Source organism: Manduca sexta, chromosome 12 (assembly GCF_014839805.1).
Source record: "Manduca sexta isolate Smith_Timp_Sample1 chromosome 12, JHU_Msex_v1.0, whole genome shotgun sequence".
NCBI lineage: Eukaryota > Metazoa > Arthropoda > Insecta > Lepidoptera > Sphingidae > Manduca > Manduca sexta.
The window spans coordinates 13333933-13455828 of record NC_051126.1 but is presented as its reverse complement, the minus strand read 5'-3'; the positions used below and the strand labels follow the sequence as shown (position 1 = coordinate 13455828).

The 121896-nt window shown below is 34.4% G+C and overlaps 7 protein-coding genes across 7 annotated transcripts; 3 read left to right on the top strand and 4 right to left on the bottom strand.

The window, feature by feature from the left end:
* Positions 1-298: 298 nt before the first annotated feature.
* Positions 299-11195, top strand: LOC115451942 (L-xylulose reductase). The gene is made up of 6 exons (XM_037437783.1): positions 299-547; positions 2006-2258; positions 6488-6602; positions 7850-8052; positions 9079-10280; positions 10537-11195. Exons 1-5 carry the CDS (start codon positions 496-498, stop codon positions 9188-9190), a joined length of 735 nt encoding a protein of 244 aa, XP_037293680.1. The 5' UTR covers positions 299-495; the 3' UTR covers positions 9191-10280; positions 10537-11195.
* A 1572-nt stretch (positions 11196-12767) lies between these two features.
* On the top strand, positions 12768-16500 carry LOC115451823 (L-xylulose reductase). Its single transcript, XM_030180206.2, has 5 exons — positions 12768-12912; positions 13673-13925; positions 14257-14371; positions 15009-15211; positions 16354-16500. Exons 1-5 carry the CDS (start codon positions 12861-12863, stop codon positions 16463-16465), a joined length of 735 nt encoding a protein of 244 aa, XP_030036066.1. The 5' UTR covers positions 12768-12860; the 3' UTR covers positions 16466-16500.
* Positions 16492-31848, bottom strand: LOC115451692 (casein kinase I). The gene is made up of 7 exons (XM_030180065.2): positions 31462-31848; positions 30605-30715; positions 26187-26379; positions 21515-21657; positions 20916-21118; positions 20379-20538; positions 16492-20126 (listed from the first exon to the last, which is right to left on the bottom strand). The coding sequence occupies exons 1-7, from the start codon at positions 31535-31537 to the stop codon at positions 19999-20001; spliced, it is 1014 nt and encodes a 337-aa protein (XP_030035925.1). The 5' UTR covers positions 31538-31848; the 3' UTR covers positions 16492-19998.
* A 4904-nt stretch (positions 31849-36752) lies between these two features.
* Positions 36753-73625, bottom strand: LOC115451699 (class A basic helix-loop-helix protein 15). Its single transcript, XM_030180077.2, has 5 exons — positions 73394-73625; positions 44335-44474; positions 40350-40564; positions 39576-39715; positions 36753-38885 (listed from the first exon to the last, which is right to left on the bottom strand). Exons 2-5 carry the CDS (start codon positions 44468-44470, stop codon positions 38762-38764), a joined length of 615 nt encoding a protein of 204 aa, XP_030035937.1. The 5' UTR covers positions 44471-44474; positions 73394-73625; the 3' UTR covers positions 36753-38761.
* Positions 73626-105134: 31509 nt separating this feature from the next.
* LOC115451655 (nudix hydrolase 8) lies at positions 105135-110882 on the bottom strand. Its single transcript, XM_030180019.2, has 5 exons — positions 110597-110882; positions 109454-109590; positions 108091-108182; positions 107176-107386; positions 105135-105597 (listed from the first exon to the last, which is right to left on the bottom strand). Exons 1-5 carry the CDS (start codon positions 110656-110658, stop codon positions 105221-105223), a joined length of 879 nt encoding a protein of 292 aa, XP_030035879.1. The 5' UTR covers positions 110659-110882; the 3' UTR covers positions 105135-105220.
* A 1014-nt stretch (positions 110883-111896) lies between these two features.
* LOC115451663 (nudix hydrolase 8) lies at positions 111897-115606 on the top strand. The gene is made up of 4 exons (XM_030180031.2): positions 111897-112236; positions 112314-112405; positions 112838-113048; positions 113909-115606. The coding sequence occupies exons 1-4, from the start codon at positions 112131-112133 to the stop codon at positions 114280-114282; spliced, it is 783 nt and encodes a 260-aa protein (XP_030035891.1). The 5' UTR covers positions 111897-112130; the 3' UTR covers positions 114283-115606.
* A 336-nt stretch (positions 115607-115942) lies between these two features.
* LOC115451647 (Golgi to ER traffic protein 4 homolog) lies at positions 115943-119402 on the bottom strand. The gene is made up of 4 exons (XM_030180008.2): positions 119150-119402; positions 118795-119077; positions 116809-117119; positions 115943-116696 (listed from the first exon to the last, which is right to left on the bottom strand). Exons 1-4 carry the CDS (start codon positions 119260-119262, stop codon positions 116450-116452), a joined length of 954 nt encoding a protein of 317 aa, XP_030035868.1. The 5' UTR covers positions 119263-119402; the 3' UTR covers positions 115943-116449.
* Positions 119403-121896: the final 2494 nt, after the last annotated feature.

Genomic DNA, 121896 nt, shown 5'->3' with positions numbered 1-121896 from the left:
TAAATGAAATTTACTTTAGAAGTCCGTACTAAGAAAATTTGTCTTATGAAAGTTTTTAGACAAGATCGCAATCATTGAACCAAATCAAAGTAATTGAATTACAAAATGGTATCAATAGAAGGGTAAACCATAAATGTAATAAAAATACACAATATTCACGTAATTTTATACGAACATATTATTATAAAGTATGTTTCGTATAAAATTACGAGATCTACATTGCCATAAAGGCACTCTAATCGATTCCTTATATCATTCGTTTATTACATCACTATTCACTGTAGAGCAGCACTACTGCTGAACAATTTGTCATTTTGTCGAACTCAAATTTTACAATCTACTTTGCCGATTGCCAAAGTCGAACAAACATCGAACAATACTGATAAGGCGATACAGTGAATTATTAAACAGTTAACGAGTGCCGTCTGCGTTAATAAGTCAAACACAACTCGCGTGTGAAGACGTTGCGACAATCTCTCTAGTTATAAATAAAATATGGAAATCTCATTCAAAGGCAAAAGGATTCTGGTAACCGGCGCTGGACAAGGTTAGTGAACTCTTATCGTAATTCTCATGTATCATCCCATTTTCATTAAATTATGTTTCTTGTGTTGGTTTCTTGAAGTTTCGATCTCAAAATGATTTCAGCATCCGAGTTTCACATCATCGTATAAAGTACGCACCATACTTATAATTTGATATTTACTTTACACGTATATATTTACTCGTTTGCGTCACATTTAAATAAGTTTTTCGTTATTTTTTTGTCGTATGACTTAACATTTTATCGGTAATGTGATAATTTATTTTAAATAACCGGTAAGTAATGCGACCTACAAAAGTTTATTGCTTTTGTGAAATGATTGCAAAGGTAATAAGATGAAACATTAATAATAGGATATGAAATAGTCTCGTTAAAATTAATTAATACATCCCTAACAATCCTAAATTAAATTTATCATAGCCATAGTTTAGTATAATATTTCCTACAAATTGTTTCCTTGTTAAAATAAACGCACAGTAATTTTAACCAAACCATAAGGATATTGACCAAACTGACAATCATGTGCAATTTTTTACATTGGTAATATCTAGAACCACTAAAAATCTTTCATAACTAAGATGCTTCATGTCTCAGTCTTACATATGCCCTTCAAAAAAACAGATTAGTATAAAAAACACTATCCAACAAATTACAACTTGACCATTCCTAGCTACTTATATTATAATTGAACTTCTGATAGAAGTCATGACCATTCCTAGCTATGTATAGTATTATAATTGAACTTCTGGTAGAAAGCATGCTATTACCTATTAAATATATTACAGCTTAGCTTTACAGTTAGTAAATTATTTTATTTGTGTAGTATGTTAAGTATAATTGATATGTATTGAGTTCAATCTGTAGTTGGTAAATCTTAATTTTGATTGTAAATTGCCTGTGAATAGAATTTGTGTCAACCAGGCACATGAATGTTATAATAATAATAATCTATTTAGTGTAGAATAGATAGTTGAGCTTGTGTTTAAAGATGGTGCAAGTTCAAAACCACAAAGTGGTTTGTATTACTGTTTTTAAGCAGCTGTGGTATTTATAATTTATTTATCAAATATAATGTTACAAAAGTTACACCCAATTTCATTATATTTACATTTGAATGTTTTTATTTTGCACTACATACATGATGATAGGGAGACCCAATGCCATAAGTATTCTGTACCAGTCAATTAACCAAGCTAGACTTTTACATTATTTATAAGGACACTTTCACATCTATATCCCTATTTTTGCAGGAGAAAAAAAGTCCCTTGTCAGAACAAATTTGTAGGTAACCAACTTACATGTTTAACAAGGTGACTTAAAAAAATTGTCTTCTGTATTAAGGTACTCAAAATGTCTCAAATATTTTTTTCAGAAAATTGACCTCAATTGTGTCCCCACTGGGGTTTATAAAGCCTATTGACAAATCCAAATCAATGCTAAACATAAATTAATATGTCACAGGTATAGGCCGAGGTATAGCAGTAGAACTATGGCGTGCGGGGGCCAACATAGTAGCCCTGTCGAGGACTCGGAGCCACTTGGAGGCGTTACAAAGCGAATACCCGTCTATCGACATAGTAGATGTTGATATAGCCGATTGGGAAAAGACAAGACAGGTGGTGGAATCTCTAGGACATTTCGATGCATTAGTGAACAATGCAGCTGTGGCTCACTGTGCACCGTTTCTGGAATGTTCTGCTGCTGAGTTTGACAAGTATGTTTTTTTAATTAGTATTGTGAAATAAGTGTTAATTTATGCATATCACTGGCGAAGGGTGAAATTTTGCGAAAGGAAATCCGACTCAACATGTAGGTACTAATATGCATAAATATGGTATACAAATGATAATTAGATTTTACATTTTTAAAAAGCGCGATAGCATAGTTGGTTGTGGAATGGACTGCAGAGACAAATGTCCACAAGTTCAACTCCAAAAGACGCACACCTCTGACTTTTCTAAAAAATTATGTGTGTATTGTTTGTGAATTATTGCTTGCTTTAACGGTGAAGGAAAACATCGTGACGAAACCGGCATACCTGAGAAGTTCTTTAAAGGAATTTTGAGGGTGTGTGAAGTCTACCAATCCGCACTAGGCTAGCGTGGTGGACTACGGCCTAATCCCTCTCAGTAGTAGAGGAGGTTCGTGCCCAACAGTGAGACAGAATATAATACAGGGCTGATGATGATGATGATGATGACATTTTTAAGAATTATAATTTAGAAAAGGAAGCTAGCATGAATCAGGTTACATGGACCCTTTGCCATTGATGTATAACTGTTGCATATTGTTTTGTACTATAATATATTATGAGGCTAGGAAAAATAGGCTTATTAGGATGATTGAATTTAAAATTTATATAATTGGGTTCCTTTTAATTCTACAATCAACAAATATTTGATATTATATTTTCAACATAATTTCCACAAAATTGAGCTAGAATGTAGCTGCTAACATTGAAACTTTACTTTCTTTACATTTTGAGGTACCTAACAGTGTCTTTAATTATGTCAAATGTATTAAAGTTTAACATCTTTTGTATAAAATGATTGTGGAGTGCAATAAACTTTGAATTTGAAACACAAACGTCTGTCTAACTATATGTATAATATACTGTTGTATATGCAGATTACTTTATTTCTTATATCAAACATAGTATAATTTAATATCTTATCATTTACTATACGTTTTATTACTATAATACCAAATGGCTCTCAACAACTGACTAATATATAATTTCCTTGTATCATGAATAGATAAAATTAGCAAATGTAGGCAGAACTAATATGCTGCCCTTGCTAATTGATTAAAAATTAAACCCAAATTAGCAATTAATCTACAGGATTAATGATATCAAAAGGCTTGTAAATTTTAATAGAAAATATAAAAACAATAATGTTATTACATCAATTCACGGCTTGTTACGAGTAGGCAGTGTAATTAGCGTGTTCTAAGTCTGTACTTACTCCAGATATAAAAAATAAAAGTCCCACCTCTTCACGATAAATAGCCTATGTTATACGGATATGGTTCCTGCAAGGTTTATGTGCTAAATTTCATCGGAATCCATTCAGATTATAGGTTTTCATCAAACAAAAAACAGTATCCTAGTATATTAATAATACAATGATATTATTATAAATGTGTAAGTTTGTGGCGATGTTCAATAATATTTTGTTTGATGAAAACATAGTCTGCTGTCAAATGCAAATCAACGTGTATTTTAGAATCGAATTAGAAACAAATGTTGTTTTCCCGACCTAGGAGCAGAACCTAGGTCTAGTCTAGCCTAAATAGTTTTGTAGCTTATCTACTCTGTCCATAATCAAGTATCGCGAAAATTACACGTAAGATAGTTACAACATTTAATTTTTATTTAGGTCGCATCACTCCCAAATGACTGATGAAATTTGTGGATATGCATTTAGGTTTACTCGTTTGTACTTATTGACTATGCGAATCCCGTCTCACCACTGACTTCGAGTGTTAATATCCTATCAAGAAAATAATGCCAATATATTAATAAACCTACGTGATTATGGAACTAAAAAAATGTAATCAATCAATATCTATCAACTATACAATTTAATGTTTTCGGTAAAATAGACAGATCAGTCACCTTTAAATGTTCCAAAAGAACGCGACACGTAAGTCGATGTTCAATTTTGACGTTTGTGATTGGTCGAGAGACGAATGCGTCCGTCACGTGTTACTCTAAACCAATCATAATAAAATGACACGGAGCCGTGTCGTGTTTTTTTGCCACATATTAAACACATTGAACAAAAGATTTATTTAAAAAGAAAATATTCTTTATTTAAATTTTGTATTTTTCGAAATATTATGGCATAGTAAATAATTACGTAGTGTTTGCATTGGCAAAAAGCACTACATCTGAGGGTCTACTTCAAAAACAAACGTCAAAACGTCGGTCCGAAACGAAAACATAATGCACTTAAGATTTAACTCTACTACCAAATTACTTCGGGTCCGTCATCTTACCTTAGTCGTATGATCAATTCCCCGTATTTTTTTTATCAGAAAGCTGTGGACCTTTATCATCGCAGATGGTTTTAAAAAGGGATGGCGAATCCATATAAGTTCTTACAAATTCCATGTCTGAAATATTGCAATCATCGGATCGGATCCGTCATCGGATATGTAACAGTTCGTAGTAACAAAACGTGCGATCCGTCATCCGAAACTACGGATTTCGTTTTTCGAAGTAGACCCTCTGCAAAGGCGTAGGAATAAATCGGATTTCAAATTACTGCTATTATATTAACTCAGTTACTAAAATAGAGATAGAAAGTAAGTTGTCCACGTGACTAATATAGACCAATAAAAGTCCACCAAATTATTATATTTGTAGTTACAGCTATAATCATTGGACAAGCGTCTTGCACGTCTCAGCATTTAGATCAAAAACCCACTCGAAATCTTGAGAACGGTCAGTAACTACATAATTTTCATTCCGATCACGAATTCGCGAAAAGCGTAATATTTATCAAATCCAACGTGTTTACGTATGCCAATAAGGAGGACAGTGTGTTATGGTAATGTTAATGTACGAACAGTAAACAATACGTGTCCCACATTTGATGAAGTGGCATTTGTAATACGAATCGCTGTAATTATTTATATCGTGGAGTAGGCGTTGGAGCATGACTTGAATGCACTCATCGTAAGATACCTACCCTCAGGGGCGAAGGAGGGTCTACTTCAGCCCATTCCGAAGGTTGAAATCCCGTTTCACACATTACACGCGGATCACCTCGGCCCATTTCCTCGTACTAAACGTGGTAACACATGTATATTGGTTATCGCAGATAGCTAACGACTGAGTAGGCCCTGCGTTAAATATTAGTACATACATAACATCACGCATTTATCCCCGAAGGGGTATGCAGAGGCGCAACTAGGCACCCACTTTACGCCAAGTATGTTCCGTCCCATGATGTGATAGGGGGCGAGCCTATCGCCATATCGGGCACAATTTCCAGACTCCGGGCTGATACTGAGCAGAAAAACCCAAATATCACTTTGCCCGACCCGGGATTCGAACCCAGGACCTCAAAGCGCTATTGTATCGGACATGCAATACAACTACGCCACCGAGGCATTCAAATATTAGTCCATTCCAAAATTCGCCTCTCAGGTATTTTAATCGCTACTGCTTCCTAGTGGTAGGATATATTTTATAACCACCCAGATAGCAACCATCGTACACAAGGTGTTAAAACCATAGTGGCCCACGTGTGTCGCGTTCCGGGATCAGCCTGTGTATGTCTAGTCCCAACAGGCCGGCATAATTGTATTGACTGTCGAGGGGTAATCATCTCTCGTCAGTCGACATTCTATAGGATCCCACTCCACTTACCATCAGGTGCGGTGAGGTCACTTTGCCGGGCACACCTCTTTTCGACATTTAATTTTTAACCCTACTTATAACCGAATAGCATCGCATCCTTGACGACGACCCATTGTCCTACGCAAATGCGATTAGGGAATTACCGCATGAATATGCGAGCCGATCATTACATATTCAAATAACTACAAAAACAGGTGTCCTTACTTATAGAGGTCGTATTGTAGCGTCAGTGTGATCACTCATAAAGAAACGTAACGTGCACCTGTCGACGCGAGCCGATCACGATGAAAAACATCTCAGTCTCGTATTTCATATGAAAGAATCAGGGCTTCACGGATCACGGACCTTTCATCATTCTTGACGGAGCCATGATTCTATTCAGCTGAGCTAAATGGCATTCAATCAAAGTAGCGCTGTATGAAATAGTACCCATCTGTACTCAGATCTTTTCTGCCATGATCCAAGTTGTCCTTGCGATAACGAAATTAGTTGATCGAAGATAGATTTTATGTTATTACGTTTAGGTTCGTTTTGCAATAGTCTATGTAAGTAAACGTTTCTTTCTTTTCCAGAACATTTGACGTGAACGTGAAAGCAGTATTGAATATTAGTCAAATTGTAGCGAAGAAGATGATTGATAACAAAACCCACGGTGCTATAGTGAACATATCCTCGCAGGCGTCTAAGGTAAAAAAAAAAAAATGACTACCATAATATTTCAGTGTAAGGTACCTGTCACACCGCCGGCGACTAAGCGACGTGCTATCGTATATTTTCTCGCTCAATAAACGTAAAATAGATGTAGCTCACGTATAAAATGACACATGTATTAGTCATTCAGTGTTTTATCATCTCGAATGATATTTATTGTCTGAGGAAGCGAGATAAAAACGTTGTGACAGACGTATACAAAGTTCATTAGTAAGGTTCTTAATTATTAGTAGATCGCATAGAGTAAGTAATATACTACGGTTGATCGCCGGCTGTTCACATTACCGGCGAGTACTCTCCTCCCCAGTTTGCAACAGCGACAAAACTATTGAAACTAAACAGTCGCTTCTCGATGCTCGCTAACTGATTTCTAGCTTTACTCGCTGCTCGTTCATCGTCGGCGGTGGAACAGGTACTTAAAACTTATGTCATGTCTTCAAAATTTATCAAATAAGTATCAGAGAAAATTTTAATATTTTTTTTAAAATATTACTCAACTCTAAAGTTGAAAAAAAAAGAAATACTCTTGCCATAAAGGAGATAATAAAAAGTATAAAAAATTAATAGGCTAAACGCTCAAAACATAATTTCTATGTTATGTTTTTCTCATTTTTATTACCGTCTATTTGTACACAGCATTCTACAATATCGTTACTACAGCGTATGTATATGTTTTCTTCAACATTTTAATTACTTTCAAATTTGTTATTTATCCTTATTGCAACAAAACAACTCATAGAGGTGATGCATACAAAACACTGAATCAGCTGATCGGGTATAACTTGTAGTTTGAGGAAGACTGCTCATTGCATGCATTGTGCAATCGTGGTTTATCATCTTGCAATCAGAAGTGTAATAACGGATTACATGTGTAATTTTTATCGTACTATTTCTTAAGTCTTATACGATTGGGACATTATTTGAATGTTAATTTCTGATTCATAGTTTGTTAGATTTTTATGGGAATCCATTTTTTTTTTATATATACTTGAGACCCAACCATTACTCTTTCCATCTTAGGATGTGGTAAAATAATAAATTATCTTTTATAAACGGAGTTAGTTTTTATTAGAAATTACACGAGTTGAAGCATGAAAGAACAGTGCGTACAGTTTTTTGTTTTTAGAAGAAAAACTATGCAGTCACAATAAATAATATTAGCAAGAAGACTTGTCTGTTTCCACATCAAACACAAATGTACCTATAAAACACTTTATTTTCAGGCGGCTCTTAAAGACCACGCGATATACAGCGCATCCAAAGCGGCCCTGGACGCCCTGACCCGCGCCATGGCGCTGGAGCTGGGCCCTCACGGCATCAGGGTCAACGCGGTGAACCCCACCGTCATCATGACCGAGATGGCCAAGGTGGGATGGTCGGATCCCGCCAAAGCCAGCGAAATGCTCGCCAAAATTCCACTGGGAAGGTAAATATTTCTTACTTAATAAAATATATATTTTTTTTTGTATGTAGATAGCAAATAGAAATTTGTTTTGAATAAAGAATATCTTCCGTTTAAAATTTTATGTCTGGAAAACAATTTAAATCGAGGTAATGATAAGGTGTGATCGTAAAAAAGTACACACTTGCAGAGAACATCTGACATAATAGGCATCATCAAATTTATTGCATTTCACAATTATAAAAGTTATTTTGTAAAGAATGTTATCCGACCTTGTGTTACCTCTCTACACCAGGAGAAGTAACTACCGTAATCAGTCCAACAAATCAGCAATACTTCAGAGTCAACATGCATCTTGAGACTGAATAATAATATTTTTGGAATGTTATCGAACGACTGCTAAACCTTTTTTTTTGATAACTCTGTCGGAATAATTATAGCATACGGCAACATACCTTTTTCATCTCTTCAGGGGTAGACAGCAGTGTAAACACACATTGGCCAGCTATGGTCCCGTGTAAGGGGGCGAGCCTATTGACAATTATTAATACAATTCTTTATTGTATAACCAATAATACATCGAGAAAAATAAAGGAAAACAAATACAAGACATGGTTACATAATGGGCCGTCTTAGGGCTAAAAGCGATTTCTTCCAGACAACCTTTGGATGGACAGAAACAAGTGTTAAAAAAGATGGCGGTGTACAATAACCGTGTGAATAAGAAAAAAAAATATATTCTATAGATACGAACGTCCATATAAACTATTTGTTCAAAATCTGAACTAAAATGGCAACGAAAACGTCACTGTTATAACAAATAATTTTACTTATTGGACTAATATTTTTATTCAAATCCAGGTTGTACACTTAGACTCGAGTTCTTAAATCACGAGCGCCACTCCGTACACAACCACAAGCTGTCTATATTGATCATACTAAAGTCAGTTTGAATGGATTGCAGTTCAATTCAGTTGAACACAGTGAATGTTCGGAACGCCAAATCTAATACGTAGTACATGTATATCGACGTTTGTTAATTATTTCTAGATTCGGCGAGGTGTCCGAAGTGGTGAATGCAGTGGTGTTCCTCCTGAGCGAGAGGTCCGCCATGATCAACGGCGTGGAGCTGCCAATCGACGGAGGTTTCCTCGCCACATAATCCACGAACCCTACTGCTTTCACAAGATCTTTCCATCTATCGAATCTGTTAACTGTAAGATTACTGTTATTTAGTGAGCGGAACCAAAGAAATGATAAAACATGCCATAATTTGTTTTTGATTGTAATTATGTTAAATTAAATATCTGAAGTAACCTTTGCCTTACTTATCGAGAACGCTTTGATAAATGTATTCATCTTTGCCAAACGCAAATTTATGTGTATATTTTCCTTATTATGTTTCGTCCCTGAAGAATTTTTGTATTCGAAAATATTTTTCGTATTGGTAATGTGTTTCTTGTAGTTCCTATGTAGGGTTACTTGTGTCTGACTTTTTATTTATTTATTTGATCCGATTGACCAGTTCTCTCTATTTGAAAATTCTTTTATTATTCATGTTGTTAAAATCAATATTTACTTAGCATTTGCCGCCATTTTGGATGGCGTATGTCAATTTAGTCGGCCATATTGAAATTTAAAAATCTATTTAGGCACCAAAATATATAGTATTGTTTAACACGTAAATCCTCAGTGATGTATTTCATGCTTTACTAGAAATTTCTTAATATCACCAAAGGCAATAATCCATGTAACTAATGAAACTATAAATCGAGCAGCTTATAAATAGATTCCTCACACTTCTGTCTCTAAATATCGCAACTAAGATGGCGTGTCGTCAATTTATATGCTAAATTAAACATAATAAGCAGTTTTATATCAAAATCAAAAAGGGGTTATTTTCATAGTTTGAATTTTCATGAGGTGAGGTCTAGTTATTGCATTATGGTAAACAAGGTATAAATGTATTAAATCTTTTGAAATGCTTTTTCCTTAACATTCTGTCCTATAACGATTCAATAAACCTAACTTCCACTTTTCATGTATTCATCAAAGATTGCAGTAATGCCATTTTAGTTCTGACAGCCTATAGTTTTATAAGAAACGCATTAGAGGCGCAAATCCAAAGATTTAGGTCTCAACTACCTAGAGAACTATGATGATGATTGAACGTTAACAGGTTATCTCTCAATGATGTTTTCAAGACCTCTTAAAGCATTTATTTCGATTTTGTACCACAAGACTTGTTTAAGGTTATAGCTTAAGGTCCATTTTTCATACATTTTGTTTCACCTTTAATCTGGGTAACTATTAAATTTAATACGACGAAATTTTAAAGGCCGAAATATCCATGCATATTAATTATTTTTACGTTTTTCTTTCAACTGCGAGAACTAATCACTAACTAGACGTGAATTTAAATTCTTTACTTGTCAATACTTGTTTAGTTACCCAGATTAAAGGTGAAACAAAATGTATGAAAAATGGACCTTAAGCTATAACCTTAAGGTACATAAAATTAGTGGAATGATAGAGTTGACCTTGTAGGTAGTTAAATGCTATACAATAATGCCTTTAGAAAATAGTAATGATAACAATAAATATATTTTGTACACTGCTGCCAAAAACTGATCATTATCGTGGTGACTGATGCTGTTTCCTGTTTAGATTTAATAAGGGTAGGGTACCCATACTTTCAATTAAAGAGGGATAAACGGTTTTTTTTTTGTTTCTTAAATTCGTCAATTTTCAGTTTCTACTTCAATGGCATTTTGACGCTCTTAAAAATATTAAGAGTATACGAAGATCTTAACACAAATCAGACTAGAGGCTGTAAATGATAAACTATGAAATATAGTTACAGGGGAAAAAATCAATATAAAACAAAATAATATTTATTGTTGGTAAATTATATAATGGCTGCAGAAAATCTGAATTGAAATGTTTATTTTTTTAAACGCAAATAAGTATGGTATAAAACTCATATGTATCAAACATATGAATTATTCGCTCCACGAGTGAACAGCTTGCGTTGTAACCTCGATAGAGAATAAACAGAAATAAATGCATTTTACACATCGTGCTCGGCTTCATGATCTGTCGATATAGTTAATACAGCTATATTAACCTGTCTATATTTTGTTAAATAAATTGAATTTGTTAAATTATTCTTGTTTTATTTGAAATATATTTTCCATTTGTATCAACTTTAAGTTGAGAATCGGTCAACGAAGCATAGGTGAGGCTATCGTTAAACGCTCTTTTTACAGTATTAAACATATTAGCAAATAATTACAGAATACAATTTTGGACATTTTTTGACTACGTGCAATTAAAGAGAATAATAGAATGGTCACGTGACCTATTATCTTTTCTGCCAGCTTGCCCGCGCAGCCGAATATTTCCGGAAACGCCCGATGTCATCGGCTAGGATAGCATCGCGTAACACTAGTTTATACTTATTTATAATAATTAATATTATATTTTTATATTAGCAGTTATATCTGAAATCAAATTAACATTATCTAGGACTCAACATTCTACTATTTTTATAACCTACGAAAAGTACCGTAATCATAGGCCTAAATCGCATCTAGATCGCCCGTGTTCAGAATATCTGGCCGATAATGTAATATGCCGACAAAAAGATAACATTTCTACAAATGTACAAATTAATATGATTAGAATCTTAATTAGTTTACACTTATTATAAACGAGACTATTAATCAGTAATCGTTGAGTTATTTCATGTTCGGAGACTTCATGTTTAGCAGACTGGTATAATTCTGGCAACTGTTGAGGGAGGACACAACATTATTCGTTAATCTATCTAATTAACATTTTTTTTTTATATACGGGCCACAAAGTATGGTGCCTCGAGCCAAATTTACCAACTTGAGTGTGGACATATATTTTTAGTAAAGTTCTTTAGTTCAAGATTTTTGAAGTAGTGTTGCCTATAAAAGTTCGTTAGACCACAGGTATAGCTGCGTTAGACAATGTCTAGTCTATTCTACCGGCCTATTCTATTCGGCCTCCTCACCAAATGCACGCCCATGCACGAGGGGACATTTCTCGCAGCCCTAGGCACACCGTTAAGTGTGTATACCACATGGTTGCCAATTTACATTGAGGCTTGTGAGAGCTCGCGAACATTTCCTGGCCTACATCCCTACTCCCATTCTGAGGGTTCCTTCTCATTTTCCCGCACTTCCCAGCTATCGCCTTTGAACTTTGCTTCAAGACCCTGCAGACGCTAAGCCGGGGGATTCCAGTATCCCATTCGCAGGTTTCCCCCGGTATTGACTACGGGGTCCGACACCCATTAAAAAAATACTCCACTGTCCCAAGTGTTTTTTTAGATTAGGAGCTCGACTCCCGTGCATCTTGTTGCTAAATAATTCTTAACAGTGTCGGACAGCGCAGAGCCTAAACCAACAGCTCTACAAGCATGAAATTTTGTCCAGTTTCCAACATACATAGGTACCGTACCAGAGCTTCAAGAAAGGATTTTGAAAATTCATAGCCTATGGAAAATGGGACCATGATCATTATAAAATAAACCACATCTATTTAATATAGATACCGGCTATTGACAGCTAAAGTTCTTACTTGATCGTCCTCACAAGAATCCTTGAAATCAAGTATTAATTGTGACTGAAACAAACCCGTGCGTGACGGTAAATTATTCGCTTTTCGACGTCATATTGTTTTGTTTTATCACAAATATAATATTATCATTAGCAACTTCTAGGTATGTGCGATACCATTTTAATGATAAGTTAGTTATCCATTCGTTCGCGTGTGCGCCTTGTGTAAACAGTTTAATTAAAATGGATAAATACTTTAAAGGAAAGAAGATTTTAGTGACCGGTGGATGTCAAGGTAGGCATTTATTTTGAGTTGTAACAAGTACCTATACTAGTCATGAGTAGTCGTTAGATTGATTGAATAAGCTTAAGTCCTAAAGCGAAGATGTAGGTAACTTAGTACGTACGTACTTAGTAAATTCTAAAAAATGTGTGAAAAATATCGCTATTTTGTTTTGCACACGGTCTCGTTTAGTCTTACGTTCTCTTATAGTCCCTTGAAGAATTGTAGCAATATAGTCACGATAGTTTTTGTTGAACACACTGTTATCTTCTGTCATGATAATTAAATGCTAATAAATTTTTAAATGCATTTTAAGAATTTCTTTGAGTATTTTCGGTACAAAGAGACAAGTAGAGCAGAAAATTAATATCCCGCACAAAAAGGAATTAATGGACAACCTACATGTTGTGACACAGACAAGCCATAAGGGCCCAAAATCAAATCTCAAACCGAAATAACACTAATTTCCATCCTGAGGATCGCAATGGGTTGTTTCATAACCATTTAACCAATTAAGAGATAGTAAACACAAAAATATTCTGCTTTATTATTGAGATAAAACAGCATCATCATGCCGCTAGTGTACGACCCGCATAAGATAATGTTTATTATTTAAAAAATAATCGTATATGGAAAAAATATGTCCGATAAGGCAACAGTTTCGCCTGTCACATCACGAATTAGCTCGATGAAATATGAGTGGACTAGTTACCCCTCTGCCTCACTTAAAGGTTGGGGCTTATTTGTTAAGTTCATAATAAAAAATGTACAGGAATTGGACGCGGCACTGTTTTGGAATTATGGCGACAAGGCGCCAACGTTGTAACTGTTTCAAATAACAAAGAAAATCTAGACAAACTCAAAAAGGAATACCCAACCATTGAAGTGGCATATGTGGACCTTCGCGACTGGGACAAAACCAGGGAAGTGATTGACTCGCTCGGAGTGTTCGATGGATTAGTAAACAACGCTGGAATTGCGATCGTCGAACCGTTTTTAGAATGTGATCGTGCCAGTTTCAGAGAGTGAGTATTGCGTAATTTTAGCCGGAGTAGGTAAATTACAATCTTCGATTTAAATCGAAGTCAAAAACTGTTAAAAGATATCCATTCTCGCCGGTTCTTTTTTTAAATGTGATAACAATATCATATTTTATTATTTCATTTTTAGTTATTTCTTTGTTACACACCACAAAAAGTTATGATAGAAGTTTTTTACGAGGTTTTAATTCTTCAAACAAAGGAAAACAAACCTTGATTAGTAGATCCCACCGCTGTGTGTTGCTAACAAGCAAATAGCATTAAATCTTATTACTTTAGTCAACCATTATAAAAAACATGTGTTTATCATTTGCAGGACAATTTCAGTCAACGTTGAAGCTATCTTAAATGTTAGTCAAATTGTCGCAAGAAAAATGATTGCAAATAATATAAAGGGCTCCATAGTAAATATATCGTCACAAGCATCGAAGGTAATCACTAATCATATACCGGCATTATTTTTAAATAACAAATTAAGTACTTATCTATCTTCTTCCATGATTTTTTATAGTCACCGGTTTTTTTTTATTGTTTTGAATGTCCAGACGAGTTTGCCGTTCGCCTGATGGTAAGCGATACGACCGCCTATAAACAGTAGAAACACTATTCAATAGTTTGAATTGCAAATTATTATTTGGTATTCCACTGCGATCGCCATTCTGAGACATGAGATGTTGTTTTATGTCCAGTAGTTACACTGGCTACAATGCCCTTTAAACCGGAACACAGAAGTGACTATACTTACACTACTGCTTGACGGTAGAAATAGACATTGCGGTGATACCTACCCAGGCGGACTCTCACATATGAGAGACCTACCACCAGTGAATTGATTAACTATTACACACCCCAAATATTGAGAGAAAAATATTAACGCAATAAAGTTCATAGAAAAGTGTGTAAATTAATTACTTGTTTAGAAAAAATCTAAACAAGAATTATGCTTTCCTAACGTATAGTACACTTTACAGATTTACATTTTTGTCATTACTTCCTCAAGTAGAATATTTATACTTTTAATACAATACGTACTTATTTAGATAAAAAAATCAAATTTAAACATTTCAGGCGGCATTACGTGACCACGTAGTATATTGCGCGTCAAAAGGTGCAGTGGACGCTATGACCAGGGTGATGGCTTTAGAACTCGGGGAGCATGGTATTCGTGTGAACTCTGTCAACCCCACAGTGATCATGACGGAACTGGGCCGGAAGGTGTGGTCCGAGCCGTCCAAGTCGGAAGGAATGCTCTCAAAAATACCTCTTGGAAGGTACTAACATGTAACTTGTAAATAATGCATAAAATTAAACGTAAATTTTAAGTATTGGCTAGAGCGAAATTGTGTTTAGTAAATTTAGCTAATAAAATATAAATTAACTATACATATTGGGTATAGTTATTAGTTACCCATATAAGTAGCTGAAGGAATTTAAAACTTCAAATCGCCTATACTTTCGCGTTCTTACCAGTTTAATTTATCTTCACAAAAATGAAATAAACGGAATGCACTTAACTTTTAAGAAAGATAAAAATGTTTCAATTAAACCTAACACGTATAGAGGATTTGAATAATTGATTTTATTTAGTTATGTGGTAGACTAGATACATCAATGAGTTCATTTGTTATATAAAGGTCTTCGACATATTTACTCAGCTGATTGTAGTTATGAATCAAATGTTTGCATCCAATTGAAATTTAATTGACAAAGACATTTCATAAATAATATATTTTTATACAATAATAAATTGCGAAGGGTAGCATCAATATATATTACGGCTCTACTATTGGTTTCGCTTTCACATTATATTTTCCAATTTGAAATTGACACAAGCACAGTGAGGCACCCATTTCTTATCTTGATTCCGTATTTTGAGGTTATAATAAGCTTTATAGGCTTCGCAATGCATCAAAATCGTTGCCAAAGCACATTTTTTGGTTCTTAATTTAATAAATTCACCGCAAATAAAACAGAATTAATCAACATTCTGTTTACACTTTCTTGGTGCCATTTTTTAACCAAGTACTACATAAAAGTCGGTTGTTACAACTCAAATATACTTTTTTTTAAATAATAATAGACTAGTAAACACTCACTACTGCCGTTCAGACATTATTCACAATTTGCAATTAAAATGATCAAAATGCTACCGCCTATTGCTCATAAGAATCATTTAAAATCTTCAAAACGTCCTTATCAACATAAATCAGACAAAAGCAAACTTTAAGAGTTAAAAATGGATATCCGAGTGTTTTTCGATGTTTGGAATCAGAATTCAAGCATTAGAACAGAAACACAAAAAAAATTTTTTTTTTGTCGACTTGTGTTATCATTTGAATGTCTCGCACATATTGAACCCCTCTTTGCAACACCTATAGGTTACGAGCATAAATATTTTTTTATTTCTTTTTAGATTCGGAGAAGTGCAAGAAGTGGTGACTGCCATCCTGTTCCTGCTGGGCGACGGGGCCAGCATGATCTCCGGCGTCCAACTCCCTGTGGACGGCGGTTTCCTCGCCACATAGTCATTACACCAAATAAAACCAACATGATTGTTTTATCGGTTTATTGTGCCAAAAGAATTTATACATACTGGACATGAAAACAATGCAAGCATAACAATTTGTTTATAATGCTTATGCTAAGATAGGCTAGCATAAAACGTATGCGTTTAGACGAACATACCACAGGACAAGGTAAAATAAAATACATCTTTAGACAACTACAAGGTTAGTCTCGTGTTACGTGCATTCACCCAGAGGGAACAAAACTTTCAAATTCTAATTATCATATGCAATAGACTCCACGCTCGCTCTCTAAATATCTTATCCACCCTAAACACTACAAATTTAAATTTATTCCCTCCGGCGTCGTACGAGTAGGGTCGGGGGGCTGACCCCCCGGCCGAAGGCGGTCGGAACGGCAAATCAATACAAATCACATTATCGCTACAACAGTTACGAATGTATTTCGATCTCCTAGGATATTGTAAAAAACAGTGTGTCCGCTTATCTATATACCTTAAAACGTATTATTTACAAAATTAAGTCAATAGTCTTTCTCGGTCAGAGCGTACACTAAACAGGAGCAAGCCACGAATCACGACCTTCACTCGCGAGAAGCGTTTGGGATGCACCCGTCGGCGGCGCGGCGGCGCGGCGGTCCTGCGGCGCGACCGCTCCAGCGAACCGCTCGCTTCAAACACAACATTATTGTCAACGTAAAACGACATGACACGCTCGCCGCTGATCCGCGTCCACTCACGCAACACCCTCGCTGGAATATAAATGCTCGATTTCAAATAAATCCCTACTAGTATGTATAATTAAACTAAAACTTACATTATCGTTATCTTGACAACAGGATATAAACACTCAGAGCTTTTGCGATATAAATCCCTTAAAACAAATCTAATTCGATATATTTACATAAGATTGAACCTAATTCTCAGTCATATTTAAGAGATAAACGAGCGATGAACACCACGCATTCTGTACCTGACAACAGCTACACAGCGTAATACTATATCATACAATATGCAATATGGGGCCGCGGTACACTCGCATCTGCCAACAAACAACAGCTACTGTCGATAATCATTGCGAGTCGAAACCGAATCTCGCTACTCTTGTGGTGAACCAATCAAAAGGCTGAAGACAAACCACGTGACCTAGGGACCAATCAAAACCCTGTACAGGGAAGTCAAACCACTGTCCTAGCTCGGCTAGTCATAGACATTCGACATGGCTATTGCCGTCGCAATACTTTGTATACCGAGGCCCATTTAATTCTATGCAACTTAAATTCAGCGAACATTATTTGGGCGCGCGTGTGTCGCGCCCGCGTCCCGAGCCCCACAGCAACACAAGGGCGGATCCAGTCAATACAAGAGGATAAATTCTGTTAATCGTTACAAAGGCCTGTCGCCATATAAATATATCCTTACATTTAATTACAAACTACAATAACAATAATGAATTGCGATACAACTCAATATACCATAGATAAAGCATGGTTTGTATAATTCTTTCATATATTCAGGGACCTAATAAGGTCTTTATGGTCTCAAAACCAGTTTGGAAACGCACAATGTGAAGCCTTCGATATGCACAATATGTAAATATGTTTACACATATAACATAGTGGAACCTGAAAGCTTGTCTGTGCTCTAATAACAAGCGGGGGCATAGACCCCACGCACTGAATCCGCTCTTGTTACAATATTTATACATGTGGTTTCAAAGCATGTATCTATGACCACTAGATCATAGACTATAGATCGTGGCCATAGACAAATCGATACAATAGCGACAAATTAAAAATTCTAAATGTTGACAATCGATATCGACTCGTGCAGAGCGCACAATTGCCAACATCTAGTATTACTATACATTTGCCTTGTAAAAAAGCTGATAACCATTCATACATGGTAACCGAGAATATTGAAAATTTGGTAAGTTACTAGAGATCACCGATTCTACACCCGATTGTCGATATTTTTTTCTAGAGTATCACTTATCGACATTATTATGTTTATGTATTAATATTTTCGATTCAATTTGTATCCGAGTGAGACATCCACTCGGGTCTAATATTCAGGTCGTTTATAATGAAACTTATCGACACTAATTTACAGATGTGAAATGTGATTGATATAAATACAATAGTTAATACCATATAATTAAGCAAATAGAAATATTTTCATTAAATATAAATGTAATGCACTATCTAAGTTATATCTAATCACATCAAGACTAATACAACACAAAATCTCGTAAATCTATGGCAGTGCGCGCAATGTGGAAATGTCAAACCTTCGAAACATAAAATTCAAAATCAAGGAAGATATGAAACGTAATTGGAAGACGATTCGTAAACCAATAATCTATAGTAGGTATTGAATTTATATAATAAATTATATCACTATATTGCACATTCCAACTGACGGTATTATTAAAATCATACTGTTATTGCAATATTTGCTTATGCACAATCAAAATCAATACAATAATTATGTAATTTATAATTGCAAATACATGAATTCCACTACATAGAGCATTCTTACACATTTTATGAAAACGCGTAGAATTAGAGTAACTTGTGTATAGCGTCCGACCAACGAATCAACATCGGTCGGTGAATCTTCATACAATTAGACTATAAAATGACATTTTGGCTTTCCTTCTTACTCGATGCTTCCAATAACTATTTTCAAAACAATATACAACATATAAAGCCAAGTTCTGAGCATATAATACAATATTACTTCAATTATTTGTGTGTGTAACACTTTTTATCTGATTTAAAACGGCACTATAACCAATTGTACCTGTTTCCGTCACTTTGCACTGCATCACTGTCAGACCGTAAGCACTGCGTCACTGCCTCGACATACTGAAGCTGTCTCGCCACACACCTGAAGCGGCAGTCGGTGTCACTCACACTCCGAGTCCCTCGTGATTTGTTCAATGCGAGCTCAACAAACCGCACTGTTATATTAATTTGAAACAGAACCGGTCGATTAACCGCCAACTTTGTTACAAATTATTCACTAATTCCATCCACCATCGACATCACGAGAACAACGATACATATTCTAAATACAACTGAGCATAAAGTACAAGGTGTCGTACCCTAGGTGAAATAATTTACAACAATATGTACAGTACGACCGATCTAAGTGGGCCGGTCTGAAGTTAGGCACTTCACCCGCCTTGTACGCACTTAGTCACGCTCCACCTCGTCAAACATCGCGACGCTGCTCATCATCGATGTGTTGGTTACACAGTGCGAGGTGTCAAGTTTGACAGTGGATAGTCACTGCCGTCGATTCGCACGCCAGTAGCTCGACATGCCTGAACCGGTCATATAATAATGTAAACAAAAAATGTAGTATCTCAGGTGCAAGCTACTGACGGACTGGCCCACAGTAACTGTTGACGCGGCCGCGCAGTGTGTAACCGTGGCGCATGACGTGAGCGGCGCGTTAGAGCGGCCGTACTGTGACGCGCGTGGGAGTGGGCGGGCGGGGCGGGCGGCGCGGGCGGCGCGGCGCGGCTCACCGCCACTCGGCGACGGCGGCGACGGTGGTGCCGGGCTGCGGCGCGGCGTCGGGCTCGGCGGCGGGCTCGTGGCGCCGCAGCGTGCGCTCGTTGCCGGAGCTCTGGTAGTTGCCGCGCTGTCCGCCTGCAAACAACACATGACAGCATTAATCATTCCAAAAGCCAATAGCAAAACTCACTGCACGGCTCATGCGTCAATTTTACACTACGCTCATTTCCTGCGTTACTGCCTGATTAGAATAACGCCTATGACGCAATAAGTGGTCTCAAGTTACCATTAAAGTGAATGAGGCATCACGATCAGTGAGTTATTATAACATTCAGTAAATCTCTGTGAACTTTATCAGGGCAATCGTGGGGTAAGATATAAACATACCGAATTTGAGCATGTTCCAATCGAACACGTAGTCGTAGGTGAAGCCCTGCCGCAGGAACAGCGTGCGGAACAGCTGGCGCAGGTGGCTGTAGTCGGGCCGCTCCTCGAAGCGCAGCCGCCGGCAGTACTTCAGATATAGTTGAAACTCGATCGGGTGGTTCTGGAAAATTATTACAACATTGTTAGAAGATACATAAAATGTTTATGACATTTTAATAAAGGCATGTGCACACGATATTTCAATTAATTATAAAACTACTCTGTCCACATAGGAAACTATGCCAAAGTAAAATAGTAACAAAAAGTCAACAATCAGTTGACTTCAGTGCTCATAAACAATGTGTCAGAGGCAATAAAGAGTAATTGGCCTCTAATATTTTTAGTCATCTAATGTTCAAAATTTTTTCATGGCCCAGAGTTCAAGCAATATTGGCACAAATTTCCTCATATTTAGATAGGCAATTTAGTTAGGATTTTTTAAAAAAAATTACATTCACCATAGTTTGACCAGCCAGTACATTAGCAATTTGTACTCACTTTACAAAGTTCGTCAAACGGTGTGGACAGTTTCTTCTCGGATATTCTCTCGTACTTCTGCCGCTTGGTGGCCGCCTTGAGCCCCTGCCACGGCAGCGAGCCGCGGTTGAAGTACATCAGCACGTACCCGAGCGACTCCAGGTCGTCGCGTCGCGACTGCTCTATGCCCAGGTGAGTGTTTATAGACGCGTACCGGGCGGTGCCTGCAACACATTACCGACTCTGTTACCTGGGTATTATGACATATTTTCACATGCCTGTCGGAGCAGGTAAACTTCTGTAGAAGAAAGTCAACCATACACCTTGGTTGTTGAGACTATTTTTACTTGTTTTATAAAATCTAGGTGGTTACTCTTTCCTATGCGAAAGTCTAGATAGATAAGCTATGTGTATATTTTTGTTCAAGGAATGTAATGAACTGTTTAATGGAAATTGTTGCCAACGACTATAGAGCATTCTGAAGTCCTAAGAACCCATTATAGTTTAGAATACACAGATAAATTTTAAATGTTATCAAAAAACACCCTCAGTTGTTGGCAAAAATTAATCTTTAAAAAAAAAATTTTACATGCATTATATTGTATATTTGTATCACTCACCAGTCAAATTCTTGTTTTCTCTGTACGGGATGTGCTGCAGTGTGCGCGGGTCTTTGTACTTCTTTGCTAAACCAAAATCTATTATGTACACTAAATTTCCTTTTTTACCTAGGCCCATTAGGAAGTTGTCCGGCTTGATATCTCTGTAAAGGGAAACAAATACGTGTCTTGAATAAAAGAAAATGTGTTTACAAATATTATAAAGAGACTCAGTTATAAAATATAGTTTTTAGATAGTATAATTTTAGTTTTTTTTATTGCTTTGAATGACAAGATGAGCTTGCCGTTCACCTGATGGTAAGCTATACGACCGCCCATAATCAGTAGAAACACCATCCAACATCTTAAATTACAAAGTATTGTTTGGTATTCCACTGCGCTCGCCATCCTGAGACATGAGATGTTAAGTCTTATTATGTCCAGTAGTTAACACTGGCTACAATGTCCATCAAACCAAAACACAACAGTGACTACACACTGCTGCTTGGTGGCAGAAATAGACATTGCGGTGGTACCTACACAGGCGGACTCTCACATATGAGAGTCCTACCACCAGGGAAGATTACTAATTCTCCATTCTGAAAAATATTCCAGCAATAAGACGTGAATGCAATACATTCACGTCGACGGATCAATTATGAGCAACATCAATACAATTCGCAAAACTTACATACAAAACTCATACAAATTCATTAAAATCCACATACTGGACATACATTATTAAATTAATAACAAACACGGTTGTATAGTAGAGAAATAAGAACGATAACAAATCTATAGAGTTATCTATGTAAACAGGTAATTTGGTTATCTGCAGGCCCGCGATACGACCCCGCGTACAGATATAACTCTTAATTAACGTTTCTACGAACCTAATGCGCTTGTCTGACTGTGTGTCAACCTTACTATATATATTAAATTTCACTCTATACTATTGTATATAATAATAATAATAATAATAATATCAGCCCTGTATTATATACTTGCCCACTGCTGAGCACGGGCCTCCTCTACTACTGAGAGGGATTAGGCCTTAGTCCACCACGCTGGCCTAGTGCGGATTGGTAGACTTCACACACCTTCGAAATTCCTATAGAGAACTTCTCAGATGTGCAGGTTTCCTCACGATGTTTTCCTTCACCGTTAAAGCGAACGATAAATTCACAAAGAATAAACACATGATTTTTTAGAAAAGTCACAGGTGTGTGCCCTTGGGATTTGAACCTGCGGACATTAGTCTTGGCAGTCCGTTCCACACCCAACTAGGCTATCGCCGCTGATTTTATATAAAGTACAAATTAATTAACTTTACTATAAAAACGATAACCAATGGTTGTTTACTTCATAAATCTTTGAGATATTTATGGATTTGTTAAAATAAAGATACGTCTTATTATCATCATTAAAACACTGGTATCCAGAACCATAAAAATAAAAACAATATCTGAAGAGCTTTACTGACTAACTAGCCAAACAATTCTATAAGAGTACAAATTAAATATTAAAAGGACATGTCCGCTTTTTGTATGGGCGCTGAGGGTTCTTTATTTCGAATAAATTTCAACCAACCTTAAACTTATTGGATAAAAAGTGGCAAAAATATGGAGATTGGAATCATTAAAAGAATATTTTCTTTATAAAATAAGACAAAAATATAGCGTCGGAGTAACTCATGAAAATAACTACCATGATTTTCTTTTTTCATAAGTAGTTGTCAGTTATTGTCATTCGCCGTTATTCCCAGAGATAAATAAACTAGATTTTTGATAACTACTTCTGTGGGAGTGCGTTCCAATGTAGCAACATTATTATTCGAAAGCGTGTATTTCAGATAAAATAAAAATACAAAAATCTAAAAAAAGGTTTTTAAAATTAAATGATTTATTTTAATAGGCTTGTTTGAAGAATCCTATCTAAAGAAATAGAAATTATTTTGTTTAGAAATTCTGTTGAAAAAGGAAACCGTTTTTGGACATGTCCTTTACAACAAAATGCTTCACAATAAAACCCTACTTGAGTGTGTGAAGCATAATCAACAAATTGATTTCCGTGTAGTTCATTGTGTTAACGATCTCACATTAATTGATTTGGATATCTTACATGTCTTGTTTGTTCGTTATCAGTACTTTTGTAAGAAAACAAAATATCTATTTTACGTTTTATTTCCGCATGTGGATTATTTGAATGCTGCTGTTAAAATAGAGTAATAAATGGATAATAAGTCAATTAGTGTTTGTATTAGACTGAGCAGAAATATAACGTATTTAGTATCCAATTGTCCAGGGACTCGAGTTTTACTTTAAAAACGTACAATGGATGTTTGTACATAGGTAAGAGTAAAATCAAGTCTACTCAAGGGACTAGTCTCTAAATTCTCCTATGACGATTGTCTTTTTATACGTTTTCTTTGATTTAAATATTTGTCTAACCAAGAAATTATTTGATTTTTAATGTAAGTATACTGCTTTTAGACTCAGTCGACAATAAACATATATCAAAGGGAGTAACAGAGATTCATTCTATAATCAACCTCTTTACTTCCTTTTCCTATGGCTTGTAGTGCTATTCGACATCTCCATGGCCTATTCCCAATGTATTAGTAGTCGATCTATTAGAAATCATTGCCGTCTTCATGTGAATACTAACCACGACTATTTTTTCAATAAGCATTTACATGAAATTCCGCAGAAATCATGCCAGGGATCAACTTATAACTATTAGATGTAGCTCCTAATTTTTTTTCAGGGGTAAAAGTCCCGCGATATATTTTCCCGGGATAATAGTAGTCTATATCGTTCCCGGGGTCTCAAAGAATCTCCATACCAAATTTCATCGAAATCAGTTCAATGGACCAGCTGTGAATGTATATCAAACAGAAGTACGTATATGGATTTATTTCGGAATATACACAACATTTAATAAACGGGAATAAACTCTCATGCGGGCTTTTTTTCTTCTTTTTATCATGTACATGGCTATACCTAAAACTGATTTTGAAAAGAGCAACACCAGAGTTTCCTGCCCGTTCTTCTCTGGTGAGAACTGCTATACGAACTGGTGGTAGAGTTAATATTGACGGAATCTAAATAATGTATAACATTTTACGGGTTTAAATAAATCATTTCATTTCATTTAAATAAAACTATTTGCGGATTATTATCGCGATTATTTATATTATTATTTTTTCTCGAAGTTTCAAAGACTTTGCAACCTTCATGGTCACGGGACGGACTCCACCCGCACTGTGCAAATAGCTTTATTTCAATAAAATAATCTTATTTTCACTAATTTGTACTATGTATAAGGACTACCTCAACACAACAATAGTGCATGGCGTAACAAACTTAGCGACTGATAACACAACACGCTTGACATTATCTGCATGTTTTATTTACGATCCGATGACCCTTACTTGACGATAAACTGCGTGACGTTAGGGATGGATCGCGAGCGTCAGTGCTTAGAACAGCTATAACACATATTACGGCTAAAACGTGACTTGCACGGCCAAGATGGTCAAAGATAGCAGAGGGAAAGTTTTTGGATTATAAAACATATTTTATAGGTATTAAGGGCGTGTACAGATGGGCGTTTTATACGCAACATGAAACTAACACGCGTGATTTCTACGCTTTAATCGTGTGCATAGTTTTTGATAATTGGGATTATATATTTTTTTTAATATACGATGAACACATCACGGTTGAAATTGCTAAATCAACAAAGACCTAAATTATTTTAAAATATTTTGCTTTTCACAAGAAATTAGAATTTACGACAGCCTTAAAGAATATATTGTATGTATTTGTGCAATATTCTGCAAAATTGATTATTATGTTTCTATTAGAATTATCACGTCGTTAATAGATAATTTCCTGTGATAAATATTTGATAAGATCCAATAAGTATAGATGTCAATATCTTGCCTTGTAAATTACTAAAATAATGCGCTATAAATTTGAGTTATTTTAATTAGATAATTTTGCTGTGTCATTGATGCAATCATTTAGTAATAGAAAGTTAATAATAATTGATGACTATATTTAAAAATTGTGAAAAAACATCCATTGGAAACTATTGTATTCTTTTTTTTTAATACTACCGGTATAGAAAATGAAAATGCGTACTACCAAAAAAATTAAAGCAACGAGAACTCGAACCGCCTTACTGTAATAATGCAAATATTTTGAGAATTTAGAACCATTCCTATCTAACTGCGTGTAGTCGTCATATTCATAACTTAAAAACGAAGACAACGGAAATGGTAACTATACAATCACATCATATTATAATATAAAAATAAAGATATATGTTTTTAAAATAACGATATATATTTGTGTATACGTACATGTGATCCTACTGCATCTGATGGTAACTGAATAGTGGTCTAATAGAATGTCGATTGACGAGAGTTGTTTACCACTCGGCAGTCGACACAATTATGCCGGCTTGCCGGAACCAGATATATACAGAATGATCCCGGAACGCGACACACTTACGTGGGCCACTATGGCGGGTTTTAACACCTTGTGTACGGTGGTCGCTATCCAGGTGGATATAAAACATATTCTGCAACCAGCATACTTATACCACTTTGCTTCTGTGTGCCCATAAAGTGCGTAACATAAACGGATAAATATATTTTTATAAAATCTTTAAAATGACGACATACCTATGGATGAAATTTCTGTAATGTATGTCCTCGATGCGCGAAATCAACTGGTCAGCGAGGAGCAGCACAGTCTTGAGAGAGAAGCGGCGCGAGCAGAAGTTGAACAGGTCCTCCAGAGAGGGGCCGAGCAGTTCCATCACCATAACATTGTAGTCGCCTTCCGAGCCGCACCATTTTATTGCCGGGATGCCCACTAGAACACATTCAGACAATTTTTCATTAATAAAGGGCTATTATATTTTATTCAGTGATAAACAAAAAACAATATTATTGTTTGTCGCTTCTTTGGCCCAGTTTCTGTTCCAGATTTCAGTCTCCAAGAGATGACGCTTAGATTAGAAATATTGTATCTCGCAAAAATTTTGCTAAATTGTTTCTTATTTCAAATAAATGAAAAATAATAACTGTGATTTGCTTTGTTTTTTTTTTTAATTAGAAGCAGTAGTTTCAATTTCTTGTATCATACCAACAATATTACCAAAAACATAAAGAAATGCATAGACCATGTTCAGGAGTGGGACGTTAAGAAAAATACTACTTCATTTATATTTATCAATAATTACCCCATTATCAAAGGACTGTGCTAAAATATCTATAAAATCAATTTGAAATATACTTCTATGTGTCACACGTAGAACCATAAATAATACAATATCTTAGACATGGACCTCCCCTATAATCTTATCACTTCGGACAATAAAACATTGTAATACTTTGAATAAATTATCAAAATAAAGGAAAACTATACTATGTTTTAATTTACATTAATTTAAATCGACTTTGGGACTCCACAACCAGATACATAAAGAAAATCTGTCTTTGTTGTCAATTCTGTGATATGTTATGGTCCAGAGATAATGGACTTAAGAGAATGGTGAACAATTTATATAAAGTAAATCAAAGTACTTATTAATTGAATTTGCTTGTTTGCAACCATAACTTGGATAGGAGACACTTGTTATGAACCCTTAGTCACTCTGGACTGCCATAATTTTAACAAATATTGAAAGATGTGGTATTTCATTGATCAACACTACATTTGGACTGTGTACTCAAATGTACTCAGTGGAAGCAGTGGCAAGATAACATAGATATATACACTTAACATACAGCCATCACCTTACGACCTAAGCAACTGGTTATTCAACCTCACACGAACACTAATCTTAACTCGACTAACTGAAATAATCGCGTTAATTAACCAGCTTCCTTGTTAATTAAAGACTTACGCGCAATGACAGTACGGAAATGTGCACTGAAGAGCAATGTTCATGATTGATCATTTTAAATCTTATTTGGTTGTAATTAATGTTTATAATCCGTTGAAATTGTCATAATTTTGCAGTAATCATTATAAAATAATTATTTAGTTGTTACAATTATTAATTATTTATTAAATGGGTTTTTCTTTGTGATATATTAAAATTGAAACCTTAAGGAAATCAAAATAAAAAGTATTTGTATTGTACAAGTAGTAGGGCATTAAAAAAATGCATATATAACATACTATAATTTTTGGAAAGAAGGTACATAGGAAACAGTTTTGAGATGACATGTTAATTATCTTCTAAAACATTTACAAATATAAAAATCTAAAGGAATGTATAACGTCAAACAGTTTGCTTATTTGAACGCGCTAATCTCAGGAACTACTAAACTGATTTTGAAATTTATTTCACTGGGACAGATCACTCAGTGATAAGAAAAGTCAATTGTTAGCTTAGTTATATTATTAAAAAAAACGCTCAGTAAATAAGGTAAACATAAAAGTTCTCTACATGTATACTAAATAATAAGAATATGTAACTTATATTCACTTAATAGTGGGAAATATGTCTGTTTGTTTGTAAGAACACCACATTGTGTATTCTTGGCACTAAGTAGTGACCTATGTTATTACTGTACATTATGGGACTCTACAAATTACTAATTGATCTTCAGCTAGTGTCTGGGGTAATTTAAGTATAAGATATGGTGTTTTTGAGTTTTTAGGAGTAACTTTCCACATATATTTTATTTAGAATGCAACTATCATTTTACAGTATTCTTCCTTTTCATTACACTTTTTGACCAGTTCTACTAGAAATTTGCGCAGTAAACGAGCTACTTCATATCAAAGCATGATGCATACTCATATAATACACCATGTGTAGTGAATATTAATAAATTCATAATTATTATTTAAATGACACAGATTGATACACATGGAAACATAAACGCTAACATTATTCTGTCTGCATACATTTACGTATCACACATAAGTACAAGAAATGCGCTATAACTTTTATAATGTTGTACTAGCTTTGCCCGCGGCTTCGCCCGCTTGGAAATCAGTGTGTCACAATGTTTTTTTTGTGTACATACCGACTCCCGAGATTTTTTACAACCGCGCGACCTTTTCAATAGTGTTCATTATTTTTTAGTCAATTTACATAAAACCGTTATGTACTAAAACCTAAACCTTCCTTAACAATTTCACTATATTTCAGCAAAAATCGTACAAAAATCCGTTCAGTGGATTTGGAGAAAATCGATCACATACAAACACCTTTTGGGGACTTTGTTTTATATGTATAGATATCAACTATCATACATAAATACAAACTTTTTTTAATCTTTGCACAAAAAATCACTACAGTGAAGGAAAAATAATGTAATGCTGAGTAATTATAGGAGATAAGTCCTTAAAAGGTTGCAAGACTGACGCCAGCATCTAATATTACATGTAGAACTTAGCTACCAGAATTTGACTCATTAGAACTAGCTTTATACAGGTGTTTCAGTGCTCAATATCTAGTCAAATATAAAATATACAATATTATTTCCTTGCACCTACCACTGGCAATACAGGAATATACTATTCATATTTAACAGTTATCTTTAGTCACTTTTCTTTATTGTTTTAGACAGGCATGGCAATATTACCGCACTGCAACTAATGGTGGGTAGAGTGAAGTCCCGATAGTGTTAACTAACAAGAGATTGTATCCCTTGTCAATCGACACAATTATGTCCTCTATTTGAGCAAAAAAAAACATTAAAAATTTATGCTAAATTTTTAATCACACATCTTCATTAGCTCATAAAAGTTTCAGATTGTTGTGAAACAAAGAAAATTAATAATAATCCACTACCTCCGCCCTAACCACTTGTTTTTGTTTTATGGGGTCTGCAATGCACCAAAATTTACAATTTCATTACAGGCTTATAACTACATTATTTTCCATTCCAAAATCAAGAAATAAATAATATTAGTTAAGTTAATCTTACATTTAGTACACAACTTATTTTACATCTTATGATGTCTGCATATACAAGTTTGAAAAATTTCCTCGACCATACAAGTTAAACTGAACAAACTTAGCCAAACTAATGGTAAATAACCAGCTTAACGTTAAAGTATATTTTCATGTCATTTTTGGAATCAAAAAGACCAATTCAGGCTTTTTGTAAAAGTATATGGGTGACAATATATGTACATACCATTGCGCCTGTATTGCATGGACACAGGTGCAACAACGACACTCATATGTCCCAAACAATTTATATTCCACAATGTGTAGAGGGAAAGTCACAGTATGGGCAAAAATCTCACCAAGACAATGAAATATGTTTATAAATTTATAAAAATATATAACATTTTTAGACCAAGCAATTACATTATGGGGTCATATTATGCAGTTTAATTGGTTACAGACGAAGAAAAAAAACATTGAAACTTAATCTCTCTTTGTAATATCTTATTTTTTTACAAAACCTGATAATCTATAAATGTATTTCACTGGAGAACATAGTCTAACAATTATAGAATAGTCAATATTAGAATTAAAGTCTTATTAGTGAGAAAAAACTTGACAAAGCCAAACACACAAAATTTTGAAACAAAAAAACACACTATATCCAAGGTGATTGTATTGTTAAGTTATTCTGTTTAGTTTTATGTTTTGCTTTTCTACATATTTCTTGTGAGAATCTTTATACTTTATCTAAGATTACAAAAACTTCAGTAACTAGAAACTCAACAAATTAACATTTTGTATGAGCATTACTAAAATCTATCATTTTATTATCATGTTACTGATTAGTCTGTTAAATCCACACAGTTTTAACAATATAAATGTGTACTTAATAACCTAAATCAGTTTTCTTCAAGCCAAGTTCAATAAATAATGTCAATCTTAATTTTTGATATAATTCTAACAATAAACTAATCAAAATACATTAATATGTTGATACAGTTATAACCATTCATAAATTTAATTATGCAGCTGTCTGTCATCCCAAAATAAATGAATAAATAAAATATGTTATTTGAAGGCATGTAAAAATATTTAATCTGATTGATGAATTTTTGCAATCAATAAAAATTGGAATTTTTCATAGAAATCATCAATTTATCTGTAGGTCAATACACTCACCTCCACCTTGCATCAGTTTGTAAAATTTGCTCTCTATATGTAATTGTGGATGTCTTGTCTTGATACATTCTAATTTTATAGCTACCTCCTCTCTGGTCACTATGTTTGTTCCTGGAATAAACAACATTATTATTAACATGATACTGCTTTGTATTTATTGACTATAAAATTTGTATTAAATGTTGTTATACACAAATTTTGTATACAGTTTTTAAGGAACAGTTTGATTTTTCTTCATTGACATTGTAACATAGGTGTTATTTTAAACCAAAGGATATTTCCATTAGAATCAATGAAACTTAACAATTATTGGGTGTATCAAAAACATGGATTTATGAAGGCATATGGGAATTTCATCCATGTTTTAAATCAATAAAGATCAAGGAAATCATTGGACAATAAATAAAGGTTACTATTTCATATCAGATCCATAAAAGTATTTGCTTTCGATTAATAATAATTATGGTACAAGTAAATAATTTTACAACAAGCACCAATTTGACATTGTAGGCAATTGTTAGCGAGAATATTGTAACTTTGAGTGATTATTTCGCACGCAGTGTACACTGTCTAACACAATACAAGCGACTTGTGGTCACGTCACGAAGGAAACACAGACACCACGACCTATTCGTGAATTGATAACCACATGTATCTTATAGTGACTAATCTCAACACCAATTATATAAAACACACATAAACGCTTCACCATCAACAACACTCATATAGAATCTTGTTTAAATACAACACTGCACACTCATGACAAACCCGAGAACTATTTCGAAACGAAAAAAAACTTCAGCTGGCCTACAAGTGACCATTTTTCTTTGTTTACAATTATTGTTCTGGTTACTTACCCAGATAAATATCTCCAAATGATCCGGAGCCAATTTTGCGACCCAGTCGGTATTTATTACCGACACGGAGTTCCATTATGCTATTTAGTGCGAGATGAAATCAAAATAATATCGCGGACCACCAAATCATTACAAGACGGCCATATTGCGATAGACGCACAAATGTATTTGAGAGTTAAAAAGTAAGCAATCTTGGGTGGAACTTGTTACAAATAATAACTTTTGTTCACTTCAGATACTTTGTTACTTGTGAACTCAATAAATAGTTTCATAAAGTTACTCTTTTTTACATAAAATAACTTGCAAATTGCTTTTTCTAACTACACGCATATGAATATTTTTGTAATTTGTCGAAACAGCAGGAGCTAGCAATAGATAAAAATTCTGAACCTTTTTAGTTGGCAACACTCACAATTTACTATAGACAATACTTGTTATAATAGCACTGCTACACAGGCGTATGATTATTTCTAGGCACTTAATTTTTTAAATTACTTACTATATATATATATATATATATATATATATATATATATATATATATATATATACATTGATACACATTGATACACATTTTTATATATATATATATATATATAAAAATGTGTATCAATGGTATGTGTTAAATCTTAAAAAAAACATACAATAAACCAAGTAGACTACTATATAAATTGCGTATTATTTTTAGAATTTTATGAATTCGACCTAAAATAATATTATGTTTGCAAGAGGCGTGTTCATCGATTTTCTTGTTTACGCAAAGGCATAATGTAAGATGCCGCCTGAGGTGGAAATAAAATCTCAATATTTGCGCCCCCAAGCATTATACTGATATATCTACATTTATACAGATTTTACCCTATTTAGATGTATTTTTCGGTTTCTTACTAGAATATAGAAATAGACAATCCGTCGCACCATTGACCCCAAGGCACGAGGAAACAAACGTCATACAAAGAAATCAGTGTCGCACACAGAACCTCCTCCCCCTTCTCCCACCCAACGACAAATGCGATAAAAAATTAGTCCTTTGACGCGTCAATCGCAATTTTTTCGCGCGTCCAATGTTTGCCAATGTTTTGGAAACCAGCCTACAATTTAGATTATTTGGCAACTTAATTTTACTGGCATTATGTTGGTAACACGTATAATTTTTTTACGTCGTCTATCATATTATCCAAACCTATGTCATTACAAAGAGAATATAATCACTACGTTTTATGTCATTAGTTCATTTAATGTTATACTTACTTCTTACTTAATGTTTATTTTCTTATTTTCCGCCTACGCTTATCTCATTATAAGAGATTCAGTACTTACTGGAGAAACCGTCCTAGAAAATCCTACGTAAATTATTGCTCGACCTGGTTTTGAACCTAGGACCTCTCATTCCGCAGCATATTTCTGTTATGCAGGGAGGAGTAACAATGTTTATTTGGAAAGTATATGTTTTATATTATTGACATTTTGGTATTCTTATTTTTTACTTTTTGACAGCCTCAGATATTTTTGGAAAATATAAATATTACACCTCCTAAAAGATTGAAACGACAAATTTTTACACTATAACAATTAACGATTTCACAAAATCTTTACCTTCTTTTAAATATCATTACATAATTATCAAAAATAACTAAATATTATAAAAGGATTGAACTTTATTTACACACGATACACATATGAACCGCTACAAAAAGCGATTATATATTTTAATTTTATGACAAGGTCCAAAACTTTCGAATTCTTTGAAATTTTAAGGCGGTTGACGGTACTATTAAAGAAATTGTCCATATCTTTAATTTAATTAAGCTTCCCTTAAAAATCTCGGTTCGTAGGACCGAATTTAACAGACAGTATACCAACGGGAAACGAAGATACCCTAAGTCTTTAATTTTTATATCAATCAAAGATACTGTTATAATGCTACAACCTATATCTTGGTATTAAAAAAATACTGTGTGGCACTTAAAGCAAGGCGCTTGACATTCTGGGATAAATAAGATGAATCACCATTCAGGAGGTAAATAATTATTCTGACTACAATGCCCTTCAAATTGTTGCTGCGGTGTATTCCGTTGTTAAGTGGAAGACAATGGTAGACTACAGGTATGTATACAGACGGGAATTGAAATTAAAAAATTACAAACACAAAATGCATGTTTGACAAGTATAATTGCATCATATCTACATTATATTATAATATTTCGCAATTTTACAACTTATAAAAGCATTTAAATGATTTCACAGATAATTTATGTTATAACATTTGCAAAACAAAAATGCTTATTTGGATAAATACAAGCAATTATAATTATTTTTAAAATTTCAAAATCTATATCTATTTTATAAGTAGGTGGAATTCTTATAACTAAACTTAAAAAAAATAAAATGGTAACTTTAATTGAGATTTCTTAAAATATGGACTTCGAGGGATTTATGACGAAAATGGTAACATTCTTCGTAATATTTTTTAAATCACGTGGGTTCTTGGACCCAAAAAAGAAGTAATGGATAAAAATACCAAAATCAAAGTCCCCCTGTGTCTCGGAGAGCACTTAAAGCCGTCGGTCTCGGTTGTTAATGGCGCAAATCAGAAAGCCATAGACTAATGACCTGATAAATCTGACTCGACTGACCACTAATGTAACAAAACCCTTTGTCCAAGATTGATGCAAAATTGCTTTGTTGCTAAATCGTCACAGTCACACGAAAATTTGAAAATAGAATATTTTGAAGTAGGCTTAATTATAAAGCATAGAGGATCTTCATAATTTCAAATCATTATTTCGAGACTTGAATTTCAAATCAGTGTCCTATTTTCAAAAACATTTTATTTTATTTTATTTTAATCATGGCTGTGTCGATCTAGTAGAAGGCAAGTCTGTTAACCTAATATGCATTGTGCTATGTGGAATAATTAAAGTATCTTCTCCAGTAATGTAACAGCTGGTGAGCTATGGTACATAGGTAATCTTGTCTGTCATGTTATAGACATTTATTATTTTTTATACACTGCATCCGATCCGAACTGGAAAGCTCAATTTTGAATTTATTTTTCTTAAGACGCTTACATTTCACAACCCAACGGAAGATGATCAATTCCAAACATTCCATTTGACAGTATCCAATCTATATACATATAATAAAATCGCACATTTTCCATTTTCGAAAATATCAATTAAGTACACATATCAAAGTATGGTGCAAGACCAAAAGAATTCACAGTTTGTAAATAATTGACCTGATAAAAAATTGACCCTGATGCATATTTTTAATAATGGGTCGATTGCCGAAAGCTGGCGCATACAACATATTCACGAGTTGTACCCATGTATTGTCTATGAACAAACATATGTCACGCATCAATAGAGTAAAAAAATGTACTGTAATGCTTTCTTGCATCTTATATATCCGTCCCTGCAATTATAATGTTTTTTTAATACTGTGTATAATTGTATTAGGGTGCGTGCTGTGAACGCGCCAGCTTTAATTAACCGATCTATTATATATTACTGCCATTGTGGTTTAAAGTTAAATAGAGTAACATTTGCAGTCGATACTTCTATCGATAAAAGGGGATGTTACTCACTTGAGTAACATTGCTACAAAACTACTCGGATTCATACTACACGACATCAACACTTAGTACCCTTTGACACTATTATCCTTTCCAGATCTTTATCTTTTATTATACTTTATTTATCTTCAAATATATACTTATGGGTTGGTTAGTAAACTTACTTCAAAGAACATCTTTATAAACTATTTCGAAAATTGAAAATCGAATACACTTTTAAAAGAGTAAAAGACCGTCATAGACACTGGATTTTTTAAAAAATAAAATAATTGAATTGATAAAATAGACAATGCGCTTGTTTTTTTAACCCGGCGAGCGTGTGGCGGGGTATGTCATACCCCCCATGTTAATTACTGGCGTATATTTTTTGTGCCTGACTTTCAAACTTATAGTCTCTTTGAAGCCCTCATCCCACCTTCCCGAATCACACACAAGTACCAATTGATAAATAAATAAAAACCCGAGTCGAATCATTGGAAAAAAAAAAAAAAAAAAAAATAGTCTCTTTGAGTAGCTGGAGTTACAGGGTTGCGAAAGGTAATAGTGGTGTGATCACAGTGTCGCGGCAACCTGAATTCGAGTTACACGCTTGCAAACTGAGTTCGGGTACGTGATACCCCGCCTCATAGCTGGTGTGACAAAAACTAAAATTGCTTTTTCTGCTATTTTAACTTATTTTCTTTGTTTAATTGTAGATTTTAATAGAAAATAGATGTTGAAAATAGAAAAAACAACTTCGGTCCATGATAGAAGATGTACTTACTAGAACAGGGTTTCGCAAACTTTTATTTAGTGCGGACCACTAATGCCACCTTATGCGACCTGTTTTGCGACCAAAGTCGTAATGTTTGGGTTGATGTTGTTCAGTTGGATACTTAAATTTGTTGTTACTAGCAGTTTACTTCTGTATTTATTTTTTAGATATACAAGAGTGCAAAAGCGTGCACTTTATAGTTTTTCTTTTAACTTTTATTTTACTTGCGAATCCCCTGAGAGAGGCCCACGGGCCCCCAGGGGTCCTATGTTTCGTGAAAATCAGGGCAAAGATACTAAATGGACCGATTTCATCCGTAACTTAGGCTTGGCTTTAGTTTACGAACACCTGAAGATGTGAAATGACAAAAATATATATTCCGATTTATATACGTCAGAGAATTTCTTCCCAGATCAACGAATCACTTTCATCGACTCAAAATGTTCCTGGTCATTTTATTAGATGTAGAGATTACCCCAACAAAAATAATCATAAGACAAAATACTCATGAACAAGCTGAGGTAAGGCAATTAGTGTGGAGCATGCAACGTTTTTTTGCAAAAACTGCACAGATTTTATCTCCAGTTCCTAAGATGTTCCTAAATTTTTTTATGATTTTTTTTTTAGTTTATAAAGAAAATTATTTCATATTCTATCATACGATTAAGTTTTTTTTATCATAAAACTGGTTTTACTTTAGTTCCTTTTAGTTTTTAAGAGACTGAAAGTGTTTGTTTGAAATTAAAAGTGACTTATTTCCATCGAGGTAAAAAAATAAAATTGATAAAATGGCGCGATTGTTTTATTTCCAATGCGTTATGATGGTATTGTCTTATTATACTAAAAAATAAATAGTATAATACTTCTTCAGAAACAAGTTTTATAGCCAATTTTTTTAAGGGGTATGTCATACCCTGCCTCATACTCCTTGTTACATTTTTTCACCACACGCTCGCCGGGTTAATTGTTCATTTTGTTTCTCGTTCGGATCGGATGAAGCGAAAAAAATCACAACAAAGAAACAACATAATCTATACTAGACATATAAACTTTTTACAAATGGTGAAATTGACTGGACACCTGTAGCCATTATCCTAATTGTTTCCTACAGGATACATTTTTGTTTTTGATATTCTGACGGGTTTGGCACCATGAGAATGTACAATAGTTCTAGTAGTCAACATAATGAGATCTGACAATTTCCCCTTTTAATTAATGCATCCTTGTTGGACATAAATAATGTAAAATAATTTCACTTTGGCAATGGGCGTCGAAGGAGGCAAAATACGTATCTAGCCTAAATATCGGACACTATATTAAATAGGTATTTTATTTTACAAGTCGGGAGTTTTATTTTAACTAAACGTGTGATTCAATATTATGTATCTTCAAAAAAAAGGGAAGAGATATTTCCGCAATTTGAACCTCCATGGCTATTAACTGACGACGCCCTAGCCTTTGGCTGAATGAATGTTTTTGTTTGGGTTAAATTATCTTTATCGTGCCCATAAAGCAAAAATATTTGTCACTTTCAATAATATTCTACTCTAAATACATTTATTTTTTTGTATTTTTCATAGTAATGTTAGCTACATTAACATTACCAATTAAATTCGTATTACAGTTGAACTTTGGACTTTGACTATACACATTTCTAATACATTATTCCTATTACATAAAACATTTTATCAGACTTTTATGTCACTTTCTTTTAACATCTGAAATGAGGTCGATTGCCTGATGGTTGGTGCATCATAAACAGTAGTAATACCTCTTAGGAATAATTTATAGTACTACCGAGTAGTGCACTGCGCTTTTCACCCTAAGACAGAAAATAAATCTCAAAGTTTCTAATATATTGGGTACAGTGTCTTTCAAACTGTTTGACCACAAAAATATAACAGTGCTCTCTACCCAGATAGACTCTAAATTACTATAGAACAACCATGTAGCGTAAAATTAAAGAGACAAACACTGCCTAAAATGTTTCTAAGTAAAAGGTCAATAATAGAAGATAAATTCTGGGAATGAAATAATCTACGAAAAAAGGCTCTAAAAATATTAGGCTGTATGATCTCTTAAACATTGGCATAGCAGTCCTGCAGGGCTTAAGCGGTCATGGGTCAGAAGCGATAATAAAACAGTAAAAATTGGCCCTCGCCACCCAAATAATTTGAGGTTGTTTTTTAGTTAGTAGGGCATATGCCCCACATGAAAATAACTACGTTCATACTCAGTACCCCGGCGCTTGGCCCTCTACCGCAGAGCCCTGCACATTATGCGGCCATTAAACCATGTCTATACCATATTTAGGGAAAGAATAGACAAAACGTAAACAAATAGAATGTTTTCAAATGCATTTGACACCTGTCAATTTATCAAAAAAATAATGCTAGAGACAATTGCATAGATATTTGTTTGCATTGCGTTTCCTTTTTCAATTGTGTTAGGTACTATTGTAACCTACTGTCAATTTTAATGGACACTAATCTGACATCAATTAACGTGAAATATATTATTGAAAATTTATCTTATCATTATTTTTCGATTACTTTGACGCAGTGGCGGTTCATAAAAGCAGCGAAACTCAGATAGGTTGTCGACGAAAATTTTAATATTTTATGTACTTACGTTATTTAAGAAACGACATTAAAAATAGAAAGATTTTTTAAATTTATAATATCTACATATAGTAAATCGTTTCTAAAAAAAAAATATAGACACCTATTGTTTCTACATTAGACATTTTAAGGCCATTTTCTTTCTAATTTTATAGCTTTTTTTTTAAATAGAGTGATGCAGGCAAAATCACAAGAAGCTATACACGATACAATAATAAACAATAATGATCCTCGCACAAGCTTAGAACCGCCACTGTTATAATGGCTTAAGGCAAAATATTCTACGGTGCTAAAAACCAAATGTCGAGTGCATAATGCCCGGTGTACAGCGGGGTGGCAGTCAGGCGTTTAGAAGAATCCTTGTGCGCCGTTAGCGAAGTCCTGCTCTTGCGCATTTGGCACGTTGTTGTTTTGCTCTTGCCCTCTGTTTAGTATAAACGATGGCTCTACGTTCTCGTCGTCTGAGTTAAAGCTGTAAAAAAAGTTAAATTTATTGATTTTTTTTTCGTTATAATAATAGATCTTGTAAACGGATATACCATATGGCAAACTTATTCAACGGTTACAGTGTTTACCTCTAACAAATATCTGAACGTCTGCGCAAATCTTCGAATATCTATCTATACATTAAAACGTGACGAATATTTTTTGTACCCCTTTTAAAGCACACTGCGCGCACGCATAAGTGAGATTTGGTATGATTATAGTTCTTTCTTGATTGAGGAGTGCATACAGATAAAATGTATATATGCATTGCAAATATATAAATTCGACGGTTGTCGTTAGTCTACTGGACGACTACTAGTAAATTTAATGCTTATAATGAAAGTAATAGTATGCACACATCATCACGCATTGATTCCCGAAGGGGTATGCAGAGGCGCAACCAGGGCACTCATGTTTCGCCAAGTGTGTTCAGTCCCATGATGTGATAGTGGACGAGCCTATCGCCAAATCAGGCACAAAATTCAGACTCCGGGCTGATACTGAGCAGAAAGACCCAAATATCACTTTGCCCTATGACTCAAACCCAGGACCTCAGAGCGCTGCCGTACTGCGCATACAACTACGCCAGCGAGGCAAAAGTAATAGTATATTTATAAATGTAGATAAGGGCTAGGACAGAATATAGTAACGTTTTTATAATAAATAGTATACTTACTGGTACCGAGGTACGTCGCCTCTCATAGAACATATAGCGTTGGTGAGGGCTTTCACGTAATTTTTGGCTAAGGTAAGCGTTTCTATTTTGGATAGACTCCTGTTGTCTTTCTTGATATGTGGAATAACTCGCCGAAGGTCCTGCAATCAAAAACATAATTTTAACATACTTTATGATATAGAATAATGGACGTTTTCAATAATCCCAATTCAATCTTTGGTTGGATTCCGAGGATACACCAATCAAAATACGTCATTTGTATGTTAAAAAGACGTTCTGATTGGTCTATTCTCACGACGGATAGAAAAAAAAAGTATGGGATCGTTTATAGAAAGCGGCGGTAAATCGTACCATAAGGAAATTCAGTTAGTTTTTTAGAAGCCAAGCTTGAACGATACATCTAAACAAAAGGTAAGTAGCAGGTACCAAGTAATAAATTATAATATCAGCTCTGCATATAATACTGTCCCATTGCTGGGCACGGGCCTCCTTCATGTCAATTAGGCAAATACAGAGCATTGCACGGCAATATGCCTTTACTACACCTGATACTAAGGGAAGTGGTGTCCAGACAGTCTCGAGACGAGAGGTAACCCCTCGCCAGTCAATACAATTACACCGTCCAGTTCCAAACATAGAGTGATCCAGGAACCCAGCACACTTACCTAGGCATCTATGGCATTTTCTATCTAGTGAACAATGCTCGTTATGCAGATACAAATATCCTACCACCAGCAAAACATACATTCTGCTTTAAATTTTATTGATCCGTACCTCAAAAGCCCTGTTAAGTGAGTGCATCCGCATCCTCTCCCGCTCGTTGCTTTCGAGGCGGCGTAGGTTCCGTTCCCGGGCGGAGATCCCGCAGCGGCGCCGGCGGCCGGGGCCCGCGCTGCTGCCCGACGATGGCGAGCCGGCGGGCGTGCGCCGCGGCCTGCTCCCGCGCCGGGGAATCTGCTCGTCGCTCCCGCTGCCGCTGTCTGAGAAGTCTGGAAGCAAAACAAATATGTAAATGGTTTGAGATATCCAAAAAAGGATTTCTAAGGTATGTGAAGTCTGTCTACACAGCGTGGTGGACTAAAAACATAGGACTCCTTCAGTAGTAGAGGAGGGCCGTGCTCAGCAGTCGGCGGTACATACAAAACAGAGCTGATATTATTATATCAAAAAAAAATTGACGTCCTTGGTGGCGTATTTATATTGCGTGAAGGTTATAACTGATGTCTCGGGTTTGAATCCTGGGTCGGCGAAAGTGATATATGGTTTTCTTATTCCATATCAGCGAGTTTCGTTTTGTATTCGATACGGCGATAGGCTCGTCCCTTATCACATCATGACAAACAGTTTGGACGCTAGTTGAGCCTCAGTGTACCTTATATTAATTATTTGCTATGACAACTAACCAAGCATGTTGAATATAGAAAAAAAAACGATGTTCGCATACGTAGGCAACAGTATGTTACTATAATATACGTAAATAAAAGTAAATATAATATGAAATAATCAACACTGTAATATTTTTATTATAATTTACACTAACTTCAAAGAGGAAATCGTAAAGATCGACATCAGATAAGTAACGTTAAAAATATCTTAACTACATTTCTACACTCGCTTTCACTTGCGGCTTAGTAATAGTAATTTACGTTGAAAATATGCTGAAAATTCTATATAATTTACTCACTTAACTCTACCATACTTCGTTTTGCTCATTCGATTATGAAGTTACCCTGGTCCCAAAAACTCTCACATCCCAATTTTGAATGTTAACATCTTATTTCAAACCCACAAGCGTCTGACCGAATGAGTGCAGGATCATTAAAATGTAGTAGACTTCGTAATTTTGGCCAGCGCCTCAGTGAAATAATAAAGCACTTTCTCATTTTGTATAATTTTCAACTCACGTAACATTCAAAATCACTTTTGGCTTGGTAAAACGTATTGTACGTGTTTTTAATATGTTAGGCTTGTGCTACCGTTACTTTATAGTGGGAGTCAAGTTATCTTCAGTTTATTGATAAGGATCCGATCGTGGGAATTCCTGCGTCACGCAAACCGATCGTCCACCCACATGACCCTTAACACGAGCGTGGTAATGCCACTTTTCGGTAGTTCGATACGAATGTGTTTTAGTCAACAAGTTGTTAAAACGATACAGAATTTATTTCCTTTCATATTCTAATGAAAACGGCCTTTCCATCGTCTGATCGAAAATGAGTTAGTAATTAAGATTCACACACCGATAAAACCCTATGAAGATCTCTCAGACAATTTCTCCCAATGCAATTAACATAAACACACTTAAAAAGCAGCGTGTCGGGAATTGAACACTAAACCTTTTGTCATTCCGTTCCACTCTAATAATGAAGTCGTCGAATGGTGTTATCGTGTGAGCCCTTAGAAAGCCTTAGCAACCGCCGCGTCGCCACGCGCACGACGCGCCGTCCCGCCGTCAACTCTACAATATTGGTGCAACAAGTCAGCTGCTCGCAATGGCTGCCCGACGAAACTCGGGCCATTACGTGACGAGACTGCACGCTTGATAAACTATTTGCGTAAGAGCACAAATGCAGACTAATCGATTTGTACGCACGGCTACGGGTGATTTTCGTAATTCCCTTATCTGCTTCGTGCTTTTTGACGACTGTGTTTATAATAATAAAAATTAGATTTGACGTGTGCCGAGTTTTATTTTCACTTCAACTCACGTATTACATTCCGTTGAAATGTTTCATCGTTGTTACGAATCGACACATCAACACCTAACATATACATAATACGACTCATGAACATCTAACAAATACATAATGTTTTATACTTACAGTAAGACACAACCTTTATGTCGTGGGTATGAGACATTACAAGATTTTCTATCCTTGAATAAACAATTAGGTTATAATTCTAGTTAAAGAATACTGGGTAAATGTTATATGCTAGCTGATATCTAATACTTTCAACATAATCAAAATAGAAAGATACGAAAAACAAATATTTGCATGCCAAATACTTGCTCCAATATTGGCCAAATGTATTCATAGCTCGCTGCATCACGGAGGCCAACAAGAGCAGGTGGAATTGAGATTGTAATGAAGCAATAGGACACTGGTAATACTGCTCCACCTCGTGATGTCGTAAACTACGAAGGGGCAATAAAGGCGGCACCAATCAGGCATTATCAATGTAATTGCTTGCAAACAGTTTCATACTGAGCGGCTACTGGGGCGTATGACAATATCTGTGGAGCCACGCTGTAGACATATTCATCTACAGCATAAGTGGTCAACAGAAACCATGACTACAGAATATTATCAACGTGTAATGATAGTTCGCTGTTGCGTTTCGTATGGCGAGTGACATTTCTAGAGTTAATTTATATTCTTCCCTTGTACTATTTCTTTTGTAATTGATAGTGGTTTTTCAGGTGGTCCAGTTAACTACATTTATCGGTCTATAAACAAGACTTTATCCTCAAAAGGGTAGGCAGAGGGGCAACCAGGATACCCATTTCTTGTCATGTGTTATTCGTCTCATTATTGGATAGGTAGTAAGCCTATAATCATATCCGGCACAAATTTCAAAACTCCGGGCCTTAACTGAGCTGAAAAACCCAATTTCACTGTGCCAAAACTGGATTTGAACCCAGGACCTTAGAGTGGTATCGTACCAAGCACGCAATACTACCCGATCGAGGCAGTTCGATAGCAGTATGTATTCTATAATAAAATAAAACCGCTGTTTCCTCAATGTGGCAAATGGCAAATTCCAATATTAAAATATCAAAGACCACGGACATAAAAAATTAACAAGACAATCGAATAATCTAAATAAAATGCAATAATACAGTAATAGAGAATTTTTCGCTCATTAGTTAATTCCAGACGCCCCGCGTGGCCATTGTTTGCTAACAACGATAAATGAATTTGTTGACATCGGCGACGCAACTTAATTGGATAATTATTACGTTATTAAATAAAACATAATATGTTTTTTAATCCGTAATTCGTGGAACACGTGTACATATACATAATATATTATCTTTATCAGATCACTGTTAGTCAAGTTTCGAAGAATTTAAATACCATCAGTGGAAGATAATCAAATCAATTATTTTTAGGTATAAAATTCATATTTAATAATTACGTCATCTTTATTTACCCGTAATATTTTTATGGTTTTAATTAAATTTGCCCTGACTATAACCAATCGGTCGAGGGTATTTACTGATCATCAATTAGGCTGCTTGTCGCCATTTTTTCATTTTTTATACAATTAAAGACGATGTGTGCAAGTCGCTGGTGGTAAGAGCTGCGAATGTCTATAATCAACAGTGGAGCCCGAAATTTTGGGTTCAATACTCTATATAGTACTGTTCTGCGCTCATTATGACATTAGTATTTAGATATTCGCTCATGATGCCCAGTAATAATATTAGGCACGGTGTTCTTCATAGTGGAAAACAGTTTGCATACCACAACTTGACAGCAAAAATACACAAAGCAGCAATAGCTACCTAGAATAAATCAGACATATAAAAGTTCCTACTTCAGACTCTACCACTGTTTTATCTTCTTTAAATAAATAAATAAATGTTGTATAATTTATTTATTAATATATTATATTGGGTATTCCCAAGCACTTCCCACGTAAAAAACCTTCATCTAAATAAAATACATAATCCTTAAACCATTTTATGAGCAATCTAACAAATACACAACGATAACAATTTTTACATTTTTAAATAATTGTTGCAAGATCTTACCACCGGCTTGTTCCATCTGGTCGTTCACATCAGGCTTGGCGTCATAGTCGGCGTTGTCATCCTCATAGTACAATATGAACTGATCCGGAGACTCTGCATCAGAGCCCTCGCCCTCCGCGTTCGTCCACTGAGGCATTGTCCTGGAAACAAAATAGCACATGAGTGTTTAATACGATATCTCTTTAAATTCATATGTTGGACAGCTACGGGCGATTTTGATTGTGATACTTTCCCCGGGTTGGGTGAAATAATTTTGGGTTTCTCTGCTCAGTAGGAATCAGTCTGAGGTCTGGACTCGTAGCCGGTTAATGATAAGTTTGACCCTATTACATATGCCCTAACATAATTGGAGAAATGTAGATGGAATACCTTTGAATAGCCCTGAATAGAGAGAGAGCGTCAGGCTATGTAATAATGCTTGTAGTACTGTTGAATGGATTCCCTTATAAACACTAATTTTATAAAGAAATATTTTAAGAATTGGAACATTAAGGCAAGTTATTAGTTGTTACCAACAAACACTACTATATAACTGATAAAATCAAAGCGTTTGCGCGGCTTCTAAACAAATTTCATTACGTTTATATGAACTACTGAATATGCTCGTCGCGCTAAGAAACTATATATTAAGTAACTGACTACAAACAATATTTTTCAAACTGGAACAATTTTTGGTTGTTTGATAGATATAGACAAATTACTAGTATGTTCCACGACTGATCTATAGATTAATACAAAGTAAACATGTTTGTACCTACTTCATATTATTAATATTTAACAGGAGCGATGAAAAGTATTATACTTATTTCTAATAAAGCATTCACGGTTTAACGCCGCATTAGATCCACTTTACTATTTCACGTTTGATATTATCGATATCCTACTTGCGCAAACCACGTGATTAAAGTGTTGAAGAAAATTATGGCATTACGCATAACTTAGAATGGTGTTCCTATGGCGACGTCACGCTACGGTTTCCAGCAAATATTTTCTTAGATAATCAACTATAGGTTAATAAGTAGTATTTACGTTATTTTACAACGGCGGTCAGCAAATCTTTTCATTGATAATCAACTATAGATTAATTAGTAGTATTCAATAAAACATTATTTTACATATAAACATTATTAATCAGTTGTTTTATGTAAGCATGGTTTTGTTCCTCAATCAAATTATTTATTTTTAAGGCTCGTAATAAAGTGACGATTTGATGAGTTATATAGCACGTGCGAGTGGCTGATTTTAGTAAATTAAGTTAATTGTCATTACCCTAATAGATCTAACTTAAGCTCTAAGCATAAATAGATTTAGGGCCTATTTCACAAGTTACAAGTACCTTTTATTTGACAGTTATCATATTAAACAGTTAATGTAAATAGTGCCATTTTATAACCATTTATATAGGAACATATATTAGTGTAACTTTTTTATTTGGTCGGCTCATACATTTTGTGAAACAAGCCCGTAATATTTCTAGGTTTTATTAATAAATATTACATCTATAGTTACATTTACATACATACATACATAGTATCATGGCTCTATCCCATAGGGGTAGGCAGAGACTATGGATTGCCACTTTGTACGATTCTGGCATACTTTTCGCGCTTCCTCCACCTTCATTAATCTTTTCATGCATTCCCGGCGGTTCCGGGTACTTTTGACCTGGCCTTTATTGAGAATGTCAGTTATCTGACATTCGAAGGTTCGGTGCAGTCGACCCCTACCAGCTCTTCCATCCACATTCGCCTTATAAACCCTCTTTGTCAGTCTCTTATCATCCATCCTCTCCAAATACCCAAACCACCTTAGCATTATATTTATATTATAATTATATGTTTCTTTATAAGCATAGGAAGAGTTCGACGAAATTACTATTTAGGTAACACCATTACGATAGAAAAGACGTAAGTATGTACTTTCTAACTTACATCGTAATTAATTTCACACCCGTGCCTCAATCGATTAGTTAATAAGGTAATGTTAATTTTTAATCATTAGTCGGGCCTATTTCAAACGTTGCTAAGGCGTTATTATCGTAATTCTTTGTATTCCTAAGCTTGATTTACAATTATTTCTTTATAGCATTTCGCAGACGCTGTAAACTAGTTAACACTCCACTAAAACTGATCTGCTGAAATGGCTGATGATTGTAATTTGCAAGCACTAGTTACAAAAATCATTCAAATAAATTAAATTGGGAAATACATAATATTATGTATGTAATAGCTATGTTTATGTTGTTATTTATAATGTATTCTAAGAAGTGTCATAAATGTAACGGTTACCATTCTTAATTTAAATTTACACATTTTTTGTTTAACATGACCTTGTTGATAGGTCAGTTTACTTTGTATAGAATATAGCCCGTTATTATTGCTACATTCTCTAGTAACAATATAGTAAATTAATTTTTATATTAGGTACGGACATTTTGTCCCTTACAAGACCAACAGAATTCACTTATTATAATAAGTTCCACGTTTTCAAGTAAAAAAGGGATTTATTATATAAAGATATGTTATACAAATATTCATTTTCTTTAATTGCAGGAATTGTAGAAAGTAATTTGTAGAGCTACTGAACCGATTACAAAAATTCCTTACATTGTCTAAGACTAATATAAGCGACTTTATTTAAGGCGATACCTCAAGATCTATTTTCATACATTTTGTTTCACCTTTAATCTGGGTAACTAAACAAGTATTGGCAAGTAAAGAATTTAAATACACGTCTAGTTAGTGATTAGTTCTCGCAGTTGAAAGAAAAACATAAAAATAATTAATAATCATGGATATTTCTGCCTTTAAAATTTCGTCATATTAAATTTTAAAGGCCGAAATATCCATGATTATTAATTATTTTTACGTTTTTCTTTCAACTGCGAGAACTAATCACTAACTAGACGTGTATTTAAATTCTTTACTTGCCAATACTTGTTTAGTTACCCAGATTAAAGGTGAAACAAAATGTATGAAAATGGACCTTGAGGTATCGCCTTAAGTAATAATTTAATATTCTCATGACTTATCATAAACGTAACTATATTTGCCTACGTTATGAATAAACCATTTTATTTATTTATTTAATACATGCTATATTTTATTTCATTCCAGAAATAAACTTTATAATGGTAAAAAAGCAAATAAAAAATACAATTCAAAAGTACTGCCATTTTTGTTCTATCTTGGAGCAAATCGGTTAGAACTCCTACGCGCGCGGTGTAGCGGACATTTTATGTTGGTATTTAACAAATAACTGGATTGCGTGGGTTTTAATATCTCCATGTTAATATCAAAAAGTAAAAGTGCCTACTGTGATGGTTATGCCTGCTGCCGAGACGGAGGTTTAAAAGCAGGTTTTTTTATTATTATTTATTTTTGTTATGTAAAAATTTTAGAAACACTAATCGAGTCTACAGAACGAATATGTTGGTGTGATACTAGTGAATCTTCGAAAGCTGGTGTCAATTGTTCGCATTTACTTACTTCTTTATGTCAAAATATTTAACACGACCTTGCCGTTGCCTGATAGTAAGCGATACCGCATAAACATAAACAGTAGAAACACAATCCAACACCTTGAATTAGAAAGTATTGTTTGGTGTTCCATGTTAAGAGATGTTAAGTCTTATTATGTCCAGTAGTTCCACTGGCTACAATGTCCTTCAAACCGGAACACAACGGTGACTACACACTGTTGCTCAACGGCAGAAATAGACATTGCGGTGGTACCCAGGCGGACTCTCACATATGAGAGACCTATCATCAGTAAAAGACTATATAAATATTTTAAGACACAGATGAGTGCACTCACATTTTTGTGAATTTTACCAAATTTTGTTTCATGATACGTCAGGGGGGAGTCGTATTTTATTTGGAAACTCACATAAAATGAAAATATTGAAAATAAATTAAAATATAAAAATTATTTCACCAAACTTTGACTTTGGAATCGAATCCGGGAATTTTTTGTTAAATATTATGAGATATTATGTGAACAGCTTGAGACTAGAACAGACGTAACATACAGGTCATACATAATGCTTACGGCTTTCAAAGTCTAGGTTATAACATTTTGGTGTCTATAGTGAGTACTGTATGGTGTGTTATTGTTTTTGCATAAATCCATTGAGAATGTAGCGGCGCGTGGCGGCAAAACAAAAGGACCAAATTCCATTTTCATGGAAATACGTTGCTTTTGTTTAAGGGGGAAGTAAAAATATACGTATTGCAATAAAACTAAATGCACATATTAATTGATGGTATATTAAAAATATTCTAGATCAGATTATTACCCTCTCCTTCTGCCTAGCAGTGGCGAAGGGTCAATTTAACCCGATTCCTGCCGACTTCCCTTTAAGTAGAAGTTATGTGGAATCGAATTATCATTAGAACGATTTGCAGACCGCATTTATGCATACCTACATATATGTATGTATGTTGTCGCGGGATCCCTTTCGGAAAATTTTACCTTTCGCCACTGCTATCTACTTTTATGCCATCTCAAAAGGCCAGCGCAAGACACGTTTTCAATAATGTTAAAGAAATAATCAATTACATAAAGATATATCAAAGTATTCACTATTATAATTGGAGACTTTATTTTCGTGGAGCAAGTCCGTTTTTTTTTACCACGCGTGTAGGTTTTATAGAAATACAAAAGCCACACCATTAATTTGGTATGATACGAACCCTAACCAATGTCTATGACGTAAGGCCTACCTACAAGTGTTAAGTCCCAAAGAGCATGGTCCGTGGGCAGCGTAATGGGAGCGGTAAGGGCGGGGGGATCGCGGCGCCGGCGGTCGCTGGGCGACGCTGGCGCCCGAGAGGCGCCCTACCGACGCCCAGCCTTCGACAAATCACACGCCACGCTACCAAATTATATAAATAAAACACGGGAAACGCTTTTAGATCAACCCCTTTGCATGCAATTTGCGTGTAACACAATATGTAACAAATTTGGGGTATAATGCAAGCGCTGGTGGATAATGAAAGCAGTTCTGGCAAACTGCCAACTTATAAAAGACGTAGTTCCACGCTGCTCTTTCAAGTCCTTCATGACCTTCCCCAATTTGTTAAAATAATCGCACCAGTAACAAACTTTATATCGTAAGAATTTAAATTGAAAAAGTACAGCCACGAAATATCCATTTGCAAACTTGATATAAAGATATACAAAAAATAATAAACAATGACATAGTGGAGCTCATGTAAAATATGTTTTGTACAAATAAAATAATAGTTTCCCACAATAATAGCACATAGCTAACATAATTATAATTATAGAACAATAAAACATTATAAAGAAAAAATACAATACAAGTGAGAGTGTGTTGGACAAAGGAGCTGGCTACGCGAAAGCTACGAACCCTACAATGTGCTACGTGGCACTAGAACGCATATACACGTTGCCAATAGTATGACGTCACACGTCTCAAGTTTTAATAGAAGAAATAAGAAGTTTATTTGTGACTATTAACTATAGAATACAAAAAAAACTAACATTAAAGTTGTCACAAAACGGCTTCAGCGTAATATGCGGGTAATATGTGACTATTAAGTGTAGAAACAAAACAAAATTTTAAAATTTAAATTGTCACTAAACAGTTCCTACTCAGAATAATGGCAAAAATCCAGCGCTGATCTTCCTTAGGACCCCGCTTGGTGATGTCGCAGCCACCAAGACAGACTAAAATTTTAGATTGTGGCTCCATGGTGCCAAATAACTATTCAACTGTTAAGTTGAACTGCAACTTCTTTTATTATTGCAGAATAATAATTTCCAATTATTAAGCCATATATTTAAATGAGGTCTCAAGGGCGACTTTAAATAAAAGTGCACGTGATATACATTTTTATGTAGATCCATTTGTATGACCAATAACTACGTAATAAAGTATTTCCGTTATTTACAATAAAATTAGTAAAATTTTGTTGAAGTTACATCCTTCGTCTTTATCAAAATTTATAAAAAACTTTATTAATCACCTGATCGTATTTTAACCGTTGAAGGGACAAGTAACAAAAAAAAAAACAAAAGACAACATAACATGCTATACGCATTTATTTTTGTATTGATTTATTTTCATATGAGTGCTATTATTCGAGACAAGAAGATTGAATTTTATGACTGCTTCGGTGACGTACTTGTACTACAGTACTGTGCCGAGATCTTGTGTTCGATCCCCAGGTAGGGCAAAGTAATAAGTTTTACTACTAAGTCGCTCGGAGTCTTAAAATTGTGCCTTATATGGCGATATTCGCCCCCTATCACATCATAGGACGGAGTACAAACTGCGAGAAGTGGTTGCACCAGTTGTAGCTACCTACCCCATCGGAAATAAAAAAATCGTGAGTGTATGTGCATATAACTATCAAGATAATGTGTAGTATTTTATCTTTATATTTTGTAGTATTTTAAATAAACATCTACGCAGGCGCAGAGTTACGTTCGCGTGTCATACCCAAGCATTAATGAAGCCATTGTTTACAACGTCACTGTACGATAATTTCAATAATTGCTCTGAAATTATTGGTGTTCACTTAATGACGTGTCTAGAAGTTAACTATAAAGCAATCGTTAGTTAGTAGAATAAAGTAAAAAGTCAATCAATCAAGTATACATTAGCAAGTAAAATGCAGTAAGGTAAAGGAACCCTTGAGGGCCTACATAATTTTAAAATGTTTATAAAATCATTAAAAAATATTAATAAAAGATTAATTATTCCATTTACTTTGATTATTGCAGTATATCACCACATATTAAATGTAATAAGAAAAGCACTAACACAAAATCACAGTACATTTTTGCACTATAACATAACAAAATCATTGATGAGTGAGCCTGGATAGGAACCGGGCTTTCGTGTCACGCTACCTTATTTTATTTTTAACGAAGTAACCAATCCGCGACATTCGGTTCGTGATTAGCTTTATTTTTCCAGAGATGCACGAAGCTTTATTGCTCGGTGTTAAAAATCATAACACAGCAAAGTGATAACTATTCATTTATAGGTAAAAGCTTGTAATTAGCAACTTAATTTTACTTATAGATGAAACTCACTTCGTTAATCATCGTTCATCTGTAAGCTTTCCTTAAATAGAGAAAAAAAAATACAGATTACTACAACGTACAATAGTACGCGCCGGCTTTCGGTAATTGGCCAAAATCAACAAATAGCAGACGAAGGATCTCAATTATCGTCAGGATCTCTTGGAGGCAATAGAACGCGACTCATTACTGGGGTCCTTATGACGAAAATGAAATAATTTGTTGCGAGTTACACGTGAGTGCAGCACGCGATGGCCGCCAGTGAAGGTACATCCGGCTGTATGCTCTCTTTCGAGATGACGAAACAATTTGCGAACAATGCGCTAACAAATTACATACATTTTCGAGTGGTGAGTAGTTTTGGGTGCCATAATTGGAACTATAGTCATTATTTTATATGTTAGCTTAATACTAACGCGAAAATGATTGCAATAATTATTATGTAGTTTTAAATATAAGTAAAAAACAACGGAATCTTTGAATATTTTTTTTAGATTTATTCAAATAATAAAAAAAAAACTTAATCAACTCTATCCACATTACGAAAAACCAAACATCACATGTTGCAAAATGTAAAAGAAAAACGTAGTCATTTTTTTATATAAATAGTTATAGGGCGACTAATCCTATCACGCATATAATAAAATTACTTCCGGAACGCATACTACAGCACGGGAAGGTAAAAGAAACTTATGTTACAACCTTGAACCTATTGATTATGTACCTAAATCTTTTATATATAAAAATCAATTGCTGTTCGTTAGTCTCGCTAAAACTCGAGAACGGCTGAACGGATTTATCTTATCTTGGTCTTGAATTATTCGTGGAGGTCTAGGGAAGATTTAAAAGGTGAGAAAAATTCGAATAATTGCCGGGAAAATCCTCAAAACAGCATTTTTCTATTTCCCATACAAACGTTTTCTAACTAATACGTAGAGTCAATTTGAGCTTTATTGCTATTGTATAAAGTTCACTGTTGTCTAAGCAATGTAGGTGTGTTCCTAACATCAAAGCAGTGTGCGTTGGAGCACAGAATATAATAATGTAATGTCGCGTTCTGAAACTCAACAAAAGTGATATCGCGGACCCGACTAAATTGAACAGTCACAAAATTTAATATATCATTAGTTATTTGGTTGGCTTCACGATATTATTTCTTTTGTTTTACTTTAAAATGCATGTTTTCGTTATGGACAATTTTTGAGCTACTTTTGCATATCTATACTTATAATAAATCTGTAGAGAGGTCAATTCTGTACATGAAATATATTTCCAAAATAACTGGGGGTGATTAGGGATCGATACTGATGCTAAAAATGCAATTAGTAAAATTTTTGTCTGTCTGTCTGTATAACCGTTATAGAAACAAAAACTACTCGACGGATTTTAACTTAACTTGGTACAATTATTTTTCATACTCCTGAACTGGTTATAGTATACTTTTCATCACGCTACAATTAATAGGAGCATAGCAGTGATGGAAAGTGTTGGGAAAACGGGAGAAGTTACTCCATTTTTTAAGCTTCCGTCATTTCATGTGCAACCTTAATGGTTAAAAGTTCCTTCGATTTCACCAGGATCCCATCATCAGACCCTGACCGGACAATCGGACCACCTGCATACCACCATAAATTAAAAAAACATCCCGACAAATTGAGCACCTTCTCCATTTTTGAAACCCGAAATCCACGCGGGTGAAGCTGCGGGCGGAAGCTAGTATAACATAAATGTTTTAAGTAGTAGTCTCCCTGAAGACATATTTGTCTACAGGATGATTTGGCCAGCTCGCCTGGGGTAGTACCATCGCCTCCAAGGAAAAAATATTTAAAGTAAAAGCTTACTAGTGCGTTACGTATAGTGAGTGAGTATTCGGAAGCTCTAAAACCTCCATCTATACAGTCCGGTGTCGCTGTGCTCTAAAGCAGTAGCATGCAGTCGGTGCGCAGGAGTTTCTACCTCCTCACCTCCGCCTCCTCTCCAACAACAGGTGCCGAGCCGCACTAGGCAGCACCGCACAGGGTAGAGAACCATAACGTAGAGTCTAGAACTTTCGTGATGCAAATCACGCTGCCAATGATAGAACCAGATGGAGGGCGCTTCTATAATCGCTATACTCTATAGACTCAGCCTACTGCGGTCACGATCCTCAGCATTGAGGGAACGACAGGATGGATGGAGAACTTTCATCGGAGGAAGCCCGCAGCCGTCCCTAATGCACTGAAGATGCCGTGCGTAGGGTGTATATAGTATTAGGAACTCAGCCCAGCAGTCGCTTGATGTTTTACATCTCTCCGGGCGGCTCAACGACGGGTCGTAAGACACGAGAAACCCAATAAAACCACTTAGTCGCTTCTTACAAAGGCTGGGTATGATAAGGCACTTTCTCCGCGAAACTAAAAAAAGGTACTACAGTAGAGTTGGTCCCATTCATAAGTTAGATAACTTTGGCTCTACCATTTCGTTATCTTCGATCATTTGTGCTCTAAAAATAATTAGTAGAGGCTACATGAATACCAGTAGCGCAAAATTAAATACGTTTAGAGTCTTATGTTCTATTTATATGTAACAGAAAATAATACGAAAAAGAAATTCTCCTGTAAAATAAGCATCAAAATTAGTAAAAAATAAAAATAATCATATTTGAAATGTTGTGTGCGAAAGTGCGGGCGTCGTGAGGTTATCGCGCTATCTCTTTCTCACGCACATTGCATTATGCCCGGTGACAGTCGATGATGTCACAGATTGTTATTACTGTTATAAGACAGCTACTCATTCCATAAAGTTTCAAAGCTTTATAACTTATCTATTATTTGGAAAAATATTATTATTTTGGTTTTAATTGATTTTGGTTGGCATACATTATTGATTTAAAATGTATTATAGAAAGCAATAAACTACTCTATTATATAAACAAGATAAAATGTATTTCTGATTGTGACTATTATACAAAAGAAATGATTATTTCAACTCAATACATTATTGTATATGTTTACAACCACTTGCGTCATATATCAGCACTTGTTCCAATAAAGATAATTTATCATACTGATTTCTAGTGCAATAACATACTGTAGTCAAAAAAATAGAAATTTCTGATAAAGTAGAGCGCGACTTATAAGTACTTTCGGAACTAAATTAAATGATTATATTGCTGGTCTTAAACTTAACAAAAATAAAAAGGCATAAGTGACAACCGATATTCTAGATCATTTTCACTAGATGGCGTTAATTTGTAATTCAAAATAGGAATCCTTAGCGCAAGCCTATGAAGGACATAAGTTTTAATTGTTTTTCTTTAGAGGTTCCATTTTAATAATTTCAAGATTAAAGCCATTGTGGAATTGTTATTACGGTAGAGTTAAAAAAAGGGTACGAAAACTCATGTTGTTTGCATCAGGACCTTAAATTTTAACTCTAATCTGTATAATAATTGTAATTGGTTAGTTTATCTATAGTAATAACACATATATCTTGTAGAAAATTTATTTCACTATATATTACGATTATAAATATAAAAGCATTTAAAGCGAACAGCCAGACAGAGCGATGTATACTTATAACATATAAAATAATAACTATGGTTCATTTGTAGAAATTGACAAATCAAAAGTATGCATTGTAGGCATGTGATACAAACTTTATTTTGATTGGTCTATTTTCGCTATCGGTTTAAATATTGTGGTTGGAATCAGTGGGAAGTTATAAAGTTCCGTTATGTGTTTGGGTACAGACCCCTAACAATGTCTTGAAAAAAGCCTATGGAATTCAATAGGCTTTTAAAATATTAAAATATGGCCTCGGCTTTATTATCCTAAATCGCAATAGCCGTGATAATAAAAAAACAGGCTCCGCTGTCACCTGACATATTATTATCTGTATAGTAAAGTTCAAGCTGTATAGGTACTAATATAAATAAAGTTTATGAATTTGTTTGTAGAATCTAAAATACCTGATAAAAAAGCTTTATCTATTTATATACATTTATTTGCTTTAATTATGCATACGTTTTCCGTTAATACCAGAGTATAGCATATTTTGTTTTTATTAAATTATTTTTACTACTTATTGACTGCCTCGGCGGCATAGTTGTACTGCATGCGCGGTACGGCTGTGCTCTGAGGTCCTGGGTTCGAATCCCGGGTGGGGCAAAGTGATATTTTGGTTTTTCTGCTCAATATCAGCCCGGAGTCTGAAATTTGTGCCCGATATGGCGATTGGCTCGCCCCCTATCACATCATGGGATGGAACACACTCGGCGAAAAACGGGTGCCTTGGTTGCACCTCTGCATACCCCTTCGGGGGAAAATGCGTGATGTGTGTGTGTGTGTGTGTGTGTCTGTAAATTATTTTTATTATGGAAATATATTTACGCGGACAAAGTCGCGTGCAATACCTAGTTAGTAATACATTAGCATAATTTAATACCTGAGCCCGTTAATTAACTCTTTTGCAAGTGGTAGAGCCGCGTTGAAGCCAGATTTGTCTATTGCATGCGCAAACCAGCTCGACCGGGGTGCTGCGTATTACAAAAAATAATCATAAAGAGGGAGATTCGGCTACGTGTCGTGTAATCAGTGGATTTGAGGCCTAACCTTTCTCTACATATTTTTTTTAAATCACTAATATAATCTAAGCCCATCATAGTTTATATAATATTATGTGTATATACTATTAACAAGTTGTCTTGGAGATACATATTAAAATGTAACAGGTATGCTATAATATTCGAAAATAGAAAAATGTTGCAACAACAATATACGCAATATATTGTTTATAATATTCCCATTTATGGGTCTTACAATAAATTTAATAATTATATTTATAAAATAATTATTCATTAAATTATCATCCTAGAATATAAAAAAAATGTTTATAAATTAATAATAATTTGGACGCGTTGACGCGCGCGCGATGCGTGTTCGCATGCGTGCCACGCGCTACGTCACGAGCGACGTCGGGCGACCTTCGCCGCTCGGCCACTCGGACACTTTCACACCACCATTTAGCCCACTTGCACTTATCGCTCCCATTGTTATTGCACTAGATCAGCCGTTGCATAAGATATGAGAGTCGAAATATTTAAGGCCTTTTTGATCGTAATCTACTTGTATAGGTTATTTATTGAAGGACGTTTATCACATAAGCACTTACTTGCACTTTTGTTAACACATATTTCAATATAGGTTATTCAATTTAAATTTCCAAAAAATATTTTTAATCTCCTATAATTAACTTCATAAATGTGTTGAATTTGCATTTATAAACACAGATATTGTGTTCAGGCACAAAAATCCAGAAAGAAAGGTAAAATGTTTTTAAAAATCGAATTATATCAAATTATAATTAACGGTTGATCTAGTTAATTTTTTTTAAAAAAACAGCATAATCCTCAATGTAAAACATGGCGTATTTAAAAAAAACAAAACTCATAAATACACATCTACTGCCAATTTTACCTACTACTTAATGGACATGAGAATTAAGATTTTATGACAGAAACAAATTAGTCGTAGGTCAGTGCCCTTTTTTATGTCTTGAAGACCTAAGTACGGGCCTACAGGTAATTGAAATGCTAGACACAGAGACATTTTCTGGTAATCTTCCAGAACATATGCAGTCAATTGTGAAAACATCTTATAAAAAAATATATATAAAATATGGCGTCATGTTTGTACACAATCGATTTATACGAAATGGTCTTTCGGTATTAATTCACTGCCGCTGATAATACAAGCTGGTTAAACATACAGCAACTGATACAATTTATTTTGTCCGACAAATATACGTTAACTTCAAGGCCATTTAACATAATGTCGAAGGATGATGGAGGGAATCTAGCTGTAGTATATGTATGTATCATCTAAATATATTACAATATTAAAAATTATGTATTGAAAAAAAAGCTAATTGAGTTTAAACTTTCTTTTTCCTTCTTAGATTAAGTCCCACAAGACATCATCGTTTTTTTTGGGTAAAAGGACTGTGTGTTCATGACTGGACCTATTTGCGTGCCACCATGGAAATCCATTCAGAGATTTGACGGTAAACCATTTTTTTTTTATGATGGCCAGTTATTTTATAGAATAAAATTTTTAAACCAAACCAGCACTACTCTGGCACTGGGCGATATATTTTCAAATACTATGCATGCCTAATTTCCAGGATTAAAAGACTTGTAGCAAAATTTGAATAGGCGTGTGCGTAACAAGTAAGTATTTTAAACGTGCCACAGTTACTAAGGTCTGATAGTTTCACACACAGACATTCACTTTTAGCGTCCACATTCCGGTTGCTCGAAAATGCTTTCTAATTGTGATAACATATTATAAAACGTGTGGCACATCGTGCTTTGTACTCATATTTCATTTTCCTTGTCGAATTGTAACCTCATCTATTTGATGATGGTAAAATGTTAGCTGTGTAACACGTGAAGAAAAACATTGTACCTTTTTTTAAGCACATGGAGCGTACAGAGATTTGGCATAATTAAAGTTCATACAGAAAATGAGCGGAGAAAAATAAAATGTATGTGTAATATATTGAATTCGATGGTTGAACATTGAAATAATGGTCACGGGCGGGCACGGACCCGTGGCCATGAAGCCTGCAATGTCTTCGAAACGTCGGGAGAAAAAAATAATATAACTAACTTGGAGGCAATACGCCAAGACATTTCGTCAATTTTGCGTCAAAAGAAAATTTCGAAACCAAATCTTCCAAAACACCAATATATCGCAGGAAGAAAATTAAAATATAAATAACCGCGATAAAATACGCAAATAGTTTTATTTCAATGTCTAACATTCGCGTAAACATAAGCAATCGATGGTTGAATTTCGAACACTCGACGGGCACCGTTATCTACCTATATAATACAACCAGAAAGTCATAAATAATCTTACGAATATTAAAAATGCGAAAGTATGTTTTGATTTTTGTTCAAAGCAAGCGCAGAAATCACTGAACGGATCGAGATGAATGCCAGGCATCCTAGCCTAAAAAAATAAATAAAAAATAAAATGCATGCATCACGTAGGCAAACATAGTTGCGCTTATATTAAATCAAGGTACATGAGAATATTTATTTATTTATTAACACTTTGTACACGTGGTATACAGGCGGACTTAATGCCATGGGCATTCTCTCCCAGTCCACCTTGGGGTGGTCAATATTTACTTATTACTTAAATTTACAGTCGCTTATATAATTAATGACATTTTATCTAATTGATTAACGTATAGCCTATAAGCTACTCCTTAGTCTCGGAGAAATGCACAGTTGGACTTTTATATCGGCAAAACATTTTTACGCAACAGAACCTGCGAGGTCTAGTATTAAATAATAGACTACCTAAGACCTAACTAGGAAATGTGCGTGGAATACTAGAAAAAATGAAAACAATACTCGTGATAATAATCATATTAATCGACTTTTTATATGATTCGTGATATTATTTTATAATCTATAAAAATATCGTGATTGTGTATTGCAGTACTGGTATTAATATTTAACATGTGATTGTTTATATGCATATTAATATTTTTAAACGTGATCATACTTGTTTGGCGAATACAAGTCAACAGAGTAAATGAAACTTATTCGAGGCAGGTTAAAAAGTAATTCTTAATTATTAACATTATAATAATATAAAATTATTGTTGCGATTGTCGACTTTGCCCATGAGTTGATACCTAAGAGTCTCGACAAAGAAAGAGCTCCAGAATCTATTGGGTCAAAGGCCAAGTGCAGAATGCAGTATTGCTAGACACGGTACACATTATGAACAGGTTTTTCACTTTGATCCCTCACCACCATTGTCTTGGATCTTGAGCCGCACCAATGGACGATGGTTATTTTTTTTATATTTTTATATCATGATATTTTAATATATATATATCATGTAAAAACAACATCCAAAAAAAAAAAAAGAGAAATAATAATCTATAAAAAGACCAGGCTGCATTATACAGGATGGAATTTTTAACAATATCTGGAGAAATTTTACTCTAAGGAAATATTCCTATATTTTTAAAAAGAAGCAAAACTGCATTTAAGCGTTATTAAAACTAAACTTACCACACCCGGGAATCAAACTGGCCAAAATCCGAAAAATAACAGCCTATTACATACCATTAATGGATGGATCAATCGTAAGGAACAGCTCTCTCTAATAAACATGCTAAATTGAATGATAGGATCAAAATAAAAAAGGAAACTCATGAAATCTCAACTCATTTTAAGAGAGCGAAAAAAAAACAAGTTAATTAACTAATTAGTTGCTCGAAATGTGTTCTATTTTGTCTACATTACCAACAAAGTTAATTGCAATTTTCTTATCTAAATAGTTCTTTTTAATTTGAATAAAATGACGTCAATGATAGTTCTGGAAAAATTGGCCGCAGGAATCTTTACATAGATCCAAATGGAAGACTGCTTGGAAAGCCATTTCCATGCAATGGCAATGGCTAATAATAAATAATAATGATAAATATAGTCGGGGATAGTGCAATATCGCGTGAAGAAACTATATAACTATTTTTTTGACACTTATGCGGTATTGCACTATCAACGGCGAATTGTTAAGTACATACTAACATAAGTAATCGAATGGACCCTATAGTAAAAGTGCTTTATCATGTCCCATTAATTTTCTTTCATTTAATTTAGCATGTTTGTTAGAGAGAATTAATCTTAACAATTCATCCTATCAATTGATGGCATAAAACGGAGTGTTTTTTTTTTCGGATTTAACCCGGTTCGATACCCGGGTGTGGCATGCGTATTTTCAAAAATGTCTAAATAAAGTTAAGCCTCTTTTAAGGTTATGTTTCCTTTGAGTAATATTTGCATTTTCCAGTAATTAATGCTTTCCCTCCAGGTGGGGTTTAAAAATACCACCCTGTATATACTGTCTCTACTACTGACAGAGTTGAAGCATGAAATAGTCCACCACGCTAGTCATAAGGCTGACGAGAGATGATTACCCCTCGACTGTCGACACAATTATGCTGGCCACACAGGCTGAAACGCGACACACTTACGTGGGACTCTATAGCGGATTTTAACACCCTGTGTAACGTGGTCGCTATCCGGGCGGATATAAAATATATCCTACCACCAGCAAAACGTTGTCTAGTCATACTATTCCATTCCCAATGAGGATATTGTGTACTAATTAATATTAAGTTAGATTATTACGAAGTGTTAGGCTTTTCAACCACGCTGGTCTTATTCGGGTTGCCTTACTAACATTATAAACGTGAAAAGTGAAGATAAGAGGCTTGGACTTATTTTTGTTAGAAGCAAACGCAGATTTCGTAAAACAGATTTACATAAAAGTTTGGCATACAGATAGATCATAGAATGACCCTGTAATCTTATCTTACTTCTTACTCTTATAGATGCGAAAGTTTGTGAAAATGTTTGAATGTTTGTTAGAAGTAAAATCCGAAACAGCTGAACGGATATAAATGAAATTTGGCACACGGTTAGACCATGTCTTGGAATAATATATAGCTTAATTTTAGTTTGGTACCATGGAAAACAATGGATTTTTTTGAATAAATGGCGTTGGTATCGCGCAGGCGGCATTAAGAATCGGCATAGTAAATTTAAAACTTGTTAGAAAGGCTTCTTACTGGGCAAAGTCGTGAGTAGCACCTATAATTAATAGGCTACTGTTCATCCTGAAAGAGAGCTGGATTCCAACTCGAGAAAAGTATTTCTCATGGACGGAGCTGCCAATAACACCTAGTTATACATAAATTTGAAATTATTAAAAACTCACACGCATACGTGTTTCCTTACAACGTTTTCCTTATCCGTTAAAGCGGTTCCAGACCCGGCTATGAGTACCAATAGTTTATTTATCATCTTGAAGATGTCCCTGGTGCATTGGACGAATTTTTTAGAACTTCTAGCTGATTAATTGTGACAGAAACTATCCATAAATACGTCGTATTTCGGGTACTGACCCGTAACACTTGTATTTTGGTGTGGAAGCATATGCATTGCTGTTGGAAGATTGATGCATCTATTTTATCAGCGTTTCGGTTTACTGACATCTCATCAGTCTATGGCTGTCCACTGCTGAACATAGGCTTCCCCTAGAGCGTGCCACGACACGTTTTACTGACATGAAACCTACAAATCCATTCGGCCATTTTTTACCATGGCCATTTTAATACGCGCGGCCAATCTGAACAAATTTTATACTGTGTTATATTTTTCTTGGAACTTGTATATATTTTTCCTCCATTATTACGTGAGTATCCGTCGACGTGCTCTTATAAGAAAATATCTATGCACTTAATTATTAATCGGTATTAAGTACTATATGGTAGATATCGAGTATGCGATGGCCGCAGCTTTGTCTATAAAAATAGTTGTGGACGTAAAGACAATTATTGTGGACGGCATTAAATAGGTAAATTGAATTCAATTGAGTAACATACGTAATATCATAATATTAATATTTCTCACGACGAATTATTTCGCTCTAATGGTAACTAATTTACAAAGGAAGTGGGTAAATCCCCGACTACAGACTGAAAACCTAAGTATGTACAATATCTAACTTGATAAATAACTGTAAGTTTTAATGATTTCTATGTTTTACCCGAATGTAAGACATTGAAATAAAACTTGTTTTTGGATAAGTAATAAAATTACTGCCAGTGATTTAAAAATGGAACCGGGGTAATATTCTTTTTTTATTATTATAGAGGCCAGACACATTATTTGACAGGAGAGACTAAAAGTATCTAATAGTAAAAAAAATAAAAAATAAATGTCACACAAGCATTTTGCTAGTATAATTTTTATTTAAAAAAGGAACGTCGAATTTGTCTCAGCAGATTACGGACTAGTGTAGTAAGTAGGCGAAGGCTATTCGATTAAATGTAATCCATAATCGTACCATGGTATACGATAGTGATGGTACTTTCGCGAAACCTCTCTCCTGCCGCGCCTCATTACTATCGGTTACTAGGTCGTGATCATACTTGTGGTTATTATTACTAGTGGCTTTAAGGCGATACCTCAAGGTCCATTTTCATACATTTTGTTTCGGCTTTAATCTGGGTAACTAAACAAGTATTGGCAAGTAAAGAATTTAAATTCACGTCTAGTTAGTGATTAGTTCTCGCAGTTGAAAGAAAAATGTAAAAATAATTAATAATCATGGATATTTCTGCCTTTAAAATTTCGTCATATTAAATTTTAAAGGCCGAAATATCCATGATTATTACTTATTTTTACGTTTTTCTTTCAACTGCGAGAACTAATCACTAACTAGACGTGAATTTAAATTCTTTACTTGCCAATACTTGTTTAGTTACCCAGATTAAAGCCGAAACAAAATGTATGAAAATGGACCTTGAGGTATCGCCTTAAAAATGCTCATTTATATTATGAAGGTGAAAGTTTAGATGTTTGTTACTCAATTGCGCCAGAACAGCTGGATAGATCTGGATGAAATTGCCTTAGAAGTAGATTATAGTCTGGAATACCACATAGGCTACTTTGAATCTAGGAAAAGTATACTTACAGAAAGAATTTTATCCCGGAAAAAAAATTATGGGGGTGAAGCTTCCAGAAAAGCTATTAAGTAATACTGGATTATAGTTTATAGCACGTTTACAAGAAGGAAAGGTACTCCGGTCGATCAATGGTATATAACTCACTGGTTAGGAGGACCCACTCCTTGTTTACAGCGTGGTTCTGGCACTTACAGTCTTAGTTTCTAACTTAGTCTAAATATTTAATAAAAATACATACGACATATCATTGAATTTCTTTTAAAAGTATGTATGCAGGTGTGAGTTTGTTTATTCGTACCAACACTTATTAATGTCCAGTTTCTTAGCTCTTATATAAATTTAATATTGTAACAATAGCTTGGCATATTGCGTTGAATTTAAACACATTATGTATCAATTATTTATTGTTATTACTACCTATCTAATACATGAAGCCATAACTATATACACCATTTTACGAAAATTATGACTGAGGAGCGTGAAACTTGACACAGATACAATTTATAAAGAGAAGTGCAAAAAGCTAATATACTATTTGCAATAGAAATATAACAAATTAATAAAAAAAAACATTACACACACTACCGTGAGTTTCACACACATGTATAGATACTCTTTTGTTTATGGTTGGTTTGTTGTCAAACAAAAAATAAATATTATTTATCTTTAATGTCTATAGTGTTACTGAATGTCAAATAATTTTTATACCCTTTGCCTTCCCAATAAAAAATAATAGAAAAAAATCTTTTATATATTAATGTGATGACGTGCTGAGAAAATCCGTTCCATGTATGTACCCCTTTTTAAATACTATGCTATGTATGTGTTGCAAATATGTTAAATTGGACAGTTGAATTTCAGCCACTGGAAAACCATTAGTAATATTAAAAACAGTTTAGGAAACTACAGAGTGATTATTTACTCTTTTTCCTAAACTATAAGATAAAGTATAAGACCGTTGTTGACTAATATATATTTTTTAAAGTTAAGAATGATAAATATAAAAAAATATACTCGCATTCGAACCAAAATAAATTACAAGTAAATTCGTATTTTAACATTGATATAATATATGTACTAACGTCAATGACTATAGGTATATACGTCAATGTATTTAAAAAAAAATAACCGGGAAAAGTTATCTATAGCAGTAACTAAAAAGGTTACTTGAAATATTTAATCACTTATGTGCCAGTACGTGAATAAGTCGGTTAAATACAAGCTTAAATTAATTCGTCTGAACAATATAAATGTAAAAATATTCAAAAATGGCTAACGAAATACAACTGTTTTGATATCAGAAACGCGAAAATTAATATGAATGACAAAGTCATTTATTATCAGTATTTATTATAATTAATCAAAATTACTAAAGACTTATCCATGTTAAGTAATATAGATTGACACTAAAATAGATATGTTTATGATAAAATTCATTTTTAAGATACATCTGATGTTACCAAAATGAAAAACATTGTGCAATGATATCTTGTTTTTAAAAAATAATGTGTGGCTTGTAAGACAAATTAAAATATGTTAGGACTCATTTTAATTATTATTCACGCCTTATTAAAACACATAACATAACACGGCATTTATTTACTTATTCACTTGAAAATGATTAATGAAAGTCATTTAAATAAAATGTATTTTTTGTCATTAACAATAATTGTCTATTTATTACAATTATTAACCATTTGAATCAATAATTCTATTATCATTATCTTCGCATGACGTTACTAAAAATATATTTAATATGACAAGTTTGTTATCCATATATACGATTGAACTTTGTTGAGTATCGCTATGGCTAAAAATTGTAAAATCCTACAATTATATAAAACAACTAAAGAACAACGTAACATTCAGTTGCATTACAAAATATAGTGAGGCGGATAGTGTTTCGTCAATAACTCTTAGCTGATACTGCTCACACGACGACTTTCAAACCAAGATAGGGCGCGCATTTTTTCAAAATACATAAGTTATAAAATTTGTATGACATAGCAGTCTTTATATTGTTTATGTATCACGTAATTGCTGAATAATTTGATGTAGTTTCCAATTTTGCCGGTGGTAGGACATATTTTATATTCGCCCGGATAGCGACCGTCCTACACAGTCTTAAAACCCACCAAAGTGTGTCGCGTTCCGGAATCAGTCTCTGTATATCCAATTCTTTTTTTATACGGCACGGTATGGTAATCCCAATGCACCTGATGGTGAGTGGTGGGTCCAATAGAATATCCAATGTGGTTCCAACACGGCAGCATGATTGTGTCGACTGCGCAAGGGCAATCTCTCGTCAGTCGACATACATGCATTATCGGAATCCGTTGCTACGATGTGTTATTAAAGCTTCCGTCGTCTCACAATTTCCTTTCTGCACTATATTTTTATTATATATCTGAAGTAGAAAACGAATTCAAGATCTCTTGTTTCATATAGTAAGTGTAATCACAATGTTTTAATAAGTGTGCAACTTACATGTTGGTAGAAAGTGTAGTCTAAAAATCATGATCCATTGAAACCTAACTCGCTTCACTATCATCAATGTCATTCTGTCGCAGTATACATTGCCTGTTCCGAAACACACCTCGTTATATATCTACTTATTTGGACAACAATCACGATGTATAATATATTTGATAAACACAAAATTAAATGTAAAATAATAATTTACACAAGATAGACGAAGCGGTATTTTTAATATATGACTTATTACACAAAAAATAGACTACAAGCGATGTTTATGACAAATATGGAAATCAATTTATCGTAACCCGTAACCATAATAATAAAAGCCACAACTTCCTCGCTAGAATGCGTTGTATCTACAATGTCAGTTATCAGTGGGCACATGTCTGAATTTCATTGTTTATACGTTTTATAATATATAAACATATTGATAGATAGAAGCTGCAGGCTTCTGACTACAAGATAAATTAGCCAGCTTGACTCTTAGAGATCCGGTCTAATAGCCCAATTCTAGCGGCATAGTAGAACCACATATATAGTTTTGTCGAATATCCAACTCTAGCGGCATTACATAACATATGTATAACTTTATCGGATAGCCCAACTCTAGCGGCATCGCAAAACCACTTGTATAGTTTTGTCGGATAGCCCAACTTTAGCGATGTCGCAGCACCACGTGTAGTTTTGTCTAATAGCCCAACTCTAGCTGCATCGCAGAACCACGTGTACGCAGTTTTGTGAGGCCAGCTCAGTTTTTCCTCAACTGTATGCTTTTTAAAAGTCGGTACCTACAAGTCCCTTGGAATACATATGTGTTGATAAATAATAGTAAGGTATCTTTAGCCTATCTATATGTAGAGAACTTCCTATACCTATCTATATATAGAGATGTATACTTATCCCTTGCGTACAGAGTATAACATATGTGTCTTGATTTATTGATTCTTTCAGAATGGGGACAGACATAGATATATACTAATATTATAAAGCGGAAGATTGTGTGATTATATGTAGGTTTGTAGACGCAAATCTCTGGAATTACTGAACTGATTATGATTTTTTTTTCACAAATAGGAAGCTTTTATATCTGAGTGTTATAGCCTATTCCTATCCCGAGAAAATATAAAGCGGTAGTTGTTTCTTGGCGTATTTGAAGTATCTATTTTGTTTATTAAAAATCTTGAATCGACATCAACTTATCTATTTATTTACATTCATGTCCAGATACGAAAGATTATTGTAAAAAAAAAGGTTTACTAATATAAGCTTCTTATGATTAAATATAAGTATATAAGCAATAAAAGAATACTCCACGAATATTTATAATTCTACATATTATTGAGGAAACGACGTGCACCGGTTGCTTGATCTCTATCTGTTTCGGAACCTCAGATCATACATAATAATTGTGATTTAAGGTCGTCTTAATGGACTGTTATCAACATATTTAGACTGGGTAACCAATAAGGTCAAAGGTTATCAGGTTAGAGAATAAAAAACTGACTGGTATTTTCGTATGACACACACATGAATTCACACGATTCGTATTTATGTCTAATACGGGGTGAACCATCTTTCGCGCCATTCATAAGTCCTCGTCCTTAAATCTATATAACGAGACGGAAATAACTTCGACTTATAGACAATTTTGACTGACTGCCTCGGTGGCATAGTGCATTGTGTGCCTGGTTCGAGACCGCTGAGGTTCCGGGATCGAATCCCAGGTACATAAAGCGATATTGAGTTTTTTCTCAGTATCAGCCCGGAATCTTGAATGTATGCCCGACATGGCGAAAGGCTCGCCCCCTATCACATTGAGTAGAACAAACTGAGGAAAAGTGGGTGTCCTGGTTACACCTCTGTCTACCACTTCTGGGACAAAGCCGTGACGTTTGTTTACTTTGTTTGTTTTTTCCAAAACGATATTACGTATAGTTTCCTTAGTTGCGCCTCTGCCGAGCCACTTGGGAGCAAGTCGTGCACATGGTTGTTTATCTTTGTTAATATCACAACTAATCACTTATTATAAAATGGAAAACCTATAGCCACAATTCTGTTTAATTGAAATTTCGTTTATTTTCAAACAATTGTATACAATTATTTTTAGTTCTCCGCTCGATGTTTTACGGAGGCTGGGAAATATTACGGTCTGTCAATGGCGAAGGTCCATATAACCCGATTGCTGTCGGCTTCCTGTTATGTAGAACTTATGTATACCTAATTATTATTAGAACGATTTGCAGATCGCATTTAGGCATAAACAATATAAATACCTATATGATGTTTCGGAGTCCCTTCCGGAAAATTTCACCTTTCACCACTGTCATCTATGAAAGTTAATTTAATACTCTAAATACAAAACACTGAGGAATAGCAACGCATTCATTTTCTAGATTAAGTGTTTAAATCATTTTAGTAATTGTATTCTGTTTTGAGCCAATGTAGTTACTGGACATTGAGACTTAAAAACAAAACCAAATAGTACTAATATCAAACGTATTGAAGTATTTTATGTTTAGTTCTAAGTTATTGTATATATTGTGCGAGGAACATGCCCATCTTGTCATTCAGTACAATAAAACCGGTTATGTATAAAAAATAAAGAATATTTAATCTAAAGTCGACTTTAAGATACCCAACTACTGTTGATTTATGAGAGGCATTAAACTGTCCCGATAATAGTAATTATTACGTGTCACAATGTTTATTGTATATGTTCACGAGCCGGTCGCCTTTACATTTATTTACGTAAGTACATATGTTTATCATTTGCGAAGGGTGAACTTTTTTGAAAGGCAGCCCGATACAACATAATATAGGTACTAATATACATAAATGCGGTCATAATTCTAATTTACTTTAAATCCCTTAAACTTTATTCATAAATTAATTACACGATTAAAATAGTCATTAATTCTTATAAAATTTTAACATAATTGTAAACATACAAAATACTTTTAAACCTAATCGAAGAGGCCGTAACAGACCTGGCACAAAAGTGTCCATAATACTGGCAACATTACCACGCTGTATAGAAAGAGATCTCATTATAATTATAATTAAATTTTACATAAATTACGAAAGGGAAGCCAGTAGAAATCGGATTATATCCTTCGTCAGTGATGTTTTGTCCAAGGTACCTGCCTTGGTGGCGGAGTGGTGCACCTCTCGCGTTACCCGTAATCGTTGATGACTCATCCTGTCTCAGTGGCCGTCTTAGAGGGTCGCCCTCAGTATGGCCACTTAAGGGCTCGCAGTGCCTAAAACTTACCCGCAAGACCGGCGTGTTTGTATAAGCCGTCCCTGCCAGGCTATCAAACGTATGACAATACCAAAAAAAGGTGGCGTAGTTGTATAACGTGCGTAGTAACACACTGCTAGAAGGTCCCAGGTTCGACCTTGAAACGCCGGGCAGTGATATGAGGTTTTTCTAATCAGTATAAACCTGGAGTCTGGAATCTGTGCCCAAAATGGCGATAGACTCGTCCCATCACATCATAAGTACATTTGGCGAAAAGTGGGTGTCCTGGTTGCATCTCTACCTACCCCTTCCTGGATAAAGGCGAGAGTTGTTTGTTACTTATCCCGAGACGACTATTAAAAAGGTGAAAAAGGCGTGTGAAATAATGTACTGGCGCTCAATAGTCCCTGCCTATCCTACTTGATAAAAGCGTGAGTGTGAATGTTACTTATCCTGTTACGACTACACTTAATTTAATGGTAAGTGTTTAGTGCACTCACCAGCCACTTCTAAAATAGAAATAAATATCTTCCTGGTAGAGGAGGTAGTAATACTGTAACTTTTGTATTCCGTGGAGTGAATCACAAGCATCAAAGTAGTATTATGTCTCTCTTCTGTAATCATAAGTAAATTAGCTGGGATAGTGTGGAAGATAATGCGATATACAGGGTCATTTCATTGCTAAATTAAACCACATATTTATCTTCTTGAAAGTAACACTTTACAATAAGTTAATATTAATATACATGTAAAATAAAAAAAGCGACGATAGCCTAGTTTGGTGTGGAACGGACTGCCAAGACGAATGTCCGCAGGTTCAAATCCCAAGGGCACACACCTATGACTTTTCTAAAAAAAATCATGTGTGTATTCTTTGTGAATTTATCGTTCGCTTTAACGGTGAAGGAAAACATCGTGAGGAAACCTGCACATCTGAGAAGTTCTCTATAGGAATTTCTAAGGTGTGTGAAGTCTACCAATCCGCACTAGGCCAGCGTGGTGGACTAAGGCCTAATCCCTCTCAGTAGTACAGGAGGCCCGTGCTCAGCAGTGGGCAAGTATATAATACAGGGCTGCTGATATTATATATATTATATAAAATAAAAAAAGGGTACGCTTCGAACAAAATAAATATATATAAAAAGTAATTTCAGTTTTACACGCTGTAATGCCATTCCTGCTACTCAGAGAATTCGTCGCAGAAGCAACATAATTTTCAGTCGCAAACACAATCGTTATATACGCATTAAACTACTAAATGATTAAAAAATCAGGAAAGAAAATCTGAGATTTTTGGTGAAAACATTCGTTATTCATTAATAATTTTTGGCACAGTTAGCAGAGGTAAAGACGAATTTGTAGTTGCATTTATAAACGCAATTTAAAAATGGCGCTTATTTACCCACTTTATATTTAATCTTCACGCAGACCAATTGCCATAGTCATTGTCGATCAATCAACCTTGGGTAGTGCATAGATACCGGTGACAAAAGGTGAATTTTTCCGAATCGGAACCCGTCACAACATACAGATATATGCATAAGTGCTACAAATAGTCCAGATGATAATTAGATTATACATAAAGGAAAGGCGTCAGTAATTAGAGTTATATGGACCCTACGCCACTGATAGCTACAAAAAGATAAGTTTGACACGACTTTCAGTACCAGAAGATGCTCTATAATCGCCATGTTTCGAATACAGGCCAAATACGACACGTTTTATTCCTTATCTTTCCGCATTAGAAGATGCTCTATAATCGCCATGTTTCGTCCACAGGCCAAATACGACAGGTTTTATTCTTTATCTTTCAGCATTAGAAGATGCTCTATAATAGCCATGTTTCGTATACAGACGTATTCTGAAAACCATAAGATTTATTCCTACATACTGTGATTTAAAAACTTCTTTCCATTACTGTTCTTCTAGGCACGAAGGTAGAATTTTATATTATTTTTTTTACTTAGGACTTGAAGCTATGCTCACTCGAATTACATCTCCATTTAACTATAAGCAACCATGGTTTATAATCTGTCACAATTAAGATACCACGTGGAAATTTTGCAACGCACGAACGTCAATAAATCATATAATTGTATATTTTTATTATTATCTGATACTTGATTAAGCCAGCCGTTCCGGTCGCGTCAAAATATTTCAATAAACAAAAGTAGTCGAATATAACCCTTATTAATAGTTATCTTGGAATTAGATATTAAGTGGGTATTTCCAAAATTATTTCCTTATCTAAAAACAAATTCACAAAGGACATTTTTATAAATATACACATTATAAGCAATTAAAAGCCAATTCGTCATGAACCCTCAGAATAACAGCTAAAGAAGAAGCTATGAGTTACCTCTTAAAATGTACAAAATTAAGTACCCAATTTTCACTGTTATTTTAAATTAAGATACTGTATAAGTGGGAAATTGTCATCATAGTTTTTACGACACAATAACACGCATCTCGCCTTTATCTCCAAAGGTAGACAGAGATGCAACCAAGCCACCTACTTTTCGTCATGTGTGTTCCGTCCCAAGGCGTGATAGGGAGGCGAGTCTATCACCATATCCGGCCTGATAATGAGTACAAAGACCCAATAACACTGATCATCCCGGTTTAGAATCCCGATTGATGTACCGCGCACGCACGCTACCAGATAATAATTCTTGCTTCTAAATAACTTAACGATTATCTTAAACAACGGGGAATCCTCGCAGTAGTAAAAACAGCCAAAAGAGATCATTATGTGACGTCATCTGGTTTTTAAGCCTCTTATCTTTGCTAATTGACCCGTGTTCTGATTAATATTAAATTACTACACATATTGTGACTATTGTTTACATTTAATACTTTGTTATATTAAAAACCGCATCATTAATTAATTAACATTTCTTGTGTTTTTATTTAAGCCTTTAGCTCACGGCTTTGCGAGTGAGAGAGTTCTTGCGGGATAAAAGTCCCGCTATATATTTTCCAATAATTATAATGTAGTCCACACCTTCCCAGGATTTCAAACTATCTCCTCACCAATTTTCAATTAGACTTGTCTTCATGTAAGGACTCGCTTTTCTTCACGTTTCTGGCCATGTCTTGGGAAAAAGTACCCTAAATCTAATAAACCAATAGCTTTCTATTAGTAGCGTGTGTTGGAAAATTGGATTAATCGTTTCAAAAATTAATTAATTTACATACAAATTTGTGGTTTTAATAGATTGTTTGCATTTTTGTGCAAGCTAGCAAAGAAATAAAAGTTCGACGATCAGTACGGCTCGTAACTGTGGGGCTGATTATCAGTAGTAAATGAATTATAAAATACTGCATAAAGCTCTTCACATCACATTAAACAACAAATAGGTCCAACAACATTAAGTAATAAGTCTCATAATTCCCAGTAATTGCACTGACCACGATGTCCTTCAGCAGTGGCGTCAACACCAATGCTTGACTCATTTAAAAGATTCAATGGATGATAACATAAAAAAACCTGGAGTTTCTTTCTGCTCTTCTTCGGGTAGTTATAGGTAGCTAGTAAAAGGCTGGTAGCTACTAGCTAGGTTAAGGTTTTTGTCGTCCTCACCGGTGAGGATCGCAGCGCGTTCTTCTCTCTATCTTTATTAAGATTATACACATTTTTTTTAATTAATCTTCCTGTCAGCCCGAGCGGGCATCTATGTTTATTTTGTACTCTCATCTATTTTAGGTCCAATACAAAATGTCTGTAGTTATATAAGCGGCTTAATTTGAGTAATAATTAAATATTCTCATGTAACTTGATTTATCATAAGTGCAACTATGTTCGCCTACGTGATGAATAAAGCATTTGATTTTATTTTTAATAAACATATGTATTGTTTACTCTCACAGAAACTAATCAAGGTTTCCAAAACCGTATGATCGTGTTCATTTACAAGCACCTTTAAGTAAATTTTGCCTACGTCAGCTAACAATAGCTTCGTAAATGTTACTATCACCAAAATACACTTATGGTATAAATCAGGGTACGGGTAACAAGATGCAAAACTATACTATCGAATGCAGTTTCTACGTCACTGTCAGGTAAGTTTAGAAGATTACTACCTCCGACACTTTACGACATGGAAATGCGTTGTGCCCACGTCATATAGAGATTATGAATATTATGAACTATAATGTATTTGTACATGATAGGGTATGCCGAATTTTACCAAGGCAGTGCAACGCTGGCGACACCGTCCCTTCATATTCGCTTTTACTTTGCATAGACTGGTATTGCGCCAAAACGCACTAGTGAAACCTGCATCTAAACTCTTTATGTTAATTTAAAACCCGTTTACTCTAAATATAAAAATAATAAGCCGTGTACATTATTCAACGAATAAATATAGTAATAAATTAACTAGGAAATTTATAAGTCTAAAATGTCAAGGACGGTATATCGATGTTCATGATGTATAGGCTAATAATTAAACAGGGCAAATATTTTCACGTATAAATACTATGTTACAGATAACCGAGTGATGAGCTAACAAAACACGGTGGCGCGGGCGTGCAAATTAAATTTCGTAGTAAGTTACCAACTTTCATTATCCTGTTACATCAATTGATAAAAGTGAGAGTGTTTAGATTAGGTTCAAAAACTCACTGTCAACCATCTAAGTAATTTAACAAAGAGTTTGTGCCTTTCACTTAGCATTCGGAACTGACACGTAGACTTGATTTTGATTCTACATTGGAAGTACGGATCAAATAGTCACTAACCTTGCAGAGTATCCGTGGCAGAGCTGGCAGCTAGCAGCCAGGCCGTCAGATCACATATAATATTCACTGTGTTATCATAGTTGTAGATTGCGATGTTGAGCGAAAGTGATTTCGGTGTACGCGATTTGTGACGGTGTGGAAGTGTGGCGTCGAGGTCGCACGGCACACGCGGCGCTTGCACTCGCGGCGAGCACTCGGCGCGGAGTGGAGGCTCGACTCTCGGCCGGCTCGCCGCTCGGAGGCACAGCGCGCCGCGAGCACCGACCAGAGCGTGCAACTGCCCGCCCCGCGCCGTCCGGACGCGCAACGAGAAAATTGTTTTTCCCGGAAACTGTCATACTTAGTTTACATTTTAACGTTCAAACTAAATTACTAGCCTAGCCTGCCTCACTCTATGCAATTTATAAAGGGCAAAGTTGAATAATTGATTTGTATTTTCTATACTTTCCATCGGTGGCATACATCTATTTCTCTGTAAATCTCAAAATGTAACATGTATATTCTTTACCTATATTGGCATTATGGTAAATGACCTCACATGTTGGACTCTGAATTAACGCTCTAAGTACAGTAGTCCATTCATGGACTATTTTCAATACTTTAAGCAGTAGCAGAGCGCTGTAGTGAATTCTGTTTGTAGCTAGGTCTACTTGGCCGATAACACTTCTCACGGACAACCTGTTTAGCTTATACATATAGATTATAGACAAACCGGCGCTCTTACTGGCGTCTACATCGGCTCACAGTGACAATACCAGAGGCACAGCCGCTCTCTCTTACATTGTTAAAGACAGGTTATAGAGTATAGCAAACACAGGTGCAGGAGTCATTCCAGTTAAATTGAAATTAGAGCCACATTGCTGCAGTGGTCCTCAATGAAAATATTTTTAAAAACACTACAATTCATGAGTATCAACGCTCCGCAGTTAAGTTAGGGAAATTATTGTTTTATATGTAGATTTGCCATATAGTCACTTTTGGCTAGTATTAATGACCATACAGGGGTAGCGTGACTGACTCCAAAAGCCAAAGTGAAATCACTGTTCTGCTTAAATGTAATAGCATAGAAAATAAGTTTCGGGAAACGAAGAGACAGTAGTTGTGCCCTTGACCAAAAATGAGAGTACTTATTTTATAACGTTTCACACAACAAACGTGAATAAAGTTAGTTTTTTATAAGTGCACGGCCAAGTGCGCCCACTGCGCCTGATGGTAAGTGGAGTGGGCTCCATAACGAGAGATGATTACCCCTCGGCAGTCGACATAATTATGCCGGCCTGTTGAAACCGGATATATAACTGATCCTAAAATGCGCCACACACATTGCCTATTAACTGGAGAGAACCATCAGTTCTTAACATCCAGTAAGTAGACTAGCTGATGTTTGCTTGTCTACTTAAAGATAAAAGCGTGAATTTCGACTTTATAAACTATTATAAATCAACAGACGAATACACAGCGTCTTTCCTTCACATTGCCATCAGTTCTCAGCATCTCTCCCCATAATTCGAGCTGTATTGATTTTTAATAACTCGTCCGTGCAATTTCCACAAACGCCTTAATGTTATCAACGCACTGGCCACGACTGACCTATTTCCAAGTTCTATGTACACTAAGATTTATGAAAAGCAATCAAATAAGTTAATCTATTTAGTGACTTTTTGACTGTCGTGTTGTTAGAATTTTTTTAATTAAATTAATCTGAATAACAGTATAAATTAATACCAATCTTTTATTATTACGTCCCATTGCTGGGCACAGGGAACCTTTACTATTGAAAGGGTTTAATCCTTAGTCCACCACGCTGGCCTAGTGCGGGCTGGCAGATTCCACAGACTATATTCTTGTGTAGCAGTGGCCAAGGGTAAAATTTTCCAAAGGGAACCCGACGCAACAATATAACTCATTATACGCATAAATGCGGTCTGCAAATCGTTGTAATGATAATTAGATTTTACATAAATAACGAAAGGGAACTCGACAGTGATCGGGTTATATAGAACTTTGGCCACTGTTGTGTAGAATGGTTAAGTAGTGTAACAACGTGTTCCTTCACAGCCAGGAGTGTATGCGTTAGGTTTTGAACATGGAGATTTTCTCTCCTTTCCTATTGTCTCGATAGTTCCTTTTACCCGAATTAGGTTATTTTCGCTTAACGCTTAAATTAAACTATTTTTCGGATTTTATCGCGGTTTTAATATTTTACTTTTCTCCCGACGTTTCGAAGACTTTGCAGCCTTCATGGTCACGGGGGGTCTGAGGTGTTGTTCATCCGTAAAGTCAAAGTTACAAAATCTACCTACATTTTACAAATATACAACTTTTTAAATTTGTTTTAGCTGTTGGTGGTCCGATCTACGCAGAATGAGCTCACAGTGTCTTGACACTTAATAATACGTAACATAAATAGAATAACAAAATAATGTAACGTAAATAGACTGCGAGTAAATGTGTGAAAGACGTAGGCTTTATCATGACATAGGACGGAAATAAGCTTCACCAATCCTGGGAATAGTTATAACTGTACCTGTTATTCTGGAAGCAAGGTGGGTTATGAGACGGCGGTTTTTTACCTAACTATTGACTTTTATTTCATTTAATATAATACTTTCTAAAAGACGTCAGTAGAGTACTATAGAATCAGTGGAAAATATTGCCTCCTTAGAATTTATATTTGACCTAGTTTTGCGTTCCAGAAAATGTAACACATTTCCTTAGTAAATATATAAAAATAACAAATAACTTTTCCAACGCCTTTAAGCTTTACAGAGTTTTTTTATTGTTCTAAATTTAAAAAGTTTCTTCAACCGTACATAAGTAGGCATTTAGCATTTAAATCGTTCAATTCTGGATTCGAATTTTAAAATACGTAATCAAGACCTTGCTATTATATTTTCCCATTCAAAAAAATAGTTTTGTGCTTTGACATAAAATTAAAATTTTATTTTAATCTCTAATATTCGCGTAAATAAAAGAATTCATTATGGTTCTGTGCTACCTGCTATATATGTAATTGAACTAATACACTATACACTTCGACTGCCCCCCCCCCCCATTTTTATTCTTGTACATCATTAAATAGTCTACGTAGCACCACAAATGCCTTAGACGACTGGAAAAAAATACCTTTAGACTTTCTGAGAACAAGCAAAAGTTATTATTAAACTCCTTTATAACCTTTTGTAAATATTCCGAAAGCGGGTCGCCGAACCTGTTGCGTCGCGACGAGGGGTTGCCAACAAGTGTTTAGTAACGTCCCCCCTATAGGGGTGGTAATAATATTGTATAACAGTCGAGGCTAAAAGTGGAATGTAACGGTCTGTGTAGACGGGGTGTTTAACATGCGCGTTTTTGAGGCGTGTTTTTGGCGTATACTGCGCGTTTTTAATGCGTTTGAAATGCGTTGTCAGGGCGTAAACGAACGTTTACTGCACAAGCACTAAACGATATTATAGCGGTAAATATCTAATAAATTTTTATGATATTTAATTTATTATGAAAATAGATAATATTAGGCTTTGGTAGTCGAGTTTCTTTTGTAATATACAATCAACTAAGGGTTGCTCGCGGTCGTCCGTGTGATAAACTTTTCCCGGTACAAAGTCATTAAATCAATGTAGTAATCCATAGCGCTATCTGTATTATGTCAGGAACAATTTAAAAATCAGATTAGAAAAGAGAAAAAAATGTACATCCCACGTAAGCGAAGTACCGCGATATAAATAGCCTATAGGTTTACCCTGAACATGGTTTAAATGTGAGTAAAATTTCATGGAAATCCGTTGTACGGTTTGTGCGTTTACTGCTAACAAGTATCAAAACATATTTACAAAGTTCGTATTTATAATTATAATACTAAGATATATTAAGAAGTCAGTTACATTTATTAATTTATATAATTTTTATACATTTACGTTTAATATTTTTATATCAATGACAACATGAACAATCAATATATTTCGTATACCGTTGTATGCGTGACGTCACAACGTCTGCTCTCCGTTCCGTGACGCAAGCTCCGAACGGCGCCTCATGTAATGTGATTGTAGATAACGAACAATAAATACTTTTATAATACGGCCGGATAAGTTAACTGGCCATTTTTTAGAAATAAATAATAAAAAAATAAAACCATCATACTGTCCCACTGGTGGGAATGATTTTTTATTATTATTAGTGTCGCATAACGTGTTACGGCTCTCAATATGCTCTGAGAATGTCCACAAGGTTCGGTTTTAGGTCCTTATTTATGGAATTTGGGCTTCGATGGTTTTCTTTCAATTCAAGGGAATTGAAGGTAAGGACCTGTTGGAGTACATCCTACAGGTAAGGACCTGTAGGATGTACTCCAACCAGATATGCGGATGACGGCCTCTTACTAATAGAGTCTAATAGTAGATCGGGGCTTGAAAGATACGTGTTTATAATTAATATCTTATAATTATTAGTATAAGGGCGCAATGTTAAGGAATACAGTCTAGTTTTTATGCTTGTATTATTTTATAATTAGCTTTAATTTTGATTGTAATCTGTTTTGCGTCTTAATTTTATTAAAATAAAATAAAATAATAATATCTGAATGGGGTGAAATAAATCGCCTTACGTTCGCACCTCACAAAATGTTCCAACTACTTTTAAAATAAATATTAAAATGTCCGCCGCGAATAAAATTTTATAACATTGCTGTAAAAAGAAAAGAATCGGTTTGTTATCTAGGTTTCATTTTAGAAAGATTTTTTACTTTCTGGAGCATATAAGAAATGTCCGGGAAAATCTAACCATTACTTATACGCCTTGACAAAGATATCGACTATCCATGCTTTCCGGCGTTTTTGCCATGTATATTATTGTAATCAAATCTAACAGTTCATGTGATAGGACTCTTTCATTTTTATCCGTGGTGCTTAACAGCTGGCTTATCTAGTTGTAAACTAGTTCATTTTGTCTCCCGCTTAGCTTTGGAGAGAAATGGACAATTAATATTCCCAAATCCTCTTAGTGTTCCCTGAGACTCGCCTTATCTATATACTCGTAAGTTATCCACGGGTACGAAGGACACAGCTAGTGATATACTATAAAGTTCGTTCAGAACTGAATAGAAAGGTGCGTTGGACTTTAGACCAATTTGAGATTTTATTGTTCAATAAGGCGCTATGAAATGTCATTGTTAAGCAAGATTTTAAAAGTCTTTTACCGGTTACAGTAGCTTAACTATGCCACTGATTGCCACTGTGACTACTTACCATCAAGTAAGACGTCAACGTGTCCCACTTTGTTGGCAAAAAAGATCCACGGCAATCGTTGATCCTCTTAAAGATCTGACGATAAAAAGGTTGAGAAACACTGCTCTAGAGAAAACTTTTTTACGTCTTGTTATTTGCCGGAGCTGTGGTAAAAGGCCAATGTAAAAATATAGGAACAATGGATAAATAATGATTATATCTATACTACGGCTCTTATTCAGTACTTTCTAGTTTATTAAAAAATATATACTTAATAAGGAATTAGTTTTAAAAGGCACAGGTGATGCACGCCTAGTTCACGAAATCGCGCGCGCGTTAAATTACAAATTTGTTCTGAAACTTATGAACATAATTCTTAGTACTACATTATCGATCAGTGAATTATATAAAAGACACACCATTATATCTAAAGGGGTAGGCAGAGGTGCAACCAGGGCACCCACTTTTCGTCATATTTGTTCTATGTTATATGAAATAAACGCATTTTCATATCGGGCATAAATTCTAGGGTTTATACTGTGCACTCAATATCACTTTGCTGACCCGGGATTCGAACCTAAAACCTCACTGTGATGTCTTACCATGCATACAATATAATTATAACATCGAGGTCAAGACAGAATAATTCTTGAAATACACTTATGGAAACTATATTTTGCGAAAAATCACTCAAGCGCATAAAAAATCAAAACTTCGTCTACAACATTCTCATTCACAATAATACAAAAAAAAACACGAAGTACGATACAATCAGAATGTGAAAGGGAGTCGAGGCCGCGGAAGAACAAACTGGCGAAGATGATATCAATCAGATTAGATAACAGGAAACCAACGGATGTTAAGGTTTTAATACACGATAAGATTGTAATGAAATGCTTATTAATATCAAGGGCGTAATTATTAAGAGAGGGCGAAGTTCAACTAAAATCAATCAAGCAAGCAATCTCACTTCAAGCCTCAAGGTGTGCAAATAAATTTGGGAAAGTGAACGTAAATGGATGATATTTTAAATGAGATTAAAAATTAAATACATTAACAATATTTACAATACGATAGCACTCTTTATTGTTATCATGAATTAAAAAAATAATAATATGTAATGCAAAGAGAATTATAGTATATATGGAGAATGTAATGCTTATAGGTACAGGGTCATTTTGACATTGCGTTACTAAATGCAACCACATACATTGTTCTGAGCCACATACTCATCTTCACTTTTGCTGACATTGTGCCAAAAATCATCCATTAATAACGAATATTTTCTCCATAATCCTGGTTTTAGTTCTCTGATATTTTGATCATTTTGTAGTCGAATATGGCGCGTGCGTAAGTGTGTTTCTAACTGACAGTATAATGTTATCGCTGCGACGAATTAGAATAGTAGTAGTGGCATTAGGGCGCGAAAACGCGCGTTTCATTGCACTTATCATTTACAAAATATTGTTCATCCAGAAATTAGCTTTACTGGACATCAAAAAAGCGGTAGCCTAGTTGGTTGTGGAACGGACTACCGTGACGAATGTCCGCAGGTTCAAACCCCAAAAGCACACACCTCTGATTTTTCTAAAAAAATATGTGTGTATTCTTTGTGAACTATCACTTGCTTTAACAGTAAAGGAAAACATCGTGAGGAAACCTGCATATCTGAAAAATTCTCTATTGGAATTTTCGAGGGTGTGTGAAGTCTACCAACCCGCACTAGGCCAGCGTGGTGTGGACTAAGGCCTATTCCCTCTCAGTAGTAGAGGAGGCCCGTGCCCAACAGTGAGACATTATATAATACAGGGCTGATATTATATATTATACTGGACATCAAAAATAATATAATGACCCCCAAAAAATCTTAATTTACCCCTGGTAAATTATCAATCATTCAGAAAATCCTAATCCTGTAAAAGAATACTTTAATCCCCATGTTTCAGATATCTTAAGCACGAGGAATTTTGTTTGCAAAACATATATGTCGACGCAGTATCCAAATTTACGAATTTCTCGCTAAGAATCATTGAATATTCGCACCAGTTTTAATTTTTTAATTTTTTCCTCAAATTTCTACACAACAGTTGGTGTTTAAGGTAAATTAATAACAAATAACATTAATTAAACGTCACGCAAAACGCATCGAGATAATATAAATCGTCGATAATACATTTATCGATTGCTTTCAATTATGATAAAGTAATTCACACTTCACAAGCATTAACTCTGTCTGCTTAGTATTTCGCTGTGCATTTCGAATCAACATCCATTTTGTTAGGAATCGTTGAAGTCTCAATATGAGTGCATTTATAATTGTCGCCGGTATAAGCTTCTTAATTAACATCATATTCATCGTGCTATCCCTTATATACACGCATATGTATTACGATAAAAATGCGGTAAGTCACTCCATCTTTTACATATTAACAACCACAGTTTGCTGGTGGTAGGATGTATTTCATATCCGCCCGAATAGCGACCACCATGCACAAGGTATTAAAAGTTAAAACCCGACAGAGCCGTTCACGTAAGTGTGTCGCGTTCCGGAATCAGCCTGTGTATATCCGGTTCCATAAGGCCGGCATAATTGTGTGGACTGTCGAGAGGTAATCATATCCCGTCAGTCGACATTCTATTGGACATTACTTCACTTACTATCAAATGCAATGGGGTCGCTTTAACGTACCTTTTGGCCGTCTCTTAACTTTAAAAAAGAAAAGTTAGGAGGCGACCAAAACAGACTATTCGTGTTAATTGCTACACCTTAGATCTGTAACCTATCACTAGAAGTAACAAAATATTCCAGCCATCGAGTTTCGGTTTAAAGGATATGGTAGTTAGTCAAGGGTCATGATGAAACTTAAGTCTTGTACATCTATGTTAAACATAATATTACATATTTTATATACGAATATCCTGGGTTCGAATCCCGGATCGAGGAAGGTGATATTTGGGTGTTTCTGCTCAGTATTAGCCTGGAGTCTGAAATTTTTGCTCTATATAGCGATATACTCGCCAGCTATCACATCACGGGACGGAATAGACCTGGCGAAAAGTCGGTGCCCTGGTTGCACCTCTGCATACCCCTCCGGAGATAAATGCGTGATGATGTTGTGTGTGTGATATAAAATCAGCAGTCGAGTTAGCCACTCACCTGATGGAAAGGAACAGGATCGCTCACAAACAATAAAAGCAAATCCAAAACTGAATTACAAACTGCACAAAGTATTTTATCCTGAGACATGAGATGTTAAATCTATTATCAAAAATAACACTGGCTACAATGTTCTCCAAACCCAACAACAGTCCACGGCCACTGCTGCTTGATAACAGTAATAGACATTGCGGTACCTACCCAGACAGACCTACACATATATAGAACCACCACCTTGTAAATTGAGCTTTAAAGGTTGTCGAAATACTATGAGTCCATACAGACTTGCATTGCGTCAGGCAATCCTGTGAAAAACCACTTAGCAATACTTTGTCAGATGCATGAACGCGAAATAAATTAGTTCGCATAATATTCTGCTAATTCTAAATAATGCATGGCCCAAAAACATCCTTAGTATCAGAAGAATCAGGATGCGCTGCGGACTTGGAAAAAATAGTTAGCAGCTAAAAAAGTTTAAAAAATTGTATAATTGTAATATACATATAGGTAGATATTGTAACTTTGTCTTTTCGGACGACCAAACCTCATTCCTCCCGCAACCCCGCGTCAGAAGAAAATTATAATATAAAAAATCACTACATACAATCCGCAAAATTGTTTTAATAGGTAGGGATTAAAGAAAAGAGAAGAGTATATTATATACTAGCGACCCGCTCCGGCTTCGCACGGGTGCAATGCTAATACTAAATACACTACAGAAAAACTGTGAACGTTGTATATAAAAACATAGCGGCCCGCTCTAGCTTCGCACGGGTATAACATAACAAAATAACAGTATTTCTCCACTATTTCATGGATGTTATTATTATACATATAAACCTTCCTCTTGAATCACTCTATCTATTAAAAAAAACGCATCAAAATCCGTTGCGTAGTTTTTAAGATTTAAGCATACATAGGGACAGAGAAAGCGACTTTGTTTTATATGTTATAACTTGTCAAACCAAATGCAAAAGTATACTATCATATCCCCAGGTCATATCACACTGGTTTACGGCACAACAAACATTCATTGTCGACTCATTCATTCTGTAGATATATGTCTACAATAAGATATTACCCACTTATTTTATTTATGACAAAACAACCAACACTATGACGATTACCGTCTATTATTCGGATTAATCAATACTATAAAAATAGAATTCATTTTCGACACTACCCAGGATGAAATATTTTTCCGCATAAAAGTATTCAAATAAAAAAATACATATTATCTATATTATTATATAACGCTGAAGAGTTTGTTTTAACGCGCTTATTTCAAGAACTACTGGTCCGAATTAAAAAAATATTTTAGTGTTAGATAGCCTATTTATTAAGAAAAGCTATGGGCTATATAACATCACCGTATGAATAATAGCGTGATGTTATATGGGTTATAACGAGCATCAATGAAAAATGTTGTAAGAATGGGAAAAAATATTCTTTTTGAGAGCTTCTGTTGCGTGCGCTGCGTAAACGGTTAAAGTTATATAACAATCATGTATGATGGAATTGTTCTCCTTAGAAACTTATAAAAAATATATTTTTAAACAAAGTCCGCCGCATACATGCCTGTCTGAACGCGATAAACTTAAAAACTACCCAACAGATGTCGATGAAATTTGCTATGGTGATAGTTTTAGGCCCTGGAAAGGATATAAGTTATTTTCTATATCGGAAATTATATAGCGGGACTTATATCTCAGAATATTCAATCTGGGAAAACATTCACGCAGGCGGAGCCGCGAGCGAAAGCTAGTAGATAAATAAAACTCAATTTATTTTCCTTAAATTACAACTAAACATAGGTTCTTACAAATTATAAATAGTGAAGTGCCTGTTGTTAAATGCTTGCAAAGTTTTCTTATTTGCACTACTTATGTTGCCGTTTGAAAAAGAGTTAGCAAAAAAACTAGGGTAAAAATATTTGCGCTATATTTTAAATAATAACTATACATAAATACTTCTATTATACTTGGTTAATTATAGAGGTAGAATAAAAAGTTACATCCAGAATTACTGATTCTCAAAAGTTTAATAGTTTCATACATTATTCCATATTTTTTCTGAGAATTACGAAGCCAGACCCTCAAAATTAAATCGACGATCATTTCAAAAGATGACAAAAAATAATTTACTCGCAGCATACTAAAATAGTCCTTATTATTACAGGTACCATTTGACCCAACTCTGTCAATGGCCCAACTGATGCTTACACACAAGGAACCTCGGGCCAGTTTGCCACAAGTGGCGGTGTACCACACCCTGGTGCGGCTCAGCTCCGGCAGTGGGCCAGCGGTGGGCGATCTGCCACCCGGCTTGAGGCAGAAATACATGTCCGAGTCTGACGATACACATAAATAGAATGAAGAAAAAGAAATGCCTTTGTTATCCTTAAATTTAAATTGTTTTATTTCTTCAAAATTGCGTTTCGTTTTGCACAAAATAGATTGGTTTACGAACGGCCACAATATCAATCATCTTCTTTTATATTATGGCTGTCACCGTTATTTATCGGTGATTTTGCCAATGTCGAGTAATAATAGCAGATACAAAACAAAATAGCAATAAACATATTTAATAAGTGTTTTGTTTCTGCCTCCCAAATTATTGGATGTAGGGTAAAAGTGATACAGCAATTAATTAAAAATAAGTTTAAAATAGGTGGCGATTGACATTGTTTTATTAAATTACCCCACGCACTTATCTTCTTGAAATTAAAAAATTACAATAATTTATTCGAAGTGTAGATATAAAAAAAAACGTGTAAGATTTGAACAAACTAAATATCAATAAAAAGTAATTTTAATTTTACACGCCGTAATGCCATTACTACTATTCTAAGAGAATTTCTCGCAGTGGCAACATCACACTTTCAGTTAAATATACATTCGCGCCTACGCCCTATTCACACTAAACTACAAATTGATAAAAAAATATAATTGCAATCGGGATTTTCGGTGAAAACAATCGTTAATCATTAATAAGTTTTGGCTCAATGTTAGCAGAGGTAATGACGAGTACTTTATTTCATTTATTAACGCGATTATAAAATGATCCGGCATATATATAATATATTATTTTAATTACATGTAGGTCAATGAGTTTAAGTTGTTGCCCAAGGCACCAAAACTAAGACGTCTTTTTGGCCAGTATAAAATAGGTTGAGTACGGCTGCTGGAAATGGACTACTAAACGCACATTCTTATATCGAAATTCTTGGTAGATAAACCAATTTCGATATGAGGCTATAATAAAAAGATATAACTTATCTTTCAAGAGTGATTATTATTAATTCTCGTATTAAAATCATTGATAGCATTTTAAACATTATCTGGATTCTGTTATTATTATGTACATAGAAAAGTACTCATCTACAAGCAGTGATGAATTGTAAAAAGTAAGAATCGAGAAGTCTTCACTAATTTTTATAAAGAACTAGCTTTTGCTCGCGGCTTCGCCCGCGTGAAGGTGTTTTCCAGGATAAAATTCCACTGTTTGATAAAAGTCTTGCTACATATTTTCCCGGTACTTATAGGTTCAAACTAATTTTATCCCCAATCTATAATTTCAGTTCAATCAGTCGAAAATCTAAGAACATTTATACAAACTTTCATCCCCTATTTTATCCCCTTAAGGGTAGAATTTATCAAAATCCTTTCTTAGGGGATGCCTACGTCATAGTAGCTTTATGCATGTAAAGTCTTAGCCCGATCCGTCCAATGGTTTGGGCTGTTCCTTGATATATCACTGTCAGTCACCTTTGAGTTATATATTATATTAACAACTGAAGTTAGCTAAAATTGAGTTTCTCGAAGCCGACCACTATTTATGTACTATGTATTTTGAGACTATGCAATTTTGTCGCGTTCGCGATTCACTTTCACTTTTGTTGAGTTTCAGAACGCGATATTAGATCCTCCAACGCGCACTCGAATTTGAACTTTATGCAGCGGTAATAAATTACAAATTGACTCTCCATTTTATTTAGAAAAGGTTTGTATGGGAAATAGAAAAATGCTGTTTTGAGGATTTTCCCGGCAATTATTCGAATTTTTCTCACCTTTTAAATCTTCCCTAGACCTCCACGAATAATTCAAGACCAAGATAAGATAAATCCGTTCAGCCGTTCTCGAGTTTTAGCGAGACTAACGAACAGCAATTGATTTTTATATATATAGATTTGAAGAGTGACCTCAGGGCGATGTTATTTAGGCGTATTTTCCTTATCCGAAATTAAACCTGCTAAAGAATGTTTACAAAAATAATGTTATAATTTGAAAGGCAGTTTATTATGATTGCCTTTATACTTAGGACAGATAGATTATAGATAACAATAACTAAACAACTACAAACAATATTCAAGGGAAGTATTCCAAACGAGGTACTGTGTGACTTATTTATATATTTTTAAATTTGCTTTCATTAATTAGTCTAGTAAGTAATATTTTTTATTTATTACCTCCTAATTACTTGATGTAGTTAATGTTGGGATTTTTATTAGAAGTAAAATCAGGAACTCCTGAATGTTTTTAAATATAATAAAAAATTCTCTACCGGGGAAGTAGACGGCGAAAAAATAGCTCGCAGATTTTAACGAAAGGCACCACTACCCGAAGCTACTGTATGTATTTTCCAGAGATCAAAAAGACTTTCCTAGAAGGAACCACCTACCCTTGACCTTCCCTAGCTATTCCTGTGGGTATTGTTTTTAGATCGCTAGAGGCATTAGAGAAATCCTTTCCAAGTATCGGGAAAGAGTGGGTTTACATTCCGAGAAATCACAAATTGCAAGAAAAAACAAATAACATAAATACTACATTGCTGGTGGTAGGATATTGTATCCGCCCGGACATCGACCACCGTACACAAATAATAATCCGACACACTGGCCCACGTAAGGACTTCGCGACCTGACGTCAGCCTGTGTTTATCTGATTACAGTCATAATTACATCGACTGACGGGGATAACCAGCACTCTTGAATCGACACCTATCTGGTCCCCACTCCACAGTAGAGGCACTTTGCCTTGCCAATAATACCTCAGTAAAGCGTCACGACTGATCATAAAAAGTAACTATTATCCTCAGCTTTGAATTACAAAGTATTGCATTCGTGACACTTAGGAATCGTAGAATTGTAATTTCCAGTAATTATAATATACTTTAAGGAAATTAAATACTATGTGATTACAGTATTCTGTAATATAAAATGATGCAACTTCTCGTTGGACGTGTTGAAATGATGTCTACTATCACCTTGACGTACTAGATAAAATGTTGGTCAACGTTAGCATTCCATACATAAAGGATACCATACAGGACATAGCAAATAATCTTATAATATAATACTCACTAATTTACTTCTTACTAATCTAATCTTATTTTATTTATATTATAAACTAGCTTTTGCTCGCGGCTTTGCCCGCGTGAAGGAGTTTTCCGGGATATTTTTTTTCCGACTTACTTTATAAATTGTAGCCTATGTGTTAATCTGATGTATAACCAATATGGCTGTAAAGTTTCATCCAAATCCGTTCAGTAGTTTTTTCGAGAAAGAGGAGCAAACATACATACATACATTCTCACAAACTTTCGCATTTATAGTATTAGTAGGATGCGGAAGTTGGTGAAAATGCTTAGATGTTTGTTGCAAGTAAACACAGATAACACTGAACAGATTTGAATAAAATTTAGCAAACAGATAGATCATGTCCTGGATTAGTATATAGATTACTTTTCATCCTGTAGGAAAATGTTTGATTTTTTTATTTATATTTATTAAATAGATACGCTCGCTTCGTTTAGATATCACTCTGGATTGCTTCAGTGATTTAAGGAGTTTTGTAGCGGAATGAGAAAGATCTTTAACACGGGCGACGCCGCGAACAACACCTAGTAAATAAATAAATCGATGTTCCTACTGTGTTGTCAAAACCTAAACACACGGTTAATTTTTCTTACTTAGATTGTTTGGAGCGACTCCGAATTAGCCAAACATATTTGAGGAGCGTTTTAATGAGCACTTAATGTAGAACTAGGAGAGAATAATATTTAGTAAAAATATAGACTTTATTCGAGAGTAATAAGGGCTACATTTGATACTGATTTAACCGGTCTGAGCTCAGCCGAGCATGACTGATAAACGTTATCTCATTCACATTTCGTAACTCTTATTAATGATTTCTTCGTTGATTACACATTGGTTTGTCGTAAAGTACACACTTATGTTCGCGCAACCTTCACAAAAGACGGCGGCTGCGCCATGCGCCGACTCATATTGGCTTACAAAACCAAATCCACGGCACAACCTTGTTACCATATTTAAGGTAATATAAACCGTATCTGCTTTGAAATACTGCCTGTTAGGAAATGTTAATTACTCCAAATTTTTTAGAGATATTTAAAAAAAAGGTAGATATTTGGTTCGATTTTCTTCAATATTTATTTATTTTTTATTGCTTTGAATAACCAGACGAAATTGCCGTTCGCCTGATGGTAAGCAATACGACCGCCCATAAACAGTAGAAACACCATCCAACTCCTTGAATTACAAAGTATTGCTTGGTATTCCACTGCGCTCGCCATCCCGAGACATGAGATGTTACGTCTTATTATGTCCAGTAGTGATACTGGCTACAATGTCCATAAAATCGGAACACAACAGTGACTACACACTGCTGCTTGCCGGCAGGAACAGACATTGCGGTGGTTCCTACGCAAGCGGACTTAACATATGAGAGACCTACCACCAGTCAATAAGGTAACTGAAATATTTTGAAACAATACAAACTCCACAATAAAATATGTCGCGTCGTATCAGGCAAGAGAATCCAACAATACCTTACGTGAGGACACCTAGTGGTACCTTGTTTATCTCTACACCACCCTAAGGTTGACTGGAAGAGAATGCCTTCGACATTAAGTCAACCTGTGTACAATATTTAATTGTATATGAAGTGCAAATAAAAAACATTTATTCCTACGTGAGAATCGAACTCAGGGCTTCATACAGCCAGAGTACTAAGTGTTGTCAGTGGACAACTCCACACAAGCTGTCCATACAAGATTGATGCAAATCAATTTGTGTCTAGAACCCGGACGTACATTAACAATGAACCTTCTCAGAACCTTCAAATAACAAACACCTTTGCATATTAATTCTACTAACAGGATATTTCATAGTTTACTACTCTATACCATTTATAAAGGGAACGAAAAAAACTATACGTAAAATGTAAACAAACATCTACTCACCTTAGGAATATTACTATTTTTTAATAAGTAATTTCTGTAATATTAATAATCAAAAAAACTTTTATTGCATACCTAAAGATATCACACTTAGCTAAGAATAGTTAACACTTCTGTGCTTGCCTTACGTCCGAAAACATTAAACAATAAACATAATAAATACAAAAAAAACGCGATAAAATCCGGAAACTAGTTTTATTTTGACAATAAAAGATGCTCATCCTTATAGGGTAAAGTCAAGAATAAATAAATCTATATATGAATACCGGAAAAAAACACTATGTACCTACTCATTTTAACTACGTTGTGCGCACGAAGGAGCGTGACATTTGGCATCATACAAATTCATATTATAGAAGAGTGCAAATGAATAAAATTTATATATGTGTTACAAATATATTAAATTCGACGGTCGAATTACGACCACTAATAAAAATAAACCTTCTGTCAGCTTATCAAAATGTATTTTGATACATTTTCGCGGTCAATCGCAAAATAAGGTTTGGGATAATTTATAGAAATCGCTCATAAGCGGCAAAATCAGGTCTTAAAACTATTAAAAAAGTATATTTTTTTATATATCCGAAGCAAAACTTGGTATTTAATAAATGGCAGACGTAAATATATTTACACACACACTCACACAACATCACGCATTTATCTCCGAAGGGATATGCAGAGTCGCACCCAGGGCACCCACTTTTCGCCAAATGTGTTCCGTCCCATGATGTGATAGGGGGCGAGCCTATCGCTACATCGATTTTCGGAAATATATTTATAATGTATTTTATACGGTAGAGTTAATACAAAACATTTTAATTATGTAGCAACAAAAGTGTAATTGTAGGCCAAGGTTTCCGATTTCAATAAGTAATTACTCATATTGATTACAGTGAAATTTATAGTTTACATACGCGATAAACGCTATGCTTCTGTTTTCTTTATAACAATGTGTTTTACCGCGATGAATACAATGCAATAGAAAATGTGTTATCGAAGATCAAGAGTTGCCAATTTAATATTACTATTATATATTATATAAAAAGCATCGATGAAATCTGCATACCCGAGAAGTTATCTATAGGAATTTTGAGGGTTTGTGAAGTCTACCACTCCGCACTACAGCTTGGTGGACTAAGGTGGACTTGATTTGATGTTATCGTGCATGTAAAAATTTACTGTTTTATTATGCTACATGACACGTACTATTTTTTGTATTGAATCAAATCTTTAACCACAATAAAGAATGTAGTTAAACAGTTGTCTGTTTCCCAGGTTCAAATTTATAGTTTGTTATTATCTACTACTATATTGCTATTTTAAAATCAGTCTCATAAACTGTGTAACGTTAGATTCGATAGTATGTACATTGTACATAACTCCGATAAAGTGAGATCTGTGTACCGCGCCGTGGACAATGGGCGAATGCCATTACGGGGCCGCACGCCTTCACCCAATCCGGCACAAGTGAAAGAATCAAACGCATACTAACTTCTAGAACGGACTTTAATGTGGCATTTGCATTCGATATTTATTTTGCTTATCTTCATCCAATGTTCATTGATCTAAGCCCCTAAGAAGCGAGAAAGCGCTGCGTATTCTGCCTTTTCGTTATCTTATTGTATTTTATGATACCTTGAGGGATCTACTAAATAAGCCTTTACAAAACAAAGACCAAATAAGTATTACTGTAACATTCTTAAGCGAGATTTATTCAAACATAACCGGTATTCTTTATTATGCATGTTTCAGTAATTTAATTGGCCCCTTTAGAAGTTACGTAAGTTAGCGTGGGTTAGTTTCTATGATGCTAAATGATACCTATTTTTAGTACTGTTGCATGTAAGATAAGTTCGACTTCAGTGATTTCGGTGTGTTTAGAGAATATTCCATTGACTGATTAAACGTTACATCATTTGGTAATGATGTAACATTGGATGGCTGATGCTAAACATAGATCTCCTCTTAATTCTCTTCTCTTACAGACCTGTACGAATCCATTTACATTAAAAAGATTACATGCGAATCTATCAATGATTAGGTATGCACAAGGAATAATTATCATAATTAACATGAATCACATGAAACGATTCATTAAATTTGATAATAACAAATCAATCGAATATCTGCATGAAAACAATGATTATTTTCATAATCACATAGAACCAAACGTAATAACATATTCACATAAATTTAAATAGCCGATACGACTGTTAATTAAGGCTGTATGCCATTTCTGTTTGTCAGTAGCTCTGCGGTGCACGCCGGAGTCGAGTCCGATAAAAAAAACATAACTCGAATGTTGTAAGTTAGGTGTTCGTGCAGTTTCGGTTTGACGGCCAATGACTGTTCGCGGCAGTTGTGTAAAAATAACAAGATGACCTACGCGTTTATAATTGTTGTGTCAGTTGCTATAACATTGAAGTTGTTATTTCTCGGTTTTTCGATGTACGTCACGCTAAAGCAGAAGGCGAGAGAGGAACAGGTGAGTTTTAACGGTACTCGACCTCCGTAGATAAAATAAGCCCGGCTAACATTCATTCCAGTTAGATATTATAGTCTTACCTTCCAATAAGATTTGTGCTAAATTCCTAGAGTTTTAAAAGTAGTGTTTCTTGAAGAGTTCTACGAAATCTGAGAGGTAACTAGTTGTTTTATAACAGGTTGGCAAATAGCTGTTGAATCAATTAAGGACCTCACTGACAAGATTGTAACGGCCTCTTAATAAAACAATGACCTATTCCAAAATTGTTAATTTGTAGGAATCGTCAAAAAACTCATTTCTGTTTCTTCTTTTTAAGTTGCTATAATTTTGAATTATTAAAGATAGGCACTTAAGTCAAAAATGAAAGCTATAGCATGAAAAAAAAGGAAAAATAAGAAAGGTCGCAAACATAAATGAGTTTTTGAAGGACTCCCACAATTAACAATTTTGGAATAGGTCGTTATTTTATTAAGAGTGCGGTAAGTGGATTGTCGGTTGGGGATTGAGAAGTCTCATATTATTGACCTCTGGAATGTTATTAATTGTTCGATATTATTTAAAAATTATAAATTCATAATTAATTATGATGTTATAATTGAATAGGGTATTTTACTATGTCTGCAGAACAATATTAAAGTATATAAATAAGTTATTTATCACTTTACGCAATGAAAATATTATGCAATTGAGACTTGATAATTATACTACTTTTCAATTATTTGGACCATTTCAATAATATATACTTAGAGAAATTAAAAATTTTAAATTGATTTTTATGGCACTTAACGATGTCACATAACAAAAAATGAAATCGCCTTCAAAAACCTATAAAAACCAAAAAAAAAATTATTATTACTTCTATACTGGTTACAATTTTGGAGTCGGTGACTAATTAAAGTTAAACATCGTTTTCGTATGTTTGTTCATGCATTAATCTAGCTTAGCTAACAATTTGAATAAGTCACCGACTACAAAATTGATAAGCATTATAAAGGCAATGTAAAATGTTTATATTGTTTTTGGTGCTTTTTGAAGGCGGTTTAATTTTTTGTTAAAAAGTTTTTATATATTGCTTTTTTGTATTTATAAAAATACTGTCTCGATGACATAGTTGTAATGCGAACAAAGTACGACTATCGGGCTGAGGTGTGACAACTCTGCCTACCCCTGAAAGGGGGAAAAGGTGTAATTCTATATAATATATGATATGTATGTAAGAACTACTTAACCAAACCCAACGCAAAAACAACTAAAAAAGTCATAGGAGGAAAATAAATTAAAAAAAAAACATGAATTACCCTGTTAACCTACTGGATCTTCTTCCCGGTCTTATTTCATAGTTGTCACTATTATATTGTTTTTAAAAAAGAGAACTAAAATATCTATATAAATAATCAATTTCAATAATTACAAGAATTTCTTACACAAGCAAGAATACACTGGAATACTCTGGTTTGCGTAACTTGATCATGCGATTGTCGCGTAAACTCGTTCGCAATTCAGCCACAAGTCACAACAATTGAACGTAAAAAATATACAAAACACGTACTTAACGACGTTTAATTGCTGGTGGTAGAAAATGTTTAATATCCGCCCGGATAGCGACCACTATACACAAGGTGTTAAAACTCGCCATAGTGGTCCACGTAAGGGTGTCGCGCTCCGGTAGCAGTCTGTGTATACTCGGTTCCAACAGGCCGGCATAATAGGGGACCGGCCTATACTTGATTTTGTACATTATTCTATATGTAATGGTTAATAATACGAAAAAGAAGCACTCCTGCGAAAACTGCATAACAATTGGTTAAAAAATGAGCGAGTAATTCATATTTAAAATATTGTAACGTGCAGAAGTGGGTGCAGATGTGGGGATATCGCTTCATTTTTTTTTCGCACCCGTCGTAATTCCCGATGACGTCACATGTGGATATTTCGTCTCTTTTCTGTTTCTTGTTAATTACCCCTTCCACCGAAATTCAAAGATAAGTCTTTGTTGTAACTTGTTGATTTTTTACCGGATTTTAATAATTCCTTCTGTGTTATAATTTATATTATGTAAATATTTGATAATAGTAAAGAGCAAAAATGAGTCCGGTACCCTATTGTGTCGACTGCCGAGGGGAAAAATCTCTCGTGAGGCGACATACTACTGGACCCCACTCCACTTATTATCAGGTGCAGAGGGATCACTACCGTGCACGTATTAAAAAAATAAAAAGGTTTTCTCTTTGGTTTTCCTTTATAATTCCTTCTATCGTGAAGAGAGGTAATCGAGGAGTTAGGATTTGATCTGCCCTACTTGATTTATAGTATACGGGTCATTTTGACATTCTGTTACTAAATGAAACCACTCATCTTCACCTTTGCTGACATTGTGCCAAAAATCATCCATTAATAACGAATATTTTCACCAAGAATCCTGGTTTTAGTTTTCTGACTTATCATTTTGTAGTTTAAAGCGAATATGGCGTGAGCGTCAGTGTATTTCTGACTGGAAGTATGATATGTTGCCACTGCAATGAATTCTCTTGATGACATTAGGGCGCGTAAAATTGAAATTACTTTTTATTAATATTTATTTTGTTCGAAACTTGCACTTTTTTATTTTAAGTACATCTACGGCTCAATGTTATTTCCTAGTAGACAAGTATGTGGTTTCATTTACTAACACAATGTCAAAATGGCCCTGTATATTACAATGTTTGAATAAACTAAATAACAAAGTCGCAATTAAAAAGGTTAATTTAATATACACAAAAAAACCCATCATGGAAGATTAGATTAAATTAATTAAGCACCTAATTATAATTACCTAACTCCTATTTTTCTGTTGCGTCCACCAATATGGTAATCAGTATCAGATAATCAAAGTTTTTGTAGGTATATTATCTTATCTTCATTTTACATGTACTTATATTGACATGTTCTGTAGAATACAAGATTATCAGAAAATTAAAAACGCAATAAATTACCTAGTAAGTAGAAGGAAGAAGGCAGGTTTATTGACAGTTTGTTGCACTGGGTAGAAGTGGTGAAAAGTGAAATTTTCCGAAACACTTGTGGTAGGTCTCTCATATGTGAGAGTCCGCCTGGGTAGGTACCACCGCAATGTCTATTTCTGCCGCCATGCAGCAGTGTGCAGTCACTTTAGTGTTCCGGTTTGAAGGACATTGTAGCCAGTATAACTACTGGACATAATAAGACTTAACATCTCATGTCTCAGGATGACGAGCTCAGTGGAATACCAAACAATACTTTGTAATTCAAGGTGTTGAATGGTGTTTCTGCTGTTTATGGGCGATCGTATCGCTTGCCATCAGGCGAACGGCAAGCTCGTCTCGTCATTCAAAGCAATAAAAAAAAAGGGAACGCGGCATATGATATATGGTACATATGCATAAATGCGGTCTGCAAATAGTTCTGATGATAATTAAGATAGGAATCGGTTATAAGGATCCTTCGCCACTGGTACAAACAAAATCGGCTTCAACCAGTGCGAGGTTCTGAGTGGCTGAATTTTGCGAAGCCTTTCTACCTGATTGCTGGAGGGTAATGTCTTTTCATTGTTCCTTGCAAGCGTGAGGCCCTGGCCGCCAACACGTAAAGCCACTTGTATACAAATAACCGACGTGAAATAACAGATTAGGTGCTGCGTTTTCTGTCTCTGAATATATCGAGGAACGAAAAATCCCTCGGCACATATCTATTTTTCCTGTCCATAGCACAATAGTGGACGATTCCTCTAGCATTGTGGATGTCCGTGGAACGTGAATAGCTATCATCCGGTGGCCTAGGTATCTACGTGTTTTATTGTACGTCATCTATCTACTATGAAAGTATTATCGACGGAGGAAAGAGAAATCTCATTGATTTCAACTTTCTCTTTCCCAGCGCTCGATAAATATAATGGTAAAATTACGTTAGAATGTGTTAATATGTAGTTATGAGTCAAAATATTGATATTTTTTATTTATTTATTGATTTACGAGTCTTACCGATAGGTAATTATACAGTCCCGTTCAAAATTGGTAAGGCAGGCCGGCATAATACTGACGACAGTAAAGGGCAACGTCCTGTATTCGACAGTGGCAGGCTTAGGAGGTGGTGATCGGGCAATCGCTCAGGGCCTCACGTTTGCAAGTACCACAGTACATTACCCTGATTTTGCAATTGTGTAAAAAGGGCTTTAAATTAAACTATTTTACGGTTTTTATCGTGGTTTTAATATTTTACTTTTCTGCCGACGTTTCGAAAACTTTGCAGCCTACATGGCTTTTGATATTGGGTAAAAAGGCCTCTCAGAAATCAGGAACTCACATTGATTAAGGTGCCAGTCTGTAGTGGCAAGATATAAAACTCAAGTGATTTATATCATGTTTGCGATGTAAACTAGTTCGTAACGCGGGTAAACTAACACAGCCTGCCACGTGTTCACATTGTTTATTTAAAAATGAATCATCTTGACATTAATATTATATTTAAACAATAATAGGCGACAAATGAGAATTTCATTGCGAAACAAGGAAACAAGAAATCGGATAGAATAATTAAATAATACTAAGTTATTTAGAACTAGCTGACTCGACAAACGTTGCCCTGTCTTAAGAATTTGCTGCGCGCATTCTGTCAGTTACGTAAAATCAATATTGTTCTTAAGTTTCCTTAATTTTTTTAATGTTCCTCTCAACTTCCTTAATTATTTCTTTCATAAGAACCTTCTCCTGACAATAATTAATACAACAAAAAAAGAATTAGCGAAATTGTTCCACCCCTTCACGCGTGATGCGATGACCAAGGGAAATAGAGATTCATTTTTATATATAGATTACCGTCGATTTGTAAACCTTGGTACATGATCATAAACATATTTACGATACATTCGATAATTTATCACACGATATTGAATGATTTAACGCCGATTTCATAGAGAATCCAAATCGGTCTTTTTCGATCGAGTACTAAAATAAATCACGTCACACGTAAAGAGGGGAGGACATCGTAGTGTGTCATTATTATAATAAGGAGGCGATGAGCATAAATTTCGTGACGTCACGTATCAAAATGGTAAAGAATTTAAAACATAAAACATTAACTATAAACAAAATACTTCAGAATCTATCTTTGGCTATATAAGGTTTATTTTGTATTGTTGACGAATTCTGTTCGCTCTTTAGTTGCATTTTAGCCATCTTCCGCTTGTGATGTTGATTTTATTTAATAAAGTAATCCCTAATTTTAGATCTGTTGTTCTCATTTATTGAGTTCCGGGTATACAATTGCATAAAATCTGACGTCACGCTAAGGAGACGGGGCCCACAAATGTGAACACAGCGGATGTAATTAAGAATGGCCTCCAGTTGGTCTACAGTCTACAGACTACGTAAAACTTGAATAGGCACTGTTGATATCGCTTAATCATTTGCTTTGCAATAAAAATCTGTTTTTACAATCGACACACGTGAACACGCGACTGATATCGCACTGTAGGATTAAAGGTGATTTAAAAAACATACACACATCACGCACTTATCCCCGAAGGGGTATACAGAGGCGCAACCAACTTTTCGCCAGGTGTGTTCCGTCCCATGATGTGATAGGAGGCGAGCCTATAGCCATATCGGGCACAAATTCCAAACTCCGGGCTGATAATGAGCCGAAAAGCCCAAATATCACTTTCTCCGACCTGGGATTCAAATCCAGGACGCTGCCGTACCGCGTATGCAGTACAACTACGCTAGCGAGGCAGTAGAGTTAAAGATTATAAGAGCGCAAATAACAAGACCGAGTGTGCGACACAACTAACTTTTATTAATCTACCCGATGTACGTTAATATTATTAACTACGTTCCATATCTCACAAGCACTTGGCGTGCTTTACATATCAAAGGATGGAAATATACTCTTTTTTTATTTGAATGACGAGCCGAGTTTGCCCTTTGCTTGATGGTATGCGATACGACGGCCCATAAACAGTAGAAACATCATCGAACACTTTGAATTACAAAGTACGGTCTGCTCACTGCGGTCATCATACTGAGATAACAGATGTTAAGTCTTATTAAGTCCAGTAGTTACACCAGTAGCCAGTGGGCTATTATGTTCTTTAAACCGGAACATAACATTGACTACACACTGCTGCTTGGCGGCACAAATAGACATTGGGGTGGTACCTACCCAGGCGGACTCTCACATATGAGAGACCTACCACCAGTAAAATCTCTACGTAGGTGACGGCACTGCGCCTCTGCCTATGCCATTGAAAATAATGGTATGAGCTTATACAACGTAATTTTGACATTGCGTTAATAAATAAATGGAACCACACACTCATATTTACCTTTGCTAATATTGTGCAAACAATCATCCTTGAGTACCTAAATAATATTTTCACCAAAAATTCGGGTTTTACTTTTCTAAATATTTAATCATCTTGTAGTTTAGTGCGAATGTGGCGTATGCGTGAGTGTATTTCTGATAAATCAGAAAAAGTCGTCGAAGCGGCAACAGCATACCTACTTTAAAAAGTATGCTGTTGCCGCTTCGACGACTTTTATTAGAGTAGTAGAAATGGAATAACAGCGTGTAAATTTAAATAACTATTGATATTTATTTCGTTCAAAACTTGTAAGACTGGATGCGAACTGATATTGAGTTAAAAAAGTCATTTTTTTGAAGTGTCACACTGCTTATACCAGTTATACTTTAGTTTTATTTTTTATTTTATTTAAGGAAGTATATATTAAGGTATGTAACGCGCGAGTTTTGGCGGCAGTACTTTCAAAATAGCGCGCGCCGAGCTGGGGCTCGGCGTTTGTTATTATACGCAATCCGCCGCGTCGCTAGCCTCACTGATTGGCCGAAGCCGCTCCGACGTGCGGTGTGCGCATCGAATCGCGCGAGGCGTCGATCGGCCGGTTTTCGCGAAGTTAGCCGACAACAATAACCTCTCTCGAGCTCACGGACGCGCGAACGCCACCAATCCTTTTATTATCATTTTAATTGTAATTGAGATTGTGAATAAATGTTTAGAACACAAACAGGTGTTTCTATAGGTATTTAAAAACGATAAAGTACTTATTATTTATACATTATTTTATGCATGGCTTGGATTCAAACAACATAATCTTTATTTTGCCAATTCTTGTTATTTCATTGGCTGTAACTTTTTGCGTCAACGAGCGTCAAAATAAAACATATCATAAATAATACTTTAATAATGTAGGATAACTATGAGATAGGTTTTAGCTGCAATAATTCGCAAAGGACAATGCCCAAAACCAGGCTATCTTTGCGTCAGTCATGCGTCTTAACCAAATAACCATGTAAAATCATAATTTTAATTATTACTTCACTTGTATTTATTTCAGTCATGAGCAAATGGGGGTTTTAAAGATATGAAAAAAAAAGTTGTTTAATTATTGCAAATCAAACACCGGATAATTTACTGCCAATATGGCGAATTGATACCAATTTATAACAAATTCCCCTTTTAAATGGAATAAAAAAGTTAATATGCACAATAAATGTGCTTGTACTTGAATCTATAATATATGGATTAAATATATTATTCATTAAACAAAAATATTGTTATAAAAATATATATTTTACTTAATAATTATGACCAAACTCCAAATAGCTGGTAAAAAAGATAAAATATTAATCCTTCTAAAAACAAACAAATAGCGACTTGTACTTGCATTGACAGAAATACTAAAGTCAGCGAAAACATGTCTGGACTTTATTTTTAATTAAATGAATATATGGGTACCGATTTTTATTACACTGGCAACTGAAATTAATGACATTTTGACACTTTAGATTTGTCCGAATGAAAATATTTCATTATTAAAATATTTTACTCAAGATCAGAATGTTATTCTTATGTATTTTAATGTTGAGTCGAGAAATTCACTGTTTAGAAACAAGGTGTATAGTGTGTGTTCCGAACTTTGAGACGGAAGGCTTTTAGTTAACAGCACAATGTCGTCTAGAGCCTAGACCCAGGACTGTTAATCGAGACGGCATATCCCGGCGGTGTATTAACTGCACCATTGCGGTGCCACAGCAACGATAAGTATATTTCTTAGACAAGCTATCCAGTTCGTAAGTTATGTAGATTATTATTAACCTACCCACAATGTTGGAAAAACCTTGCAAAAACTAAAGAAATCAGTTTAACAATAATAATAATCTGAACATGTTTACTCAACATCTACATTATATTTTAGGTTTTAAGGCTGGAATTAATTTGTGCTGCCTGCTGGAGATCAGTTAATAGAGAGGTTCACAGACAACAGCAACATGACATGACCCGACCAGCACTGCAAGAAGTCATTCACTCACTTCGGCAGTATTATAAGCGTGTTGTGGCCACATCAAGTTCTTGTTTGTTTTCTGGGAAGCCATATCTATCAAAAATACACATCTATATAAAAATATACATCGGATTTCGTATTTCTTCTTTTATTTTTCTTTTCCTATGATAAGTAACTATTAGCCTAATCAGGCTGTGAAGTTAGTTCCTGGGTTCCTGTTCGATTTCCAGGCCAAGCAAAATTTTATATCGGTGTTTCTAACATGACTTGCCTGGAATCGGAATCCTCCAAAGAGGGTTAGCGTCAGGCATAATGCCGGTCATAAAAACTAAGCTGAATCTATTCTACAATATGTGTTGACGCCATATTGAAATGAGATAATGGTAGGTGAAAATAAAGATTAAGTTAATCCACGTAATAGAATAAGTCATAAGTCAGAAAAATATGTACTTACACAAAGGGTCGGGTAGTATATGCTCAGTGGAAAAACTAATATTCCGCCATACTATCTTAGAAGTTTTATTGGAACTTCGTCTCATCAGATATGTTAATACCTATCAGTTTCTTATAAGGGCGATTAAAGCTAAGTGAAAAGAATGTCCAATAAATGTTTATAGCAATATCAAGTAGCTACTGCAATATTGAACTTAATAAGGCACGTAGGTACTTTCTACCGTACATTATTACACTCCATACTTAACCTCAAAATAACCGAGTTATTAAAATTCTGATTACTCCGAACTCCCATCGAATATCCAATTGTTTTCAATTTGTATAAGATTTAGGATATATCCCCTATAGTTTAGTGAAGGTTTTGTACAGACGCAAGCGTAGCCCAACTTTCATACAAAAATGGGCATTCTCCTTTTTGAAAAATGACCATTTTACTAAGGAGTTTGCTTGTTCTCGAAAAAATAAAAAACAAGGACAAACACTTTAAGGTGATAGCTTAAGGTGGTAGCTCAAGGTCCATTTTCATACATTTTGTTTCGGCTTTAATCTGGGTAACTAAACAAGTATTGGCAAGTAAAGAATTTAAATTCACGTCTAGTTAGTGATTAGTTCTCGCAGTTGAAAGAAAAACGTAAAAATAATTAATAATCATGGATATTTCTGCCTTTAAAATTTCGTCATATTAAATTTTAAAGGCCGAAATATCCATGATTATTAATTATTTTTACGTTTTTCTTCAACTGCGAGAACTAAACGTAATTTAATTTTACAATACAGATTGAAATGTATGAAATGGACCTGAGCTACCACCTTAAGGTCCATTTTCATACATTTTGTTTCACCTTTAATCTGGGTAACTAAACAAGTATTGACAAGTAAAGAATTTAAATTCACGTCTAGTTAGTGATTAAATTTCGTCATATTAAATTTTAAAGGTCGAAATATCCATGCATATTAATTATTTTTACGTTTTTCTTTCAACTGCGAGAACTAATCACTAACTAGACGTGAATTTAAATTCTTTACTTGTCAATACTTGTTTAGTTACCCAGATTAAAGGTGAAACAAAATGTATGAAAATGGACCTTAAGCTATCACCTTAATTAAGGTATTTAACACGAAAATAACAGATATTACCCATAAAAATCATTAATCAACATTTTCCTCTTCATTTACTCATACCTATTTGAGAAAGTAATACACTATTCAGAAGTTATGGCAAGTTTTAGCAAATGTTTAAGTTGAGTTAGTTAGCATTGTTTTGTCTAGTAATCGGGAAGTGCATTTAAATGTATTAAAAGTCTCAAGTAAATATCAAAAATCTTTTAGTAACTATACAAGAGGAAATAAATACCGAGTTAAGTGAAATATTTTTGCCAAATTTCACGAAAAGATGTCATGCCGCATGAAGAACAAAGCAATATTTTTTTTAGCAAAAATAAAGAGAGACCAAATAATACATTTCCAATTAATGTGATTCCTCCAGAATCCAATGCTGTAGAAAGTGGTCCAGGACCTTCAAAACGAAAACGAGGTGCTCATCTAGAAAAACCCAACTTGCTAAACTATACGTAAACTTTACCTATAGGTATTTATATATAGGTACCTTTTTTAATAGAAGAAGCTCAGAAAACACGCAATAAGGATTATTGACATTATAGGTTGTAGGTATTATTTGAGGAAATGCTCCTACGAGTTAACCAATGAAGTCATCATGCATACGCTTTTGACTTCAACAGACCCATGTATAGCTTAAGAACTGCGACCACATAAAAAATGTTCTTAAATAATGAAGTTAAAGTGTTAATCACTGAAAATAATTAATAAAAAGTACTTGTAAATAATAGTAATTTATTATTATTTATTAATAAAGTTCTCTAATTCCTATCATACAGAGATAGTAATAAGCCTACTTATAATTACTTATAGCCTGCTTATGTGTTTCCTTTTTTATTTCATTATTTTTATGCTTTTATATTAAATTAATTAAAAAAATTGATTGTAAAATGTGGCAATTTATTATGTATCTATATTTATTATAAATGTCCGTTGCATATGCATAGTTCCAGTATTAAATTTATATTTTTTTATTTTTTTTTAAATCTTTTATAAATTATTATCTTGTATTTCTTAATGTATGTTATATAATAATAAATAAATCTAACCATAAAATATAGATTTCAATTCATATCTTCCTTAAGGCGATACCTCAAGGTCCATTTTCATACATTTTGTTTCGGCTTTAATCTGGGTAACTAAACAAGTATTGGCAAGTAAAGAATTTAAATTCACGTCTAGTAAATTTTAAAAATAGATTTTTTCCCGCGGTCCCATACAAACATTACCACTGTGCGGCGCGACCAAGGCGCGACGCGGTCACGGCGCATCGGCTTGTCGTTGCATACCTACTGCAGTGCGCTGCGGCATCCCGCGGGATCCCTTGTCTTTTCAATGCCACGGCACCAATCTCAAACATTACAATTTATGTCGTACTCCTACTAGATAAGTTTGAATGTCCTTTGGTAAGAATTGAAATCCTCTGCCATTCCGTCCCGCTGTGCATAAGCCTTTAAACTTAGAATTAAAATAAAACGTTTATTAAACTGGCAAGACTCATGTTTTTCGTTTTTGCCTACGTGTCGCTCGAAGGTCATGTTTAACCTTACGACGTTGAATACAAAAACAACTCGCGATTCTGTTTACGTAAACTAACACGTAATATATAAGACTGTCCACAAAGGGGTAGGTAGAAGTAATGCGTCTACAATTTATCGAGTACTTTTCCTTGCCATATCCACAGAAGCAACAATAAGTATCTATTGCCATTTACACTATCAATTCTGAGAAACTCGCCAGTTTTTTTTTTGTTAATAACACGAAAATATTAATGGCATCACCTGGGAATCGAAAGCTAGACCTCACTGAAAAGTCTAGGTATAGTGCTCTTACAATGAAGTGCTTTTATATTATACTGATGGACCTGCCAGATGTATTGCCACACACTGCTTGTATTTAGACCGTTACGTAAACTACCTTTTATCTTTTAAATCTCAACAACAGTGCCTCCTATAGAGTCCAAATTATCCTATGATTCAAGGTAACTATTTTTTTTTTTTAAATTATATTGAAGTCGATTAGGTGATTTCGGAGATAAACGTGTACAAATTTCACCCATATTGCCAACTAATCCCGTTAATTTTTCAAAATTATTCTTTAATAAAACCTTCCTATAATTAGGAATACAACAAAAAATAAATTAGTCAAGCTCGTCGAGCCGTTCTCAAGTGATGCTCTCACATACAAATTTTTATTTATATAGATTTTATACATCGTCGTAAATAATTTACCTACATTAGTAAGCACTAATAAACTGCTGTTTACTATAATCTGATTTGTGCCCGAACAATCATAATGCGCAAGCGCGCGGTGACATTGCACTGTGCTCATGACCCTGAGTCAATAGTTGTCAAGTTTTCTATGCCTAGTAATTATAATACTTGTTAATGTTTAAAAAGAAAATACATTGCCTTCTCACGGGTCAAGGCAACTTAGTAAAAATGCACAATGTCCATTGTAGTTGTATTATTGTAGTCAAATTGTAATCTAGTTATAATAAACATTGTAACATATACCCGTATAATATCAGATATGTGTACTTAATTTTATATTTTTTCAACTACCTTCGACAATGCTTTAAATATTTTGTTTGTTATGTAATACAGGTAGGGAACTATAGGTCTATAACAAATTTTGCACAATTGTTTTTTATAATGTTTGTAGTATAACTGTTTTTCCTTAATAAATAAATAAATAAAATACACAATGCATTGATACCTAGCGAGCTCTCGTAAACGAGACTCAATTACTTCTGTTTTCAATAAAAAAATCTCAATCGCTTTTTTCAATCTATCCCAAAAATGGATTAATCAGAACAGTGTTTTTAATGTGCTTAGGACCTATGCACACAGCGAATTTTAACGCGCCGACAAAGTGCAGATTACGCGCGATAATGCGCTTTAACCGAAATCCAATCGGAGACAGTAAACCTTTGCACACGACCATAAATTTTGTGGCGCCGTGAGAACTTATTTGTATTGATACATACGCGCTGATATGGCGATAAAGACGCGCTGCAGTCGCACGTTTGTATTGCAAAACAGAAATCCCTGCTATTTTACTAGACTCTTCAACAGAAGTAGCCCCTTCCTCACCCTTTTCTTCGTCAATTCACAAAACGCAATACAGATGAGCTTTCAACGCTATTCTCACACGCGTTTATATCGTTTAATACGTGCGTTTGAATCAACACAAATGCATCAACCTGCTTTTTGGTCACCAAAAACGCCCTGAACACGCGCCTTTATAAGTCGGAGCATTAAATATACGCCGTGTGCATGGGCCCTTTTAGGTACAAATGGTTTAATTGGGTTATTCTAGGATCGGATTTAAGATTAAAATCAGATCGTCTATTGGAAACAGTGGAAAGTTAAAAATTATCTGAAATACCATAACTTAAATAAATGATTACTACCCTCAAGCTGGTAAAAATATCAATAGCTGGAAGATCTTTGAATTATTAAGTGACCACTACCATCCATAAACATCTACAATAATCAACAATGACCTACAGGCCTTTAAATAATATTTAATTTTATTCATAAAATTAATTCCCATTTATCTTTGTTACAGGCGAATGGACAGACCAACCAGAAGTCCCTGAAGATATCATGGAAGAAGATCCCCAGCCTGTTCTTACCAAAGAGTTTAATATATCCCAAAATGGCGGACAAGAATTATGTAAATAAATCTTGAAACGAAACGTATTTTTAAGGCATAGAAATAAATAACATTGATGTAACAAATATATATTTTTAAAACGTTAAAACAATTGCTTTCCATTAAGTCCTATTTGTACTGTATAAAAAATATAAAATTTCAATATTCACAATTTTCTATAACTAAATAATTCATCTCTCTAACAGCCGTCGGCCATTTTACTGTACGTTTTTTTATATTTAATTTTAATTTTTTACTCCGATACTCTAAGGCTTTTTGTACGACTAGCCTATTAAATTCGTGTACGTGGGGGTGGTTTGTGTATTCCTCAATGTCCATCCATTTGCAATCCTTTATTTCTCTTTGCGAAAGTATTATTTTCTCTGAGATGGCCTTCATCATCATCAGCACGTATATGTCGGAGTTCCCGTACATCATTTTGTGCGAATGTCGTATTGTGATTAGAGATTGGAAGGACGCCTCAACCCCGGTCTCCTCTCTCACCTCCCTGACGCCTGCATCGATTATGTCTTCCCCTAAAAATAAAATTACAATCGATTAAATCGCTTTACAAACTTAAAAATTATATTTTTTGAGAAAATTCCATTGATTTGTAATAAGAAAATTAATTAATTTAGGCGAATGATAGACATTATAATAAAAGTATTTAACGGTTTTTTTGTAATAGTTTTATTTCAATAATAAATATTGAAAATATATATGAAAATGTTTATGATCGAAAATCTGTTTTAATAATGATCAGAATTTAATTTAGTAATTCAAATCTCTATATATGAAATATTTAATCAAATCTCTGTAATTCTAATGATGTGGTATGAGTAATGAAGAAAATTGATATTTTAGCTATAAATTACAACCGTGCAGGGTCAGGGCGACATTATTATACGCTATCAAAAACAAAAATAATAAAAAGTTTATAATATATATGCAAAATATGAAGCAACATTATGTGTTTGAACATGATAATCTCTGAAACTGTTTCGACATTTTTGTACTAATAGGAAGCTAAATGATCTGTGTTATTTTTACCGTGGTTGGATTTTTACGTGACTAAAAATTAATGCTTAAAGTTGAGTACCTACATGTGACGATACCTTCACTCTATACATTAGAACATTATAGCAAATGTAACAACTGGGCGTTATGAGTATGTATCAGTAGCGAAGAGAGAGATAGATCGAAAAAAGCGGTTGGGTTCGTTTATTGAAAATGGCGGTAAAACGTTTGTGTTTTTTTAATTCAATAATCATAATCTATATATATAAAAGAAAGTGGTGTTAGTTACACTATTTATAACTCAAGAACGGATGAACCGATTTGGCTGAAAATTGGTGCAGAGGTAGCTTAGAACCAGGAGACAGACATAGGATACTTTTTATCCCGTTCCCACGGGAACGGGACGTGACATAAGACGTGGTATAAGAAAGCAAAATTTGGTATGGAGATAGTATAAGACCCTGGGAAGGTTATAGGCTACTGGGAAAATATATAGTGGGACTTTTATCCCGCAAAACTCCTTCACGCGGGCGAAGCCGCGAGCAAAAACTAGTTTATAATAAAAGGAGTTGTGCTTAAATTTCCTGCCGGCTTTCCTTATTGCAGAATTTCTGTTGGATCTAATTATCGTCAGAAATATTTGCAGACCGCATTAATACACATTAGTACCTATATGTTGTGGTTTCCTTTCGGTAAATTTTCACCGTTCTCCACTGGTATGTATTGTATTTATATTTTGATAATTTGTAGCAATGGCAAAGGGTCCATATAACAAAATTTATTATATAACAAATTCCAAAACAATTTCTGCCAGTTTCCCTTCATGTAGAATTTATGTAGTATCTTAATACCATTAAAACGATTTGCAGACCACATTCATATATATTAATAGCTATACTTATATCGCATCGGGTTCTCTTTCGGAAAATTTCCCTTTCGCCACGGTTTTGTACACTTATGTGATAGTGATGATGATGATGATGAGTAAGTACAACAAACATCTGCTAATAACTGATGGTGATGATGACGATTATGAATATGATAAACATCTGATGGTAACGAGTGCAGTTATATTATATCAAACTATTTCCACTAACCTCTCTCCACATACCCTCCAGGCAGTTTCCAATGCGGGTATTCGTAATGCTTCTCGGATATTGCTAGTATCTGATCGCGCTTATTGAACACCATAGCGCCGACTCCGAGGTTGGTGTGGCATGGCGGCGGCAGATTCGGCTCCGAGTCCAACGGCAGCCATTTGTACATCATCACAAAGTCATCTCTGGCATGATGGAAATTAAAGCCTTTCTAAGAATAACCAAGCTCTTATAAAATACCTAATAAAGTAATCCTTTCAATAGAATTTGTCTAACCGCCATTTTATAAACGGTCCCAATCTCAATCTTCAATCTTATTCCGAGAATGAACCAATCGAAATAACTCATTTGTATGCATGTCAAAAAATACTTTGTTGTGATTGGTTGATTTTTGAGATAGATCGAAAAAACGATTGGGTAAGTTTATGAAAAATGGCGGTAAAACGTATGTAAACGTATGTTTTTAAATTTCAAGAAGCGTAATTTATATTAAAATATTTTTTTAATTCCAATTGAATATAATCTTGTTTTGATATAATATAGCCTGCCCAGGAAATAAAAAACCTAGAGACTACTAACGAGACTGACTATAGCGAATAAGCCTATAATTGTATTTAAAAAAACTGCGCTATAACTGGGAGGTCCTTATTGCGATTCCTAGATTGATATCATTTCGTATTGGATTTATTAGGATAGATTTACCCGGGATTGAAATCTCGAAATGGCGTTGACATCAAACGGCGGATGGTAGTAAAAACTCAATAAAATGTATGGTATATTGTGCGGATCTATTTAAGATGGGATACCTGGCAACAGTAAAGAGGCAACTTTACTCATAGAACAATATCATATTAGGTCTTCCCAATATTTACATAAGGTAAGCTTAAAATCAAAATAAAGAAGTTCTTTTCTTACCTCTGCTAACAAGGGCACCCAAAATGCCTGCTTGATACTAACACGAAACCATATACACCTGTGTCCTTGTGAAGTCCATTCACTCAGAGATTCTGAAATATTATCAAAACCATAGTCAAACATTGATAATGCTTATTTGCACTCAGTATAAACAAGCCTGCCCGATGTTTCGGCGTGGTTGTTACCTGAAATTAATTACTTTTTTACTGACTTAGTACCTACTTCTAAAGCTTTTGTCCCCTTACAAGAGTCATGAAGAGGAACACCTAACTGAATATTGATAATATAGATAGACATTTCAATGATGAATAAACATTGGTTTCACATCTAGATGTTAAGCCGAAATACGCATGTCACATAAAACTATATAAAAAACTATTTTCTAGCTGTAAAATTAATATTGTGTAATGATATGCCTATGTTGTTACAACTGCTAAGCTACAACATATTTTATCAATTGAGATTTTATCAAATACAAAGTTGCACTGTACGTAGACAACATTATCATTATCTTTGTTTTTCAACTAATGTTTGATTTACACAAACATATTTTCCAGTAGCACTTATTTATAGTGTAAACATTACTATTTTTATGTATAGTGCAAAAACCAAAACACTCATCATGGCTTTACCTATTCAAGGCAGGCGGAAATGCAACCAGAATATCCAATTTTCCCCATGATGTGATAGGAAGCGACCTTATCACCATATCAGGCATAAACCATCTACCATCTACCTGGACTCTAAACCATTACTGAACAGAAAAACCTATTAACAATTTGCCCAACCCAGGATTTGAACCCATGACCCCAAAGCGGTGTCATACTTCACATGTAATACACCCATGCCATTAAAGTCATCCTTTATGTATCGTATAGTCCATTAAATTTTATTTCATGTCAATTAATACTTTAGTTTGATGTAGTATAATTTAATTACATAACAAGCTTGTTATTAACTTTATTGGAAACCAATAAAAAATATCAGCACCACCCATCAATTTTAATTATATTACATAGGTATTGTATTCTACTGTACTCTCTCTACTCTACTGCTGTACTTTACTAGTTGTATTAGAAACAAATATAAGATTTGTACTTTGTTATGTGCCATTGGAAATAGGAAATAGGCAAAATATGATACAGACTTTTACATCAAGTAATTAAAATTACATAAAATATTTGCAGATTTAGCATTATACTAAAAGCCACATTAATATCCCATTATAGCTCTTTGGCTTAAGTCTTCATAATATAGTTTTTATACAAAATCATCTATACACTCTTAGCAAAAGCAAAAACATTAAACTAGGTCAACATTAATTAAAAATAAAACAAATTTGAATATGGAATGTGTAACAAACCTTCAAGCTTATTTAAAAAGTTATTCTGTGTGCATTTTTGTTTGTTTGAATCTATGGTCAGCCCTTTGAACCTGTCTTTATCCCCTGTGAATATATCCTGGCTAACATGTCTTGCAGATTTGTGCACTGTACTGATTCTGAAAATTAAAACATTTTTTTTTATACACCTGAGGGTAAATGGAGTGGGGTCCAAATAGTGTTGACTAAGGAGAGATGATTGCCCTTTACCACTGGATACAATCATGCAGGCTATTGGAAACCGAATATGACAGAGTGATCCCAGAACATGATTTTATTATTTTACTTTATTTAGATATAAGTAATTTCACTGAAGATTTCTATAAATGGAGGTGAAACTGGAAAAGGAGCTAGCAACAATGGTTTTTGAATTTACAATTAATCTCACAATAAATTTATACTACTATGATTAATTTATTTATTTTTTTATTTATTAATAACTGAACTTTAAATATCCCAAATTTGTTAATCCATTTGAGTGATAATCACATGAGGAGATTCACCCCAATTTACTCTATGTGTACTAATATTATAAAGAGGAAGAGTTCATAACTTTACGTGTTTGTGTGGGCTAATCTCTGAAACTAATGAATGGATTTTAATAATTCTTTCACTTTTAGGAAGGTACATTACTCCTGAGTGGTATAGGTTACTATTTATTCCAGAAAAATATTTATCCTAATAAATTATTTCGTTGTTAAAGGTATTGGGAGAAATAAAGGATATAGCTTAATAAGTGTAAGTAAAATAATGTGAATATTAAGAACAACAACAGTGACTATTTAACTATTGCGAAAGTAATAGCTTATCACTTTTCTAGTTTAGTTGTAATATACATAGTCCATGAACCTAATGTCCTGGGCTCGTTCCCAGTCATTGTATCACTTTGTACGTTTTTATAGCATAAATTAGACCAAGTTTCGAGATTGACTCAAAATAAACATTTTAGAGAGCAGGCTGACTGAAAGAATCAATATTTTCTGTGTCAAAATTATAGTGTATACTTTGACCTTTAACCCATTCCTATATGGATTAAGAAATTACTGAGACTTTGATATTCTAACCTCACTTTAGTTTATATGTTTTTAAATTGCCCAAAATTAAATTGAACAAAGATTTAATTACCTCGAGAACACATTTTTGTTACTTATACATAAAATACGATTCATAATTACACTACAAAACATGTTTGCGTCGAAGTAATACAATTAAAGAAATAAAATCGCGTAACATACGAGAGGCAATGATAAATATTGAAACAAGTCACAGATATAAAAGGTATTATTTAAGATCTCTCGATGTTGAAATAATTGATAAGTATTACTATAAATACGCAAAAACGTAAATATCTATGTGTTGCTAGTTTGTTTACGAAAAAATGACGTTAGACATTTTACTAATATGACATTTTGGAATTAGAAATGTCAAATGTAGTGATGGGCCTTAAGTAGTTTTTGGTTATGCAATATGAAAAGTTATACCGAATGAAAGCAAACATTTGAGATGTAAATCAACATACAAAGTCGCGTCATTTCAATTCCATCAGTGGTGGAACTATAAACAGACATACCGACTAAAAAACACAGTAATCAAGTGATTAAAAATCACAAGTACAGCTCGAGTGGTGAGGAAAATTTTAAAGTGCTTCAAGTAGCTCAATCATCGCCTTAATCAATTTATGTTTAACGTCACTTACTCAACTAATTACATACTAATTACCTATTAACGTGTCATTCAATATGCTACTAGTGAAGCAATGTAACATCGCCTAACATGTAACTTAAATAAGTAAGTATACCTAAGGACGGTAATAGATGTAAATTGTACAATTCAATTCATTGATAAAATCAAAATAATAATAAACTTAGACGAGTTCCGTTGAAGAAACACAAGTTATAAGTAACATCGTCTATTTATGATATATCGTTTAAATATTATGGTTGCTCTTTACAAGACTTTCATTGGACGCCCAGCGATGCACCTGTAGGACAACATATTTTGTTAAATTAACACTATAGAACCCTAGGTAGCTTTTCAGTTCAGTCCCAATTGTCGCGGGGAAAATACAATAGCTCGTATCGCCTGGCCCAGCCTTGTAATTGATGAGTTTATCAGTCTACAATTTAGCGTTGGGTCACACGGAAAGATGGTACCTATGCAGCAAACGACCGCTGCACTAGCGGAATCCCTAACGTTCTAACCTATATTGGCATATCACGATAGCTAAACTGGCATCAAAGTTCCGGATAACACTAGTACACACAAGCCAAAATTGTCAACAAAAAATAATCTTGTGACTATTATAAGGAAACATTTTGTATTTTTAGGAACATTATTCCCCACACTCGTTACTTTTTAATTCATTCGCATATTTATCTTATTTAAATTATTATAATTGTACACTAAAAGAATTAAATTATTTAATAATTGTTATACATATGTAGTTTATAATTACAGTTATATAATTATAAGCAATAATCGAATTATTATAACATTCGAATGATACACTTTAGCCGCTGCGCTAGCCTACAGCTGACTTCTTACAACCGGATATAATAAAAATATTAACCTTAAATTCTAAGGTTAAAGATTTCATAAAATTTGAATTAAAAATTAATTAAAATCGATTATTATCGTGAGCAAATTTTATTATTTATAAATGGAATCCAAAATATTTCAAGGTGTTATAGATAGGTATAATGGTATTACAGTTGATTCGTTGGAAGAACCTTGTGAAAATAATATTTTTCCGACTAAGCTAATTGGTAAGTACCTGTGTTTTTTTCTTAAATACAAATTTCAAATCTTTTCTCCTGTCTTTAACCAACTCCGTATGATGTAGATTCCCTCAACAAATGGTCAGACGAAAAGAAGAGGTGTGTATGGTTCAAAGTGAACATCAAAGATGCTGCTTGGGTGCCCATATTAGCTAATGTAAGTAATTAATTAAAACGTAATATTTATTAATTTGCTAAAGTACTATGAAACCGAGGAATCTTGGTTTAACTGCCAACTTGATCTACAATTTTGTTGGCTCACTAGTTTAAGGTTATATGTTATATTTAAAATTATATTTATTGTCTTCTAATTCTAGCCAACATGGAAGATTTTTAATCCCGTTTTTGCTACATAATTAAAAATTAACATAGGTCTTTGTAATAGTAATAGTGAGCTAGTAATTTTTGTTCTATGAGTAGGTAGTACACATCATTTATGGATTATGAATTTGTATATAATTTATGCAAATTGTTGGTAGGAATATTGATCGGAATTTACAATTATTATATATGACAGCAAAGTCCATAAATACTTACAAAGCATCATGATGTATTATAATTTTTTTAATGCTATTTAATTTTGCTCCAGGAAGGTTTCAACTTCCATCATTCCAGAGATAATTTTGTAACAATGTACAAATGGCTGCCAACGGACAGTAAGTCTAACTTGCCGCCAGCCAGTCACACAAACCTGGGTGTTGGCGGGCTGGTATTGAATGAACATGATCAGATATTAGTTGTGATTGAACAACACACTGAGTTTGTTCATTGGAAACTTCCTGGGGGATATGTTGAGAAAGGTGTGTATCATTGACTTGTTATTAATTGGGTATACAGACACCAGTATAATGTAAAATTTAAAATATGTTACATCTGAAAAATTTATCTGTAACTTATGCATCTGCGTTTTTTAATCTTGGTGTATTCATGTTATTTATGTAAGAGTTTTTTTTCTTTAATTTGAATATTTTACTGAGATTCAGATTGTCATTTGACTTATCATATAAATTATTAAATTGCGTGCTCACTATTACAAGGTTCCATTGTATATTTTTTTACAAATTATGACTATCTGTTTCAGTTACTCCAATAATCTCCAAGATAATTTAAAGGATAACCATGAATTATTGTTTTAAATTTTTTACAAATATGAAAATTATGAAGTTTTATTTCCAATCACAAATAAAAATTACTGTAGGGTCTTGTAATAATGAGCCAGCAATTACTGCAAGGATTTTAATTTACATTAACATAATCAATGAAGATATAATGTTATACTTATTGTTTTATCTCTGTATCACTAGAGATAATGATTTAGAATTTCTTTATGACTATAGATAAGTTAGATACAGCTACAATCATATGAATTATGTAAAACAGTTTTTCTTTATACAACTAATAAAGTGCGCAATTTACTGTGTTGTATGTAGCGTAATGTTTACCCACAAATAGAACTAAATTAAACACTCCATAGCACTGGTGTGCTGGTTATAACAGAATGACATGTTATGTATCGTAATGCATTTTATTTTGGATTGTTGAATAACTTTTTAGTTTTTTAATACCAAAATACAGTGACATAAAACATAAATTTGAGTAATTAGATATTTTGTATGTACAAAATAATGGTCTATAAAATAATTTTATTTTGCAATTCCAGGAGAGGACATTAAAGATGCAGCAATTAGGGAGGTGAAGGAAGAGACGGGAATAGACGCCACATACGACACAATGGTTACACTGAGGCATACCCACAACATGTCGTTCGGAAACTCTGACATATATGTAGTAGTGATGTTGCGAGCTGTTTCGAATACCATCACCAAATCTGACGAGGAGATAGCTGCATGTAAATGGATGGATGTGCAAGAATTCCTTAACCATCCTAATGTCCATGAATTTAACCGTTTCATAGTGAATCAAGCCATGGATTTGAAAAATAGAAAATTAAAATTAAACTTAAATCAGCATGTTATACATATTGGGAAGAGGATGAAGGAGATGACTTCAATGGTTCTAGAAGATGCGTTATGATTTAGGCGTTTAGTAAATTTATATTGTGTATTGGGTTAATATTTAATGAATATAGATTTTATATCTATAGGCAGCAATAGTAAGTAAATATTTATGTATGGTTTCAGAACTAAATAGCTTGGTTTTGGTAACTTATCTCAACAAATATTGATTTCTTATGTTTACGCGAATGTTAGAAATTGAAATTAAACTACTTTTCGGATTCTATCGCCGGTTTTTATATTTTAGTTTCCTCCTGACGTTTCGAAGACTGCAGCCTTCATGGTCCCCCCGACAGAGTCTCCTTCGTGACCATGAAGGCTGCAAAGTCTACGAAACGTCAGGAGAAAACTAAAATATAAAAAACCGCGATAGAATCCGAAAAGTAGTTATTTCAACCAATATTATCTTACGTGATGGTTAAACAATATTGGTATTTTTACACACACACTCACAGCTGTGATCCCGAAGGGGTAGCCAGAAGCGCAATTGGTGCACCCAATTTCCGCCTAGCGTATTCACTCCCATGTGGCGATAGAGAAGGCCGGTCACTGCCCGACCCGGGGATCGAATACCAGACCTCAGCACTGCAGTCATACTGTTGTATATTTTTAGTATAAGCATAATCTAGTTCGTACCGCGTTACTACTTGGCTTGCGAAGCTCTGATACATTGTCTGCTTTATTATATGTATAATTTACTATATTATTACTATTTAATATTAGTATCATTTATACTTCTGCTTCAGGCAATAACCGAATACTGATAAGAAATCAGGGTGAAACGGGATACACATTTGTATAAATAAGATATATTCTAGAATAGTCCAGATTGTGATATCTAATACGTAAGAATATTGTGAACTCTCAGGAATAATGGTAATAGATGCAATTATTAGTTTTATACAATCTTTTAGTTACGTTTAACTACATATTGGGTGTTTTTATGGAGTATATTATTTTTATGCTGATGCTACACATAGACAAACATTTGAACAAAGACTTTGCCACATATTTGAACACAGTTACAGACACTGACCAAATTTAATTTTTTATGGCTTTTTCTTTTAGGTTTCCATATAATCGATTCGCCTTCAAGCAACTCGATAACTGAACGCTTAGATGTGTGGTCGAAAAACCGATACCGAATGGCAAATACGCAAACATTTAAACAAATTTACGCAAATACCCGTGCCACACATGAGTTCGAACAAGTGTTCAAATATTATTGCTATGTGTGGCGCCGGCATTATAATGGTCATTATGTTTGTTATGAAGGGCAAAATATTTTATCAATTAATTTAATTTTATGTTGTTAGTGCGGCTATTATGTTATTGATTGCAGATTATCATTCTTTGGGATAACTTTTGCATAATGTTGCAGTAGGATATATTTACTGCATTCAAATAAATACTAGAATGTTAAAACAATCTACAATTGTACTATTTATTCAAAGTTTACGACATTTTACACAAATGAATAACCAAGGGAATGGCTGTTTAGTTTTAGTTTAGCAAATTATTTAAATAACTTTATTTCAATTAGATTTCAAGTACAAAACAATAATACCATAAAATTAGTAATAATTATACAAACATATTTATAATGATCGATATTCGTACGCATTCTATATTATAGTTACAGTGTACAGTACATTGTGGGAATAAAAAAAACATTCCTAATTATTCATAAGTAAATAATGGATATATTTTCAATTTATAAGTATAATTTTAGTTAAATAAATAATGTGAAACATATACACTTTTCTTGCCTTCAGTTGTAATGATGTAAAAGTTCTTGTGAACATTCAGAATAGAAACCATTGAACTCTACACAACCAGTGGTATATCACACAATGCGAAATCCTTCCATCCAAATTGACATATATTTAGGTAACATGAATTTGTATTATTACTGTAAAAATACACTAATCAATTCACTATTCTTCTATTACGCAGTGCAATATCAAATCTACATCACTGTTGCCTACGATACACCACAGCCGTATTGGAGATAAAACCAGACTATTATAATTGCTTAGTTCATTCGTTAAGTCACAGTTATGAACACATCCATAAAACTGACCAATCACAGAGCAGCGATACTTATACAAATTCAAATGTGATGTAACAATGACCAAGCCCACATGTCATCCAAACTACTGTCATGAACTTATGCATTGAACATATCAGTCTAAATCAGGGGCTGATGCATTTCTGCCCATTGTTTCTCCGTCATCGTCTGAACTATCAACATCGCCAATGATCGTCTTTAAGAGGCCTCCAAACATTGAATTGGCGTTTTTATGATCTGGTGGTATTTCTATTCCAAACCAAATGCGGCCAATATTGTCTAGATATACTGAGTAATTTGGATCCCTTTTTATGCTAATTGCGTACCAGTTTCTAAGTACCTTGAATTGATGGACATGTTTCCTGAAAAAAAAAAAGTTTGGTAAAATTATTTTAGATATTAACCTAACATTCCTTATAATTTTTTTTAAAAAGGTTTCGGTTTTTTTTTTCAAATTACTCAAAATCTACTTACTCTTCAATAGCGCGTAGTAAGAACCAAAGAAAATTTAATAATGGGAATAAGTATGGTGGCCCTTTGTCATTCTTAATGGTTGGATGTGATCCTGTATATGTGTCAAAGGTCTCTATGGCCATTTGTATGTTCCGTAAACACAGGAATTGTAATACCGCTTGCGCTATGAACAAATCTATTTCTGACTTGATTCCCTTTGTTGTATGCAATTCTATAAGCATATTAGCATAAGCAGATCCATCACTAGAGTGTAAGAAATGTCTGTGGGCAGCTGTGTATTTTTTCTCTTTCCAGTATACTTCTGCAATTTTCTGAAAAAATATATGAAACAAAATATTATAAATGCAGGAACACACAGGCTCAATCACACACATCCAAATCATTAAATTAAAACTATTTTATCATAGTTTTTCCCCTCGAGGAAATTATAATATAAAAACCGCAAAATAGTTTAATTTTAATGCCTAACATTCAATGAATATTTGTGGTACACAGCAACATTTCCCATCAGCCGCAAAGCCAATTGTAACAATGGCATGTTAGACTAAGTCCTAATCCCTCTCAGTAGTAGAGGCCTGTGCCCAGTAATGGGGCAGTATATAATACAGGACAGGACGGGTAATTATATTAATTTTACAATAATTAAAGAAAGGCAATTTGTGACAACATTTTTAGTCACCATATAATATTTTATATAGAAATGTCCTTTTTCCTTATGACTCCAGTAATAATGGCCCTAATGTGGTGCGAAATACAGGGTAATTTGTGTCTTAGGTCAACAATTATCAGGTATGTAATCCCGTGCATTTAATACAATACAATGCCACTAATAATTGACTCACAGTACCAAGAAAATCATAAATCAAAATTTATTGAAATGCAAACTTAAAACTGAAACTAATACTATATTTTCCTAAATTTGTGGTAATGATTTCATCAATTTGGCTAGCAGCATTACAATCTACAAGCTTTTACAAGACCCATGATTAAAACAATACTTGACATTAATGCATGGTTCTGTAAACAATGTGGGTGTTGTTTTTTTATGTGTAGGTTATTGAAAGTCATTGTGTGCATAGTAGCGAGCAGAATATATTTAAATCTTATTACCTTAGATAATATAAAAATAAATGTTGAGTTTCACATTTTATTGTATGTTAAAATGTTATCACAAAAATCTCAAATACATTAAAAAATTGGCAAAGACATTATGGTTGTATGTTTTTATGATATGGTAAAAATACAAATCTCAAAAATTTTCATTTAAAAAAATATTCAACACATTTTTTTTATACCTCTGAATGAACTGACTTTAAGGTTATAGCTTAAGGTCCATTTTTCATACATTTTGTTTCACCTTTAATCTGGGTAACTAAACAAGTATTGACAAGTAAAGAATTTAAATTCATGTCTAGTTAGTGATTAGTTCTCGCAGTTGAAAGAAAAACGTAAAAATAATTAATATGCATGGATATTTTGGCCTTTAAAATTTAATACGACGAAATTTTTCAGATTAAAGGCGAAACAAAATGTATGAAAAATGGACCTTCAGCTATAACCTTAAATGAGTTAGTTGTAGTTTTTTTGCTTGATAGTAAGCACTAGAACTGTATATAAAGAGTAGTAAAGTGATTTAGAATCATTGGGGAAACTAGCAGGTAGCATGACAGGCTAAATGCCATAAGCGTGACTCACAGGAACTTCAAAACTGTAACATTTACATAGTATTTTTTAATAAGGCCTCACTATTGACGATTTGTTGCAAATATCTATGCAGCCACAGAATTTTCACAATAGGAGAGACCCGATTTGATTAATTTGGTATGGACTCATTTGCCATATTTACACCACTATACAGAATTTGAAATTGCTAAGTCCTGAGTGGCACTATGTCTTAGCCAGATATTCAGTTTTGTCTCATAATGTACAGTAAGTACACAAATTATTATATCTATAAAATAGAATTATAGTTGAACAGTAGCTAACCTTGTGAAGTAATGGGTGTCCTTTCTTGTTGCTATCCATCGACCATTTTACAGCATTGCTAAGATATGTTTCCCTTTCAGGTATACTTGCGCTCATGATTTCAAATAGTTTGGCTATTTTGTCGATCCATTCTTCGCATGGTTTGGTCTCAGATTTCGTCAAAACATCGATGAGCAATATTGCCAAGTCTGCTCCACTGCCTTGTTGATCGCGTTGAAGCAACAGCGTAGATCCTTTGTATAATAAATTTAATAGCTCTGTATATTTTTTCTGGCTAAGGAATCTGGAAAAATCAGCACATTTTAAACATTTGGCCCATGTCGAAACTCGTAAAGAAATTCATTTTCTTAAGTACCTAAAATAAAGTGTTCTGTACATCTGATGTGCTTCATAATATTGACCCGCGTTTATAGACGCTTCTAATTTATCTAAAACTCTCCCAACACCTCTGTCTCCTCGCGTTGCCATAGTTTATTTTCAAGAACACTCTACTTTTACGATTTCGTGACAAAATATACCAATTTACGCCATAACCACAATCTTAAATTGTCAGAAGAAAAAGTGCTGACTGAAATAATGAATTGTATTCCTTTCTCTATTTTAGCACGCCATCGATGTAATGAGTGAGGGAGAAAAGTAATAAACAATGATGTACGTTGTAGTTGTCATACCGTGGCACGCATGGAGGATGTCAGAAATGTTTCGTTCAAAACTCTGGTAACTATAATGCTTAGGCATGACATAATATTTAGCATATATTAGAAAATATAAAAAAAATATTTATACAATATCCAAGTTGTACAATGTATACGTACAGAAAAGTAGAGTTACTTTTTTTAAATATCATTGAGTACAGTGTCTCTGTCAAAATTTTTATTTTGCAAAGTTATCTGGACTTCTTTAATAAATAATAATATTATTTATGTGTAAGTACTGGGTACAAATTCCGAATTGGGCAAAGTGATATTGGGTTTACCTGTTCAATATATTCAGTCCCGAGTCTGGAATTAGTGCTCAATTTGAAAATCAGTTTGTCTCTTATCTCATCATGTGACTTAACATTTTATGTGGCGAAAGATAAGTGCCTTAGTTACATCTCTGCCTACTCCGTTGCGGATAAAGGCATAATGCGTTTGTAAATGTAAGAAATGACTTTTAACCATTACGTATTATTACATATTGAGCCGTTACGTATTGTAACCTACTACGTACAATCCCACTTTAGATTTCAAATATTTACTTAACACAAACTTCACTATACCACTTTATGGATAAATACCTATAAACTATGTATAAATAGGTAAATATTAACCTTTTTAAGACGTCTTTCGTCTAGACTGTAGTATATTAAAGTATCAAACCATTTCACTCCCAAAATAATAACTAGACCCAATTCCAAATCCAAAGATGATATCAAGGTTAGTTTGATCTAGGAAATTCCCGCCTCCTTAATAAATGTAGGGTAGGTGTTACGTATAAGTACACGCTGTTGGATATATAATAATATGAATAATCTTATATAATTTAGATATTCTGAAAAATATTCCTTCTTTGGTCACAAAAAGCCTCTCAAGGTTTACGACAGGCTAAATAACGCTAGCGACAGATAGGTAAGGGAACGTTGCTTACTTTGCATTCGACATTTCGACGTTACATTATATACATCACTGTCCCTACTTACCGTATGATCTAGTAAAGGAACTTATTTATATAGCCAAGCCAAAAAAGTGTTTTTTTTTTGTTAGTATTTTTTTTATTGTTAACGCTGCGAAGTGGTTTTTTCCTTAATGATTCAACAAATTTAAAACATTTATTTCACGCGACTTGCGTCATGGCATTAGGATTATCACAAAGAGTGAAGATGGGATGGGGGAAGTGTTTTACTATTTCTAGAATTAAGTGAGGTGAAGCCCGAAGAAAATATCGATCAGCAAGAGATAAAAACATCACTAGACGGTTGGCATAGTTATGCCGGCCTGCCTAATTGCTGCTTCAACCCTCGCTTGAAAAGCCCCAAGTAATAGGAAAGACTCTGTACAGTCTAAACTTTAGTCTAGATAGACCACAAAGACGTAACAAACCTAAAACACAACTGCGGTAACTAAACGTTAGAATATAGAGCAATGTATGCCACGTGTAATGGCAAGTCGTTGTGAATAATAAATACCATAAGGATTTACGTAGGTGCAAAGAAAAGTTATTGTTCTGGGCCTTTGCCCGGGCCCAGGTGAGAAATTTGTTTTATTCATGGTAAATTTCGACGCAACGTATCTAACGGATGCAAAGTGTAATAAAACGCACTGCAGATACATAACACAAATTGGTTTTGGACCATTTATGTTATTTGAAAACCAATATTGATTTTGTTACGGTCTAAAAAATCCTCTTGGTATATTTACAGGTTCTTTAGTAAAATATACGACCTACAGATCATAATCTTGTAAAAAATACTCAAAGTATTGACTAAGTACCTACATAAATGCCTAGGCGATTAAATTTTTCTGCCTGCCTGGCTTTTTGCCGCATGGTGCTGACCCTATACCCGCCACTAGGGGACGAGAGTAAAATGGTCCATTTCCATAAAAAACAAAAACGCCAAATTCACACAATATAAGCAAAGTTAAAAAAAATTAAAAACTTTTTTTTGCCGTTTTGCCGCCATCCTAAAATTAGTGGCGGTTCAACTACGCCATGCTATTAACGGTACAATTATTACTTATTATATAGTAACCGGCTTTATTATTTACTAGCCTAATGGCATTTTAGACACGTTTAATCCCGAAATAATAGCGCCCTTACCCTATAGTCTACAGATGTCCCGTGTGGAGCGAAAATGGTAACGCAAGGCCCTGGACGGAGCAACCAAAAGTTTCCCGATTATAACAATTTCGTAGGTAAGATGCTAAAAAAAGTCCTATAAGGCACTGCGCGATGCCTCCATAAGCGCGTGACCCCGGGCAATTGCCCGGTTTGCCTTCTAAAGCCGTCACTACCCTGAAATTAGTTGTTGCTGAAATACCAGTGCAATCTGAAGCCAGAATCAGCTATAATGGCCCTCTGGTTGCTAACAACATCCCGGCGTGACGGCGGGCTACTTCGTGC

Bases quoted from the DNA above. Each gene is read 5' to 3' on its own strand.
- LOC115451942 (XM_037437783.1), top strand. From the start codon at position 496: ATGGAAATCTCATTCAAAGGCAAAAGGATTCTGGTAACCGGCGCTGGA. The intron at 6,603-7,849 runs GTAAAAAAAAAA...CTTTATTTTCAG, and splicing joins TATCCTCGCAGGCGTCTAAG to GCGGCTCTTAAAGACCACGC. The intron at 8,053-9,078 runs GTAAATATTTCT...AATTATTTCTAG, and splicing joins GCCAAAATTCCACTGGGAAG to ATTCGGCGAGGTGTCCGAAG.
- LOC115451823 (XM_030180206.2), top strand. From the start codon at position 12,861: ATGGATAAATACTTTAAAGGAAAGAAGATTTTAGTGACCGGTGGATGT. The intron at 13,926-14,256 runs GTGAGTATTGCG...TATCATTTGCAG, and splicing joins GATCGTGCCAGTTTCAGAGA to GACAATTTCAGTCAACGTTG. The intron at 14,372-15,008 runs GTAATCACTAAT...TAAACATTTCAG, and splicing joins TATCGTCACAAGCATCGAAG to GCGGCATTACGTGACCACGT.
- LOC115451692 (XM_030180065.2), bottom strand. From the start codon at position 31,537: ATGGAACTCCGTGTCGGTAATAAATACCGACTGGGTCGCAAAATTGGC. The intron at 26,380-30,604 runs GTGAGTGTATTG...AATGTGTTCTAG, and splicing joins CAAACTGATGCAAGGTGGAG to TGGGCATCCCGGCAATAAAA. The intron at 20,539-20,915 runs GTGAGTACAAAT...ATAATTTTCCAG, and splicing joins CGTTTGACGAACTTTGTAAA to AACCACCCGATCGAGTTTCA.
- LOC115451699 (XM_030180077.2), bottom strand. From the start codon at position 44,470: ATGCCTCAGTGGACGAACGCGGAGGGCGAGGGCTCTGATGCAGAGTCT. The intron at 39,716-40,349 runs GTACGGATCAAT...TTTTGATTGCAG, and splicing joins CACTTAACAGGGCTTTTGAG to GACCTTCGGCGAGTTATTCC. The intron at 38,886-39,575 runs GTAAGTATACTA...CTTTTTTTACAG, and splicing joins GGCGACGTACCTCGGTACCA to CTTTAACTCAGACGACGAGA.
- LOC115451655 (XM_030180019.2), bottom strand. From the start codon at position 110,658: ATGTTTTGTAGTGTAATTATGAATCGTATTTTATGTATAAGTAACAAA. The intron at 108,183-109,453 runs GTTTGTTACACA...ATAATATTTCAG, and splicing joins CTTTTTAAATAAGCTTGAAG to AATCTCTGAGTGAATGGACT. The intron at 107,387-108,090 runs GTAAGAAAAGAA...GGTTATTCTTAG, and splicing joins GGGTGCCCTTGTTAGCAGAG to AAAGGCTTTAATTTCCATCA.
- LOC115451663 (XM_030180031.2), top strand. From the start codon at position 112,131: ATGGAATCCAAAATATTTCAAGGTGTTATAGATAGGTATAATGGTATT. The intron at 112,237-112,313 runs GTAAGTACCTGT...CGTATGATGTAG, and splicing joins TTTTCCGACTAAGCTAATTG to ATTCCCTCAACAAATGGTCA. The intron at 113,049-113,908 runs GTGTGTATCATT...TTGCAATTCCAG, and splicing joins TGGGGGATATGTTGAGAAAG to GAGAGGACATTAAAGATGCA.
- LOC115451647 (XM_030180008.2), bottom strand. From the start codon at position 119,262: ATGGCAACGCGAGGAGACAGAGGTGTTGGGAGAGTTTTAGATAAATTA. The intron at 119,078-119,149 runs GTACTTAAGAAA...TGATTTTTCCAG, and splicing joins TACAGAACACTTTATTTTAG to ATTCCTTAGCCAGAAAAAAT. The intron at 117,120-118,794 runs GTTAGCTACTGT...ATATTTTTTCAG, and splicing joins GACACCCATTACTTCACAAG to AAAATTGCAGAAGTATACTG.